Source organism: Neovison vison, chromosome 2, assembly GCF_020171115.1.
Source record: "Neovison vison isolate M4711 chromosome 2, ASM_NN_V1, whole genome shotgun sequence".
NCBI classification, from domain to species: Eukaryota; Metazoa; Chordata; class Mammalia; order Carnivora; family Mustelidae; genus Neogale; species Neogale vison.
The window spans coordinates 6353525-6485335 of NC_058092.1; the positions used below are offsets into that span (position 1 = coordinate 6353525).

Genomic DNA, 131811 nt, shown 5'->3' on the forward strand with positions numbered 1-131811 from the left:
TCCCCTCCTAGGCATATACCTCAAAGAATCGAAACCACTGTTGAAACAAATACTCGTACACAAATGTTCATAGCAACGCATTAGCAGTGGCCGAACAGTGGCAAGAGCTGAAATGTTCACCAATAGTTGAGTTTGCTAAATATATCAAATGTGACAACATATTTATGTAGTAGAATATTACTGAGGCACGAAAAGGAATGAAATGCCAATACAATGCTATAAATGGAAGAACCCCCCCCCCAATTACGCTAAGTGAAAGAAGCCAGAGACAAAAGCCACACATATGGGCTGGTTCCATGTATGTGAAATAGCCAGAATGGGTAAATCCACAGACAGAAAAAGCAAACTGGTGCTTGCCAGGGAGTGAAGGAACGAGGGAATGGGGAGTGACTGTTTAATAGGTACAGGATTTTCTTGCGGTGATGAAAATGTTTTGGAATTAGACAGAGGTGATGGCTGCATAACACTGTGAATATACCAACTGCCACTGAATTGCTTCTTCAAAAAAGGTTAACTTTGTGTTGTGTAAATTGCACCTCCACTTAAAAAAATTAAATTTTTTAAAAATTAAAATTTAATTAAAATTAAATTTTATTAAATTTAAAATTCAAAATTAAATTAAATTAAATCTTAGTTAAAATTTAAGACATTAAATATTTTTTTTTCACTCTTTTTGTAGCCACCTATTTGATGGTGTGGGGAACGGAATTTTCTAGATAGCCAAACGACCTTTTATGGGCATCCACCCAGTAGGTTTCCCGGGTCAGCCTGGACTCTGGCTCACACTGCAGCAGGGAGACACCCAACTCATTCCCCTCTCATTGTGGGTCCTCTACTCCTGCACAGAGCAGCTGTCTGCAATTGCACTGTGGGTGACGTAAGAAACTTAAATAAATAAATAAATAAATAAATGAAAATGCTGCACAGTATTTTTCTGGCCACTGGATGTCATGAGCGCACAGTATATCCCTCCAGCTAGAAAAACAGCCTTTTTGGAGGAGCTCCGCTTCATTCAATATGGTGGTGGTCCCCCGTGTGTCTGAGCAGAGGGCATGAGGCAAGCGATGGGCTGTTGAAAGCCTTGATTGTGGGGAGCCTGGGTGGCTCAGTGAGTTAAAGCCTCTGCCTTCGGCTCAGGTCATGATCTCAGGGTCCTGGGATCGAGTCCCGCATCGGGCTCTCTGCTCAGCAGGGAGCCTGCTTCCCTTCCACTCTCTCTGCCTGCCTCTCTGCCTACTTGTGATCTCTGTCTGTCAAATAAATAAATAAAAATTCTACAAAAAAAAAAAAAAAGAAAAGTCTTGATTGTGCAAGCATGACCCCAGGAGTACCCTTTGGCCTCAGACGGTACAGAGCTTCATTCATTTAGCAAAGTAAAGAAAGGACAAGTAGATGCTTGCTGTCACGATCTTATTTTCCACTGAATAGTCTTTCATTCCTCTGGAGAGTAACTTCTGTGTAAGCCATCCTGGTGCAGATCCCACTCCAGAACCGCACGACTATGGAATGTTCAGATAGAGCGGGTTTTGACATCAGCATTTTGACACCATCCTCATTTGTGGAAGTGCTCTCAGCCCCTCTCTAAGCGGGGGCAGTCAGGGGGCCCCGAGTGTGCCAACCAGCAGCTCTAATCATTCCTCTTGGCTGCAGAAATCATCTGTCACTAACATGGCTAACTTTTTTTTTTTTAAATTAGGAAGGAATGTCAATGTTTTAAGTAGGAAGTAAATTTGGGCTCTTGATAGTTTAAATCGCATACTTCCAAGGACAGGAAGTTCTTTACACACACACACACACACCCCACCGGGTAGATCTGTCTGCAAGTTATAAGAATTTGAATGGTTTGTTAAGAGCCAATTCATGAAGATGGAAGTGTTGCAATCGGGACTTAGAGAAACTGGAACCAGGGGGCTGGAGAAAAAGACTGTATCTAGAAAAGTAGGTAAGACATCTAAAAAATACACCCACCCACCTTCCTTCTTGCCTTTCTTTTCCTTTCTTTCCTTCCTTCCTTCTTTCTTTTTTTAAAAAAAAATATTTATTTGAGAGAGAGGAAGAAAGTGTGCACTGGTGAGGGGAAGGGCAGAGGGAGAGAAAGAGAATCCCAAGCAGACTTCTTGCTGAGCTTGGAGCCCGACGCAAGGCTCAGTCCATGACCCATGAGCTCATGGCCTGAGCAGAAACCATGAGTTGTTCACTTAACTGATTGAGCCACCCAGGTGCCACTACATTTTTATTTCCAGGAGGTACTCAATAGTAGGTGATTTAAAGTAGCAGCCCAGCCCCTGAGCAAACCCAGGAGTGTACAAAGGGAATGCTTGCACTTTAAGAATGCACTCAAACTCTCCCCATCCTTAATGCTAACAACTTCTGTATGGGATAAAGACCTGATTCAGAATTTAAAAAGAAAATTTGGTCATTCTTGAGAACAATGGCACAAGGAGAAATAAGAAGGACCAGGAATGACAGATGGGTGTTTTAGGGTGAGTGGCTGGAGTGACCTTCTCTTAAGGGATGTCCCTCCACCAGTAATCTGAGTGGGATGTGGGAGGAGTCATATGACTATCTGGGGAAATAGCTTTCCAGGCAGAGAGAAACAGCAGGTGCAAAGGCCCTGTGGTGAGAGCACAATTGATAGGAGAAGAGCAGGGAAAGGGGGGCACAGTGGTAGGAGATGCTATTACCCTGAGTGAGACCAAAGCCACTGAATGGCTTTGAGCAAGGATTGCAATGAGCTTGTTCATGGTTCTCTATGGCTGCTTGGAGAACAGACTATAAGAGAGGACCTCAGTAGAAGTAGGAGACCAGGTGGAGGCCACTACAGGTGTCCAAGCAAGGGACCTAGTGGCTTAGACCGGGCTGGTAACAATGTGCAGGATGAGAAAGATGGTCAGAAATATTTTGAAGGTAGACTTGGCAGGGTCTGTTAATGGACTGGGTGTGCGGGGGGACCCTCACACTCACTGTGTTTCTTCCCATCTTTGGGTTTTTGTGGGTTGCTCTGTCAGGAATGCACCCCTCACCCCTTTACCTGGCTGCTTCTTCTCAGTCAGGCCTCAGCTCAAACATCACCTTAGAGAAGCCTTCCCTGACCACCTTGTCTGATGTCTTCCTCCTTCCCTTATCCTCTATGCCATTATGATGCTTTATCTTCTTAATACATTTATCACTATTTGAAATTTAAAAAAAAAATTTTAAGATTTTATTTATTTTTTTGACAGAGAGACACAGCAAGAGAGAAACCACAAGCCGGGGGAGTGGGAGAGGAAGAAGCAGGCTTCCCAAAGAGCAGGAAACCCAATGCGGGGCTCGATCCCAGGACTCCGGGATCATGACCTGAGCCAAAGGCAGATGCTTAACGACTGAGCCACCCATGTGCCCCTGAAATAAAATTTTTCATTTTATTTTAAAGTATTTATTTTATATAAATAATATTAATTTTATTTTATTTTAAATTTTATTTGTTAATAAAATTTAAAAAAATTTTTTAAAGATTTTATTTATTTATTTGACAGACAGAGATCACAAGTAGGCAGAGAGGCAGGCAGAGAGAGAAGAGGAAGCAGGCTCCCTGCTGAGCAGAGAGCCCGATGTGGAGCTCGATCCCAGGACCCTGGGATCATGACCTGAGCTGAAGGCAGAGGCTTTAACCCTTACTTTGAGCTCTCTACTCAGCAGGGAGCCTGCTTCTCCCTCTCCCTCTGCCTGTTATTAAAAAAAAAAAAGGGAGAAAGAGAGAAAGCAAGCAAGAGCTTTCCCAGAAGTCTTCCCTGCAGATTTCTCTTTATGTCTCATTGGCTAAAAGTGAGTGATGTGGCTCCTATTAGCCACAAGAGGGGCTGGGATGTAGGCAAAGGAAAAGGGATGGTTAGTAATGGTGCCTTCCACGGTTGAGTAAATGAACTAAAAGAGACTGATCGGTAGCAAAATGACGTCACAGGAGGAACCAAACATGCCCAGGGGCTGCAGACTGAAAATTCAGAAAGTCTTAGGAAGCTTGTTTGTTCACTCGTTAGTTCCTTCCTTCCTTCCTTCCTGTTTTGTTTAAGGTTTTTGTATCTAAATTCATGAGAGATATCATAATTTTTCCTTGTTATGCTGTCCTTGTTAGATTTCGGTGCCAGGGATATACTAGCTAATAAATGAGTTGGAGGCAGTTCCCGCTTATTGGCAAATGATTTCTGTAAAGGTCCAGAGAGTAAACATGTTAGGCTTTGCAGATTCTCTGGTCTCTGGGCCAGAGTGGCCACAGACGACGGGAAGGACAGACACAGCCAAGTTCAGCCTACAAACTGTGGTTTACCTATCCCTGCACTAGCCTATGTTTTGTGTGAGTTTAGAATTATTTGTGTCTTCAGTGTTTGAGAAAACACTCTTGTAATACCTCATGGGCCTGCTTTTAATTTGTGAAGAGGTGTTTAAACTGTTGATTTAATTTCTTTAAAAATGATAGGATAATTCTGCTTGTCTCTTTCTAAGAGACATTACATTGTATTCTTGAAGAGGGTTGTCCCTTTGGTTTATGTTTTCACACCAATGGACAAAGAATTATTCATCATTAGCTTGTTAAAGTGGGGTTATAAATATACATATGATATATATTATATGGAAATTTTACTATATTTTACTACTCCCTATAGAGTAAAATTTATCATTCTAACCCCCCCAAAATTTAAATCATTTAATTGTGGTAGAGTAGTCACGGCATAAAACTTACCATCTTGGCCATTTTTGTTTTTTAATTTCATTTAGTTTTTTTTTTTTTTTTAAGATTTTACTTATTTATTTGACAGATAGAGATCACAAGTAGGCAGAGAGAGAGGAGGAAGCAGGCTCCTTAATGAGCAGAGAGCCCAATGCAGGGCTCGATCCCAGGACCCTGGGAATCATGACCTGAGCCGAAGGCAGAGGCTTTAACCCACTGAGCCACACTGGCGCCCCGATTTCATTTAGTTGTTTTTTTTTTTTAATATTTTATTTATTTATTTGACAGACAGAGATCACAAGTAGGCAGAGAGGCAGGCAGAGAGAGAGAGAGGGGGAAGCAGGCTCCCTGCTGAACAGAGAGCCCGATGCGGGGCTCGATCCCATGACCCTGAGATCATGACCCGAGCCGAAGCCAGCGGCTTAACCCACTGAGCCACCCAGGCGCCCCTAGTTTTTTTTTTTTTTAAGATTTTATTTATTTATCAGAGAGAGAAGGGGGGAGAGAGCAAGCACAGGCAGACAGAATGGCAGGCAGAGGCAGAGGGAGAAGCAGGCTCCCTGCTGAGCAAGGAACCCGATGTGGGACTCGATCCCAGGACGCTGGGATCATGACCTGAGCCGAAGGCAGCTGCTTAACCAACTGAGCCACCCAGGCGTCCCGCACCCCTAGTTTTTAAGAGATTTTATTTATTTATTTGGGGGACAGAGTGTGAACAGGGGAGGAGCGGAGGGAAAAGGGGAAGCAGACTCCCCGCTGACCAGGGAACCTGACTTGGGACTTGACCCCACAACCCCTGAGATCATGACCTCAGCGGAAGGTGCAGAACTGAACACTGAACATTTTTAAGTGCACAATTTGGCGTCATTAAGCACATTTATGATGTCGTGCGACCACCAGTACCACCCATCTCCAGAAGTTTTTTTTCTCCAGAAGTTTTCCATCTTCCCAAATAGAAACAGGACCCACTCAACAGCAGTGCCCTGTCCCCAGGGTCCTGGTAACTTCTATTCCCCTTTCTGTGTCTATGACTCTGCCCACTCCAAGTACCTCTTGTAAGTGGAATCATGCAGTGTGTGTCTTTTTGTGTCTGCCTTCTCTCACGTGGCACGTTTTCCGGGGTCATCCTGGTCGTAGTGTGTGTCTGTCAGAATTTCATTCCTAGCTCACACTGTGGTGGTAGTGGTTTTGTGATATAGACCTGTATCAAGTTAATACACTGTTCACCTTAAACGTAACACAAGGTTAGCCGTCCGTTTTATCTCAATAAAGCTGGAAAAGAAATAAATAAAAATGCTTCCCTTCTTTTTAAAGGTTGAATAAAACGGCGCTGTATACACATACCACATTTGGTTTATCCATTCATCTGTCGAAGGGCATGCGGGCTGTTTGCACTTTTTGGTTATGAGGAACAATGCTGCTATGAACATGCATGTGCAAGTGTCTGAGCTCCAGCTTTCGATTCTTTTGAGTGTAGATCAAGAAGTGAAGAGACTCCTGGCTCAGTCAGAAGAGCATGAGATGCTTGGTATCTGGGTGGTGAGTTCGAGCCCCATGTTGGGTGTAGAGATTACTTAAATGAATAAATAAATAAAAACTTTTTTAAAAAAGTGGAATTGTTGGATGATACGGTAATTCTTTCTTTTTTTTTTTTAAGATTCTATTTATTTATTTGACAGACAGAGAGCACAAGCAGGCAGAGTGGCAGGCAGACAGAGAGGGAAAGTAAGGTCTCCACCAAGCAGGGAGCCTGATGTGGAACTTGATCCCAGGACCCTTGGATCATGACCTGAGCTGAAGGCAGCGGCCCAACCCACGGAGCCACCCAGAGACCCCTAATACGGTAATTCTGTATTTAGTTTTTTGAGGAATTGTCAAACAGTTTTCCTTCCTTATTAACTGTTTAATTGACGTTTCACACATCGGTGAGGGCGTAAATCATACATGAACATTTCGCTTAATCATCTCAGATCAACGCCCAGATCAGATTCCTCACTGGCTCTCCAGGAGGCCCCTTGTGTTCCCCTCCAGTCACTCCCCCCACCCACCAGAGACTAGTTTTGCTGGCTTTGGAACTTTATACAAATAGAATCATTTTTTATTCTTCGGTGATTGCTTTTGTTCATTTAACATATCGTGAGAATCCTCCGTGTAGTTCCCTGTAAAAGTAGCTAATTCATTCCTCTGTGCAAATACACCACCATGGGGGTGTCTGGCTGGCTCACTGGGCAGAACGCTACTCTTGATCTCAGCGCTGTGAGTTTGAGCCCCGTGTTGGGTGTGAAATTGACTTAAAATTTCTAATCTGGAAAACTTTCCCTTCTTTATTGCTCTGACCTGGACCTCCAGGTAAATTTTAAATTTTAAATTGGGGTAGCAAGTCTCTTTCCTGATGTCAGAGGGAAACTTCCAGTATTTCACCATTATGATGTCAGAGGGAAACTTCCAGTATTTCACCATTTATTGTAGAATTAGAATTTTTTGTAGATATTCTCTGTCAAATTGAGAAAATTCCCTCTTTCCCCTAATTTCTGAAGAGGTTTTTTAAAAATTTATTTTTTATTTTTTTAAAGATTTTATTTATTTATTTGACAGACAGAGATCACAAGTAGGCAGAGAGGCAGGCAGAGGGGGTGGGGAAGTAGACTCCCTGCTGAGCAGAAAGCCCAGTTTGGGGCTGGATCCCAGGACCCTGCGATCGTGACCTGAGTCAAAGGCAGAGGCTTAACCCACTGAGCCATCCAGGCACCCCGTGGCTTTTTTTTTTTTTTTTAAATCGTAAGTGGATTTTGATTTTTTCTTTCGCTTGGTGAATTTTATTGATTGATTTTCTCTTCACATGCGGAAATGCTTTTAATATCCTTTTCTCCTATTTTTTTGTTACATTGATTTTCGGATGTTAAACTAACCTTGCATTCCCAACCTCTGGTGACATTTTATTCTGTTTATATAATCCCTGCCTTGGTGAGCTCTAATGTTTTCCAAGAGACTTTTCAAAAAACTAATTTGTCCTTGGGGCACCTGGTTGGCTCAGTCAGAGGAGTGCGAGCCTCTTAATCTCTGGGTTGTGAGTTCCAGCCCCTCAGTGGGTGCATAAATTACTTAAAAATAAAATCTTAAAAAAAAAAAAAATGAGCGCCTGGGCGGCTCACTCGGTGAAGCTCAGGTCATGATCCCAGGGTGCTGCGACTGAGTCCCACGTCAGGCTCCCTGCTCAGCGAGGAGTTTGCTTTTCTCTCTGCCCCTCCCCCTAACTCGTGTTCTCTCTCTTTCCTCTCTCTCTCAAATAAATAAATAAAATATTTTAAAAAATAATTTATCCGGCATTTCTAATTTTCTTGTTGAAAGTGTTGGTAAAAAAGTGAGTTAGGCTTCCTTTGCTGAAGAGGAAAAACCTTAAAGATTTTAAATTTTGGTGTATCTGTTATCTTTTCCTTTTCGGTCTTAGATCAATATCACAGAGGTTTGTGTGGGCACAAGGCAAAGGATTTTATATTTCTGATGCAGAGACTGTCCTTCCATGTCAGACTGTAACTTGGGCCAAAAGGTGACTCCTCTGTCCCCCTTGAAGTGTACCAAGGAGGGGTGCTGGTCCCACCTGCTCCTGGGAGACTGACCACACTGGGTCTTTGACACCCTTTCCTAACGTGCTACTGACACGTTTTCAGGTTACTGGGTTGCTCTGCTGGTCCAACCAGCTGACCTGGGTCATACTGTGGTGACTGTTAAGAACTCAGAAAATTGCCCAGCCGTAGGTCTTCTCCCCACAGATCAGCCCTTCTCCAAGTTGTTCCCTCACAGCCCACACCATCCCTGGTGTGTTTTGTGACATTGAATCTAAACCCAGTTTTCAGTGGCTCAAAGTTTCATTTAACTTGGTGGGTCTACACCTCATTCCTTGTGTTAGGCTGAATATTTCCCCTGGCCCCAAATGTCCATGTCCTGGTCCCTGGAACCTGTGAATGTCACAAGAGACTTGCGGATATGGTTAAGGACCTTGAGATGGGGGAGATTATCCTGGATTTTTGGGGTGGGTCCTACATCCAGTCTCAAGCATCCTTGTAAGAGGGAAGCAAGAAGACGCAAGGAGTAGGAGGCGTGGCGGTTGAAACGAGCTGAGAGGGATTCTGGGAGGGAGGCCAGTGACTGCAGAAGCTTGAAAGGGTAAGGGAACGGATTTTCCCCCTCAAAGCCTCCAGAAGGAACCAGCCCTGCCAACAGCCTGACTTGAGCCCAGTGAAACTGATTTTTGGATTTCTGACCCCTGAATCTGGGAGAGAATACATTATGTTGTTTTCAGCCCTGAGTTTGCTGTGGTTTGTTATAGCAGCAACAGGAAACTGATACAGTCTACTTTCACAACCATTCGCTTGAGTGTAAGGGGGAGAGTCAGAACTCAGTATAGATTTGGAATTGTTTACTGACTGGTTTCAGGGTGGAGCTGACAGGCATGGACTGTCCTCCAGAAGGCAGGTGGGTGTGGAGTGCATGAAACGGATATAGCAAGACTCTGGTCTACAGATGAAGAAGCAGCAGCAGATGGTCCAGCCAGCAGGTGCAAAAGAGAGGACCCGTTTCAACACCAGGTCTTATGGTGAGTTTACACAGATAAGGTGCTCTGAATGTTAATGGAAGGCTGGGCTGTAAATGTTGTTAGGAATTGGTTCCGGTTTTGTTAGTACCTAAACTAATAATGGAGAAAAGAATTTCCACCAGGGTTTTGGTCTGGGTAGTATTTTTGTGTGTGAATGTGTGGGGGGATGTTACTGGACCAAGGGTAGATATGATGGAGGAATCTGCCTGCTGGTAGACACCCTAAATGCTGAATTCTGGGGAAATGGATGAGTCGGAAGATATCCTATAAGACTGGGTATCTTCCCAGAGAGGTTGATGGAGGAAACATGGGCATCCCACTGATGCAGGTGGATATGGCTGAATAGTCTGCCAGCAGATTATTTAAAGATTTTATTTATTTATTTGACAGAGATCACAAGCAGCAGAGAGGCAGGCAGAGAGAGAGGGAAGCAGGCTCCCTGCTGAGCAGAGAGCCTGATGCGGGGCTCAATCCCAGGACCCTGAGATCATGACCTGAGCAGAATGCAGAGGCTTTAACCCACTGAGCCACTCAGGCGCCCCCAGCAGATTATTTAATATGAAAATTTAGTTACATTAATACTTATGTATAGGGACATAGCTGCAAGTCAGAAAGGAAATAAAAACTTTTTATATAAGTCAAAAAAGATGCTTCAAGGTTGCCTAGCTGGCTCACTTGGTAAGAGCATACGACTCTTGATCTTGGTTGTGAGTTCAAGCCCCATGCTGGGTGTAGAGCTTACTTAAAAAAATAAAATAAGGGACACCTGGGTGGCTCAGTGGGTTAAATCCTCTGCCTTTGGCTCTGGTCATGATCCCAGGGTCCTGGGATCTAGGCCTGCATCAGGCTTTCTGCTCAGCAGGGAGCCTGCTTGCCCACCCCATCCCGCGCTCTGCCTACCTCTCTGCCTACTTGTGATCTCTCTCTCTCTGTCAAATAAATAAATTTTTAAAAAAAGATTTTATTTATTTGACAGACAGAGATCACAAGTAGGCAGAGGGGCAGGCAGAGAGAGAAGGAAGCAGGACCTCTGCCGAGCAGAGGCTTTAACCCACTGAGCCACCCAGGCGCCCCAAATAAATAAATTTTTAAAAAATCTAAAAAAGGGGCGCCTGGGTGGCTCGATGGGTTAAGCCTCTGCCTTTGGCTCAGGTCATGATCTCAGGGTCTTGGGATCGAGCCCCACATGGGGCTTTCTGCTTGTCAGGGAGCCTGCTTCCCCCTCTCTCTGCCTGACTCTCTGCCTACTTATGATCTCTCTCTCTCTCTCACATAAATAAACAAAATCTTTTTTTTTTTTTTTTTTTTTTTAAAGATTTTTTTTTTTTTATTTATTTATTTGAGAGAGAGAGACAGTGAGAGAGCATGAGCGAGGAGAAGGTCAGAGAGCGAAGCAGACTCCCCATGGAGCTGGGAGCCTGATGTGGGACTCGATCCCGGGACTCCAGGATCACGCCCTGAGCCGGAGGCAGTCGTCCAACCAACTGCGCCACCCAGGCGTCCCAATAAACAAAATCTTTAAAAAAAAAATCTAAAAAAATAAAAAATAAAAGATACGCAAAAAAAAAAAAAAGGTGCTTCAGGGTTTGCATATTTTGGCTTTAGCACAACCTGTGTGGGCTCTTCGTTCCGCTCCATTCATTCTTCTGTGCGTGTAATTCTAAGATGTGTAGTCAACTGATTTCTGGCCAAACTGGTAAAAACCAGTACACAAAAAGGCAGGCGATGAGCGCAGGCAAACAGATGACCCTAAGAGGAAACAATTGGCAGCCCGTGTGACCAGTGCTATCTGCAAAAATTAAGCAGAAACACACGGGCACCTCCAGAACCTCATGCTGCCTCCGGCCTGGCAGTCTCCCTGCAGTCCTCCAACAAAAGGGTTAACTCCTGGCAAAGCACGGGGCTTCCAGACCTGCCAAGGCACCAAGTCTCACTTCTGTCCTGATTGGTCCCGCCCTGGCCTTCTCAATGTTAATAATTAGAATACCTCTCAGGAACATCAGCGTATATTGCTTTAATAACTAAGCTAGCCAATCCCCGCCCTCAACATCTAAGAAATCAAAAAATATAACAGGGGTTGTTTCATGTAGGGAGAACAGTCTTATATAGTTCCAGGCCCAGGGGACATTTAATAGGTCACGATGCAAGATAACTGATTTTCCTCTCAGTGAGCCTCAGTCATTAGGAAAAGTTGAATTATGTTTAGCTAAATCTGTTTAAGAAAATAGGCACGAGTGTAATACGTTTGAGAAGTTTTAATCCAAAAGAGACTGTGTGTTGGTACTTAGGTAGAACGGAGCCTTCAACCAGCTAGAAAGTTCACTTGTTGAGCATGACTCATTCTTTAGGATTCCTGAGCTAGCTCTCCTGAATGAAACGAAATAGTGGCCCGTCTGTATTACTATAACCAGAATGTGCATATTCTTGGGTAGACAGACCCATTCTTCTAGGCTAGTCTATGCAAACCTGAGCTTGACCACCCCTCCCAGCTCACCTGGGCTGACCACCCCTCCCTACTCACCTGGGGTGATCACCCTCCCTGCTCACCAGGCTTGACCTTGTCTCTCCGCTCACCTGGGTTGACCTCTCCTCCCTGCTCCCTTGGGTTGACCACCCCTCCCAGCTCACCTGGGCTGATGGTGCTTCCCTGTTTACCTGGGCTGATCACACATCCTTACCTCTTCCTTTCCTTTGCCTCCGTGGGCCTCCGTCACGGCGCTGTGGTGGCACTGAGGAAGAACAAAGCTCCCTTCTCATTTTTGATATGGTATTACTTTGAAAATGGCATACTTGTCAGTTCATCTCAGCCAGTCCCTCAAGCCATAGGGCTAGAAAAACAGGAGTTTAGAATTAGACACAGCCTTGATGAGCCAGAGATGTGGTCTGATGATGGCAGAAGCGAGTTCAGAGTCGAATGTGACACCCTAAAAAAACAAGTTAAAATGAAACAAATCCCGAACCCAAACAAGCAGCATGCTTCGCAAATACAAGGAGGAAACTCATGTTCAAAGTGAATGGAAAATTTTGTGGTTGAAGAAGACAGTGAGTCAGGGGGCGCCTGGGTGGCTCAGTGGGTTAAGCCTCTGCCTTCTGCTCAGGTCATGATCCCAGGGTCCTGGGATCGAGCCCCGCATTGGGTTCTCTGTGCGGCGGGCAGCCTGCTTCCCCCTCTGTCTGCCTGCCTCTCTGCCTACTTGTGATCTCTGTCTGCCAAATAAATAAATAAAATCTAAAGAGAAAAAAATGTCTAAAAAAAAAAAGAAGACAGTGAGTTACAGTGTAGGCAATGAAAGGGACCCTGCTTGACGGTGTTGACGATGTCACTGGAGTCTGCCACCAAGAAGAGGGAGGGACCCTCTTTCTCTAGTAAGATGCCCTCATTAGCCGGTGGGTCCCGGCTGGTCCGACCACTCGATTAACCCAATTACTCACTGTAACCGCCTGTTGACCACGTTAGCCAGCGGCACAGATTCCCAGCCCTCCCCGGTTCTTGCCCGAGCCAAGGATTCAGAGGAGGATGGCTGCTTGGTGAGGTTGCTAAAACGACAGACTCACATGTGCTTACTGGAGGCCTCCGTGGGGCAGCAAAAGGGCCGGGGCTGCCTGGGCGTCCCCAAAGCTCTGAGTGCAGGACAGGGGAACCCATGGGAAATGGAGTCATGGGGAGTAACTGACGCCCTCCAATTCCCCGGAAGCGGCTGTGGACACCTGCTCCCCGAGCCCTCCTTCCTGTGAGGACGGGTCCTGTCTCCTCACACTGCCCGGTGTCCCCCACTCCCTCCCTCTCTCTGCGGGCTGCCCCTACCCCTCACTCAGCCTCCCTTTCCCTCCTGCCTCCCCCGCTCAGGCTCTGCACCGGCAGCCAGCCAGCTGTGACTTTCAGGCTCCCTCTGTGCTCCCTCTTTCCTCGAGTCCCACCTCAGATTCCCAAGAAAAACGCTTGCACGCCTGGTTCGTGTTTCCCTGACCGCTGGATGTCAGGGGGCCCTGGCCTTGGGGAAGGTCCCCGGCGTCCTTGCTGTCCTCAGGAGAAGTGGGGTCTCACCCAGGGCTGGAGCCCAGCAGGCAGGACATGACTCCCTTTGCAAAGACTGGAGAGCAAGCTTCTGATTTCTGAAAATGTGTAAGAGAGTTCCAGCAGGGGAGGAATGAGTCCTTCATTTTCCCTCCAGTCCCCTCACTAAGGGGCTGGCTTCCTTTCTTCGTAAAGTGAGGGATCTGGGTAGAAGGTGCTGCCAGTGGCCACACACAAGGAGGGAGGTCCTCTCGTGAACGCTTATTCAAGGTGGGGAAACTGAGGCATAGAGGCATAGAGCCACACAGCTCGTCAGTGGCAGAGCGGGGATCGGAAGAACCCTCGCTCTTGGCCAGAATCCTTTCGCGCTGGCACGGAGTGGGTCCAGCATCCTCTGGGCTCCAGGGAGGGGGACTCGAGCTCGGGGAGGGGGCCGGGGTAGCGCTGCTCTCCAGAACAGGATGTCCTCTGTGTCCGGGCAGAGCCCCATGCGCCCTGGGGGATGCTGCCTGCCCTGTGCCTTTGCCCTCTCGGAAGGGCATGGGAAATGCTGACCTGTCAGCAGGTATAAACTCTAAAGTTTCTCCCTCAGCGGGTTTCAAGGACTGTTTACCCAAGGAGACACGGAAGGATTAGGCACACCGCCCATCCAACCCGTCTGGGTGTGACTGGGCCCATGGCAGCTGTCAGAACAAAGGCTTCCCCAGGAGAAACAGGATGCCCACACGGGCTCCATGGCCCCGAGGAACGCCCTGGGACGTGGGTCCCGAGCTGGGGCTCCAGGGTCCACAGGTGATTCAAGAGCGAGGCCAAGAACAAGGGCCTCCAGGTGGAACTCTCTGGTCCATGCCCAAGCCTGGGGGGTGAGGGGCAGGCTGGCCATTTCCAAGGACAGCTGGCCGAGGTAGCCCAGGTCTGCAGGGGCAGCCTCTGGGCACTGCTGAGATGGGCAGGAGATGCCAAGCCGAATCTAGCTAGGGCTTTCAGGGGATGGCCCTCACCCATTCCCAGAGTCCCCGCTTGCCAGGATCAAGGGCACAGGAAATGTCATTGTCCCGGGAAATCCTTCCCATCCTGCCTCTCTCTGCCTTGGGCCTTTCCCCTGTCCTGTGGCCACTCATCCACAAAGGGTGCACTGTGTGGTCCTTCAAGGGAGTTTTCATAAGTTAGGACATGGAACAACCCCAAGCGTGGGCTCAGCACACGTGGCGATGACACCAGCGGGCCTGGGCGAGCGCGCGTCACCTGGCCCGTCACCAGAGTCACAGGGACCATTGTGGGAAGGTGTTATTGTTTTAGTGGGCGCAGCGGAGGGTGGGTCAGTCGGCGAGACTGGGTAAATTGTTATTTACAGTTTCTGAGCTTTTTAAAGAAGAGCGCCCCAGGATCGGGGCGATTCCAGACCCGTGGCACCATGATGGCTCTGGGAGCTCTGCTGCCTCTGCTCTTCCTGGGGGCCCAGGCTCAGCACGGGTCTGAGTGGACCTACTCAGGTAAGCGCCCCCCTCCCCGCCGGGTTTGTGCCTTTCCTTGTCACCCTCACCCCTGCGGGAGCTGCCCTGTCCGCAGGAGCTGCCCTGTCCGCCTACAGAGAGCGTGCGGAACTCAGACCTCCGATCGGGGGCAAGGGGAGCTTGCTCTCCCTTCCTGGACAACCAGGTCTTGGTCGGGGGCGCCCAAGATTCCCCGGCAGGTGTTTTTGCCTTAGAACCTTTCCTGGCCATGCTCCTGGTTGGAGAGCCCGCTTGCCGCCACTGGCTGCGAAGCCCTCTGCTTTCTCCGGCTCTGCAGTGGAGGAGGAAGTTGCTAGAACAGGCTCCCTGCCATCTCACAGAGGGCGTGCGGGTTTGTGGAGTTTTCTTCTTGGAGAGTTCATGGTCTGAAGTTTACCCAGAACATCCTGACTTCCTGAGAACCCAGCACCTTTGCACGGCCTCCGGGGCTGCCGCCTCCCAGTAGCCATGACCTTGCTAAGGTCCAGATCTGCACATCTGGACCCGAGTCACCCCCTCCCATGGGGTGGTGAAGAGAGCTCCTGCCCTGCCCCCCTTTCCCTACACTGCACCCAGGGATCGGGCTCTGGAGGACTCTCAGGGCTGCTGACTGACTTACTCTCCCCACGGTGCCCCCACCAGCTTTGGACCCCAAGGAAAGCATATATTCATTGTGGATGCGTGTCTTGTTGAGTTAAGGGCAGCAGAATTAGGGACATCATGGGTGGCTCAGAGAGTCCGGCGTCAGAGGGCAGGGCGTCAGCTGTGGCCTATGGCTCCGCTCTGGAGCAGAGGACGCCACACGTGGCCAGAGCCGTGGAGGCCCTGGGGTTCTACTTCGTGCGGCTCGTTGGTACTAAGTGTGGTTCAGAAGGGTAAGCAAGAGAAAGAATTCCAACAGGCAGGTCTTGTCCTTCTCGGGCTCAGCCCAGCCTATGAGACCGCAGGCCTTCCTGAAAGCTGTCAGGGGCCCAGCAACACTTGGGGAGGCTACTTCAAAGGCCTTTTAGGAATCATCGGGAAATCTGCAACACAGCTAGGGACACAGGCTAAAGCCTCTTGATCCATGCAGGGGCTGTGCTCGGGGCCACTGGCCTTGATCCTGGCATCCCACCTCTGGGAAAGAATTGTTTAAATACTGGTTTGTAGGATTAGATCAAGAAGAGCAGAGAAATAAAAAGTTGACTTTTCTGTTGATTGCAAAACCAAGCAACTGTGAGGGGTCCCAAAACAAACACCTTCCTGAAAACAAGCCAGGATTTGCCATACAGCTACTGCCTAACGGGGGGGAGAGCTTGGATTCCCAACTGCGAAGGTGTGGGCCCATTATAGCTACTAGCTTTCTTCCTTTCCTCCCTAGAATTATCACGCGCTCTAAAATGAGACATTTCCTTACTTTAGTTTTTTTCAACTAATCACTTTGGTCATCTTTGAACCTGATGCTTTACCTTCTTGTCCTGAATCCATAGGTGTAGGCAACCTGGGGGTCTCTACCCTACTGAGACCCAGTGCACGGGGCTGGAGCAAGGAAACAGTTGGGGTGGGGGCTGCAGAGGGAGAGGGCGCTGCATGATTGTTGGGAGAGGGGAAGGAAAACTGTGCCATTAGAAGAAAATGGGGACAGGACCCCTAAGAGTAATTCAGTAACACCAAGCCCTGAGGAGCCTTCTAGTGCATTTATCCCCATTCTAGGGGACAACCAAGCTACATAAATATAAATATTAAAAATATAAATATATATATTGCATAAAATATATATAATATAAAAATATGAATCATACAACATATGTTATATTTATTAAATATAGATTTAATAGATTTTATATAATATATACAATATATTTAATATAAACATACATATAAAAATATAAACATAAAAATATATTAAAAAGCTATATATTAAAGACCTTTATTGTTTTGCAAACACCAACTGTTCTTGGTGCCAGTGACAACAGGTGAGTTTGGAATCTGGGTCACGTCCCTGAGACACCAGGTTCCACGAAGCAGATTCTGACTTCTAGGGGTCAGGCTCTGCTTTCTAGAAGGTAGACCCCTGGCCTTGATCCTGGCCTCCTGCTCGGCAGGCCCTTCGGTGAGCTGAGCCCTTCCAACTCTGACCCCCTTGGCTCTCTCCTATCACAGAGGGGGCACTGGATGAACTGCATTGGCCAAGGGAGTACCCCACCTGCGGCGGGAGGAGACAGTCCCCCATCAACCTGCAGAGGAAAAAAGTTCAGTACAACCCATCCCTGAAGGCTCTGAACCTGACAGGCTACGGGGTCCAGGCGGGCGAGTTCCGCATGATCAACAACGGCCACACAGGTAAGGGGCAGGTGGCAGGACGCTGTCCCTCCGTACTCAGCCCCAGCGGCAGGTGCGGAGCGGCCTGAGGGAGACGCAGAGTGCAGGCTGGGCGCCGCAGGCCACAGGTGGGTGGTGGTCCCCACACCAAGCTGTGCACGGGGTGGAGGCGGGGGTTGGTGCTCAGTCTTTGGCCTCAGTTCCTGGCTGGATCCTTCCTTCCGCGGGCTGACCTCTCCCCCAGCTCACTCCGACCCCGCCAGTGGGAAATCCAGCCCACAGAGTCTGTGCCGGTGACGCCAGGGACCCGCCTGTCCTCGGGGATCTGTGCCCTCGTCTGATTTTTCCATATTTTCTGCATTGAGTCTGATTGGCTCAAAATGCCTGACAGGAGGGCCCAGGATTTCTCAAAGGTTTTATTTATTTTTCTAGAGATAGATTTATTTATTTATCAGAGAGAGCTAGAACACAAGCAGGGGGAGTGGGAGAGGGAGAAGCAGCCTCCCTGATGAGCAGGGAGACTGATCTGGATCCCAAGACTCTGGGATTGTGACCTGAGCCAAAGGCAGATGCTTGATCGACTGAGCCACCCAGGCATCCTTCAGAGGTTTTAAAAAGAGACTCTTGGGGTCTTGAATGGGTCCTCTTCTAGGGAGGAGGTAGAGGTCAGACAGGAAAAGGCTGACTTGGGTCTTGTAGACCACCCCTAGTTCAGAAGCCTGGACTGGACAACTGGAAAACCCTTGCTTTGTGTTTATTGAACATACTTTTGATTTTCCAAGTGGGCCCCTCTCCTCTGAACCTCATGATACCCCCATCCCTGGCAGGGGTCATTGTTAGGGTTGGAGGTGAGGACATTGGGAGGCCGAAGGACTTAAGGTCACCTGGTCTCTGGCGGCTCAGCTGCACCCAGGCCACTCCCAACCCCATCCTCCTCCTCAGACACCCCCCTCCCCACTTCCTCCTGGGCTAGGCCAACTTACTGCCCACCCGAATAGGTGCTTGGGGTCACAGGATTTAGATCTCCTATTTGCACAATTGAGAAGATAAAAGCAGTTGCCCTTGATGGGGTTGGGAGACCCAGGAGAGTGAAGAGCTGTAAAAGCCCTCAGGCACATGTGGCCTGGATCCCTGAACTCCACAAATAATTCATGAAAGCCTGATTTTATCTTTAATGTCAAGCTCCTACTTCCAAAGTTTCTCTGAAGCCTCCAGCAAATTGGCAGGTTGCAAACCTCTTCCCTGTTTTTTTGGTTCAATAAACATTTATTTTGGTTCACACCAACATGAACATTAATAATTACAGTAATGGTTGGGCCAGATTAGGGGAACCTTAAGTCTCATGGTTCTTCCAAGAGAGGATAATTAGACCCGCAGTTCTCAGTATTTGAAATCTAAGAATTTGGGCGCCTGGGTGGCTCAGTGGGTTAAAGCCTCTGCCTTCAGCTCAGGTCATGATCTCAGGGTCCTGGGGTCGAGTCCCGCATCGGGCTCTCTTCTCAGCAGGGAGCCTGCTTCCTCCTCTCTCTGCCTGCCTCTTGCCTACTTGTGATCTCTGTCTGTCAAATAAATAAATAAATAAAATCTTAAAAAAAAAAAAAGAAATCTAAGAATTTGACCTCAGGCTTTTTCTTAAGGACTCCTTTTCTTTGTTAAAACAGTAATAATTAAATACATTGTCAATCGCTGAAATTGCCCTTCTTCCAGTCTTGCCCTCGATGAAGAGGGGCAACAGGTAGCAACTGAAGGCAGGGGGGAAGCTGGGTTGACCCCACCAGGACAGGCAGCCAGAAGTATCAAACGACTGAAAACCCCCACTGGTAACATGGACCGTTTCCGTTGCACACCTGCCGGGTAGGGCTTTGTGCTGAGGACCCAGGAGAGGGGAAGTGTTAGGAAGGTTCTAGCTTCCCAGGGGGTCCTAGCGGCTCCCTCCTCCCAGTTTGGACAAGTCCCTGGAACTTTCTCCTATGGGCTGTACTGGGCTCTCTAGAGGCTAGAAGCCTGTAGGGTTCCCAGTCTACCCTACATCATGTCAAACCTATGGGAAAGCACGCAAACAGCTCCCATTACTTACATTTTTTGATGTCAAGTATTTTGAAAGATCTTTAGAATTCTTTACGATTGGCTTTACATTGTCAGCAAGCTCCAAGCTTAAAGAATTCTGAAGAAAAAAGGCAACAACAACACCCCACCCAACCATTTTCAAATCTGATAACATTTGGTTGAGTAAGTTTAACAAGAAGGTTGATATGATATAATTAAACATTTATTACTTTTGATTTTGATTAAACATTTGTTACCTTTTAGATCTTGGAACCTAATATACATATATGTATATACATACACACACTTATACATGTATATATGTACATATATACGGATTTGTATACATGTATTTTTAATTGACTTCATTTTTTTTTTGAGCAGTCTTAGGTGCATAGCAAAATGAAGAGGAAAATGCAGAGACTTCTCATATACCCTCTGCCCCCACATACATTGTCCCCCCATTATCCATATTACTTACCAGAATGATATATTTTTATTTTTATTTTTTTTAAAAGATTTTATATATTTATTTGAGAGAGAATGAGTGATAGAGAGCATGAGAGAGGAGAAGGTCAGAGGGAGAAGCAGACTCCCCAAGGAGCTGGGAGCCCGATGCGGGACTCGATCCCGGAAGTCCAGGATCATGACCTGAGCCAAAGGCAGCTGCTCAACCAACTGAGCCACCCAGGTGCCCAAATGATATATTTTTAAAAGATTTTATTTCTTTATTTATTTAGAGAGTGAGCAGAGGGAGGGGCAGAGGGAGAGGGAGAAAGAATCTCAAGCAGACTCAGGGCTGAGCACGGAGCCCCATATGGGGCTCCATCCCACGACCCCGAGATCATGACCAGAGCCAAAATCAAGAGTCAGTTGCTTAACCAACTGAGCCATGCAGGTCCCCCAGAAAAATACTTTTTTATTTTATTTTTTTTAAATCAAGGATGACTCTACCTCGACACAATATAATTTGGTCCAGAGTTTGCCTTAGGGGTCGTTCTTGTCTTACACATTCTATGGGTTTGAACCAACGTAGAATGACAGTATTCATTGTTACAGAATCATACACAGTGTTTTCATGGCCCTAGTTATCCCCTGTGCTCTGCCTGTTCATCTCCCTCTCTACCCCAGCAGCCACAGACCTTTTGATTGTCTCTGTAGTTTTGACTTTTCCAGAATGTCACAGAGTTGGAATTACATAGTAGGTGGCCTTCTCAGATTGGCTTCTTTCACTTAGTAACACATTTAAGGTTCCTCCATGTCTCTTCATGGCTTGATAGCTGATTTCTTTCTTTTTTTTTTTTTTAAGATTATTTATTTGACAGAGAGAGAGAGAGAGAGCGATCACAAGTAGGCAGAGAAACAGGCAGCGAGAGAGGAAGGGAAGCAGGCTCCCCGCTGAGCAGAGAGCCCGATGCAGGGCTCGATCCCAGGACCCTGGGATCATGACCTGAGCTGAAGGCAGAGGCTTAACCCACTGAGCCACTCAGGCACCCAATAGTTCGTTTTATTTTAATGTTGAATAATATTCCGCTGTCTGGATAGACCACAGTTTATCCATTCACCTACTGAATGGGCATCTTGGCCACTTTCAAGGTCATCATTCAGTAATTACGAATAAAGCTGTCATAGACATCCAGGTGCAGAGTTTGTTTTTACCAGTGGGTCAAGACCAACGAACGTGATGGTGCGGCTGTGTTTAGCTTTGTCTTCCAAAGGGACCGCACCATGTTGCGCCCCCACCCGCCCTGCGTGAGCTCCTGCCCGCCACGCCCTCCCAGCATTTGCTGTCGTCAGTGTCCTGGATTTGGGCTGTTCTGATAGGTGCGCGTGTATCTCACTGTTGTTCATTTGTATTTCCCCGATGACCTACAACGTGGAGTCTCCCTGAACCTGCTTATTTGCAGTCTGTGTGTCTTTGGTGAGGTGTGCTAAGGTTTCCAGCCCATTTTTAAAATCAGGTTGGTTGTTTTCTTATTGTTGAGTGTTAAAGGGTTCTTTGTATATTTTGGCTAGGAGTCCTTTATCAGATGCGTCTTTTGCAAATATCTTCTCCTAGTCTGAAGCTTATCTTCTAAGTTTCCTCATAGTGTCTTTTACAAGATAGAAGTTTTTATTTATTGTTTTAAAGATTTTACTTATTTACTTGAGAAAGAGAAAGGGAGGGGGAGAACACAAGCAGGTGGAGCAGCAGAAGGAGAAACAGAATCACCGCTGAGCAGGGAGCCTGACGTGGACCGGCCCTACGACCCCCTGCCCTGCGATCGTGACTGGAGCCCAAGGCAGACGCCTAATGACTGAGCCACCCAGGCGCCTCTCTTCGAGGACTTTCAATAGGAAGACCTGGCTAACAGAATAGATGCTGCTTGTCCTTGTCCCTAAATTATGTATATCCTCATAGATCTTTTCCTTTATCACTTTCTTCGCTCGCTCTCTGGAGCCTCCCTTTTCCCTGGCTCATTCCAGAATGTTCAAATGTCTCTGAGGCCTGAACCACTGAAGCAAACAACAGCAGCTAGGTGACCAGAGGGACCTCCCTGGGGCCAATCTGTAGGGCACCGGGCAGGAGGAGGAAGTGGGAAGAGTGGCCCATTTTCCAGGCGGCAAGAACTTAACACTTGAACACATCCACTGATCAGAACAAGTTAAGCCCCAGGCCAGGGGTCCGTGTGTTTCCGGACTTGCTGCAGAATGTGGTCTCTTGTCTTCCAAAGAGAAGTGGAGGCCTGTAATGGCGACATCCTGTCCCCACCACGACCCATTCTTGGCCTGGTCTGCCTCCCCCACCCACCGTGTGATCTTGTGCCTCTGAGCAAGGAAGGCTTTCCCCCTGCCCAGGTTGGCCTCCTTGTCCATAAAAGCACTGAAGCTTACAGGGGTTTTATGGAATGGAGTCGGCTGTTCTTTTATTTATTTATTATTCATTCATATATTTATTCATTTATTTGAGAGACAGAGAGTGCACGAGCGGGGGGAGGGGCAGAGGGAGAAGCAGCTTCCCACTGAGCAAGGAGCTCAGTTGAGCTATTCCTAAAAGGCTACCCAGGATGACGATATTTAACCCCTCAACTTGGCCTCGCAAACAGTGCTCTGGGAATAAAAGTCATCACACTAGTCCCAAGAGGTCCCCCAACCCCCCTTCCTATTCCTATGCTGTGGGCAAATCACAAAACTGGTCAGAAGCCGAGAGCGGGATTCTGGTTTCCACACCCACTCGTCATATTTTCTAGGGCATCCTCCTTCCCTAGGGCTGACAAGCTGGCCTTGCCACCCCCACCCCTGGTGGTCCTGCCCCTGACCCCCGAGTCTGGGTAGAAGGGTGTGGGCCCTGACAGGGGTGCCCGCCCAGCCGGGCCCTCCCAGCCTGCCCTGTGTGCCGGTCACCTCCTCCCCGTGGGCGACCCTGCTCAGGGCATCCTAGGCCGGCGTGGTCTTGGCTAGCTCCATGAGTGTGCAGGGGAGCGGGGGAGCTGCCTGGCCGGTAGACCCGACCCCTCCGTGCGTGTGTGCACCGGCCGCAGCCCTCTCTCGTCTTCTCTCCCAGTGCAGATCAGCCTGCCCCCGACCATGCACATGACGGCCCCCGACGGCACCCAGTACACAGCCGAGCAGATGCATTTCCACTGGGGTGGAGCGTCCTCAGAGATCAAGGGCTCCGAGCACACCATCGACGGCAACCAATTTGTGGCGGAGGTACTCTGGGGACCCCAGCCAGGTCCTCTTTCTTCTTTCCAATCCCACAGTCACTTTCCTTATGAAAACAGCCAAAGAGACTGCATGGTGACCGTCCAGTCACCCTAAGTTGATTTTTTTTTTCATTCATTCACAACCATTTAGTGATCTCTGCTACATGTCAGGGATTCAAGCAGGGTCCCCGCTCTCACAGAAAGCACAGTGCAAGGCAGGAGTTTACAGCCCACAGAATGGGGCAAGCCCTCTTGGTTTCAGCTGAATGTCTCTGTGTTAGATTTTCAGGGTTCTCTCTCTTGCATAGATCTGTCCTTAAGATGACCATGGTTTACAGTGTCCTCCAGAGCAAGGTATCTCGTGCCCATGCCTGGGAGACCACAGGAGAACCCAGTGACCTCAGACGAGCCCTCCGGACACTGCCAGCTCATCTGCCTGGAGCGTAGGGTCAGGGAAATGCCCTTGAATTGCCATCTCCCCAGAATCCCACTCATGCTCTTTCCATTGGAGAACTTCCTGGTCTCGATAGATCTCAGACCCAGAGGGAAGGAGGTCAGAGTTGTTTAGGAGGGACAAGCTGAGGCTTTGGGTAGAGAGACCTTTCTCTTCGTTCTTCCCTGAACACCTGAAGCTCACAAAGTCTGTAGGGACCACCCTTGACTTACCCTTTCTTGCTCCCACAGATTCACATTGTTCACTACAATTCTAAATACGAGAGCTACGACAGAGCGCAGAGTGAACCAGACGGCTTGGCTGTGCTGGCAGCCCTCATTGAGGTAGGCTGAAGTGACACATGTGACATCAGAGACTGGTGTTGCATCAGGTGTAGACAAAGGGTCTTCCCTCCTCATCTGCTACTGAGCTCACCGTCCTTAAAACAACTCTGACTCAGTGAAGCCCTTGTTCACAGTCACTGTGTTCCCTCTGTGTCCCCAGTCTTGGGGATCTTGGATGAGTGCGACAACTGATTTAAAGGAGGGGAAGGGGAAGCTGGCCACCTGCCAGGTAAATCAACACCTGCTTTTCTGCTTTTCTCAGAAGGTCTGGAGGGCGGGAACTGCAGCTAGGTGGCGGGAAATGGTCATGAGTTCAGTCTCCCCCAACAAGTGCTAAGTTGGATAAAATGGCCAAAACCAACCATATCTTTGTTCTGGAACTGGATCAAAGTCAAACAACAAATCGAGGCATTTGTTTGTGAAAAGTGGCTAGAATTTTGAGTTAGAACAGTGGGGCTCTTCCTATCCCCAACCTCCAGCTTGGTCAGCAAGGTCTTTTTCCTGGAGCAGGCTGGACAGGGGACCCAGCAGTCTTACTGCCTAGAGGTGGATGACTCACTTGATTTGGAGTGAGAGTTGAAAGCCCATGCGCCAGGATCTATCAGTAAAGGTAATAGAAAGTGAAAGTTGCGGCTGACCCGCTAAATGGCTGACCTCTGGATGTGTTTCGTAGCTCATCCAGATCCAGCAGCAGAGGGTGCAAACATGATGGGCTTGAGGGGTATGAACAACAACTTCTGCTAAAATCGTTGACTGACCACAAAGCTATGTTGACCATATAAGTAGTTCCTAGAGGGCCCTAGGAATAAGATTTAAGAACAGAGCCAAGACATCAGCTGCTGTGTGTGGCTGGGGAGACCCATCTTGCAGATGAAGTGGAAGAAATTCCTAAATGGATACACAAACCAACAAAAGAATTTTTTAAAAATCAGAAATCGTGTTTACATCCTATATTAGTTAAATGTCCAGTTTTCAAAAAAAAAGTTGGACATGCAAAGAAATAGGAAAATATGATCCACATTTAAGAGAAAAAACAACAGCCAACAGGTAATGACTCTGAGTGGACTCAGGGACTTATCAGATAGGACTTTCCCAACAACCATCATAAACATGTTTAAGGACTTAAAAGAAATTGTGTTCATAGTATTAAAGGAAAGTATAATGACAATGACTCAAAAAAGGGAAACAGAAATGACAAAAATGCACAAGTGGAAAGTCTAGAGTTGAAAAATATAATAAATAAAATGAAAAATTCACGACATGGTCTCAAAGCAGAGATGAGACAGCAGAAGGAGTCAGTACATTTGCAGAGAAATCAAAGAATTTATTCAATCTGAGGAACAAAGGAAAAAGACTGAAGAAAAATGAACAAAGCCTTAGAGATTCATGGAACAAGATCACACAACCCAACATATACATAGTGGGAATCTGGGAGAGGAGAAAGAAAGTGAAAGAAAAAAAATGGAAGAAATAATGGTCCCATTTTCCCCCAAATTTGATGGGAAAAAAAATAATTTACAAACTGGGAAACTGAACAAAGCCCTTGTCTGATCAGAGTCAAACTGTTGAAATCAACAAGACAAAAAGGACTTTTTATAAATAGGATACTGACGTACAACTAACAGCCAACTTCTCATTAGAAACAAGTCATCAGGGCGCCCGGGTGGCTCAGTGGGTTAGGGCCTCTGCTTTTGGCTCAGGTCATAATCCCAGGGTCCTGGGATTGAGTCCCGTATCAGGCTCGCTGATCGGCAGGAAGCCTGCTTCCTGCTCTCTCCCTGCCTGCCTCTCTGACTACTTGTGATCTCTGTCAAATAAATAAATAAAATCTTTAAAAAAGAAAGAAAGAAAGAAAGAAAGAAAGAAGTCATCAGAAGGCCATGGAATGTCAACCAGGAATCCTAATCCAACTAACACCCTTCAACAATGAGGCGAAACAAAGGCATTCCCAGATACAGAAAAACTGAGATAATTGCTAACAGATCTGTCTTACAAGAAATATTATCCAAAACCCTTCTGGCTGAGAGGCAATGACATCAAACAGTAACTCAAATCTGCAGAAAGAAACGAAGAATGCTAGAAATGGTAACTATAAAAGACTGTCTAAAAATGTTTTTGTCTTGTCTTTAAAAGATTTCTTTTAAAAAACCCATCATATTGTTGAAAGGAATCATTACACCACTTATTGTTGGGTTTACGATGTAGGTAGATGTAATGTCAAAGACAAAAGTGAGGAAAATAGAAAGAAATAGAGCTAGCTTGGAACAAAGTCCCCATATTTTATAGGAATTAAGTTAGTACTAACCTGAGGTAGGCTGTGATAAGTTGTATATTGAACAGTAGTCCCCCCTTATCCCTGGTTTTACTTTCCCAGGTGATAGTTACACGTGGTCACGTGCAGCCCAGAAGGAGATGTTCCTTCTAGTGATGTTTACTCCAGGAGCTTAACGCTAGGTCACAGCGCCTGCGTCATTCACCCCCGTGACCTTGTCACGCAGGTATTTGATCAAGTGCATCATCCCAAGAAGAGTGAGTGAAGTACAACAAGAGATTTTGGGAGAGACCACGTTCACGTAACTTTAAATTCAGTATATTGTTATTATTGTTCTATTTGATTATTAGTTTATAGTTGTTGGTCTCTTACTGCGTCTAATTCATACACTAAACTTTACAGGTATGTATAGGAAAACATGTAGTATTTACAGGGTTTGGCGCTACCCATGGTTTTAGGCACCCACTGCGGGTCCTGGAATGCAATCCCTTCAGATAAGGGGGAACAGCTGTAATCACTAGAACAACCATTAATACTTAAAAATGGTTAAATCGTGCATGGAAGGTATTTGTTTCACTCAAAAGATGGAACAGAGGAACAAAAATTCACGAGGGACCTAGCAAAACAAATAGCGAGTGGCGGTCATAGATCCAAGAAATCGGAATTCATACACAGCGGAAGAAGAAATAGACCAACGCCACCGATTGAAAAGAACCATTGAAATTCACCTTTTTCACCAAAAGTAATTTTTCTGACTTCTGAAGAGTCAACGCTCACACAAAACAATTGTGACCTGGCAGGGGGCAGAATTGGAACAGTTTGGGCTTGGATAGAGGCTGTCCCCCCCCCAGGCAGGAGTCCCGAGGATGAGGAACCGGGCACAGGGGACCAAGCCCCCCTTATCACAGGGACCTTCCTGAAGTGAACCCCGCCCAAACAGAGTCCCTGGGGGGTATGGTGACAGTGACTTTGGGCCATGCCCTGAGGGCCTCACCAGTCACCCCTGAGAAGGCTCTTTCCCTGGAAGCTGTCCCAATGCTTCCGTCCTGTCTCCCTGGAAGAGACCAGTGAGCCCAGGCAGTTGGTGGCAAAGAATGACCAGACAGTCTCTCCCCACACAGCTGGGGCTCGGACAGGCTGCCTCCTCCCTGCCCCCGGGCTCTGCCCAGTCAACAGGGACACCAAAGCATGGGATTACCAGACTGAGGTCCCCTTTCCACTCGATGCACTGCTGTTTTTCCTCCAGGTCAAGGATCACGGTGAAAACACTTACTACAGCAACTTCATTGCCCACCTGAACAACATCCGGTATCCAGGTGAGGAAAGCCCACAGCGGCGGCAGGAGCTTGTGGCAGAACAGGGGGCCTGGAAGGGGGACATCAGCAGAGAGGGGGGCACACGGGCCCCGCCGGGGGGCCAGGGCTCTCATGCCAGCGGCTCCTGCTGTCGGCTCAGGCTGCAAACACCCTTGAGAAACCTGTTCACACACCCCATGTGTTGATTCCCACGGTTGGAAGCCAGGGGACCACGGACAGGGGATATCTTCGCTTCACCTCTAGCTCCAGTGAGTAGTGATGACTCTGGGCACTAGGGGGGGGGGCGGAGAGAGAGAGAGAGAGAGAGAGGGGAAAGAGAGAGAGAGAGAGAGAGATGTTCTCCTTAGCTTTAGGCTAAGGAAAACCCTCCCATCATTGTGCCTGGACAGGGCTGGTTTCCCTCTCCTCTGCCTCCAGAAGGCAGGATTCATGTCCGAGGGGCCACCGACCCCTACGACCTGTGACCTGAGCCACAACCACATCAGCTTTGACACCCTGGGCTTGTGCTTCTGACTTTGGCCACCCCTCCCAGACGGCAGGTCCCTGACTTCCGGTCCCGCCCATCCAGGGGGTCCCTTGACCTCCGACCTGTGGGCCTTCTGTTCTCCCCAGTGCATGAGTGGGGATGAGGGAGAGGCAGGGGCAGAAGCAGACTCCCCTCTGAGTGTGGAGCCTGACGACTTGGGACTCAATCCTGGGACCCTGGGATCATGACCTGAGCTGAAGGCAGACGCTTCACCCACTGTGCCACCCAGGTGCCCCCAACTACTGTTATTTTTATTCATAGCAACAAATATGAGCATGTATTAACATGGCCTGGAAGTCCTCAAACACTCATCTGGGCCTTTGCTTCTCCCCGCTCCAGAACGCTTATTTCGCGTTTCCTCCCCTCCCTCGAAGCCCCTCTGCCCCCCGCCCCAGCTTCCCCCTTGAGTGGATCAGAAGCCTTGTTCCCGCTTTATCTAAAAGGCGGTCAGACCCTTACTCATCTTCTTAACCCATCTGTCCCGGCCAAGCTCCACGTCCCCTCCTCTGCCGCCGTGGGCGAGAGTCCCTGTTCCCGACCGAGGCCGGCCCTCCACACGCGCGCACCGGCCCGCCCGCTTAGGGTCCCTCCACCTGCTCGCCTCTGCGGTCCCGCAGCCCCATTTCTCACCATTCACCCGCCACCGGCTCGGCGCACAGATCGGTGCTCTAACACCCCACGAGTCTCTTTCGACCCAGCCAGCCCCTTGCCATCCTCCCCTCTTCCATCCTATGCGACGCGCCCTTGAATGTGTTGCCTCGTGGTCCTGTTCCGTTTTCTCACTCACCCTCGGCTGACCCTGACAGCCACCGTCCCTTTAAGGTCACCCCTGTTAGATCTCCTGGCCACTTCTCTTTTCTCTCAGTTGACCTGGAGACAACGATCCATCCCACCCCGCTCTCCTTCTGCCCACACTTGGGCTCACCCCCAGCTGCGTTCTCTTTCTGCTCCTGCTCTCATGGTGGGGGGCGCCAGCTCTGCCTTCTCCAGGGGACCTCATTCCGTCCCATGGCCTCTGTTGCCCTCTCTGTGCTGTGGACTCCTAAAATCTGAGATCCTCCATGCAGTGACAGGACCACGGGGCAGGGGAGGCAAAGCAGACGCAAAAACCAGCTGGCTATTTTGCGGACCCTCAGCAAGGCCAGCAAGAGAAACCACAGGCCTGTGGTCTGAGACGTTTCCTTGAATGCATGGACCTTAGGCCTTTTGTTTCTAGGAACTGATCCAGAGCCGTTTCCTTTTCCAATTCAATAAATGATGCTTCTGATCAATACTGCTTGCCGCACTGGCCTCCCTCTCAACTCTGGATTCCTCTATCCAACAGCTTGCTTCATACTGCCCTGCAGATCTAAAATTTAATATGGCCCGAACCTTCCCTACCACCCATCCCCCAGGCTCGTCCCTAAACCAACTTCCTCATCTCAGCAAAGAGCATCATAAGCCATCCCACTGTTGAAGCCCCATACCCAAGGATCGCTGTTTTTTTTTTTTTTTAACTTAAAAAAAAATCTTTTTAAAGTAGCCTCTACCCCCAGTGTGGGGTTTGAACTCATGATCCCGAGATCAAGAGTTGCGTGTTCTACAAACTGAGCCAGCCAGGTGCCCCTCCCAGAATCATTCTCGGTTTTCCACTTTCCATTATCCCTCACATCCAAACCGTCAGCGCGTCTTTCTGTTTTCACCTCCCTGATTTCAGTCCTCTTGTGTGTCAGCTGAGAACAGGATTGCTGGGTCATATGGTAATTCTAGGTTTAATTCTTAAAGCTGCCATCACATCGCTTTCCCTAGTGGCTGTACCATGGTCCTGGAATTCTTGACTCACTTAACTATATTACAGGGATGAAGCTAAATCTATGCTCGAGAGCCCTTTAGAAGGTTGTATCTGGAAGCTATTCCAATAACACTAAAATTTAGAATTTTTTCTAGCCTATTCATGGGATTTTCCACTACCAGACTCTGACGCCTTGGTTTAGCGAGTCTGTTTATGTCTACGTAAAAACTGTAACCTCTTTGCCATCAAAAGAATGCAAAGTGCATTTTTGGGAAAGCGAAAAAATTCAACTCAACTCTGTTTCTTCGTTGGCGTCATGCTGAGCTCAGGAGCTCAGAATCATGACATGAATGGAAGAGGGATTCTCGAGATGCAGTGATGGGTACTTGAGCTGGGAGTCTCCGGACACCCTGTGGAAACTCCTCTCCCCACGGCCCCTCTTCCCCACGCGAGCCCCCACCCCCCGGGGGCTGAGCCTGTTTTCTCGGGAACCATGGCAGGAAATGCTCAGGACCAGGTGCCTGAACCCCCACTTGGTTCTGAGTCTGCCTTTCTCATCTCTATCCAGCCATTTCTTTCTTTCTTTTTTTTCCTTTCTTCCTTCCTTCCTCCCTCCCTCCCTCCTTTCTTTCTTTCTTTCTTTTATGTTTATTCATTTGAGAAAGAGAGAGCACAAGAAGGGGGAAGGGCAGAAGGAGAAGCAGACTTCCTGCTGAGCAGGGAGCCCGGATGCGGGGCGGATCATGACCTGAGACAAAGGCAGATCCTTAACCGACTGAGCCACCCAGGTGTCTATCCACTCATTTCTAAGTGAGCCCAAACTAAGGCATTTTGTTCTTTTTTGAGATTTCTTATCCGGAAGCCCCTAGCAGTCATAATTCTCTTCTCTCATTTATCATAAAGCATATCTTCTGCCCAACAGTTGTGATGACAGTTAGGCTCATGAGGACTTTCTAAGCTCAAGTTCAATGACCAAACTTTATAAGCACACCCCTCCCCCCTTATCCTCGTAGGAATCCTATTGAACATTCCCTTGTTGCCTTTGAGGTGACAGCCAGGAGGAGGTATTTGAGTGGGTCTCTCCCCAGAGTCTTTGCTCTTACCCTCTTCTAGGAAGCAGCAGACTGGGGAAATGCTTCGAACGATCAGCCTCTGTGTTCTGGTGACTCAGAAGATTCAAACGTGGGGCGGTCTGAGCCTGAGCTGTGCCCCCAAGGGGCACCAGTGACCCCTCACATTCCTTTATCCTTTGTCCCCTCTGTTAGGACAAAGCACGGTTCTGAGTGACCTTGACATTCTGCACATGCTCCCCGAGGACATCCAGCACTACTACAGCTACAATGGGTCGCTCACCACTCCTCCCTGCACTGAGAACGTCCACTGGTTTGTGCTGGCCCATCACGTGCCGCTCTCCAGAGCACAGGTAAGGTCCCCCGCCCCGCCTCCCCAGGTCCCCTTCTAACTGCCTGGCTGACGAGAGCGCTTCCCTACATCTTACCTTAATGCTAGCACCCGGGCTCCCAGGTGATTTTCTGCCCCGGGACTGCTGTGCCTCACCCCTCCTGGCCTGGGTGACCTTACTAGTGCTTGGCAGAGATGGGCAAGTTGAGGCATCAGGGAATCCAGGGAACCCTGGGACCTTGGATGCAACCAAAGGACTGGGAACTGACCCGGGTCAGAGAAGAAGGGCTGCATCGCAAAGGCAAACATTTGCTGAGCGGATGCTCCCTCCAGGTAACATTCTAGGCCCTTGATGGACAGAACCCCTGTCCTCGTGGAGTTTACATTCTAACTTCATAAATGGCTTTACACAAGGACTTACTGACATTGTTAGCTTTTTAATATGCGAGCAGGCCTGCAGTCCTTTGAGGATAAGAGCTGTGTCAGCCACCTTCGGTTCCCCAGCATAGCATGGGTGCACAGTAAATATTTGTTGCCTTAGGGAAAGGACAAACGTAACTGAGGCTGCAGAGGAAAAGCTGGCATTTCCTTCAGGGTCATGTTCTTCCTCAGGAACAAGTAGATCTTTTTCTTTGAATTTTCATTTCCCCAATGCAGGAAAAGGTGGAAAGAACCCTATTCAAAGATACCCACCCACAAATCTATTTGCTTCTTTTTCTCCTTTCTACTGGCGACCAAGAGATGGTTGGAAGAATGAATGGGTGGCCGGGTGGATGGCTGGGTCGCTGGGTGGGTGGTGGGGTGGAAGCTCTGCTGCCATGGAGCAGAACTTGAGATCTCCTCATACTCACTTTATCAGGGTTATAGAAATAAACCTAATAAACTATGCTCCTTTAAACCACCCAGTACCTCTTTCCCTCCATAATCCACTTCATGTGGCCTGTAGATTTGGAAGCTAGAGAATTCCATAGTGGATCACCACAACAAGACCCTCCACAATCACTACCGGAGGACCCAGCCCCTGAACAACAGAGTGGTGGAAACCAACCTCATGAATTTCCCTCACCTACGTAAGATCAACTCTTATTTATCCTTTGCGATTCTTTGAGTCCTGTTTTCTTCCTTCTCTGGGTGGATGCATGTCTTCTGGCAATAGTAGGGAAGGGACAGTCATCTAAAGGGCAGGAGGCTCAGATGGGCCAATCCGTACAGGGGATGTGTGGGCAAAGGAAGTGGCTCATCTTCCCAGTCCAGGCAGTGATGCCAGTGAGTAGAACTGAGGAGACCACAAGGATGGACAGTTACATGATTTATTACTTACTTGGTCTTGGCCAGAGACACCCAGTAGGAGAGCAAGATGCTTAACAACATCCTGATACTCCCATGAGAGTGCAGGCAAGCCCATCCCCAATTCCCACACATCTCCTCAAGGTGGTGTTAACTAGAGCATGTATTGTTTACTACATTTTCTTGGGGATCATGCCCCAGACACCAGGGTGCTGGAAGTAGGTATGACCAGTCCAGCCTCCCTGGGACCCTCTAACACACTGGGTCAGGCTTCTTGGCTCACCTTATTAATGTGGTTGCAAGAATGCAAATATTCTGCAATTTCCCCATCTTTACTTTGCCCGTTTCTCTGTAAAATTAGGGTGAGCTATACACATTCCCTGAATTCATTGTCTTTACAATCTGTTTCCTCTAAACATTCCTGAGACCTTGACATCCTCGAATACGATAGAATTGATTCCAATCAATATTGCCCACTCGGTATGACCCCAACTGATTATACATATCTTTCAAAACCTTTAAATCTCCAGACAGGCTCCCCACCTCCCCATCAACAAAGGCCCATTTGTGATTCTCTCCCCATCCTTCCTTCCTGGTTCATTGATTGTTTTCTCTTGCATTTGTTTGCTCCTCCAGCAATACCAACAGAGGAAAAAGGACACCTGTCATAATGATCATTTCCCCATATTACACTATATACCATATTAACAGTACCAATTCCTTCCCCAAAGGACGACATCCTCTTAACTAGGTCCAAATGCTAGCAGCCTGACTTAAGGGACACAGACCCCCTGATCTACCTCCTTGTTCTAATCCTGCCATGTCCCCTTTTCCCTGATGAAATGTCCCATGGCTCTTGCAGTAGACAAGTACAGATTGCATAGTTTCCCCTATGCCACACCCCAAATGCTCCTTCCACGAGGGGGGGAGTGTCGCTTCAATTCACCCTCAGGAGGAAACACAGAGATGGTCTAGATATCCGCCTCTCCGACCCAGATGCCCCATGCTGCAGTTCACCTGGGTGTCCTCTGTGGCCACCCTTCTGAGACTCACCGATTAGAGTTATTACTTCAGCTCCCAGGAGATAATAAGAAGGTCTCTTCCCCCACTTGCAGTCAGGGGACCGGAGCGACAGCCTCCCTTTGCTGCTAAGAGAACTGAACACCATTTTGCTCCCCCTGCCCTCAGACCCAGACTTCTAGGTAGCAGCGCTGTCTCTGGCCAGCCCGGTTGTGTCACGCACCTGACGCCTCCTAGTTCCATTGAATTCCACCCCCACTGGGTTAATATGGTCACCCCAGCAATAAGAAATGATCTGGCAAAGAAGCAAGATTACAAAAGCAAGATAATGGCCAAGTATAGATGTGTTGCAATTCATTTATTAGAAAACATCCATGTCCCCTCAAGGTAAGGGCTCTTGAGCATCGCACGAGAAACCAAGGTCCAGGGACAGAACCACCGCCGAGGTGTCAGCCCTTGGATTAAGGCAGTTTCCACGCCTAAATTCAGACAGCGGGAAGGTGCTTGAAGCTGGCGGGACAGGACATGGAGGGCATTCTAAGGAACCTAAATCCCCCCCCTTTACTACAGGTGTGGGGAATGTGTCTGGCTGTCCCACAAGGACCACCAAACTTCTGACCTTCCCGCGTGAACTCTTCTCTCCATAGCGTATAATCTAGGTCCCGAGTTCCAGCTTTACAAAAAAAAGCTCGACAAATGGGTTGAATTCTTGAGAAGACTTACTGAAAAGAGGAACAAGAAAGACAAATTCTAGAGATGGCGAGCTTGAAGCGGGAGGTGTGCAGGACAGAAGGGCCCTCCTCTGAGCCCACGCCCTGCCCGGCTCCTCCCCGACCCCGGCTCCTCCGAGAAATCCGAGAAATCCGGCGCCGGGATTGCAGCCTCCCCGAGGCTCCTGTTCCCGTTTCTGTAAGACTGAGTAAACCACTGTCCCTGAGCGGAAATGAGGTGGTTTAAGGGTATGAGAAGGGGTTTGTTAGAAGACACCAATGGGAATTGATTGGAATAGAAATGTAAAGGAAATGGAGCCCTAAGTATCTTCCTATCGAATCATGCATGTTGATCTGTGTAAATTACAAAGCAGCCCGGACTGCCCTGTGGGATTTAGGTGAAATAAAATGTCTTTGGGAATTGGTCATTTGAAAATTTCTCTTTTCTGTTTCTTTTGTACCACTTCAAATATGCCTTCTTTGCCCTCCCCTCAGGGACACCGGGGATGGGACAGGGATCGAGGTGGGAAGGGTTCCAGAACCAAGTTTAGGAAGAAGGAAAGAGAGTCTTACCTTGCAACTTGTTGGTGGCGAGGTCTGGAGCCTGGGCCGGGCTGGGCGAGCAAAGGAAGAACAGAGGAGTAGGGCCCCGGGCTTGCAGGACAGACGGGGAGGAGAGGGGAGGAGAGCGGAGAGGACCTCCCTGCACGTCTCATCCTCGAGGGTCAGATGGTGGCTGGGCCTTGTCACTAGAGCCGGGTTCAAGGTCCGGTTCTGCGGCTCACTGTCACAATCGGTCACTGCCATGATCGCCATGGTTTGAGCGCACGGATGCACGTTTCTGACGGAGGCCCCTTCTCGCCACTCCCTCTTCGCTTCCCCCCTCTCCGGCCCAGCCCCCCACCATGTTCTTCCCAGTTCCTTTGTCTGCTCTTGACTGGCTTTGTTCCCCCACGCTGTCATCCATCACCTCTGACTTCATTCACCGCTCGGGGCCGTCCTCAGAGAAGCTGCATTTCCCCCAGTTTATTGAAACGGAAGCCAAGATAGGGGACAGCCGGGTGACGCGCCCGCCATTTCCAGGGTAGAAGACGGTGGAGCCAGGATCGGAAGCCAGGTCTTTGGTATCCAAGCTGTTTTAGCTGCAGAAGTCTTCCCTTTCGGGATGCCTGGGCAGCTCAGTCGTTAAGCGTCTGCCTTCAGCTCAGGCCATGATCTCAGGGTCCTGGAATCATGTCCCGCATCAGGCTCCTGCTCAGTAGGGAGCCTGCCTCTCCCTCTGCCCTCCTCCCTGCTTGTGTGCATTCTCTTTCTCAAATAAATAAATAAAATCTTAAAAAAAAAAAAAAAAGAAAAAGAAGTCTTCCTTTTCATTTATCCAAGCTTCCTAAAGCACCTGCCGCGTGCCAGGCATGGGGCTGAGGCTTGGGACGCAGAGATGGGGCAGGAGGGATGGTTTCTGCAGTGGACACTCAAGCCCCATGATCAGGACAGACATTGACCTAAGCCATCACCCTCTCCCGGGAGTACCACGGTTTGCGACCTCCGCAGAGGGACTAGTGCTCGGCCTGCGTTGAAGGATTTCACGTGGGGAGCCCAGTGGGCAGGCTCGGGGCACCGCGAGCCGGCAGGGACAGGGGTCATGGCTGTTTGTGCTCCAAAATGAGGGGAGAAGGAAACGAAAATTAATTAGAATGGTTCTCTGAAAGGGGAGGCAGAAGAATAGTGGGGGATGGGGCTGGAAGTTGGGCTTCTCTGAGGGCGTCCTATTCTGTAGTTTTAAGCTTGGAACCTTCCGTTTTACATCGTTATAAAACAAAACTAAATTTTGTTTTATTTTATTATTATTTTTTTAAGATTTTATTTATTCATTTGATAGACAGAGAGCACAAGTAGGCAGACAGGCAGGCAGAGAGAGAGGGGAGGAAGCAGGTTCCCCGCTGAGCAGAGAGCCCAATGCGGGGCTCGATCCCAGGACCCTGGGGTCATGACCTGAGCCAAAGGCAGAGGCTTTAACCCACTGAGCCACCCAGGCGCCCCTAAAACAAAACTAAATTTTAAACATCTTTTAAAATCCAGAATACTTAAGATGTGAAAACATAGTAAAATGATCAAATACGTTGAATTGGTAGCATACACAGAGAAGAATTTTTTCCAAGTTATTTAATTAATTTTATTTTTAAAACGATTTTATTCATTTATCTGAGAGAGTGAGACAGAGACAGAGGGAGAAGGGTCGGAGGGAGAAGCAGATTCCCTACTGAGCTCAGATGTGGGGCTCGATTCCAGGACCCTGACATCATGACCTGAACCAAAGGCAGATGCTTAACAGAATGGGCCACCCAGGTGCCCCGGGTTTATTTCTTTTAAAGATTTTATTTTTAACTGATCTCTACACCTAACGTGGGGCTTGAACTCATGCCCGAGATCGAGAGCTGCATGCTTCGCTGACTGAACCAACCGGGCACCCCGTCTGAGTCATTTTTATTTTTTATTTTTAAAATTTAATTTATTTCTTTCCCCTCTGGGTTATCTTTAAACATGGTGATTTTACCATCACACCTAATGGGGTAGGTATGTCCTAAGGACAAGAAGGGCTGCAAAGAAATCCAAATGGTGCTCAGGAATCTTGTCAGTATCTGGTCAGTAGTAGTATTGTGACTTTGAAGCTGCGTGTGTACTCACATGCATGTAATTGCTACACTATGTTACTATGTGTACAGAAATAGTTAGGTTTCTGCCCTCAGTAACAATAATTTCAGGATAATAAAACAGAGATCCAAATATAAAATCGAGAAATCTAAGTAAAAATGTTGTAATCGTAAATTCGAATTGGAAATAATCAGTGTTGAGTCGATAAAATCTTTTCGAAGGGGGCTGTGCTTTACAACCCTGTGTACTTCTCAGGCCTGGAGACAACCACAAGCAGGGCCATCAGTGGACACCTTGGGCCTGGACAGCGGTTTCTCTCTTTCCCGCATGGAGGAACCGGGGCTCCCTGGAGAGATGCGGCTTCCAGATCTGGGGCAAGGATATACAGGAAGTGTCTGGGATATCATTTTAGGCCAGAAAACAAGAAATTTACCTAAGACTACTGAAGTCATGCCCAAAAGATGCAGCGGCCTTCTGGAATGGGCTCTTGGGACAAACTAAGTGCAGAAAAAAATATCAGAGAAAGACTAAAACTCAATGGACCAAAACATACCAAATATATAGAAAATATAGGAGCTCATAGGGTGCTAAAAAATGAAAGCAAACTCATTGGTCAATTTTGGAGGTTGCTAGAGGAACCGTTTGTTATTCTGTAAATTGACAAATAGAGGGGAAGAAGCAAGTGTTTGTCCTGCCTTTTCTGTCCAAATTCTATCTCGGAGAAATCTTGTAGTGGGTTCCGGGCTGCTGTAGATAATGACCATAAGCAGCCTGACTTGAAAGAACAGAAATGTATTTTTTCCCCCACAGTTCCAGAAACCATAAATCTAAACTCAAGGCATTGGCAGGGCCAAGGTCCTCTCTCTTCTCTACCAGAGAGCCCCTCCCTGCTTCTGCCAACTCTGGTGTCTCCAGGAGCCCCTGCCCGAGGCTTCGCGCCTCTGATCTCTGCCTCTGGCTTCACATCACCTTCTCCTCTTCCCTCTGTGTCTGTGTCCCTCTGTCTGTCTCTTACAACACTTGCCATCAGCTTTAGGGCCCACCCGACAATCCAGGACGATTTCATCTCAGAATCCTTCATTAACCTACAAAATCCTTAACGGCATCTGCAAAGATCTTTTTTTTTCAGATAAGGTCACAGTCTCAGTCTCTGGGTGGATGTATCTTTTGGGGGGGGCACCATTCCACCCTCTACAGTTGGTGAATGGAAGGTCCTCCTGGAGCAGTTCCAGCTCATAAATTCAAAAGGAATCATTTTGCGGCCACAGTGGAGCGGTGGACGCAGGTGATGACCCTCATCGGCTCCTAGCACCTGCAAGTGGCAGGTTGAGAAGGTCTTTGTCCAACAGATGGGCTGGGCAGGTCACCTTTGGAGATACTTAGCAGTGTTAATATCACTCTGGGTGAAATAAGCTAACATTCTGTGCTTCTTGGACTACACAGCTGTGCCAATGAAATGGGCTGCAAAGGAGAATTTTTTATTTTTGAGCCTGGATCTAATTAAGCCTATAGCTATGAGCAGTGTCCAGAAAATGCAGGGGACAGAAGGACAGGTGTTCACTGGGAAGACAAAGGCTCCATGAGGACTTGTCCTCTGCAGGAAACCCCAAGTATCGGAGAAGGATAGCTAACGTCTAATGGCGCTTGGGGACGATGGGCCAAAGGAAGGAATCCAGATCACAGAAAAAAATTCCTAAAAAGCAGGAGGAAAAGGACTAGCAGCCTATGAGAAAAATCATGAACAGGGACAAGCTGACAATTTACAGGGGAGGAAATGGGAATGCCGGTAAACGCATGAAAGCACTCGCTCTCACTAGTAATTAAGGTAACGAAAAAGGAAACCACAGCAAGATGCCGTCTCACACCCCCAGCCAGGCACGACCCTCGAAAAGTCTGACAGTACCAAGCACGGCTCAGGACGAGGGATCATCCTCATCATCTGTTGGTAGAATTGTCCACGGGAACCCAGGCTCTGAAAGCAGCTTGGTAGTATCTATTAAATGGAACATGTCTATGCCTATGACCCAGAAATCCCACTCGTAGGTACTGACCCTAGAGAAGCTTGCGTGTGTGCATCAGAAACAAAAATGTTTTCATCAGAATTACTTGTGGTTGAAACATATGGGAAACATCTTAAATGTCTGTGAATGGGATCACATTGCATAATCATCGAGGTAGTAGAATAGTAAAGAATGAATGAACCAGAACCACACGTATCAGTGCGGAAGACATTCACCAGCCACAGAAGCAAGTAGCAGGAAAAATACATACTGCAATATTATTTGTAAAAAGTTGAATAATCACAGGGAGTGCCTGGCTAGCTCAGGCTTGATCTCAGGGTCGTTAGTTCGAGCCCCACGTTGGGTGTAGAGATTACTTAAAAATAAAAGCTTTTAAAAAAAAGTTGAACAATAACAAAATAATTATGCACATATGTGATCTTGAGATGGCATAAACCATAGGAAAGGGGATTCATGAGAAAAACATGTCTGTGATTGATGATGTGTTGTTTAAAGTGGGTGGTGGATACGTGATATTCATTACTCTTTATTAATTATTATTTAATACCTTAAAAACAGAAATCTGATCAAATCACTTTCTTACTCAAATCCCTCCAATGGTTTCCCATTATACTTCAATCAAATACCAGGGCCCTAATTGTGGTCTCTACCATTTGGCGCCTGACTACTTCCTGGATGTCATCTCTCCCTTTTGCTCACTGAGCTCAGCTACAGTGTTCTTCAGATAGACCAATGCATTCCAACCCCAGGGCCTTTGCACATACTGTTCTCACTGCACTGAAGATAGGGCACAGGCTTCTGTTCTTTCTTGCCATGCTTCTTCCACCCACATCACCACAAAAGCCACCAGGCCATCTTCTGTTTTGTCCCAGAGATGGACAATGAGCTTAAGATGACACTGGCTGTCTCAGATAACACTGTGGTGGGCTGCTTCTTCACCATTTTGCTTGGAACGGTGATCCCAGGGCTGGGCCCATTGCTGTGTGATCCTGTTTGGGGCAGAGTTATCTGTGCATTAGGAGAAGAGCTTGCAGAATGGCCCTAGGAAGGATGCGTTGTGGAGGGGGGAGGGACTATCACCCCAGGTAGAATCATGGAGGTCTCTAGAATCCTCTCCAGTGGATTCCTGGGCCAATGAGCCACAGGTTCCCTCCAGCCACCCTGGGCCCCTCCAGATCACATAATGGCCCAGGGCACAGCTCCAAGTGCAGCGAGGGACGAGGGACGCTGGAGGGGACTCAGCCATAAGGGTTTCAGTTGTAAGGGTCACTTGCATTTATGTTGTGCTTCAAAAGTCACCTTAAGGGGCGCCTGGGTGGCTCAGTGGGTTAAAGCCTCTGCCTTCGGCTCGGGTCGTGATCCCAGGGTCCTGGAATCGAGCCCCACATCGGGCTCTCTGCTCTGCGGGGAGCCTGCTTCCTCCTCTCTCTCTCTTTGCCTGCTTGTGATCTCTGTCTGTCAAATATATTAAAAAAAAAAAAAAGTCACCTTAAGTTCCCAAAGACGTCCGCTCCCCTTGAGCCTCACGGCAGTGCCATGTGGTGGGGACTCTGACTCCCAAATTCGAGGCAGGGAAACTGAGGCCCAGAGTGCCATAGGGATAGAATTGGGATTCTGTGTCTTTCCACGCCGTGTGATACCTCTCCCTGGGGCAAGGAGCGAGATCAGGCAGTTCTCCCACCAGGAGTGGGAAAGGTCCAAAAATATCGCGGCTTTCAGCACTCGGGAAACGATCAAGAGGACGAAAGCCCGAGTTTCAGGCACACTGGCTCCTGAGCAAACGTACTCCGCCGCACCGTGAGGACACTGAACGCCACTCTTTCCGGTTCCCGGGCCTTCACGAGCGCTCAAGTGTGGTTTCCCACCAAGGGCGGAGGGCTTGGCTGTTTTCTGGAAAGGGCGCTCTAGCCAGGAAGCCGCTGGTATGACCAGAAACTCATTCACGCACTAGTGTCCTGAGGCCTTACCAGGCCAGGTACCACGCTCCTGGAAGTCGCAGTGGGTGGCCGGAGGCAGGGACTCCTGGTACTGCCAAGCGAGCACGTTGCGGGGCACAGGCACAGCAGCGGGAAGGGTAGGAGCTAGAAAAGGTGGGAGGCCCGGGCAGGCGGGGTGGCAGGAATTGATTTTCTGGGGCGGCGCCCACAGCCACCCGGCCTGGCCAACCTGCCACCAGCCCAGCTGGGACCTTTGGCCTCCTCACTGTCCAGCGTCTTCCAGAGGCTCCTGGGGGAGCAGAAGCCTTGGGCCTGATGGAGACCCCTTGGAGGCAGCAGAAATGAGATGGCGAGATAAAGGCACCAGGAAGTGACCATGGAAGGGGTCTGTCCACTCTGCAACACTTGCAGGTGAAAATTCTTCTATCAAGGTTTTTATTTATTTATTAATTATCATTATTATTATTATTTTCTATTAAAGTTTTTGAACACTTCAGTGCATTTCAGCTCATCAGGCTAGCTCAGCTTTGACATAGCAAGAAGTTGGGAATTTTGTAAATGTTTTTTGTAAATTTTGTAAATTTTGTAAATGAACCCTAAAGAATTCATCTGAAGACCAGGCTGGCATGACATTCGTGCGTGTATGTGTGTGTGCGCACACGCACGTACCAAGAGATCTGGAAGTTTCCACACCAGGGATTTCAATAATAGAGTCTTCTTGGGTGGGTCGGAGCATGACATTTTCCTGCCTCATGGACAAGCATCACCTCTGTGATAAGAAAAAAATGCAGCACAACAAAAGAAAGAAGGAAAATTCTGGAATCTTCCAGCATGACCAATTCTCCCACTTTTCCATAGTCACTTATATTCTGTTTTAATTGTATTGAAAGGTTGAAAATGAAAGTTTTCAATCATCCACTGACATTGTTACAACTTCTCTGGGAACTATAAATATTATTGTCTAGTTGTGTTCCTGCTCACTGTTCATTTAGGATTCCAGCTGTTCCCATTACAAACAACACAGACTAGAAATCCAGCTGAATTTAGCTGAAAAATGAAAACAAACAAAAACGCCCAAGAAAAAGACTTAAAAGGCTTCAGGCGATATTAATTCCAGGTGGATGTTATTTCCCTCAGAGTGTCCTTGTGAACATTTTTATAAGTAAATTCCTGGGGTCAGTTTTGTTCCCCCTAAGTGTTTTCCTGGCTACGGCCAAGGCTCCAAAGGGCACCTCCTATCCCAGGGACAACAGAGAGAATTTGCCCCTCCAACAGCCTCCAAACCAGCCTCTCGTGTGCGGCGGGCCCTGGATCCCAATGTCCCAATAAGGGCTTCTGGGCGTTCAAGGTGCTCGAGACCAGTTGTGAGCAACAGCATCCCTCAGACACGGCCTATTACCTGTTCCAGGGTGCTCTCAGCAGGTGTTTCTCTCACCAGTGCCAGAACCTTCGACAAAGCCTTCTGTGTTGGTGCCATTTTGTGAAAACTGGGGAAAGCCGAGGTTTTGCTGAAGATGGACCTGAGGGCCGAGCCAGTGGGGGTGTTTGCAGAGGACGTGCTGCGCCCCAATGGCTACTGACTGCAAGGATGGCAGGGCCCCTTGGAGATCTTCCCTCCCATTTTTCACATTGGCAAACTGAGGAACCCGTAAGTAAACATTGGTAAACATGGGTAAACACGGAACCCATGAAGGTCTCAGGGTAAGTTCAGGCCTATCAGCCACAACCACCACAGTGCGTGTCCCTGAACTCCTGTTCTTTCTCACCCAGGAAGGCGGGCGTGGGGCTGCCCTGGGCTGTGGTCCCTCTTGCCTCCACCATCTGCTTTCTGAATAGCAAAGCACCTTCACACCCCCCAGAGGCCCAACCCCTCCTATCCACACTTTTGTCACCAGAGGCCTGCCTCCCCCCGGCTGCAAGGGACAGGCCGGCCATTCAGAGGCCCTGGTCAAGCCCTGCTGACATCTGAGGGCCCAGGTCATTCAGAGGGAGCCAGCACAGGCAGCCCCGGGCCTCCCCCAAGTGGACTGTGGGGTTGCAGACACCAGGTCTTTCCAGGGACAGCTGCTGTGCAGAGAGAGGGAGGGTCAGTGTGGCTGAGGGTTGTGGACAATGAGCTGCTGGGGACAGCTGGACTCCTGCCCTCGGCTCCAACAGAAATTCCCCACAAGGCCTCCATGGAGCCGATTTTATTGCATTTCTGCTCTTCACAAGCACACACTCCCCGACGAGGACGCAACACTCCTTTTATTTTGTTTGTGCCTCAGAAACAACCAGGGGAGCTGGCGGGTCTCGTTTGGACACTGGGACCAGAGACTGTGCTCGGACACACAGCCTCTTAGTGGACAAGTGTGAACTCAATGAACTCAACTCCAAGTCCTTTGCTCCAGCCACTTTCTCACTGACGCTTCGGACCCCTGGGACTGGCCTACGGAACAAGTCAGCAAGAAGAATGGGGGTGTATTGAGTGCATCCCAGCAGCTTCACTAAAGGAGAACCCCTGGGCTGAGTTTCTGGGTGTCGGGACCTGAGCGTCTTCTGAATTCATGTTAGATGCTGCCCTGGCCCCTACTCATTCTGTCCGCCCAACCCAGTCTAGCTGGTGAGCTCCCCTCATCCTTCGGGACATGCTCTCCCCACCCCTGAGATGGTCATGGCACCTGTATCATGCACATTTAAGAACAAGGAACAGAGGTGCAGGCACATTAGGCAACTTTCTCCAGGTGTCTTGGATATGAAACAGCAAGGAAAGATCTAGAACCTAGGACAGCGATTGCTCTACTCCATTTCCCATCTGGACGGAACCTGTAGGGCTCTTGTCAGAAGTTCACCATCAGAAATTAAAAATCCTTTATGATTGGGGGCCTGGCTCTTGATTTCAGCTCAGATCTTGATCTCAGGATTGTGAGTTTTAAAAGAAGTCTTTTAGGGTCTCATGGGTGGCTTAGTCGGTGGTTAAGCATCTGCCTTTGGCTCGGGTCATGATCTGGGAGTCCCAGGATCAAGCCCCACTTCAGACTCCCTGCTAAGCGGGGAGTCTGCTTCTCCCTCTGTGTCTCCCCCTCCCCCAGCTCATGCTCTCTCGCTCACTCATTCTCTCACGTAAATAAATAAAACCTTTTTTAAAAAGTCCTCGATGGTCAACAAGTTTCTCTTTGAAAATGAAAACACGACAGGGCAGGCTCATAGAGTAGGTCTAATCACTAGCTGGCAGTGGAGTATTGCTCTGACTAGCTTTGCTCTTCAGGGAACTATTTTATACAAGACTTTGTTTTCGGAGACAGCAAATCCAGATCAAACAGGTTTTAGCAACAAAGGAAGTCTACTGGTTTACCACCTGGAAGGCTCAGGTGAGGTCTGGCTTCAAGCGCCGCTGATCCCTGGGCTCACACCATGTCATCAGCACAGAGCTCCGCCTCCCTCAGCTCTGCTCTGCCCTCTGCTGGTCTTGTTCTCACGTAAGCCTTCTCCCCACGGTGGGTCCCAGCAGCTCCAGGATCCCTCCTCTCAGCTTGCAGCCAAGGGGGAGACCTGGAAGGGAGACCCCTATCCAAAGTGGGACCTTGGAGAGAAGCTCTTCAGCACGAGGGAGGATGGGAAAGGAGTCCACCTGGTAACAGGAAATGGTGAGGAAACCTGACGGTCCAGGTCTCAGACGTTGGGGGAAGCATAAAAACACAAATTGGGCATTCAACACAAATTGACCCTCCATTGGCTTTTGGGTTCTAATGCACATGATGTGCATGTTAAAAGAATACAAAAATAAAAACAGAAGGGAAGAAAAAAGTAAACCAAAAGTTTGCCAACAACTTCAGGTGCCTGACAGGAAAAAGCACAAAAATATTTGGGGCATAAATGTGAAGATATTTACTAATGACTGGGAATATTAGGTGACATTAAGAAGTTTTTTTGAATTTTGGTATGTGAAATAGAGGTATTGTATAAAAACGAAGCTTTTTTAAAAAGATTTATTTGTTTATTTGGAGGGGGAGGGGTATAGGGAGAGGGAGAGAGAATCTCAAGCAGACTCTGTGCTCAGTGCAGAGCCTGACATGGGACTTGATCCTACGATCCTGAGATCATAACCTGAGCCAAAATCAAGAGTCCTATGTTCAACTGACTGAGCCACCAGGTGCCCCAACAAGGCTTTATTTTTTATAGATCTGTAATATATTTCAGGATGAAATATATTTAAATATTAAATATTTCAGCAAAGAAGGAGGTGGAAGAGAGGAAATATGGCAAATTTATAAGTTTTTTTTTAAATTATTACTGGGGGTAAAGAGGATCATTACAAGGATGTGTCTAGGAGTCATAGGTGTGTGGAGCCTTTCTAGACTGAGAACAGGATGAGGGACCACAGGGGCATAAGAAGTGGGTCCTGGGACCCTCATGGTTGGTCACATTCTGTCCCCTCACAGGATGCAAACAGGCTAATTGCCAAGTCGGGTAAATTGACAGGAGCCCTGATCCCTGCTCATGCCTGTTTCCCACACTGGCCTGTGGTGCTGACCTGTCCCTCTCAGAAAGCTCTCAGATCCTTCCTTCCCCAGTCACCCAAGACAGGGCTGGGTTACTGGCACCCACCGGTCTCTGTAGGTACAGACCCTGCATCACCCAAGAAAAGGCTTTCACTCTGGCTCCTGTCCGGATGATGGGAACCATGGCGAAGACGTTATTCATTCATGGGGCTCCCTTTGCTCCAGGACATGGCTTGGGGGCAGACTCTGGGACAGAAGTTGCCTGAGATGGCAGGTTGAATCTTTCAACAATGTTACAAGGTGGATATAAATACTATTACTGTCCCAATTTTTCAGATTGGAAAATGAGGCAGAGAAGTAACTTTCCCGAGTGGCAGAGCCAGGATTCAAAGCCATGCCGTCTGGCTCCAGAGTCCATGCTGGAATGGACTGGGCTGTGTTTGGAGGTGGTGAACTGCTCGTCAATGAAGGCATTCAAGCAGAGGCCTGATGACAACGCAGGAATGTTGAACAAGGGATCCCGGCCAGGAATCCAAAGTCCGTTTCAGTATTGAAATCCATGGTCTTTTGAATGGGCAGATCTGGGGAGAGGCTAAAACAAGACCCAATCCAGAGTGAGCTTCAAGAGTCCCATGAATACACACCCTCCCCAAGTTGGCACAGGACTTGCTGGCCAATTAATTGACATGTGGTCTGGTTTTCTAGTGGACTAGCCACCAAGTAGGCAGCAAGGGCCTGCCTGGGAGACACCTGGTTCCACATCTAGGGGGACAGCCCATTGGAGTCTGAACCTGGCTAGCCATGCCATCAGCCAGCCTGGAGGCCTCTCCCCCAACCCTTCCTGATGCCCATGAGCCATGTTAGCCTCAGGGACGCTCAGGGCTGTCCAGATCCCATGGGGACAAAGCTGATTCCACTGCCCTTTCTGGGCTCAGGGTCCTCATCTGTAAAATGAGGGCAGCGATGAAACGGTCACCGAGATTCCAAGTTCTGGGACCGTGGGCTTCTGGCAAAGAAGTGGTGGCCAAGCCTGGGCTTGGAGAACAGCTCAGTCACTCTTGGTGAAGCTGAGACCGGCACGGCCTGAAGGACAAAGAATCCTGGTTACGGAATCATTACAGGGTGCTGCCCGTTTTCTGCATTCAGGTACACAACATATGGCAGATTGTTACTCAAGTACTTAGAACCCTGAGATCTCTGCTCACGCCCCTCCTTCTGGGAACCTTGACCTAAGCATCCTTCCTTATCTGCAGAGTCATGTCCTTGCAGCACCTGGGCTTAGGCATGAAGATTGCTGTGTTAACCAAGCAAAGTACAAAGAACTATTGTTCATTCTCACACAAGGCACGAGACAGGGGCATGTGCGGTGACTCAGTCTGAACCCCAAACCTCGGAACCACAATGCTGCCGAGGCCGCCCAGGGAGGGGCTGGGGCTGTTACAGCTCGGAACCCCCGGGCACCTGGCCAGGAATTCAACCCCGTTGTCAAGCACTTATAACACCAGCTGGAAGTGCTGGGAAGGCGTACGCTAAGTGCCATCTAGCACTCTGCTCTCCAAGGCTGTGAGATGGGGCGGCTGATGGAGGGAATGCTGTTCTGTGCAAGGGACATGGGGAGAAATCCCGAGAAATTCAAGTGCTTGCTTCCAGGACATGGTGTCTGAGGCCAAGCAGGGACTAGACTTCAGGCTTCTTGATTTCCAAGATCACACCAACTCCCCAGCAAATGTACAACTGCTGAAAGACAGGTGGTTGACAATATGAATTTTAAAAAATATTTTTATTAATTATTTCTCTTATTTAAAATGTACAAATTGATATTTGGAGATATGCATACATCTATGATCTTACTACCGCAGTCAAGATGATGAACATTTCCATTATTCCAAAAGTTACCCCCAGGCTGTGAGTGACCTATTTTCTGTAACTTTAGATCAGTTTGCATTTTTTGAAAGATTTTATTTGAGAGAGAGAGAGGAGCAGAGGGAGAGGAAGAGAGAATTCCAAGCAGACTCCCTGCTGAGTGTGGAGCATGATGAGGGGCTTGATCTCTGACCTGAACCGAAATCAAGAATCGGGCACTAATTGATTGAGCCACCCAGGTGCCCTGATTTGTTTGCATTTTCTACAGTTTTATATAATTGAAATAATACAGTACATACTTTTTTGGGGGGTCTGGCTTCTTTCACTCAGCAGAATACCTTGAGATTCATGCCTTTGTAACTCTTGTCCATCATTCATAGCTTTTTATAGCTGAGTGGTACTCTGTTGTATGGATATACCACAACTAGTTTATCCCACTCCAACAGGGACACACTTTTACAGTTTGGGGCCGTTACAAATAAACCTGCTACAGACAGTTGCATTCAAGCCTGTGTACCTACCTTTTTGGGGTAAGTACCTAGGAGTGGAAAGTGGGCTCACTCGTAGACGTACCATTCCATTTGTAAGACACCGGCAAACTGGTTTTGCATGGGGTCATTCCATTTTACAATCCTGACAGCAGTGCTCAGGGGCTCCTGTCTCCACATCCAGTCGGCACTCGACATAGTCAGTTTTGGAGAGTTCCAGCATTCTAACAGGTGTGTTGAACTAGCTTTTTGCGTGGTTTTAATTTGCATTTTTCTAATTACTAATAAAGCTGAGCTCCTTTTCCCATGCTTATTTATGATCTATTTCTCCTTTGGTGAAGTATCTAAATCTTTTCCCCATTTTTAAAAATTGGATTGTAAAGTTTCTTATTACGGAATTTCAAGGATTCTGTATATTTACTCCATCTAGATGCCAGTCTTTCTTGCTATATGATCTGCAAATATTTTCTGCTTGTCTGCTTGTCTTTTCATTATCATAGCAGTTCCATGTATCAATATTTACTTTTCTGAATTGTGCTTTGGGCGTTGTCTCTGTGTTATCCAAACTCACAAGTATTTATCTCTCATGTTCTACTCTACAAGTTTTAGAGTTTAAGATTTTAACTTTGGCCTATGATCCATTTGGAGTTAATCTTTGTATATGGTGTGAGGTAGGGATAGAAGCTGTTATTTTTTTACACATGGATATAATTGCCCATTTGTTAGAAATACTACCCTGGTGGACTTTATTGGTTAAGCATCTGACTCTTGGTTTCAGCTCATGCTGTGATCTCAAGGTCTGGAGACCAAGCCCGCCCGGGGCTCTGCTTTATGTTCAGCATAAAGTCTGCTTGTCCCTCTCCCTCTGCTCCTTTCTTCTGCTTCTTCCCCTGCTCTCTCTCTTGAAAAAAGACATAAATAAAATCTTAAACAAACAAAAAGAAATACTATCCCATCATGGGGCTCCTGGGTGGCAAAATGAGTTGAGCGTCCCACTCTTGGTTTCGGCTCAGGTCATGATCTCAGGGTTGTGAGATCGAGCCCCTAGTCGGGCTCCACACTAAGCACAGAGTCCTCTTTTGTTTCTCTTCTTCTCCCTCTTTCTCTGTCCTTCCCGCTCATGTTCTCTTTCTCTCTCCCTCAAATAAATAAAAATAAATTTAAAAAAAAAATGAACCTGTTATCCTGTCACCATTCAATTGTTTTGTCAAAAATCTGTTGCTATGTGTGTTCATTTCCAGATACTTTTTTGTGTTCCATTGATCCATTTTCTACATGTACTGTTCTGATTACAGTTTTATAGTAAGTCTTGACATTAGATCATACAATCATCCAACTGCATCTTTTTCAAAATTCTTTTGGTTATTATAGGTTCTTTGCATTTCTACAGAAATTGTAGAATGAGCTTTCAATTTTTATCTTCCCTAAAAAAGCCTGCTGTGACTTTGGTTGGAGTTGTGCTGAATTTATAGATCGAGTTGGAGAGGATTAAGCCAACCTTGCATTTCTAGAATAACTTCCAGTTGGTCATGATATTTTATGATCCTTATATTATTGGATTCTGTTTGCTGAAATTTGGTCAATATTTTTGTATCTATGTTCAAAAAGGATCATGATCTGTGGTTTTATCATAACGTCCTTCGTCCGGTGTTGGTATAAGAGTAACACTGGCTCCATAGAATTACCTCTTTGCCCAGCTGCCTGTGCAGGCATTAGATTGTGACACACAGCCTCCTGCCACAGCGTGAGAGGAGGCCACCACCTCCCCAGGAAGGCGGTGGAGTCCAGAGCCCTGGCCTCGAGCTCTTTCAATTCTCTAACCAATGCATTAATCAGGACTCAGGCTTCCACATCAATCATGAGCTTGAACAGTTTTACTTGAAAGAAGTGCATTTACACATCATTTGGGATTTGGTGCTAATGTAGAATCAGAGAATGGAGCTCTGATTGGCCAACCACTTCTCAACCAGATCAGAGATTAAAGTTTCCAAATTTTTCCAGTTGCTAAGGTTGGGGGATGGGCACCAAAGTGTCTGAGCTCTCCCCCTCCCCCAAGGCCAGGGGCAGAGTCCTTCTCAGAGAAGGAGGCCTTGAATGCACCACCTGGGGACACGCACTTCCTTGGAGGATGGGGACAGTATGTGAAGCCCAACATCTGTGATTTCTTCTTGCTTGTCCGGAACCTCCCCTCTGTTTCTCTAGACAAAAATTCGAGAAATGTTTGGCCCTTGGTCTCAGGAATACCACATCGATGTAAACAGGAGTGAGGAAATAGATTCTAGTGAAGAATGAGACTGTAGACACCAATGGCCTCCCACACCAAGAGATGGGAAAATGGGAGAAGAGAGGAGGAAAAGAGTGACAGGGATGGTTCTGGGCGAGGCGTTTGTGAGTCACAGAGGAGTTTCTTGGAGGCCAGTTTGATTTTACTTCTGAAGGAGGGAAACAGCTAGAAAACTGGGTCCCACCCCATGTCAAAAAGGACTTGTTAGCCCTTTAACAACAGGGACATGGTGTTCTCTGGGATAATGTACATGCCCTCAGGACAGGGGAAGGAGGCTGGGGTGGGACACCTGTTCCCCTGACCCCGACTTGATTTCTATTTCCTTTGAACATGGTGGACCAGAGGCCCCATGAATTAGTCCTTCATTATCTGAACGAGGGAGCTCCCTTCGGTAAGTAGGAAACCGCCTTATTTACGGAGTTTGAAGCCATGCCTAAATGTCTGAGAGCTGGGCCCCAACTGAATTCACAGAAGGGGAAGTGTAGCATCTTTCCTGGAGCTCCTTCTGTCTCCGGGGGTGGCCGGGGGTACTGGGAGTGGGGGTAAGGGGCTGCCCACACGTGCTTCCTGCTGGACAACCCCACGCACCTGGATGGCAAGGATAAGAACCCCACGGTGAGGTTGGAGAGCCCCCGCACAGCCCTATCTACCATGAAGGTGGCCGTCCAGGAGGACTGCAGGAAGATCTCGGTCCTCACCACAGGGGCGATGACCTTGAGGCAGACGGCGTGGGACGAGTGGAGTAGAGAGGGGTTCAAGGGCCCTCGAGGGCTCGTGGTACCTGATGGCTCTGGCCCCAAATCTAGACCTCACAGAGCATAGTCTGTTCCAGATGGCCAAGGGAAGAGGCTGACATCTCTCACCCTGCTTCCTATGCTTCCAGGCTCCTCCGGGGTGCACCCGTAGCTGCGTGGCATGGAGATAACCTCAGTGGGTGGGCCCCAAAGTCACACTGAGTTCACTCTCCCCTGGTGTCGGTGCCAGTTTGAAATTCTCAGAGAAGGGGGAGCAGAGCTCAAGGGGAGCTTGTGCCTGGGAAGTGATGCCCCCCTGTGGTGGGCATGGGGAACGGCAGGCACCTGTGGCTTGTCCCTTGCCTTGGGGGTTTCTCAAAGCTCTTTCCTTAAATTTTGTCTAAAATGTCCTCACCCGTTTTTCCCCCCATCACCATTCCTCATGAAATTTTAATGCCGCTGATACGCTGTATATCTGTTTTATGTACTGTATGTCTATCTATAGCTTTATATGTAAAAAGAGTCACGTTCTGTCCCTCCCCTCAACCACCTCCCAACCCTTGACGGTGATACGGCCACAGGGACTGTGAAATGCACAGTCTCACTGGAGGGAGATGGAGGGGACTTCAAAGCCCCAGAATGAGCTGCCCTTAGGACGTCAAGTGTGAGACCCTTCCAATCTTCAGGGCTCTGTGCCCCAAAACGGTGAGGGCAGTTATCTGTGCTGCCCACCCTGTCCGGTTTCCCTCTTCCCATCCAGAAGCCTGGCAGCCAAGCAGTCCTTTAGAACGTGGCTCACCTGTCAGATCTGTGCAGCGTCTGATCTGAGTCCGTGGGCGCATCTGATCACCCCCACTCTTCAGGCAGGACCATGAGGCCCGGAGAAAGCACAGACAGGAAGGGGCGGAACGCAGGTTCCTGACACACTCACCAGCATTCTTCCCACTGGGTTCCCCGCCTCCACATTTGAGCCTCGCGGGAAAGTCTCCTGGCCCAAAACCCAACTTAACTCTCCTGAACGTGGCTGTATCCCAGGGCCTGGGGCAGCACTAATCCAGGTGGTTCTCCATCCACGTGTGCTGAAAGGATCAGTCCCTACGTTCTGGTGTTCCAACAGGTCCTTCAAAACCGAGATTCTGCAGGGAATGTTCTGGACTTAGGAGTCGAATACCTTCTCCCCGGCAGTGAGAACTGGGTTTGATCCTCAGGAGGACCCACAGGAGAGGGAGCCCGGAGTCTGGAGGCTCCTGAGGGGAAGGTCTGAGGCTGTGAGCATGTGGACATGGGGGCACCGAAGACTGTAGCCGGGGGTCAGGGGACCAAAGACAACGGGGACTTGGGGGGGGCTGCTGGAGGCCAAGGCAGGCGTGTAGAGGGTTTGGCTGTGAACTGAGGTGTCCCCAGGGGTATCTGGCTGGCATGAGCTCCTTCTTTGCAGATCATCTCCTGGTTTGGCATCCCTGAGAGCCCCGGCCCAGCTGTGGCACAGGTTGGCACCTGGTGAATGTGTGTTGACTGAACGAGCCTGAATTGGAACAGTCTTCAAGGGAAAAGTGAACTGTGCTGAGCCTTCAGGTATGGGCCGGGGCTTGTGTGGGAGCGAAGGGAAAAGCAGAGTCAGTGTCACAAGCACCACGGACTGAGGACTTCCTTCCTTCAACAAGGATTTCCCGAACACCCGCCCTGTGCCAGGTCTGGAAGACGGGTGGCGTGTGCAGGGGCTCCGGGCCCGAGGGAACATCCCGCGATGTAGGTGAACGCACGGGAGATGCCAAGGTAAGACGGAGCAGGGACCGTATTCTGTGGAGACAGGCAGGGCCGTCTGGGCCTGACGGGGCGGCCTGGGACTGCTGAGGGCTCAAGGCCAAGAACCCCGAGCACAGATGAGTCCACCCGCCGGTCCCCCCTCCCCGGCACCAGTAGGAGCCGCACCGCATTTCTGAGCACCCGCTTGGGCTTCGGGGGCTCTGCGGCGAGAGAGAGAGGAAAATGGGGGCCCGGAGCGACGCCCAGCATTCTCGTTTCCGGGGAGAGGGCGTCCCACGCCTCACCTAACGGAGAATAAGGTAGTAGGAGCGCCCACCGTGGCTTTGCCGCCTGCCCTTCCCAGCCGTCGGGCCACTCGATTCATGGCACGCCTCTGAGTGAGGCTCAGAATCGCACATTTGTGTGATTCCACAAATGTGGAATCAGAGCACAGAGACCCCAAACGCAGACCACAGGGACACTGGGCCTCTCAGGGATCAAGCAGTGTCCCAAGTCAGATGATCCGCAGGGGCTGGAGGTGGGCAGACAGGGCGACAGGTGGCTGCCTCCGGGAATGGGGGACACATGCCGGGTGACACGGGCACAAAGAGCCCGTGGAGGCTTCCGACTCACGTTTCCACAGACAACTGTGAGTGGGAGCAGGAGAAGCAGAAGAGGAGGTGGCTAGGGCTGGAGGGGCCGCGCCCCCAGACACAGAGCCACAGAGCCGGCAGGACGGAGGCGGTGAGGGAGAGAGCTGCCCGGGGTCAGTTAAGTGTCTGCCTTCGGCTCAGGTCATGATCCCGGGGTCCTGGGATCGAGTCCCGCGTCGGGCTCCCTGCGCAGCGGGATGTCTGCCTCTCCCTCTCCCTCTGCCCCTGCTCGTGTGCGCTCGCTCTCTCTCTCTCTCTCTCTCGCAAATTAATGGATAACATCTCAAAGAAAAAAGAAATACCTATTTTATTGAAAATGTTTCCTGTTTTGCCTTCATGACACGGTCGCAGTGTCGGTTACCCACCAGGTTGCCCGTGTGTGCAGGTGAAGCCCCCCCAGCCTCGGTTCAGGTCGGGGCATCACAGACAACTCACATGTGAGGGGTGTGGGGGCCGCCCGGTCTAGGGGGCTCCAGGGCTCCCCCACGGCTGCGTGCTCCCCCGCCGAGCGGACCAGCCCCACAGTGCCAGCCTGCAGGGGAAGGGAGGCCGGTCAGGTGCCCCCTGGCCCCAGCACCTGGAATTCTTGGGCCTCCGAGAGGCTCCGGGCTCCACTGCCTCCGCCAGCCGCTCCTTGCGCGACCTAAGCCCTGCGGCCCGTAGAGGATCGTAGAGGAGTGTGACGCCGGTGCGGGCAGACTCGACCCCACCGTCCTCCCTGTTCTGTGATCCACAGACCCCCGGCTCTCCTCTCCCCGACCCCCATGCCCTCCCCACGTAGGAACACACAGGGAGGCACCAGGCCGGTCAGCAGGCTGAGGCAGGGGGAGCGAGGGAGGGGTTAGAAACGTAGTCAGGAGCCCTTCTTGTGGTTTCTAGGGGAAGGCAGGTCAAGCACTGGCTGGTCTGAACCATCTCAGCAGGTTCTGGGGGTGCAGGGGCTGTCCCTCCTCCATGCCCCCATCTAGAACCTGCCCTGGGCTGGTTCGGTCCGATGGGTCGTGGCCCAGAGCATGAGAGCCTGTGGAAGAGGTGCCTAGGCTGTGGGCTCCCGATTGACTGATTTCCTACAGAAGGTGTACTCGTGGGCCAAGCTGTTCACTCTTTCTAGAAACTGGCTAATTGTGGGAGGCAGAGGCTGACCCTCTGGGGTTAGTAAGGTCCCAAGAGATCAAAGTATCAAATATGGAAACTAGAACAGGTCCCCTCCCTTGGGAGCTGTGTCGGTCATCTGATTGGCCGGCCTCCCCAATCCCGAATGATCCTAAAACCTGGATTAAAAAAGAGCCCCCCATTACCTGCTGCTTCGATTCACAGTGTGGCCTTTGGAGTCTGGCTTCCCGACATGCTGGTCCCACTCAACCCACACACCCCCTTTCCACTTCCAGGATAGGCACGTTCCTTCTTGAATAGTCCAAGTCTGAGCCCTGTTCTTTCCAGCTAACCTTCCCTCCATCATTCTGGTTCCCATAATGCTTCCAGTTCTACCCCAGACCTGCCCCCCGCATCAACAGCAGTGTCCCCCAGAGGGTCAACCCAGTGCCAGGCCCTCATGGTCACTTCCAACCCTCCCAATAGACTTTATTTGACAGCAAGAGAGAACATGGGCACTGGGGATGGGAGGAGGGAGAAGCAGGCTCCCCTCTCACCAGGGGTCCTGGGATGGAGTCCCGCACCAGGACTCTATCCCGGACTGCATCCCGGGACCCCACGATCCCAGGACCCCAAGATCATGACCTGAGCCAAAGGCAGATACCTAACCCACTGTCCCACCCCGGTGCCTCCCTCCACTGTGTTCTTGTAGGCTTTTTGTCCCCCTACCCCACCCACAACGCCTTGCCTCCTATTTCCTGAGGAACGTCCAAGGGCCGCCTCCACCGCCGCTTCCTCCTGCACCCATGGCCCTGCCCGGCCCGGGTTGTTTCGCTGGCAGCCGAGCACCCTGCCTCCTTCCTGCCAGAAAACCCTCTTTCCTCCAGCCCCCGCCTGCCGTCTTCTCTACGGCAGAGCCCCTGAGCTGTGCGTCCCTTGTCTCCAAGTCTCCCCCTTCCGTTCCCAGGCATCGTCTGTCCGTGTCACTCACCAAAGCTGCCCTCCTCACCCACGTCCCCCAAGCTGCTCATCACACAACCAGACGTCCCCTCGCGGCCTCGTGGGTGTCCTCCAGTAACCTGGCAGAGCTGAACGCTTTGGCCACCCACTTCCCCTTTGACCTTGGCGGGTCACGGTACCCGTGGGCTTGCCCGGGACGGCCGGCAGCCGGGAGATCCGGGCTAGGAAGAGTCCCGAGATGACAAGAACGTCCGTCAAGGTTCCCAGAGTGCCCCTAAGGGTCTTGGCAGCCCCCTCGCCCAGGGGCCTGGGAAGGCACTGTAGGAGACGCCTGGTTCTAGCAAGACAAGGATCAGAGAGGAAAAGCAGTCCCAGCCTCCCGAGACCCAGAGCCCGGGCTGCGGCTCATTCCCATCTGCTACGGCCTCAGCTTCCCCGCGGCGCCAGCCTTGGCTGCCCGGCAGCTCATGGACCCCCCCACCTCCTCTCCATGGAGATGGCACTGGGTCATGTGGGCGGTGTCACCTGCACTGATAAGGAATCCCTCGCGGGATCCTCAGACCAGGGTGTCATGAGGGCAACGTCTCCTTCCCGGCAGCGGAGCCTGGGCCACCTGTCGCACACGAGGAGTGTGTCCCTGGGTAGCAGGACTTGAAGACAACACTTTTGCTCTGACTTATTTCCTGATTTTTCTAACACACAGATGACTTGTGTCATTTTTTTTTTCTAAATAGAAAAAACCACTCTAGTAGAGAAACCTCCCTCCCCTGCTGACTGAGGCTTCAAATTTGGTTTCCTTTTGCTCGAAGCCCTTTCTCCTCAGTGTAAACTGTACAACCATCTCAGAAGATACTGTGTCAAACTTTATCAATTATTTATGCTTCCAGGCAAAGTGTATTTTTAGAACTCCTTCCCTGAGAGGAGGTCTGGTTACATCAAGGAAGGCGAGAGGGCTGAGGTTTGCAGTGACCAGAAGACCCTTGGCTCCCCTGCTTCCAGCCTTGTTCAGTGGAGCAGGGTACACAGGACGTAGACCCTTCCTCCCATGGCTGAACCTGAGCGTGGCCTTGGGGCTGCACCTGTTACCCCAGGTGCCTGCATAGACCCCCAGCATCACTTGAGAAAAGATAATTAGCTCAAAAGCTTTGGCCACAGAGCTGACTCCCATCAGGATGGCAGGGATGATGGCAGGAGGTTGCTGAGCAGCGGAGCTCCCTTTCTGCAAAGATAGCAGGGCTCAGAGAGCAGGGGGCTGAGGTGGGTGAAGCTCCTTTGCCCCAAGGTTCTCCAGGTCGGCCACTACAGATGTGTGGGGAATGGCCCCGACAGAGGCTGCTGCCTGGCAAGAACCCAGTGGGCAGAAGTCCCATGAAGGGAACTTCGGGGTGACCTGGGGGGTGGAGTGGGGTGTCGGGGCATGGTGACAGCTGGGGCTAACTGGAAACAGCAGGGAAGGAGAAAGGAATGGCCATTTTGGTAGATAGGGAGCTTCCCATCACTAGTGGTATTCAAGAGAGACTAGGCTAATCAAAAGAAATGAAATCTTGCCATTTGCGACAACATGGATGGAACTAGAGCATATCATGCTTAGCGAAATAAGTCAAGCAGAGAAAGACAACTATCATATGATCTCCCTGATATGAGGAAGTGGTGATGCAACATGGGGGCTTAAGTGGGTAGGAGAAGAATCCATGAAACAAGATGGGATAGGGAGGGAGACAAACCATAAGTGACTCTTAATCTCACGAAACAAACTGTGGGTTGCTGGGGGGAGGGGGGTTGGGAGAAGGGGGGTAGGGTTATGGACATTGGGGAGGGTATGTGCTTTTGGGTAAATTGGAAGGGGAGGTGAACCATGAGAGACTATGGACTCTGAAAAACAATCTGAGGGGTTTGAAGTGGTGGGGGGGTGGGAGGTTGGGGTACCAGGTGGTGGGTATTATAGAGGGCACAGCTTCCATGGAGCACTGGGTGTGGTGAAAAAATAATGAATAAATAAATAATGAAAATAAATAAATAAATAATGAAAATAAATAAATAATGAAAATAAATAAATTGGAGGAAAAAAAAAAGAGAGAGACTAGGTTAGAGGCAGAGCATCAGGAAGGCCAAACAGGGGACTCCCACAGCAGATGTGAGGCAGAGTTGGACTAGAGGATCCGTAAGACCCCTTTCAAGGTTGGAAAGCCACGAGTCTGTGAAGGGGAGTGTCTGAAAACAAATGTGGGGGCTGGATGTTCCCTGGCTGCCCCCAGGATCCACCGCCCCCTTCCAGACGGTTCCATGCCCCATGCTGACTCGCAACGATGGCATCCTTGTCTACCCCACACCCCCAGCTTTGACGAAGGTCTTGCCAAAGGAGGTCAGGAAGGGAGGGAAAGCACCAGCCTCGGAGGGTGCTGGGCTCTGCACCAACCTTTGTGGTTACCCTGCTCCCTGCCCACCTTCGAGAACCGTCAGGACCCTGATGGACACAGGTGCGCGGAGTCAGTCAGCAGCAGAGTGGAGGAGGGCGTTCTGCTGCCGGGAGAGTGTGTGTGTGTGTGTGTGTGTGTGTGTGTCTCCAAACAGAGACCTAGGAACCCCTCCTGCTGCGAAAACCACCTGCTAGGCAACACGGAAGTCTCACCAGGTATGCACACTGGTTTTCTCAACCACCTGGGGTGGCCACACCCCCATGAGAACTGCCGTCAGGGCCCGAACCCTGAAAGTAAGTGACCAGCCAGCACCGGGCGGAAGAGAACCAACAGCCCACGCATGCCTGCCCCACCCCGGGTCCTTCCCAAGCACCAGAGAGCTTCAGCTCAGCTCAGGGCTGTCCAGACCCCACGGGGACAAGGCTGACGCCACTGCCCTTTCGGGGCTCAGGGTCCTCAATGGTAAAATGAGGGCAGTGATGAGACCATCACCGAGATCCCGCATTCTGGGACCATGGGCTTCAGGCAAGGGAGCGGTGGCCAAGCCTGGGCTTCGAGAGCAGCTCGGTCACTCTTGGTGAAGCTGAGACCGTCACGGCCTGAAGGACAAAGAATCCTGGTTACGGAATCATTACACTACGCTGCCTGTTTTCTGCATTCAAGTTCACAACATCCGGCAGATTGCTAATCAGGTGCTTAGAGGAAGAGGTCCTATGGTCCTGCTATGATAAAGAATTAATTTTCAATTGGCAATGTTTTCTTTTATGTGTGAAAATTGAATGGCCATGGTTTGTTAAATGATAGTTTTGTTTAGAGCGCTTTCTACTCCCTCCTAAGAACTGCCACCTTGGCGCATCAAATCCGTGTGATTGTGAACCTCGAAGAGTAGGATGGAGGGATGTCTGGCTGGCTCAGTCCGGAGAGCCTGTGATCTTGATCTTGCCATTGTGGGTTTGAGCCCCACACTGAGTGTAGAGATTACTTAAAAATAAAATATTAAGGGGCGCCGATGTGGCTCAGTCCTTAAGCGTCTGCCTTCGCCTCAGGTCATGATCTCAGTGTCCTGGGATTGAGCCCGGCATTGGGCTCTCTGCTCAGGGGGAAGCCTGTTCCTCCCTCTCCCACTCCCCCTGCCTGTGTTCCCTCTCTCGCTGTGTCTCTGTCAAATAAATAAATAAAATCTTTCAAAAATGTTTAAAAAAATAAAATAAAGTATTGAAAAAACAAAAACAAAGAGTGGAATCCCAAGGGAAGGCCCTGGTGCCTCCCCTGACATCTCAGCTCACGCCCTTCCTTCTGGGAACCTTGACCGAGGAATCCCTCCTTATCTGCAGAGTCATGTCCTTGCAGCAGCCCCAGCTGCATTAACCAAAGTACAAAGAACTATTGTTCACTCTCACACGAGGCACGAGACCGGGACATGTGCAGTGACTCAGTCTGAACCCCAAACCTCGGAACCACAATGCTGCCGAGGCCACCCAGGGAGGGGCTGGGGCTGTTACAGCTCGGAGCCCTCGGGCACCTGGCCAGGAATTCAACCCTGTCGTCAAGCACTTATTGAACACCTGCTGGAAGTGCTGGGAAGGCATACGCTAAGTGCCATCTAGCATTCTGCTCTCCAAGGCTGTGAGATGGGGCTGCTGATGGAGGGAATGCTGTTCTGTGCAAGGGACATGGGGAGAAATCCCGAGAAATTCAAGTGCTTGCTTCCAGGACATGGTGTCTGAGGCCAAGCAGGGACTAGACTTCAGGCTTCTTGATTTCCAAGATCACACCAACTCCCCACCAAATGCACAACTGCCTAGAGAACAGTCTGGTTTAAGTGACAGCAGCACATCTTTACCTGCCACACCTGTCAACCAGCAGGCCAACTATCAACGACCCCAGCAAGCTACCGAGAAGAAACACGGACAGCGTGTAAGAGCATGGGAGCATCGGGATCTGAATGTTCTGTGTCTCCCCAAGTAGTTTATATGATGAAACCTCATAATGACTTTAAGACCTGGAAAACATTGCTCCCTCTGCAGCCAAGAACACTGGGCTTCTCGGGAGAGATGACGATGTAATGTTCTCAGCGGTCCCTTGTCATTGTACTGAAGGCTGTTTCTGCCAGTACCCCAGGACACAATTGATTCTCTGTTGTTAAAGCCGACTTTAATGTGGGGTGAGGCGAGGAGCCAGATCGCACAATAAGTTGCTAAAAAGCCACTGTTAGTGATGCCTGCGTGGCTCAGTCGTTCGAGTGTCTGACTCTTGGTTTGGGCTCAGGTCATGATCTCAGGGTTGTGAGATCGAGCCCCATATTGGGCTCCCTGTTCATCGGGGGGTCTGCTTGGGAATCTCCCTCTCCTTCCCTGCTCCTACCCTGTACACTCACTCTCTCTCTCTCAATAAAATCTTTTTTTAAAAAGATTTTATTTATTTATTTGCTAGATAGAGAGATCACAAGTAGGCAGAGAGGCAGGCAGAGAGAAGGAGGGGGAAGCAGGCTCCCTGCTGAGCAGAGAGTCTGACGAGGGGCTCGATCCCAGGACCCTGAGATCATGACCTGAGCCGAAGACAGAGGCTTCACCCACTGAGCCACACAGGCGCCCCACTCTCTCAATAAAATCTTTAAAAAAAAAAATCATGCTTAAGGAAAAAAAACAAGAAATGCTGTTACTAATTGTGTGACGCTAGGCAAGGGATCTACCTCCCTATAAACCTTAGTTTCCTCATCGGTTGTGGAGATGACATATACAGTGCGATATGGTGATGGTGCATTCATGACCGAGAAAAGATCACTGTGGGTGTATTAACACCCGCCATGAGCCACTAGGGCAGTGCCCCTTATGAAACATTTGTGAATAAAATACAGCTATAAATGAATGACATCGTAAAAGTAGGGCAGAGCTCATATACCCAAACGAATGGTAGTAGACCATTCATAGACTTTCTCCCTGCAGTTGTCCCCTATGTGTCCTGTATCACTGCTCCTTCCTTTTTTTATTGCCTACTCCCTCTCAGTGCACAAACAAGACTCCTGCCCTATAAAACCCAACACAACTCCCTCATCCCCTTATGCAGTAAAACTCCTGCAAATAGCTGCCTGTCCTCGCTATCCATCCTCCATCCCGCCCACGGTCCCTCGAGCCCACTCCAGTCAAGCTTTGGCCTCCAGCTCTCACCTCGGCCGCTCTTGTCAAGGTCATGCATGTCCTCCATGAGGTCAAAGCCAAAGTCAGTTCTTGCTCCTCATCTAGGCTCACCAGCAGGGGCTCTCCCTCCCTCTGACTCGTATGTCTTACATACAAGTCTTACTTACAAGGCTTTAGGGACACTGTCCTCCAGATCTTCCCCACCCGACACGGACCCCTTCTCCTTTTCCTTTGCTTCCCCTCATCCTGGTCCCAAACCCTTGATGCTCCATGGTTCAGGGAGGAACCTGAACCTCCATGGTTCATTCCTTGACCCCTTTCTCTTTGCCATCTGCAAGTGGCCTTCCCAGAGGAAGGGCACTTGGGAGGAAGGCTCAAAGCCACAGATGGGGAACTCAGATCTACTTCTCCCTGACTCCTCTGTCCCAATATGCCTGGAAAGGATGACACTCTGGGGAGGAGCAACTCTAATCCGCCCGGGTCTCCAGAGGTGGGCATCCAGGGGCGTACGGCTGGAAGAAAGATGGCAGCTGCCTCCCACCCGCCCTGCGCCCACCCTGTTGGGTGTGTTGACCATGATGATGTTGTAAGCATACTGGAAGGCCAAGCCAAAGGCTGTGCTCAGAGTCACTAGCACCAGCATGAGCTGGAGCCTCTGTGGGAGAGGGGCTATGGTCAGGGACTATGGGGGGACTACTCTTGGCCCCTGAAAATGGGGAGCAGCGGAGCCCAGGCTGAGCCCAGCTGGAGGTGGCAGATGACTGGGGGATGAGGACGGCTGCCCACACACCCACTTCCTCCTGGGAGACCTGTCTATGCATCTCCTTCATGCCTGGCCCTGGGCCACGGGGGGCTGCTTCAAGGACGAAGGTCCAGCAGCCTGCTGTCCTCATGGAGCTTGTATTTTAGTGAGCGGAGACCCCCCGCAAGCTGCACACATATGAGAAATGCAAATAACAATAAGGTCATGAGGACGGAGACCAGGCGATGGGCTAGAAGCCAGTGGGTGGCGAGGGGTCGGCTTCAGGGGGGCCCACAGGTCTGTGTCTCTGAGGAGGAGCCTTTGGGCTGAGAGCTGACTTTTGTTTTTAAAGATCTTATTTTGCTTTATTTATTTACCAGGAGTGGGTTTTCTTTTAAAGATTTTATTTATTTCTTTATTTAAATGAAAGAGAGCACAAAAGAAAGAGAGGGAGAAGCAGAGAGCCCGACATGGGGCTCGATCTCAGGACCCTGAGATCATGATCTGAGCCAAAGGCGATGCTTAACCGACCGAGCCACCCAGGCACGCATAACGATTTTATTTTTAGGTGATCTCTACGCTCGATGTGGGACTCAAACTTATGACCCCAAGATCAAGAGTCCCATGTTCTACTGACTGAGCTGGCCAGGCATCTTTCATCCGCTGAATTTTACTCTGTGAAATCCAGAAGTATGAACCTGCTGGTGAAAGCCACCTGCCACCTGCCTGATGGGGTCATGAGAGCGTTGGTCATCCCAGGGCTGGTGACCTGTCTGCAGGATGCTCCTTCCCCAGTCAGCTCAGCCTCGCTCTGCTCCTTCAGAACCTCCACTCCTCCCAGCAAGACTCAGCCACTCAGAAAACACTTAGTGAGCCCTGAAGCCCTCCTTACCCCCATCGCTCTCACTTGCTAATTGCCCTGCCCTTGACTGACCTTGGTCAGCATCCAAAGAACCTCCGACCTCCTGACACTTTCCAATTTCCCCAAGTGCCCTTTCTTCTCCATCTTTGCTCCTCTTGGTGGCCAGATGGGCCCCCTGTGGTCTCCAAACCTTGCCCATAGGACTATTCCATCAGTAATAAAGTTTTGAACACCAACCTCCCTTGTATGCATATTTATTTATTTTTTTAAATAAATTTTAAAAAATTAACATACACTGCATTAGTCCCAGGGGTACAGGTCTGTGAATCATCAGGCTTAGACACTTCACAGCACTTGCCATAGCACATACCCTTTCTCTTTTCTTTTTTTTTTTTAATATTTATTTTTTATTTAAGTGCTGCTCATGTATAAAACAGACACTCCAAAGGGCATTGTGAAGGGAGGAAGCAAGGAATACAGTAGCCCCCGCCCCGATCCATGGGGGATCCCCTCCCAGCCCCCACAAAACTGCGGATAGCACCGAACCCTGGGAACACTATGTTTTCTCCTATACGTACACACCTGTGATCGAGTTGAATTTAGAAATTGGGCACAGTAGGAATTTACCAATAAAAGACAATTATCAATATACTATAATAATTATGTGACTGTGGTTTCTCTCTCCCAAGCTCCAAAGCCACAATGACTCATTCCTTCTAGACACTTCTCACGTATTTCATGAGTTCCTCCATCTCCACTTGTCCAAAAATGTTACTGCCTTCATCCCAAGCCTGCCGCTCCACACCCCGACCCCTCCACTCCTGGTGTGTCAGAAACCAGGCAGGGTGGGAGGTACCTCACCTGTGAGGGCTGAGGGGTCCCTAGATCCTACAGGTCTGTCTGAATTCTCCCACGTCTCGGCCCGACCGCTGCTGGCTCAGTAGGGCCCCCCTTATTTCTTACCAACTGACCCCATACCCAGGTCCCCTCCCTCAGTCCCTAGTACTGCCACAGCCCTTCCTCGGACTCAATCACCCAGCGCCCAGGTTGTGTCGAGCACCCCGTTCAGACTCAGTTTGGTTCACAAGGACCCACACCTTTCCAGCTTTGCCGGCCAACCCGCAGTTCCCCTGAACACCGCCGTGTGCTGTGCTCGCCTGAATGTCCATCCTTCCCTTTCCTGCTGCTTCCTCGGCACGGGGGAGGCCTTGTGGTCTTCCCTGATCCCACACCTTCCTTGCTGTGTAGCCAGCACCGGTCCCATGCCTCCCTCTTGTGGCTCCTAACCCATGGAAACACGTATGTCTGCAAGTGTTTCTTTTTTTTTTAGATTTTATTTATTTGACACAGAGAGAGATCACAAGTAGGCAGAGAGGCAGGCAGAGAGAGGGGAGGAAGCGGGCTCCCTGCTGAGCAGAGAGCCCGATGCGGGGCTCGATCCCAGAACCCTGAGATGAAAAGCAGTTCCCATTCTAATGCTCACTGTTCCAAAAGAAGGAGTTTGGCTCAGAAGCCGGAGGATGCAGTGAGATCCTCACCAGCTGAGATCTTAAACTGACCCAAAAGTGGAGCCTAGCGAAGGTGGGGGGGATGCGGGGCTCGATCCCAGGACCCGGGATCATGACCTGAGCTGAAGGCAGAGGCTTAACCTGCTGACCCACCCAGGCGCCCTGGGAGGAGAGAATCTTTTTTTTTTTTTTAGATTTTATTTATTTATTTATTTGACAGACAGAGATCACAAGTAGGCAGAGAGGCAGGCAGAGAGAAAGGAGGAAGTAGGCTCCCTGCTGAGCAGAGAGTCCGACGCAGGGCTCCATCCCAGGACCCTGAGATCATGACCTGAGCTGAAGGCAGAGGCTTTCACCCACTGGGCCCCTCAGGGGCCCCCCCGGGAGGAGAGAATCTTAAGCAGGCTCTTGATGTGGGGCTCGATCCAATGACCCGGAGATCATGACCTGAGTCCAAATCAAGAGTCCAATGCTTCACCAACTGAGCCCTCAGGTAGCCTGTTTCTGTAGGTAGCTGTCTGTGTTTGTATTAAGCTGATGTGAGCTCACGCCAGGATCTCCGACCCTCATCTAGGGCCATGTGGATTATCCTGGGCTCCGTGTCTTGGCTTATCTGCAGCATTGAGAAGCTTCCCACCACCTGGCATCCATGGATTTCATTGCTTAATCCCAGTTATGCATGGATAGTGGCTTCTCACTGCATTCGTACCTGTGGCTTTATTTGTCCTCAAGATCGATGCTCATTCTCAAGCTCTTAAAAATAACTAAGTGCGTAATACATGCCAGCCGCTGATCTAAACACCACGAATGTGTTCCTTCATCCTCGTAACCATGGGAGATACTTATTATTAGCTCTGTTTAACAGAAGAGGAAACTAATGTGCAGGAAAGCCCGGCAAAGAGCCATCACCAAGCGGCAGAACCAAGGACAGGAGCTCCCACCTCCTGGATCCTGACATCCCGGCTGGACGGCTCCTATGTTGAGAGCTCCTGCGTGTGCGGCTGCTTCCCGGGCCCCTTCGGCACGGCAGGCCCCTGCAACAGGAGGTCAAGGGTGGTCCAACCCTGGCAGGGGTGCTGGGCCCTCGCTACTCTTTTGAGTTATTTAAATCATCACCAGTGGGATCCCCATTCTACCCTGACAAAGGCTGCTCCTCAATCCCACCTCTGTCCAACACGGCCCCTGGCTCTGCCTCCCTCACACCGGGGAGCAGATCTCGCATCCTGTCTCACACACACACACACACACACACACACGCGTGTCTAACAAAAGCCTCCAGCTCTGCTGTATGTTCGGGGGTCAGGGAGGGGAGGCAACCCTCCTTCTCCTGGGCCCCCTTCCCGGTCTCACTTTCAGGGCCCCTTGGTGTTCACTATGCAGCTGAAGGCAAGCAGAGGAGCCCGGACCCAAAATTTTAAAAGATCACAACTCTCCGACCGCCTCAGCTCTCGCTGCTCCCCTTCCTCCAGCAAATACTGTCTCTGGGCCTCCTCCATGCCAGGCCCTGTCCAGGCACTGGGATCCCAGAATCCCGGGACAGACCCGTACCCTGGAGCGGCTATGATGCTTCGGCACAGACTCCCCACAGGAAAGAAGCAGGTGTTGGTGAGAAGTGATCATACGTGTTTTATTGAGCACACAGAGGCCATGCCATCGTCCTCCAGCAATATAATTCACGATTAACAATCCTCAACTCCAGTAAAGTCCCCGCGAGAACCTGTCCCAGCTTCTTAGACGTCATTACACAGGACATTACACTTTCCAGGACTGGTGCTTCTGGAGATGGATACAGCAGGAGGAAGGCTGCCTCCGGTCCCGAGCAGACCCGCGGGACTGCAGAAGAGTTCGTTCCTCTGGCAGATGGGGTTCCTTCCATCCTGCTGCCCCAGTAATGACTTTGGTCCTAAGAGCTGGTGTGACCAGGGGCCACCCAATGGCGAACCCAGCTCGGTGAGGGGCGCCTGCTTACTGCGAGCTGGGGTTGGTGGTGGGTCAGTGTGGAGAGAGACAACGCAGAAGCCCTCTGGACGGGCCCAGTGGGGCCTGCGTTCCATGCCGGGCTGGTCCTCAGATGTTCACGGACACCTGGCAGTCAGGAAGAAAGCCCAGGAGGGACGCTCCACTCAGACCCGCTTATCAGCTCCTCTTCTGCGTTACAGCCCCGAAGCAGAGATCGGGAAGTCCTTCAGTTCCTTCTTCTCCAGGTGCACCTCTGACACCTTATTCATCTTGGTGAAAATCTGGTTGATCTCCATGAATGTCTTGCCCTTGGTCTCAGGGACAACCAGGAAGATGTAGATGGTGGTGAGAAGGCAGATCACAGCAAAAATGATGAAGCTGTAAGGTCCGAGGCCCACCTGGGGGAAGGGGATCGGGGTTCACTTTCTCAAGGAGGTTCTCCCCTTACTGCCGAGGATTTGCACATCTGGGGCCCCCGGGACACACTCACTTGGATGAATGGGAAGATCAAGCCCACGGCGAAGTTGGAGAGCCAGTGGACGCTGCCCCCCACCATGAAGGCGGCCGGCCGGGAGGACTGCAGGAAGATCTCGGTGATGAGCAGCGCGGGGATGGGACCTGTGGGGACAGAGCGGGAGAGGAGGCAGAGCAGTCTTCTCCAGAAGCAGAGCAGGCCCAGACGGCCCCGGAGCCCCTGCCGTGTCAGGTGGCCTGAGGCATTGGGACCGAAGGGGCAGCGTGTCTCGGGAACTCCTGAGCTGGTGGCAAAGCAGGAGGAGAGGGTCAACCGGAGGAATTGGGCACCACAGGTGACACTGCGTGAGGTCCCGAAAAGGGGCCTGTGACCACCCATAAGGATCCCTAGGCCAACCACACAGCCCCTGTTTCAACCCACACAGTCAAGGCTGCTTTCTGCTCTGGCTCTCGTTACGCTCTGTCCAAACCCGTTGGCGACAGGAAGGCAGGTAGAGAAGCCATTCTGGGGCTGCGTCCCGCCCTCCAAGGAGTCTCTCCGGGGAACAGAGATTTCTAGGGCTGATGGTGCAAGAAAGGAGACCAGCACAGCATAGAGCCAGCGCTGGGGTACGTACTGGGCCCGAGGGCGTGTCCGACCACGTAGCAGATGACGCAGGCGATGCTGACGTAAGGCATCCAGGAGATCGTGTCCTGTGGGGAGCAAAGAGGTGGGATCACAGCCGGCAGAGCAGGGACAACCGGAGATGGGGAACGTCGGGAACCTTGGTCCCCAGAGGGCCAGGGGCTCTCCGGGGGCTGGGACAGGAAGGCTCCTGGCTCCTCCACCAGGCAGCCCCCCTCGGACGCCCCCGGACAACCAGCCATCCGTGGGCACTACAGCTGCTTTGTGGGGAGGGCGATGGGGGCCGATGGTCCCCAGGCATCTGATTCCGTGCGGCTGCTCAAAGGTCATTCTGCTCTTCTTCCCTGGGATGCAGGCGAGGGTGCAGGGGGTGGACAGAAGCCCCCTCCTCACCTGCAGGGCCAGAGCGGCCGTCAGCACGCAGCAGGCGGCGAAGCAGACGGAGAAGCCCAGGAGGAGAAGGACCCTCCGCCCCAGGAGCTCCACCACGAACACCTGCAAGGGAGGGGGCACAGGACAAGCCGGGAGGTCCAGGAGGCCCGCCAGAGAAGGGGGGGCATACCTCTGCCTACAGCGACCTTCACAGGAAGCCCCCACACTCCCCCTTCTGAAGGGGCATCTGTGAGAAGCAGGCGGGCTATGCCCCCAGCAGCCGCCACACCTCCCAGGCCAGCGGTGCCATCTGCCCCGGCACAGGAAGAGCCCCAAATGTCAGACACTGGGGAGGAGGCACTTCCTACGGTGGAAGCTTCCAGAGTCAGGGGGCAGGGTCTCCATCCTGGGGGTGGCGTGCACACGCTGGCATCTGACAGAAGCCCAGAGGCGGGAGACGAGGACCTCAGGCACCTCAGATCGAGCTCTTTCCTCAGCTAGGGCCCCCTCCCCCCAACTCTTCAGATGCCTCCATCGCCGGTGGCTGTCGGGGACTCACGGCACAGACGGTCATCAGCACGTTGACGGCCCCGGTGCCCACGGTCACATACTGGACGTCATGGTGGTTCACCCCTGCGCTCAGGTAGATCTGGTCTGCGTAGTAGTAGATCTGGAAGGGACCCCCGGAGGCTGGTGGGGACCTCGCGGCAACACCCGTGATCCGGCGAGCCCCGCGAGGACACCGGCCGCCCGCCCCGGCCCCACAGCCCCCGTACCGCGTTCACCCCCGACAGCTGCTGGCCGCCCATGAGGATGATGATGGAGATGACCTGCCACCGCAGGGACCTCATGCTGAACAGCTTGAGCACCGAGATGAAGCCCGCCGCCTTCTCCGCCTCGTCCTCCTGCCGGATCTCCTCCATCTCCGAGCCCACGTCGTCCCAGCCCCGCAGCTTCTTCAGCGCTGAGGGAGGGGAGCAGGAGGGTGGGCTCGGGGGTCCCAACTTCCCCGAGCTGGGCCACCGCGGCCTCCATCCCCTGCCCCTCCCCCCCACAGTAAAGCACCCCCACCCGGTAAAGCCGTACCGTTTTTGGCAGCCGCCTCATCCTTCTTTTGAATCAGCAGGTACCGGGGGCTCTCGGGGAAGAAGGGCAAGAGGAGAAGCTGCAGGGCCGCCGGGATCCCGGTCAGCCCGAGCAGGATGGGCCAGCCTGCGGGGAAGCCAGTGCCCTTGTGAGCGCCCTCCCCGGCCAAGTCAGCTGCCTTCTGTCCCCGCCCCCCCGCACTCCCCTGTTCTGGACCCCAGCTGGCCGCTCTGTCCCAGACTAGTTTCCTTAAGAGCTGACCCAGAGCTGGTGACACGGGACCCCCTCCCGTGCCCAGGACTCTGCCGGGCCCCCCGGAACACCTGAACTGGACCGGTCCGAGCTGCAGTGACCCTAGAAACGAAAAACCACAAACAAGGCCAATGTCTGCGATGCTAGAACGGATACATGAAGCGCGGTGTAGTCGCAAAACAGAATTCTACACCGCACGGGAAAGGAAGCAAACGCGACGGGAGCCGGCGGCAGAAGCCGACGCTGGACCCCGCACCGTGCGCATGACGGCCAGAAGCAGAAGACTGACTCGGCCTTTGCAAAACGCGGTCAACAGCTTTGGGGAGAGGCAAGGATGGGCTGATGAATGTCAGCACAGGGAGGGCGGGGGCCAGGCCGGGGTCAAGGGCACGCAGAGGGCTGACCGGCATGGCTCCAGTTTGGACCTGCGTCCAGACCAAACACGGGTGTTTGATTTCGGGTGCAGCAAACGTACGTATGTTTGTGTTTTATGCACTCTTCCTTCTCTGTGTTATTTCTCACAATAAATCTGCTCTGGTGAGTCAGTGAGTAGTTCGGGCTCCTTCTAGGAGCTGCTAACACCCTGCCCCTCGCCCCGTTCCCTGAGGGCTCACACTCCGTGATGACGCAGACCTCCGCGTGCCAGGCCCTGCTTGGGTGATTAACACGGACATGACGTCATGACGCAGGTGCCAGGACAACCCCACCGCACGCCTGTAAACGCAGCCTTCCCTTGCCCCCGGCTCCATCGCCCAGCACGGCCAACAGCAGGTGTGGACCGGTCTCCGATCTAGGCCACTGCCGTCCGGCTCCAGCCCCCATCCTACCCCCTCCACGGAAACTCTCTTGGAGACGCCAAACTGCCAAATCCAGACGCCCTGCTGACTCCTTCTCATCCTCTGCGCCTTGCCCGCCCGTCCCCTGCACTGCTACTCTCTTCTGGGGTGCCTGCCTTGCTCTCAAGCACCTGTCACCTGCCTGCCCTCCAGGCACCTGCCCAGAGCAAGGGAACCACCAGTGAAATAGTCTCAAGAAAGGATGGACGCCTGGGTGGCTCAGTTGGTTAAGCAGCTGCCTTCGGCTCAGGTCATGATCTCAGCGTCCTGGGATCGAGTCCCACCTCGGGCTCCTTGCTCAGCGGGGAGACTACTTCTCCCTCTGCCTCTGCCTGCCATTCTGGCTGCCTGTGCTCGCTCTCTCCCTCTCTCTCACTCTGATAAATAAATAAAATCTTAAAAAAAAAAAAAAAAAGAAAGAAAGAAAGGATGGACAGATGCAGTCCGCACAGCACTTATCCCCGAATGCACAAAGAACTCTTGCATTTCTGCCCCCTGGCCGTGTCTGGACCTGCTGGTCCTGCTGCCTCCCCCACCCCTGCCCCAGGCCCTCCGCCCTCTCTGAGGATCCCCTCCCAGGGCAGAACGGGCCCCTCCCTGCTGCACACCAGCAAGCACATCCCAGGGACACTGGGGCTCTGCAGACTTCCTGGGTCCTGCCAATCATTTACGTGCCATCGCTGGGAGACAGGAACTCACCCCTTAACCCCTGGTCCCTGCTCCTTACAAGGGTGACTGAAAGGGGGACGGTGGCCGTTAAACATGGACCTCGGCCCAAGCCACCTGGACACACATCCTAAGGAGGCCAGGGATGTATTACCCAACCTCTCTGTGCCTCAGGTTCCGCGTCTGTAAAATGGGTGTAAAACCGGGATCTGCTTTAGAGGGTTGTTTGGAGGATTGAATGGAAATGATATGAAGACCTGGGGACTGGCCCACAATAAGCACATTTTATGTTCTGGCTGGTGTAACTGTTAAGGGCAATCTCCCTTTCTGAGGATCGAACCCTGAGACCTGAAGGGGGTATCATGCAGAAGCAGTGTAGTTACCAGTGTGCACCTACTATGTGCTGGGCCTGGACTCTCCAGGAGGGACATAGCAGGTGCAGTCACTGGCTTCACAGTCAGGATCTCGGGTGGGGGCCAGCCCTGCGGCTCACCACCTGACCCCCCCTTTCCTGGCCTATGAAATGGGACGATCACAGGGCCCCCCCCAGCAGCGTTGCTGGGAGGCTGGAGAGGCGGCGGCAGGAAACCTCAAGCACACAGCCTGGAGCCCTGGTGGCTGTCACCGCTAAGCCCTGAGCCCCTGTGTGGACGGCCAGCGAGGAAGCTGGGAGAGAGTCTGGCAACAGCTCTCCCTTCTCGCTCCTTCCAAAGCCCCTCATCCATGTCCTCTGAGGGACTGGGAAATGTCAGCTACACGGTCCCCGCCAATGTACTGAGGGCCCGTTCTGTGCAAACACTGCCCCAGCACCGTGGGGCCGGGCAGCGTGGTGAGCCCGGCCAGCTGACTGGAGAGGAGAGCAGCTCGCAGAAGCATCCAGTCACAGCAGAGGGAGGCCTGGTGTCTGGGGCGGCCGGACCTTACCTTCCTTGTTGGCCAGGAGGCTCCGGAGACCGAAGATCTGAGCCACGAGGATGCCAACGGTGATGAAGAGCTGAGGGACCACCCCAAGGGCTCCCCTCAGGTTTTTGGGGGCCAGCTCCCCCAGGTACATAGGGACAACGTTGGAAGACAGACCTGGCAGGGGATTGAAGCAAAAACACCATCAGGAAACATTAAGTCTGGCAGGGATAAGCTGTGTCTCCACTCTCTATTCTTATCCAGCCATCACAGCAGCTGGGCGGAAACTTCCATCTCCAAACGGCGAGAGTAAGCAAACCCCTCTTTTAATTCTTCATCCTTTAAACGGTAAGGGAAGAAAGGATCATCTGAGCCCAGGAAGTTTGTCGACAAGCAGCCTTGCTTCTCGACTCGTCGCCAGGGCCAGGGGACACAGGTGGCCTGACCCCTTGGGCTGCCCTTAGCTGGCTTGGTGCCAGGGAAGAAAAGCCCAGGTGTGGTCTAGCACCTTCTCCCCCTGGCTCCTTGGGGGAAGCTGTTCTGACGGGGCCCAGGACCCCTGCCCACCAACCCCATCTATCTGCAAGCATCACAATCGCGAATGTATATCGGGGGACAACTGCCACTTCCGAACACCCACCGTTTAGTTTTCTCGTCTTACTGGAACAAGGAAGAACAGGTAGGACTTAGAGTTTATGGGCTTGGAAGTATTTGCACATAGATCATCCCATCTAATTCTCCCAGAAGCCCAACAAGAGGCTGAAAATCTTGCACGGAGGTTGGGTGGGTAGTCACGAGTTCCGGTATTGAACACCCCGTCAGGAGTCCGGCTGGGGCTCAGAGACACGTGGGTCTGAGGGGGCTCCGGCCGCAGGGAGGTGGAGGGAACAGTGTGGCGGTGCGTGGAGGTCGGAGCTGCTGGCAGGGTGTGGGTACTGGATGACGTCCAGACAGGAGGGAGCATCTGAGAGCCAAGGGTTCAAGCCTGGCGATTCTGCCTAAGGGTATCTGCTCGGTGTTTAGCAGAGGCCCGCTGCTACTCACACTGGCCCTTCCCAGCTGTCAGAGCAAAGAGAGGCCGTCTTTGCAGCAGCCTTGAGAAGTCTGGTGGGGTATGTGTATGGGGAGACCCCGCAGGCCTGGTGCCCAGAGGAATGGGAGGAAGCAGGGGCCCTCGAGGGGCGGACTCCGTGGTCACCAGTCAGGGCCCGGCGGGTGGGGGGAGCCCCACATCTCAGCAACAAGTACTTCTCATGACAGGGACGAAAGTCCAAGAGGCAAACATCAGGAGGTTTGTGAAAGGACAGGGTCCCCTTTGTGCTGGTGGAAAGTCATTCCTGCTCTGATTTAAAAGTGACTCCAATGGGCAATCCCAGCGGGCCTGTGGGACCGAGTCGGAGAAGGTGGCTTTTACGTTTGGGAAATCCCTTTGGTGAAAGCACTTGGCGTTCTTGCCGCGTGAGCTGACTGACAGTGAGCCAGCGAGTCTCAGGTCCCGCTGTCTGTCCCTGCATCCCCTTTGTCCCCGTACCCTCTTTGGCAGAGCGGTCATTCCCTTCCTTTTGAGGATGTCTGGGCGGCCGGCTGCTGGCTCGCTCAGCTTCCTGACTATCTCAGGAGCTCCGGGAAAGAACGCACCGTGAATGGGTTAGGACGTGGGAGCCAGATGGGACCTGAGGACCTAGGAAACTCCTGACACCTTCTCAGGGGGCCTGTGAGATCAAAAGCATGTTCTCAGAATGCCGAGATAGCACTGGTTCATTCCTTTCTCCGTGAGCACACAGTGGAGCATTCCAGAGGCTACATGGGACGTGGTACCAGAGCCACTGGAATGCAGAAGCAGGTTGGAGAAGCCAGACATTAAAGAGATTTGCAAAAATGCAAAGCAATGCCCTTCTTCTCGTTAGGTGTTCTGGTTTTAGCATATATAGCTCTTATAACGGGCTTCTGGTCACCATTTAAATGAATTAAATGAACATATCTTGGTTGCAATCTTTTCTTTCTTTCTTAGATTTTTATTTATTTATTTGAGAGAGACAGCGAGCATGAGCAGGGCAGGGAGAAGCAGAGGGAGAGGGAGAAGCAAACTCCCCTCTGAGCAAGGACATGGGGCTCGATCCCAGGATGCTGGGATCATAAGCCGAAGGCAGACGCTTCACCCGCTGAGTCACCCAGGCGCCCCTTGGCTGCAACTTCTAAGTTATAAATATTGACCAATACAACCCACATGAGCAAAAAGCTCTTTGGAGCCTCGGTGATTTTAAGAGGGTAAGAAGGGCCTGAGGCCAAAACTTCTGAGACCCGCGGACTTGAAAGTCCTGCTTTTTTAAGAGTAAAGGATGGGCGTTTTGTGATTTGTTATCTGTTGGAGCCTAATAGCTCCCCACTGGAACTAACCCTAAAGGGTTGGATGGTCCACAGAAAAGCGCTTGCCTGCACCTGCCCAGAGCCAGCGCCTCCCAGAATCACTAGCCCAGCCCTGCTGCGGGGGGAGTCAGGCCAGGCGCCCTCGGGGCTCGGCGGTGGAAGCAGAGGGAAGCTTGTCCCAGGGCCCATCACTCTCTCCACCACAGGACCTCTCCTCTCTTCAAGGATCTTATTTTCCTCTTCTTCTTTCCGGCCCCTCAATTCCTCACCGTTTTCCCTGACTCCAGGTCCCTTGCTGTGTCCCCCACTGTCCCCAGTACCCACTGAGTGGCTTGCTGACATGCGGCCCAGATATCTGTCCACCCCTAGCCCCGTGATTGGAAGGGGAAAATGAGACACGTTGGCACTGCCAGGGCCGGGTGTGGGGTTGCTGGCAAGGCGCCCAGGATGCGGCATTTTGGGGGTGCTCACCCCGGGGGCCCACCCGGAAAGCACAAGGCTCCGAGAGTGGGCATCTCGCTTGCCCCCCACCCCCAGGCCCGGGAACTACAGTCTACAGAAGAATGCCAAGTCAGGGGAAGGTCGCAAGCACGGTTTTAGCCCCATCTCTCTGATCGGAAGCAATGATGGAGGGGCTCAGACTTCAAGGGTGGCTTTGGAGGGTTTGCAAGGCGAGAGACCCCAGCCAGTCCTTACTCTGCGCAGCAGGTGGGCCAGGGAGGAGGGAGTGCAAAAGGACCTCTGAAGAGCCCTTTGCAAACTTCACCTTCCTGCCCTCGTTAGGAGGGATTTGTCCGTTAGATTGTCATGCTTTCCTAGCTATGACCAACAGTAAAAAATACAGAAACACGTTTGACACTGCAGCCTGATTTTCATACATTATCAATAAGCGAAGCAAAAGTTCCAGAAGACAATCCTTATCTTTATGACCCACGACACTGACTAGTCTGTCTAGAAAAAAAAATGCTGCTCACTAATCAGGGGTCACCGCCCACTCACTGGTCACCTGCTGTTGAGAAAACACAGACAAAGGGCCAGATGGAAGCCCACCTCTGCACAGGATCCTGTATTTCTCTCTTTCATGCAAGGGTTCTCTCTGCAGGAAGCGGCACAGGGACGCTTGCCCCTGAATGCACCTGAGACTCAGTGTAGCCTCCAGGGTTCTAGTTCAGGGCGGAGGAACAAGCAGCTTCTGCTGCACCTGCGTGCTCCAGTGGCCCCAGAATGGTCCAGACCCCAGCACCTGCCCCTCCTCCCCGAGAGCGGTAGCTTAGCCCAGCATTATTTACCTGCACATATTCCCACCAAAAGTCTGGACACAATGATCATCTCGAACGACCGGGCGACCTCGCTGCACCCCATTAAGATCGCGGGTACAATGGAGAAGATGTTGTTGAAGAGCAAAGTCCCTTTCCTGCAGAGGATGAAATGTCAGTTAGTCCAGGCGGAGGATTCATTCATTCGTTTAACAGATGTTCACCAAGCGTCTGTCCAGTTACAGCAGTGGGCTTTGCTGCTGCTTCCATCTGTGATCGAAGGCGGAGAGGGGTCAAGTGCACAGCCTGGCCAAGGCACAGTCTCCGTGGGAGCCAATGGAGATGACCACAGTGCAGAGCGCATTGGTCACGGGGAGCAGAGGGAAAGAACTGAACACTACGATACACTTAAGGGTTTTTTTTTTTTTTTTTAAGATTTAATTTATTTATTTGACAGAGAGAGAGATCACAAGTAGACAGAGAGGCAGGCAGAGGTGGAGGGGGAAGCAGGTCCCCCGCTGAGCAGAGAGCCTGATGCAGGGCTCAATCCCAGGACTCTGAGATCATGACCTGAGCTGAAGGCAGAAGCTTAACCCACTGAGCCACCCAGGTGCCCCACACTTAAGGGTTTTTGAAATCATCAACTTGCATGATGTTAGTAGAATCTTGAAACCAGATCAGGTAAGGACATTAGAAGAAATGTATAGAGTCAACCTCATGGGTATCACAAAGATAGAAAAATCGTACATGAAATATTAGCAGACTGAATTCAACAGCATACAGAAAAATCTTTCAGGGTTAAAATGCCACATCTGTCTGGGAAAAACAACACTGTAACGTTATTTTTTAAATGACAGAAGACTATCTTTGTGACTCCAGGCAGGTGGGGCAGGCTGTCTTCAGACACAAAAGGCAAAAACCGTAAATGAGAGTTTAAGTCTGACCACTTGAACGTGTAAACATCTTGTATGAAAAAGATACTATGTGTGTGATTAAGCAATAAAGCAACAGATCGAGAAGATACTCGCCTGATACAACAGTGTTGCCTGGACAGGCCCAGAGATGGAATTTCCTCCCAGCTGTATAATCTTGGCTAAGGGACAGCACCTCTGTGTTTTGTTTTCCCATTTTGAAAAAGGGGATGGGGCTGTTGTATGGACTAGAGGAACTAAAAACCCTTAAAAAAAAAAAAAAAACTAAACCCTGAAAACTCTAAAAACGCAAGCTAAGGCTAGAGCCTGGTACACAGGAACCCTCAATAAACTGTTAGTTGCTACGGTTATACAAGGAAACCACAAGCAAGTGAATAGCATTTTTATCACGTTCTCAAGTAGACAGCTGGGCAAGCAACTGTCTGCTCATCTGGACCAAACGGATCAACGTGGACCCAAGTCCTTTACTCCAGGAGACCTGGCCTGCAGATCTGTGACCTCACTGCTGCTCTGGCCGGCAGGGGGAACTGCCAGGTCCAACACCAACCTCCCAGGAAAACCTCAGAATCTTAGATCCCAAAGCAGAGGTTGGATGTTTCTAATCTGGGACTCTTTTTGAAAAGTACTGGAGAGGGCGCTGGGTTCTGGCCCTGACTCTCAAACTAACAAGATATGTGGCCAAGAAGATGATCTGACCTCACCTAGCCTGTGTGCTCGTTCGCCAAGGGACGGGGCTGGAGGGGAAGAGCTCTTACATACCACGAGTAACAAGGCCGCTTTCTCATGCCCATGGGATTTACACGAGAGAGTGTGATGTCTTAAGGACCTTTTTTGGAATCAAATATACAACCTCTAATGCTTCTAGAATTAGGGGCAAAGATAGGAGCTCTGGCCCTGACGTTCACAACACCTCTAGTGAGAGTTGCCCCGGGACCATGTGGTTTCACCCTGGAAGGCCTGACAGTAATCTCAGCCATTTCAGAGTTTCATGGGAATTTAATTTGGGCTCAGTTTTGCGTATTACTTGATCCCAAGGTAAAAGGACAGAGCAGTTAGTTTGTGTTTGTTTGGGAAGCGGAGTTCGAGAACACTGTGCTGTGACCTACATTGGGACTGACATCGTGGTTCTTTTACCTGGGTTTGAATCCTTTAAAAGCACACACGCATGCGCGCGCACACACGCGCGCACACACACACACACACACACACACAGAGGAGGAGAGAACCTGTTTTGGTTTTGGTAAGGAACATACCTGCAAGGCAGGAGAACAGAGAGAGGGAGCGAGTCCGGAGCTGGAAAGTACATTCTGGTCTTTCTGGACCTGCCCCCAGAGCCCGAGACCCGCCACACCCACATCTAGACCCTGCCTCCGTCCCCGGCCACGTGGTCAACATCAGGTCTTCTTAAGACCCTTTTAGAAAACAGAAATCAGGGCGCCTGGGTGGCTCAGTGGGTTAAATCCTCTGCCTTCGGCTCAGGTCATGATCCCAGGGTCCTGGGATCCAGCCCCGCATCGGACTCTCTGCTCAGCAGGGAGCCTGCTTCCTCCTCTCTCTCTGCCTGTCTCTCTGCCTACTTGTGATCTCTGTCAAATAAATAAATAAGTAAAACCTTAAAAAAAAAAAAAAGAAAGAAAACAGAAATCATCACACCAGTTATTACCTAGTTTTACCAACAAAAAAAACCGATTTCGGCTTTAGGCTTAGGTTTTGAATGGTCGGGGTCTGGGAATTTCAGGAGCTGGAAATTCACCTGGCCTTACCTGCCAAATTTATTCACCAAAGGGCCGACCATGAGGGAGCCGAGGAAGCCTCCAAACGGGAACATGGACACGGAAACAGACCACAGCAACGTCAAGGAAAACTCGTTTATGTAGTTATTGTTGCGCTCGTAGTAGGTCTGGTTATAAAACTCTTTCATGATCTGGAGAACAAAACGGAAGACAGCACCAAAATAACTTGACCCCGTTTTGCAGAAAGCACACCGTGGGCTGTCAGGCCCCCCCGGGGACAACCTGGGCACACAGACAGCGACACCAGTGAGTGGCAGGGAGGAGGGACAGAGTGGTACGAAGAGAAGCTAGCAGGGGCGGGGAGATGCCAAGGCCCCTGATAGGCACCCTGCCCAGGACGTAGCTAACCCCAGTCTTCAAGGCCTTTGGACGACCTCTGACCCTCCAGACTCCTCTGGAGAGTACAAGGCTGGGGATGACCAGAGCACCCCCCCCGTACCCCCGAGGCCAGCCTGTGGGTGAACAGCCAGGCCTGACTGTCCATGAAAAGCCAAGGCCAGGCACCCGGTTCACCCCCATGTGCCCACAAGTCACTCCCTCGGGCCTGCGCTGTGTCTTGTGGGTATCTCCCTCCCCCGTGACCTGAGGGCCCACCATGTGCCCCAGTGTGCATGGACCGCCACCCCAGAGGCCACCTCCAGGCACGAGTTGCTCCAAACCCCAACCCACTGGCAGGGGTGGAGGGTTTGCGTCTCACTACCCCCAGCGACTTACCTCGGCAGGGGAATTAACGACGGCCACGTTGTACCCATACTGGAAAGATGACCCAAAGGCGGCTATCAGCGTCGCCAGTGAAAGTACCAGCGTCAGCCTCTGTGGGAGGAAAAACCCTGGCTTAGGTCATAGGAAGCAGCTGGGGTTCGAGGGAACGTTTACCCCAAAGTCTTCTAGAAGGACGCAAGACAAATCTGGAGATCTGTTGTCTTTCAGCTGCTCCCTGTCTCAAAACCTACCTCTACCACCTTGTAGAAAGTTCCTTGAGCCAAAGTATTTAAGGGCTAGATGATTCTCTGCTCTGGGGGGCTGTCCCAGATGCACTGTAGGGACACCCATCCCCAGGTGTCTCCAGCCATCGCTAGATGTCGGCCTGGTCGGGGAAAGCGACTGCCCCTGAGTACCACTGGGTCGGAAAGTCACCGAAGGTTCACGTGCTCCAACACTCTACCTCTGTCCGAAATGCTTCCCCACCACTCCACCGCGTGCCCGTGTTTGCGGACAGCGGCCAGCAGCGCCCACGTCCTCCCCTAACAATCGAAGAGGAGAAAATGTGAACAATTCTGTTTCTTTTTTTTTTTTTTTTAAAGATTTTATTTATTTATTTGACAGAGAGAGATCACAAGTAGGCAGAGAGGCAGGCAGAGAGAGAGGAGGAAGCAGGCTCCCTGCTGAGCAGAGAGCCCGATGCGGGGCTCGATCCCAGGACCCTGAGATCATGACCTGAGCTGAAGGCAGCGGCTTAACCCACTGAGCCACCCAGCACCCCAATTCTAACTGTTTCTTTAGGGCCACGATTAACTTCCTTGAGCCTCTGGACTTTTGCTTTAACAGGCACGAGGAGAAAATATTTAAATACAGGTTTCTGGGGACTCAAACACGCATGTTCTATGATCATGTTCCCCTTTGACACTGAGGAAACTGAACACTTAATGATGAGGGGGAAGTCATTAGTAAGGTCACGAAAAACTGGAGAAAAATAAAAGTGGAAAAAGTTTTTCTCTAGAAAATACAGATTTCTTTTTTTTTTTTTTTTAAGATATTTATTTGACAGAGAGAGAAAGAAAGAGAGAACAAGAGAGGGGGAACAGCAGAGGGAGAGGGAGAAGCAGGTTCCCTGCTGAGCCAGGAGCCTGACACGAGACTCGATCCCAAGACCCTGGGATCATGACCTGAGCTGAAGGCAGACGCTCAACTGACTGAGCCACACAGGGGCTCAGAATCTACAGATTTCATCTTACATCTGCCTGCTGCTGCTTTCTACCTTAATTGCTAGAATCTTCAGTTTCCTCCTCTTTAAAAGGAGGGTCGATCCCACTCCCCCAGAGTTGTTGCAAGGTTGAATCACGGAAGCGTCAAGCTGTGGAGGTGAATCCACTGACCGAGGCCTGGACGTGGCTCTCAGAAGCCGCCCCTGGAGCATCTTCCTCTCCGTGCTCCCACGGAGGCCCCGTCCCATGGACATGTGCTCCCTCATGGCTGCCAAGGTCCCCGGGTCTCCCTCCAAGCAGCGCCTCTGCACAGAGCTGAGGAGCCAGGCTGGAGGCAGAGACACCACAGACATCCCTTCCCTGTCCCCGGGGCCCCGGAGAGCACAAGCCGGTTAACATCCAAGCTGCAGTGGGGCAAAACCTGCCAGGAGGCCCCACAAATGAAACCTCGCCCTCTCCTCCCTCCACCAAAGGAATTAACAAAGGGTTCATTCAGCAGGAAGTTTCTGGCAAGGGGGGTAAGAAGCATGGGCTCTGGTTTCCCGTCTCTCCTCAGCCCCCACCATTCCCTGGGGCCAGCATGGGGAGGAGGTGACCAAAGTGGGGGGGCAGTGTTGGTGCCCAGGAGACAAAGTGGGTTCCCGGGCTGCTGCCATGCTACCCTGTGCTTGCTAAAGGTGGGGAGGACACAGGAAGGAACGCGCACACACACACCCCTCACCCCAGATGCAAGACAGGGCGGCCCTCGCTCCCCGGGGAAGTGCTCTGGGCAGTCACTCCCTCCCTCCTTCCCTCCAACATATGGTGGCCCCCTCGGGAGCCCGCATTGTTCTAAGTGCTGGGGATACAGGGGAAAACAAAACAAAGTCCCTCCCCTATGGGGGTTCTACTGCTTGATTTTATGGAAGGGGGTAAGGAGGAAGGAGGAAGGCGGGCAGGCAGGAAGGGAACTGATGAAGTTTTCCTCTTCTAATTCTCTTCCACGTAAATGATTAACTAGAAACACAATAGGCTTCACTCAAACTGCCCAGGGCCCCTCCTGACCGCTTTCTACTCCGGTGGGTCCTCTGGTTTGAAGACCTTAGCAGAGCCCCTCTGGGGGGCCGCCCGGTGCCCCAGATCGCAGGACACTGCCAGGCACCACGGACGGACGGACAGACGGTGGTGACCCGACTGCTTTTAGGAGATCGCAGGGAACATACGAGGAAGAACTCCAGCCGCGGACTCTCCAAGCACAGAGCGTACAACTCAACGTCCGTGCTTTGTCTTCCTCCCTGAATTCAAGCTACAGGCACGTTCTCTGGACCCGTAGGAGTCAGGGGTTACCCTCCGTCGAAACCGTAAAGACATTCTGGGTAGGTTCTCGCTGACCACGCTGTCCAAATGCCTTCGTTCATTAAACAAATAGTGGCTGAGACCTGACTCTATTCCAGACACCATGCTACAGTCTGGTGAGCATCGGCCCCCTCCACGTCACGGTCCAATGGGGAAGGCGGACATTTAAAAAAAAAAAAAACCCAACCTAATAATTTAATAGTTTAACTATCACTGTACTGAGCTCTACAGAGGAAAAAAACCACAGAAGTGGTTAAAAAGAGGAGCCAGAAGTGAACAGGGGCTTGGGTGAGGAGCGTGGCTGAGCCAGGGCAGAAGCACTCGCTCTGAGGACCATCAAGTCCTCACAAAGTTAAACAGAGTAACTGTATGACCCAGCGGTCCCACACACAGGTGTCCCCCCAAGAGAAAGAAAGACACGTGCATGCAAACACTTGAAAGCAAATGTTCATGGCATCATTATTCCTAGCAGCCCTGAGCTGGAAACCATCCAAATACGGATCAGCTGATGAATGTATCAATGGGTGCCGTGTAGCCAGACAATGAAAGGAAAGGAGAAAGACCAGAAAGGAAAGACAACAGACTGACACGCACGGCACACGGTGACTGGACCTTGAAAACATGCTAAGTGAAAGCAGCCCGTCACAAAGGAGCCCCTGCTGTCTGCCTTGGTCTTTGTGAAGAAAGGTCCGAAACAGGCAAGTCTAGGGAGACACAGACGGTAACTGGGTGGTCGCCAGGGTCTGGGGAGAGATGTGGGTTACTGCCACGGGGCACAGGGTTCTTTTAGGGGTGATGAGAATGGTCTAAACTTACCCATGCTGATGGCTGCACAACTGTACATTTGTGTATTTCATCCAAATTGTATACTTTTCATGGGTAAATCACATGGTCCCTCCACTTTTCCACGGCTCCAAAATGCCCCCTGGGCTTCCCTCAGTAACCTGCAGATAGTCCCGTAGCCACCACGGGTGCCCGAGTTACGTTCTCAGGAAAGGTACTATATTTAAAAGGCATGGAAAAGCAAACCGCAGTTTCTTTTCTTTTCCTATTTCTTTTCTTTTCTCTTTTCTTTCTTTCCTTCCTTCCTTCCTCCCTTCCTCTCTCCTTTGTTCCTTCCTTCCTCCATTCCTTCGTTTCTTTTTTTTTTTTTTTTTTTTTTTTTTTTGCAGGCTTTCCAGCAAGGAAAGAGATCTAGTACTGGGCTGGAGTAGGGCATGAGCGGGAAGGGGCCCAGGTCTCCCAGCAGCTTGTAAAAGTGACAAGTGGCCTTCAGACATGAAAGGGGGTGGGGTGTCTCCTCAGAGGCCAAGGGGAGCCATGACCCAGCTATGCTTTCGGCAGCAACTGCACGTTCCTCATGCCCACAGTAAACGGGCTTCCTGTTTAAGAACACCGAACACATTTCTTTAAAAAAAAAAAGAACACCGAACACATTTCCAGACTTCATTAAAAAGCCACCTTCAGGGCCTGGCTTCCAACTGGATGTGATTTAAGGCTGCTGGGAAGGGAGCTTTGCCCCAAAACAGCTCCCTTTGGGAATCTGTTTCCTACATCCATTCCCGCTGTCCGCTATCTCCCAGGAGAACTCAAACATCTCCAGAAAAGTTAGTTCTTATGAATGATAAACTCTTCGAGTCACTTTCGATCCCAAAGTTCACAAACAGAAAGGGAGGCCTAGGTGCGGCTGGGGGACGGGAGAGGTGTCTTGCCTTGTGGCTCTGGTGGTTTTGAGCTTGGGGGGGGGTGCAGCGCAAGGGCCTGGGATCGGATCCTAGCTCCTGCTGCTGGCTGTTTGGCCTTGGGCCAGTTACAGAACTTCTGTCTTGGCTCCTTCCCCGGTAAAATGGGGACGGCCCTCCCTCCCTCACAGGACTGAGGTGAAGAATGAATGAGTTCTTACATGAAAAACACTTGGCTTATAGTGAGTTCTACACAGAGCCCGGCTCTCATCACCAACACCGATCACACCAGAGGGGAAGTTACTTATCCTATCACGCTAGGTGTGCTGTTGATGGAGGCACATCCCCCCCCCCGCCCCCAAAAATTATGTCTTCATTTTCTAAAAACACTTGGCTCATTTTTTACCCCCCTTCAGGCCAAAAGTCCTTTTTTCTTGGAAGAAAAATCCTTGATGCACATTGGTCAGATTCTGGTCTTTTCTCTTTACATAGGAGGAACCCAAAGGCCAATGAGGCCATGGTCACACAGCCAATGGGGGGACAGAGAGCCCCACGGAGCCCCCTCCATCAGCCCCACGCAGCCCCAGCTCTCTGCAGGGTTCCCAGGCCCCTCCACTTTTCCACGGCTCCAAAATGCCCCCTGGGCTTCCCTCAGTAACCTGCAGATAGTCCCGTAGCCACCACGGGAATCATTTCATTTTCATGCATCCCAGGAAGCCCAGCACGTGTCCAGGCTTTTGTCCAAAGGGGCAGGTCTGGCCTCAGGCAGCCGGGAAGGGGAGGCTTCCACCCCCCACCCCCCGACCCCTCCCCCACCCTTGGAGCGCGGGCTTCCTTCTTTGGAGAATCCAGGGGGCAGGCATCTAGCTAGAATCAGCCCGTACCTGCAGCATGTGACCATTTTAATCACATCCTCTCCAGATGTGTGGCTTCCTTTCAGGGACCACCTCGCGAGGCTTTTCTGTTCTCCTGCGGCCTCATCTGAGGGCAGAGCTGGCCAGGGCGTTCCTCTTTGAAAAGAGGGCACAGACCCGATGAGGGCCTCTGGCGGTCCCCAAGACCCTAAGTTCTTGAGGACTCACAGCCCCTTTTCTATGAGATAGAGGCCTTAATGGCTGAGCACGCCCATCTCTCTTGGTTGTTGCAAGAGTCAAACGAGATCCACATGGGAAGGCTCAGTAACCTTCAAAACGTAATTCTCGCAGCACAAGAACGCCTCTAACCAGTAGAGACCAGGGAGCCTGCTAAACCGCCTGCAATACACAGGCCAGCCCCCACAGCAAAGAGTCCTCGGACCCCAAATGCCACTCGGGCCCCGCTCTAAAGGATGAGCAGAAGTAGGAACATTTATGGGGGACCCACTACGGGCCAGGTAATTGGTCCAGCAGCCCTGGGGGGCGGCCTGGTTATTATCCCCATTTTACAGATGAGAAGGCTGAGGCACAGAGCAGTTAAACAACGTGCCCAAGTTCCCGCAGCTCGAACAGGATGGAGCAGGAACAGAACCAGGACCTCCCGCCTCCCACACCTGCTCTGAACCCGCACAGTGCTCTCGACCTGTCTGTGGACCGGTCTCCCCTCCGCGCCCGGCTCCGGCATCACCGGCACGGGCAGGTACCTCTGTCTCCACAAATACAAGCAGATGCGCCGCAATGCCTAAAATGCGAATTCCTCGTGATAAATTCGCGGGCTCTGTCTTCCCGAATTCTCCTCAATCAAGAGACTCTCGAAGGACAGCCGAAATTCTCTGAGCGAGGGGAGTGGGGCAGGAGGGGAGAGGCCGGAAAACTCTTGTCTTGAAAACAAGGGAGCCTCTCCTCTCAAAGGCCGGGCATCCCTGCTCCCGGATGGGAATGAGGCTCGAGTCCGTTCTGAGTCTTCTCTGCATCCTCCCCCATCCAGGCCGGCCTCGCCGCGTGCGGGACTTGCCCAGAACCGAATGCCAGTGTCCCGAAGCCCCCATCAGAACAAATCAAGGAAAGCAGCTCACCCACATCGTGCAAGGGTTTTGCGGGGCCGGGGCGGGTGGGGTGGGGAGGGCAGAGGCCCTTCTCCAACTTTTCTGGGTAAGGCACTGGGGACAACAAAAGCCTTGACCAGTCTTCAATTTGGCGGCAGGTACTTTTCAAGGCTGTTCGGGGAGAATGATCCCCGGCCAGTCTCCAAAATCTAAGTGTCCCTGAATCCGTCTCCTAGTCCCTGTCACAGCGAGCTCGAAGGTTCCGTCCAACGGGCCCGTCCCTCCCGGGAGCAGAGCTGAGCAGCCGTCCCCAGCGGGCCGCTCGGCGCTGCCTCCTTCCCCAGGAGGCCCACTTACCCCCTCCTTCTTGGTGGGGCTCTGCTGCTCCATCTTGGGCTTGCCAGAGGGGAGAGCCTGCGACTTCCTTTCAGCCAAAATAACAAAAGCACTGAATGGAGAGAGAAAACAGTCGGGTTGTACTTTGGCCGCGCCAAGGATCAGCCAATAGCATTTTTACAGCCAGCCCCGCTCTGAATAACCCTTTCAGGAGCCCCGAGGTGTGTGCGTGCGAGTCTCCATTCACTTCTTTTAAATGCAAAGCTTGGGGGTTGGCTCAGCCGGCGGGCGCCCCCTCCCCCCAGCACCGGCGGCAGCGCCTGCCCGATGGGGCGGGCTGTGGCCGTGGCTCCCCGAGAACCTCCACCAGTCGGGCTCGTGATGAGTGACTGCGGGAGTTATTTCTGTCACAAACACTTGGAAAGCCACCGGCCCCATATCGTACCAGATAGCACGAGGCCAAGGGTTAGGGTCACCGGAGTCTCCTGGGAAGTGGTCCCTGCCAGGAAGGCCGCAGCCCGTCCCTCTGGGAGCCCGCTTTTCCTCAAATAACGGCGCCACACTAGCTCGGAGAGTTTATTTTCCTTTGCGAGGACCTGAGGGGCCTGAAGATGCGACTTTCTCTGTGATCATCCCTTCTGTAAAGGCAGCGAATAGCTCAGATGCCTTTACCTGCAGGGCAGGGTAAGGGAGTCACGGCTGCTGGCCTGGGTCCACCGGGTCTGCCAGGCGAGGCCACCGCCACCTCCTGTGCTCAGCGCGTGTCCGCGCCGCGGCTGGAGCGTGGGCTTCCTGGGAAGCAGGGGCAGCCCGGGGCAAGGGGCCGAAATCCAGAGCAGAGTCCCACAAGGCCCACAGGCTTTTGTCTTTACGGGATATATTTCTTGTTTTACTTGCTGCGGCGTAAATCTATTAATTCAGCCACTCCTCTCCCTCCTTCCCCCATTTTTTTTTTTTAAAGATTTTACTTATTTGTCAGAGAGAGAGAGAGAGCCCAAGCAGGCAAGCAGCAGAGGCAGAGGGAGAAGCAGCCTCCCTGCTGAGCCAGGAGCCAGAATCCTGAGAGCATGACCTGAGCCAAAGGCAGATGCTCAAACCAACTGAGTCACCCAGGCGTACCCCCATCCTTTCCCAAATAAATAACCAGGAGTCCACTATGTGCTGGGCGCCGTTCCTCCATCAGTAGCAGGCTTGGGAATTGTGACCAGGGTCTTACCTGCGGGAGACCGTGAGGAGGGTGATGAAGAGCCTGTGTGTGTGCGTTGGGGACCCCTGTGTCCCTGTCCTGAGGGAGGACTGGCCATTTTTCCCCACCAGCTCATTCCCTGTCCTTTCCTGTGTCACAGCATGACGCCCAAGGAAGGTTTGGCAAGACCAGAAGTTCCCAATCATTTCAGAGAGCTCTGGAGAATTCTCCAAAGAAAATGCACTTTGGTGGGGGGAGAGGGGGAGGGGGTGAAGGGAAAGACACAGATTGTGCAAACAAAAAGAAGTGGCCTCTGTTGGCAGCCCTGCGTCATGGCCAGGCCCACCTGCCCCTGGCCTCCTGCGTGATGAGTGACGGCGTGCTTGGGGAGGTGGCAGGGGTGGTGGGGGGGTACCCCCTGCCCGGCACCTGACCTCCCCAGCCCCAGCGAGGCCCTCCTTGGTTCCTGTGGGACTCAGGCATTGCGGGCATGGCCATGTGTCACCAGCACCCCAGCAGGGCCAGCCAACGGGGTACAGCCCCTTGACTGGGCTCCTGCCACTGGGAGCACCCAGGAGCGAGCCCGAGGGCTGGGGGCTGCACCCCTTGTAGGTGCTGTCTGTCCCTGCTCCAACCCTCCCAGCCCAGGGACTGGGCCCAGCAGTCCGGGATCTCCAGCTGCTGTTGAGACCAAGGAAGGGCCCTTGGACTCAGGGAATCTGGGCATTCAGATGGGGGAACGGCCTGCCAGTTGGAGGCACACCCCTGGCAGGTTGACTCGGGGTCTGTGGTCTGCACCCCACCCCTTAAATGATCTCCAAGTTGGGGGGGGGGTCTCAGACTCTGGCCTCTGGGCCCTGCCCTCCCTGCCCGGCCCCGGTCTGGACTCGAAGAACCTGCCAGTTGAAGTCTATTTTTGCTGTGTGGTTTAAAATGGCACTAATGAACACCACTGATCGACCCAAAGACAGGCTGAGGTGTGTCCCAGGATCACGTACAAGTTTCTCCGAGAAACTGCATTTATTTTGAAACTACCTCTACCAAGAGCTAAGGAAGCCCTTTTAAATGAAAAGTGGACAGTTACGGGGCCATGCTTGGTCCTGGCAGGGCCCTCCTGCCCCTCTTTCCCACCTTCCACACAGTTTGGGTCCTCATTAGGAGGATTATTATATTAGGACTTTTGTTATATTATTATATAATTTATATATTATATTATATTGGGATTTTATTATATCAGGATTTTATCATTGAGGGAGAGAAGGACCCAAAGAGGGCCTCTTTAACCTCTCATGACCCAGGAAGTGTGGCCAGGGACTCTGACATGAGGATCTGAGTCCCAGAATTTAACTCCCAAAGTGCTATCACTAACATAAAATGTAAATATGTCCGCGCACAACCTTAGGAGACTTATCAGAATCTGACAACAGTGGTTATCCTGGAACGTGAGATCACAGGTGATTTTGACCCTAGAATATATTTACATTTATATTTTATTCTTAAAAGGCTTATTTCATTTTGTTATTTTTTAAAGATTCTATCTATTTATTTGACAGAGAGAGAGAGAGATCACAAGTAGGCAGAGAGAAGGGGGCAAGCAGGCTCCCTGCCGAGCAGAGAACCTGAAGTGGGGCTTGATCCCAGGACCCTGAGATCATGACCTGAACCCAAGGTGGAGGTTTAACTCACTGAGCCACCCAGGCACCCCTTAAAAGACTTATTTTAGAGAGAGATCCAGGAGGAGGAGGGGCCAAGGGAGAAAGAGAATCTCAAGCAAACTCCCTACTGAGCACAGAGCCTGATGTGGGGCTCGATCTCACCACCCTGAAATCATGACCTGAGACCTGAATTCAAGTCAGGGTTAAGTCAGATGCTTAACCCAAGAAGGCACCCAGGCGCCCCTCCATTTATATTTACTGAGCCTAATGCTGTACGGGAAGGGGAGTGCAACAGGGTTCCAAGAGAAAAACTGCCTTCTGCCCCAGGCAGCTTAGACTCTACTTGAAGACACAGTTTAACCAAATAAACACATTGATGAATTTACAACAATAAGAGAGCTCTAGAGATGGGGGTGGAGGGCTGGTCAGGGAAAGCAGTCCTAAAAATGTGAGCTTGAGCCGAGACAGGAAGGAAGGAGGAAAAGAGCTTACCCAGGCAAAGGGGGTGGATGGGGAGGGCGTGGTGGAGAGGGCCTTCCAGACAGAAACAGTATGTGCCAAGACCTGTGGTCGGAGTGTAATGCCATCAAGAAATTGCAAGGTCAGTGTGGCTAAGGAGCACAAGGCAAAGAGGAAGAGTGTATGGGGGAGGCTGGCGGGGCAGGCTGGGCCAGACTAGACTTAGTACTTGAAGACCACGTGCATTAAGGAGCTCGATTTTTGTCCTAGGAGCAGAGAGAAGGCGTTGAGTTTCGAGGGTGATCAGATTTGCGTTCTTCCAAACTCACAGTGGCTACCTGGAGGGGAACCACAGAGGGAACAGAGGTTCACAGACTTGGGGGAGAGGGGAGGGAGCAGTTTCTTTGCTGTAGACCTACCCTCGGAGGGTAGCGGAAAAGATGAGAGAAGTCAATTAATCCGAGAAATATCTAGGCTATAAAAGTGACAAGACTTGGTGACTGACAGGACCAAGGGCAGTGAAACAGGACGACTTCTGTATGACTGTTGCAATGAAGAATCAAAATGATCTTTCTGAAAACAAAGCTTTTCAGAATTACCAGTTTATGTAGGAAAATTCAACAAAAATGTAAAAAGTTGAAGTAGCACCAGAAGGCAGGGGGGCAAATCCCTGGGTTGTTTTGAGACCAAAGATTTCGGGACTTTGGGTCACTGCTGGTCTCACTTCTACTAGGAATGTTCTGGAATCTTCAAGTTTTGCCGCAGGCCTTTTTTGAACAGACTGCTGTGGCTCCCCCAACCCCAAATCAATTTGCTCAGTCCCTTGTCAACAGTAATAGAATCTGGGGAAGGACTTCTCGGCTGAGCAAAATAAAGACTGCGTTTCCCTAGGTCCCTTGCAATTGGTGTGGACATATGACAAAGCTCTGTTAATGCAAAGGGGTCGCTGGTGGTGTGACTGGATTTGGTTTTGTGTTCAGGTTAAAAAACCGCGCGGGATTTAAGTGGGTCTGTCCCAACCCTTTTTTTCCCCTGGAAGACCTGTTATTTTTATGTGCCACACAGTAGAAAGTGGGGTTCCCTAGGAGCAGGTGCATGGTGCTACAGCAGAAACTCTGGCATGGGCCTCAGGGGGGCACAGACCGAGGCTGCCTGCCCAGGAGCAGTGCGCACACGGGATTGCTGGATTCGAGGGAGGAGTGGGAAGGGACTGGGTCATCTCCATTCCAGGTTGAGATAAGGAAGTGGTGACAAACAGGTCCTAGCGTGCATACAGCTATCCAGACCCCGTGGTCCTGCGGCAGTGTAGGGGAGGTGGAGGGGGTCCAGTCTGTTGACCTAGGACTTTTCAAGCCTGGTGCTCAGTGGGGTCAACCGCACGCCACCCCGGCTGGCCATCTGGCCATTGGAACTCAGCTCAGCAGAGAAAACCTATCAGATCCGAGTTAGCGTTCTTGCTCCTTAGGCCGGTTAGGAGCTCTGACACTGAATCTGGCTCAAGACTCGATCAGGCGTTGCCCGGGCAGGGAGGCTGCCCGTCACGCTCTGACATGCCTGGTGAGTAAACTTCAGAGACTTTACAAGAACAGAATTTGACCTTGCTTATCAGCGTGCACAGGCACAAACGGGTGTGTCCCCCAAGAACCATGGACAGAAAGCGTGAAAGCCAGGGGGGTCACAAGGCTCCTCCGGGACCGAAGGGGCCTCCCTCAGTTACACATTACCATAGGTAGACAGCTCTTTGTTTAGAACTGTCATAAAAACACACAACAAAGCTTCCTATCTTTAGTATACAGTTTACTCTATCTACTATGTGGGGTAAGTGATCGCCTGAACTTTCTCACTTTGCGAGACTAAGGCTCTACGCCTGCTCCACGTCGACTGCCCATTTCTCCTTCCCCCCAGCTCTAGGCAACCTCCACTTGCCTTTTTGTTTCAATGAACCTGCCTACTTTAGTCACCTCATATAAGCGGAATCATACAGTATCTGTCTTTTTGTGACTGGCTCATTGCACACAGCGTAGCGTCCTCAGGTTTCATTCGTGTTGTAGGCAAGGCTGTGGACAAATTGGGAGGCTCGGAACATTGCTGGTGGGAATGCAAAATGGTGCGGCTGCCGTGGAAAACAGAGAGAAAGTTAAACACAGATTTACTTTATGACTCGGCAATTCGACTCCTAGATATATACCCGAAAGAATTAAAAGCAGGTACATATGCACGTGTTCATAGCAACACTATTCACAATAGCCAGAAGGTAGAATCAGCCCAAATGTCCATCAATGGATGAATGGACAAGCAAATAGTGACATATACCCACAATGAACTATGCAGCTATAAAAAAGAATGAAGTGTTGCTACATGCTGGGTGAGCCTCCAAAACATCACACTAAGCCAAAGAAGCTGGGCACAGAAAGGTACATATTGCATGATTCTGTTTATATGAGAAATCCCGAAGAGGTAAATCCATAGAGACAGAACGCAGATTGGTGGTTGCCAGGGGCCAGGGGAGAGAGAAGTGGGGAGGAACTGCTTAATGGGCGTAGGACTTCCTTTGGGGTGGGGGGGATGGGAACGTTTTAGAACTGGATAGAGTCCTGGATAAGCTGTGAAAGTACTAAATGTCTGGGGGTTGTTCCCTTCGCAAAGGTTAATTTCATGTTCTGTGAATTTCACCTTCCTACAAGGGAATACTGAAACAGTGTCTAATGATCTCACGGCTACTTTGTATCTTTCCAGAAAGTATCTAGAGGCATGTTAATAAAGTTAAAGCATACTCTTCTCCCCCAAGGTTAAAAATTATGACTCTAGTACAAATTTTAAAAAGCAGGTGTTAAAGATTTTAACTCACTACTGAGGGACCCAGGCAGCTGTTTTAACTGGTTTGAAAGAGAATCCGAAGAGCTGACTGGTTTATAGATCAGGAATGCTGGAAGGAATGGATCTAAAACGGCTTCCCGGGAGGGCAGTCAAAGAACCTCTCCATACGGCATGGGTTTAGTGCCTCAAGACAAGTATTTTGTGCTAGGATTGTTATCTACAACTTGCAGAATTGTAAACTCCAAGGTGGTTATAAGGCAGAGCCCTGTGGAATTAGGAAATGTAACGCGGTAAGGTGTGATTTTCCCACCGAGGCCCACTTCCCCTACATCATTTGCAATTAGCCTCGATCACCGTTATCAGCAAAGGCTATAAATCAACACACAGCCCCAGTCCGCTCCACGCCTTTGTTGAACACTTACGGCACCCCCATGGGATTAGTTCAAAGGACAGGGCCGGAGAACGCATTTTACATCTCCAACCTGGGGTCTTGAGGGACGGGTTAGAGAAGCCAGCAGGCCTACAGGGGCTGCCGGGTCACTCCAGTTCCCGTCGAAGTCAAACCATGCAAGCACCTGCGCATACTCCCGAAGGCCCCAGAAGCCCAGTTCCTCCAGGCCTCGCTGGCTTACCGGCAAGCAATAGCCACAGCACCTGGGAGCTTGCCAGAAGCGGAGACTCGCAGGCTCCATCCATCCCAGACCTGCTCAGAAACTGCATTTGAACCAGCTCTCCTTCACAAACATCAGAGAAGGCCGGCTGTGGGCTTCCCCGATCTGAGCCCCACCAGAGCAGACTTACCCTCTAGTCTTACGCGGCATCCTGGGCTCTCACTTAGGGTTAGTGGTTGGCCAAGTTCAGACAGCGCTCAGCACCTGTCCTGACTCCCTGCTCTTGCCTTCTGCTCTTGGGGAGGTGAGAAGCAGGAGACCAGCCCTGGCTGCTGGGAGAACACCTTCTCCCCAGTGCCTTGGGTCCAGGCAAACCCAGGAATTCGCTGTCTGCCCGGAAGAAGAGAAGCTGCAGAAGGGATTCGCCGAAGGGAGGGTCTCCTCCCACCTCTGGCGAAATAGTCATGAGGAATTCCTCAAATGCTTGATAAACTGGGGAGGCCCGAGAGTCTCCCCTCTCAGGCCTCCCGGGACTGCTGGGCCCGGAGCCTTGGGAGGATGGCGGGGGCTGTGTCGGGCGGGGCCAGGAGGAGAATCTTCGTGTCACTTAGAGATCACGACAAAGGCTGACGGTATATGAAGCTGAGCATCGGGTCTCCTGTTGGTGCCACTAGTCCCGTGTGAGATGAAACTGAGGCGGAGGGAGGTCACGGTTATTTGCCCACAGTGACGTAGACATGGCAGCACCGTGGCTGACCCGGTTTCTTCCCTCCAGAGCCCCCTTATCCACGAGCCTGGTTGTTGGGCTCACCTGTTTCTCCCGCTCCCTTTCTTCGGCCGCAGCCCGTCTGCCCCCACGTGGCTTGACGAAGATGACGTGGCCGTCAGCATCCATGCCACTTGCCTTTTCCCGCCAGACTCTGGCCCAGAAGGATGGAAGCTGCACAGAACTTCACGGTCCCCTGGAAGAACTTCCCAGAGACTCTCGTCAGCTCTGTAATAGAAAGCCTCAAGCGACATTTACACCCAAAACTCAGAAGTCCACTTTCAAATTTTTACCTCAGATGCCCACTAGTCCGAATCTGTGATATTGTGATCCCAGTGCCCGGCTAGACTCCGGATCTCAGGACTGTGAGTTCAAACCCCACCATGGGCACACGGGTTACCTTTAAAAAATATATATATATATATATAATAAAATATATATTATATAAAATATAATATTTTATATAATCATATAAAATATATATTAATTATATTTTATTTATAGAAAATAAATATTTAAAATAAATAAATAAATAAAAATTAAAGAAATAAAATTAAATAAAAATAGATAAATAAATAAATTATTTATATATAATTTATAATTATATTTTATATAATTATATAAAATATATATTATATTATATATATATACTCTCTCTCTCATTGAGGGAAGTAAGGGAGATTTCAGAAAGAAATTTCATATGCTAAAGAGGACTGACCTACAAGATACCAGGAGGCCTTGTCATTGTCAAATTTAGGTTGTTCTGGTGTCACTGGGGAGTGGGAGGTGCGGGGGGAGGTTACAGGGTGTCAGCTTCATCTTCAACTAGCCTTCTGCTCCCTCCCTCATCATAGATAGAAGGTTAGAGTGTGTGTGTGTGTGTGTGTGTGTGTGTGCACGTGTGTGGCACTTTGATCCTTGCCCAGTCAAAGTGCATTGAAAGACCCACCCTGAAATGCACTTCACAACAGCCCCTGATATCCCCACGTGGCCCGGTCTGTTCTGAGATGCAGTAAGGCTCTGTCCCAGGACTATTTTTTCCTTACTCGGACGTGCAACACGTGTAGTTAGTGGAGGACAGTCAGAAGAAAGGCACTCAGAGACAAGCCCCCACCCCCACCCTCTACTCCTGGTCCTAAGAGGAAACTACCCTTAAAAGGAAAGAGACCCTGTCCTGTTATTCTAGGCTTTACTCTGTGCCCCAGCTCGAAGTCTTATTCCTGGGAGGACTTACAACTTGTATGTGACAGAAAGGAAAGGAAAGGTTAGCTGTCCTAACCCCGGGTTCAACTCGGGAGTGGTGGTTGCCACCCTCTTGATCCCCGAGGCTACGGAACCACCCAGGAGGGAGGCCTCTGCCCTTTCCTACCTGATGGGTAGATGAGCACGTGGACAAAAACCTGTTTGGGTGACAGGTGCAGCGAGGGTTAATCAACCCACACCAAAAAGCACATAAAAAACCTCAGATTTAAACGCCAAATCGGCAACCCTCTTGGGTCCTTCCCTCTTCGGGAGCTTTTTGCTTTTTTTTCGGAGCTTTTGCCCGATAAACTGCTTTGCTACTCACCACCCTCCGTCTGGTCTACCTCTTCATTCTTCGAGGCGGCACGACCAAGAACATCGGAGAAAAAGAAATTCCGCACCGCAGTGGTCCCTGAGAAGCACTGCCTCCTTTTGCCCCGAACATAGTAATGACGTGGAGAACAGACGCAAAAGAAATGTGTCCATTTCTGGATCCTTTGTCATTTATAGTTACTGTTCTGAGGCTCTTGCAAAATGAGTTTGGTCTTCAAGGAGATTCATAGAAAGGGCTTTTGACAAATAGAGGTATTTGATACCTTTGAGATCATAAAACTGAAAGGGGTAATAAACATTTCCAGAACTAAAAAACTGCCTGCAAGCTGAACAAAAATTAATAATGTGGAACTAAGTGACCCAAAGAAGACGTTGTTAGTTTTGTGACTCTTGTTGGAAACACTGCTGGCTCTCTAATGTTTGTGCTTTCAGGTTAAGGAAACTTTCTCTTAAGATATCCATGATTTATGGAAACGTGATAAAGTATTCATTTGTGAGCACACCATAGCCTTTCTCTCCACCTGAACCCACTGAAATTCAAAAGGTCTCCGTAGGGTGCCGGGGTGGCTCTTGTCCTGAGATCAAGTCCCACATCCGGCTCTCTGCTTGGCCGGGAGTCGGCTTCTCCCTCTCCCTCTCCCTTTGTGCTCTCTCTCAAATAAATTTTTTTTTTTAAATCTTCATTTTTCTTTTTTTTTTAGAAAAAAGGTCTCAGTAAGTATTCTTTCCTCCACGGCAATTATAATCATTTGCATAAGTTCAAAAGGAAGCTGTTCTCGTAACAGGACACCATTGGAAACATCGGTTACTTTACCAAAGCTTTAGCTTTGAGAGACATGCATAGACTCAGATGTGACCAGACAGCTTTAAGGAACTGAGGCCGACTTTATGAAACAAGGTGCCAGTACAGCCCCTTGGAAATGTTGGCTTGAGACCTTGTTTACTGAGGTTCCAGCAGCAGGAAACTCAGGATATTTGGGGACCTCAAGAAGAGGGATGCACCCAGATCTACAGGTGATGAGGGAACAGAAGGCAAACGGAGGACAAAGCAGAAGCTGATGCCCCGCCCCCTCCCCGCCCTCCCTCCCCCCAGCAGGGGCCGTATGTGACATTCCTCAGGCACTCCTGGCTGCCCTAAAGGAAAAACAAAGAGTTAACCTGTAGAGATCCCAATCTTGCAAGACCCGAGTCAGTTCACAAATGTCCTAGTGATTTATAAGGAAGAGGATTTCTTATCAATAGCCTAACTTCCAGAGACCCATAACTCAGTTCCTGAGGCAGAAGGAAATGTAAATAAAGTTGAATTTCTTCTAAACCTAAAGCTCATTGACAAGGGCGCGAGGTGGAGGAGTGTGACATTCCATCGGGAAACTCTCAACAGTCTTCCCGTTAGAGCCTCGTTAGAGGGAAAAACAGCCTTGGCTGGGAGATAACCAAACCTCCGGCATCCTGACGGTCTGCTTTAGCATCCGACAGCCCTTCTGAACACCTCTGTGTCCTCACCTCCCCACCCCCTGAGTATCTAATCAGCCACTCCTCGGGACTGTGGGACAGCAGCTCCTTCTGCCCACGGGTCCTGTCCCTGTGCTTTAATAAAACTCCCCTTTTTTGCACCAGAAATGTCTTAAGAATTCTTTTTTGGTTGTTGGCTCTGGACCCCACTTATAGTCTAAATCTTCATCATTTGGCACTGAATAAGGGGCTTTGAGTCTTTACATCTGGACTCTGAGTTTTGGTGCAAAGTTGGTGAGTACTTTCTCTCCTGTTCCTTTACTCTCATTTCGGGGGGCCCCCGCGAGGAGTGTGGTCTTACTGAAACATTTTCATGTCGATTGCTAAGGCTGCAATCCTCTAGCCCCTGGCTACTCCACGGGGATAGAAAGTCTGCCTTTTGGCTGGAAGTCAGTACCCTGGCCAGAATGGTAATAAGACCCAGAAACTTGATGCCCTCTCTTTATTCCTGTTCTTTTTTTTTTTTTTTTAAAGATTTTACTTATTTATTTGACAGAGAGAAATCACAAGTAGACGGAGAGGCAGGCAGAGAGAGAGAGAGGGAAGCAGGCTCCCTGCTGAGCAGAGAGCCCGATGCGGGACTCGATCCCAGGACCCTGAGATCTTGACCTGAGCCGAAGGCAGCGGCTTAACCCACTGAGCCACCCAGGCGCCCTCTTTATTCCTGTTCTTATATAAAGTTGTCTCTCCTGGGCATGGGACAGCCCCCTAAGTCACCAGGATGGCTGCCAATCTTAAGACTCCCGTGTGAGGTTTCCTCCTGATTGATCTAATGTGATCCCCTCCACATCCCTGGTCTAGCCACTTCTGGCCATGGGACCTCTACTGGGAGCTGGCCGAAACCGGTACCCGAATGAATTAAAACCCAACAGGGGACTGTTTCCTAGGAAGGTTGGCTGTAAGGACCACATGTATTGGAATGTCACTTAGACCGTGATGGATTTCTATCTTTACAGTTTTCTGTCAATGTCCTCTACTAACTACTTAAAGCTACAAAATTGGGTAATTCCCCCTTGCAAAAACTTTTCTAGTATTTTCCATGGGTTAAACATGGCACGGCAATAGCGCAACTTCCAGATCCGCACAGTAAAGGGTGCGATGGGGAGGGGGAGGGACATCGGCCTCCCTCCTACTGGCCTTTTATGGCAGGAATGCCTTCGCGGGCAGGCAGGACTGTGATCGATAGTGATGTCCTGCGTGAGGGACGCCTCCAGTCGCTTTTGACACCCGGGAATCTCTGACGCATCCTGCGTGGGACACCAGCCAGGAGTCGGGGGTGGGGTTCGGTAATGGACTTTCTTTACTATTCTGGGAGTGTAGCCTCCGCAGGCTTCTTCAGTTCCCAAGGACTCCCCCTTGGGGTGCCTTTTAACCCCCTGGAAACAATTCAGATTGCAAAACTTAGGACAGGACTGAGCTCCTGGAACACCGCATGGCCTCCGTGGGATCTATCGGTGAGATCTCCTCTGCAGGAAACAGGGCAAATGGGCCCTGGGCACCTTCGTTGCTCATAGCGAAGGCTTCATTGCTCTACACCAGGACCCCGACCTAAGAGCCTCTCACAGAATGCAGTTACCTGCTTATGTCTGACTAGTAAACCCCCGCCTGACATACTGGACGGTAATTATCTGACTAAGCCGCCTCCTGGTTAACCCAGGTTGCTGGAGGATACGCAGGCCGTCCCTAGCAAAGGGGACTCTGACTTTCTCTTTTTCTGTTTCTTTTAATAGACGTGGGGGCTTCTCCCTTACTCGGTTCCTGGGCTAATGGCTATCACTGGAGTCATCTGGGTTGTCTCCCTCCCAACGGGGACTTTAAGGAATATTCCCAAGCAGCTGCCCAAATTCCCTTTGTTTCAGGGAAATTCATTGACTTCTCCCAACCCCTCCCCCCTTGTTGGCGGGAAAGCATGGGGTCTGCTCCTCTGTTAGAGCTGTGAGCTCTGAAACCCGGACCACTTTCTCTGCCTTCTGGCAACACGTTGTCTCTTCTATCTCCCCTTTCTCCTCTTTCTGCACCAGCTTGGGTGCGGCCTGCATAACTGGCTTCTAGACCATTCTTAGTGCCTCGGGCCCCTGGCTCCTTCCCCCTTCACTGCCAAGGAGCAAGAAGAGCCCTGCCTGGACCTGACTCCCCCCACTCCGGATTTCCCCCCCAGGGTCTCACATAAAAACTGAAAACGGGGTGGGCCAGGTGGAACATAAGTCAGTATTCAAACTAAGTTGGTTTGTTGGTTTAATTAAGACAGACATGTCTTTAAAGTTGTCGGCACTAAATGTAGAACTTATTCTATCGAGGTTTGCTGAAGGTCAAATAAGCTTATATTATCTCTGTTGCAATTTGTTAGCAAAAAGATGACTAAATTGGTGGTTAATTGTCTCAGAGTTTTCATGGGTAATTGTTCAGAGAGCTTTCCAAGTCTTTGGTAACCTGAGACTTTAAAGTGTTGTTTGAATGATAAATGGAACTAAGTTTATTGGACATCTAGGTCTTTCCAAATAGGATAAAGTGTTAAGTCATTATTAATGGGCATAGGTTTGTGCTTTTGACTTCTTATTGCAAAGAAACCAAGGATATTTAACTCTGTTGGTAAACATCTAAAGAATTTTGGTGTAATCGTTCCCAGTTGGTTACTCCTTAGTCTTCACTGGAGATGAAGGTTTCTAAAGAAGGCAGAATTTTAAATGACTGATGGGAATGCCTTTTTGCTGAAGGTAAAAGAAGGTAATTTTGTCCTAAATGAGACTGGTTGTTTGGAGAGAAATGGCTTTGGACAAAATCTGAATGAAAAGGGAAGTTGTAGAAGGTTTGTGATGGGAAAACTTTGGAACGGATTTTTTTTTTTTTAAATCATGATCCCAGGTCATGATTTTTTTTTTTTTTAAAGATTCTATTTATTTATTTATTTGACAGACAGAGATCACAGGTAGGCAGAGGCAGGCAGAGAGAGAAAGGAAGCAGGCCCCCTGCTGAGCAGAGAGCCCAATGCGGGCTCGATCCCAGGACCCTAGGATCAGGACCTGAGCTGAAGGCAGAGGCTTTAACCCACTGAGCCACCCAGGCGCCCCTGGAACGGAATTTCAGGCGTGGTCAGGACAGACTAAGATCGAAATAGATTTTATTTATTTATTTATTTTTTAAATAGATGGATTTTAAAGTACACTGTATAAGAATGAAAGGCTGCTTTCTCTCTGTTCAGAAAGACAGAGTTTTCTCTTTTTTTTCCTTTTTTTTTTTTTTAAGATTTCATCTATTTATTTGACAGACAGAGATCACAAGTAGGCAGAGAGGCAGGCAGAGAGAGAGAGGAGGAAGCAGGCTCCCCATTGAGCAGAGAGCCTGATGCGGGGCTCCATCCCAGGACCCTGGGATCACGACCTGAGCAGAAGGCAGAGGCCTTAACCCACTGAGCCACCCAGGCGCCCAGAAAGACAGAGTTAATTAATTAAATTAATCAATTAAATTAATTGATCTGCTGTTAAGAAGAAAATGTAAACAGTTGTTTTCTCTTTGTCTGTCTAGAAAAACTAGTTTCTACAATTTGCCTATCAGATCTTTAACATCCTAATCCTACTTAGGTTTTAACAAATTTTCACAAGATTTAAATTGTAAATGAAGTCTCTTTAACTCATTAGGCCTTCTCCTTGGTATGCTAAGTTACTCAGGAAGTTACTGCTCAACCAGTGACAGACCTGGGGTGACATTAGGGTAAACACTATAACTATTCCAGAGGTTCTATGCAATTCCTAAAGTTTTAATGTTTTGATAGTGTCATCACTTGGTACTTTAATTATCGAAGTGTTGTGTGTCAAAGAGATGACCCGATGTCCTTGCCTGCTCTATGTCATTAGGTCTTTAACCATGTCCATTCTGAGCTTTTGTCATTTACAATTATTCTAATTCCCTTGTAAAATGAGTTTCATCTTCAGGAGATTCACAGAAAGGACTTTTAGGACAAATACAGGTATTCAACCTATTTAAAATCCTAAAACTGGGGCGCCTGGGTGGCTCAGTGGTTTAAAGCCTCTGCCTTTGGCTCAGGTCCAGATCTCAGGGTCCTGGGATTGAGCCCCGCATTGCTCTCTGCTCAGCAGGGAGCCTGCTTCCCTCCTCTCTCTCTGCCTGCCTCTCTGCCTATCTGTGATCTCCTCTGTCAAATTAAAAAAAAAATCTTTAAAATCCTAAAACTGAAATAGGTAAGAATTTCCAGAACGAACTAAAGCTGCATTCAAACTAAACCAGAATTAGTAACATGGGACTAAATTAACTAGAAGATTATAGTGTTGTGACTTTTGTTTGAAACATTGCTGGCAGGACGCCTGGGTGGCTCAATCTGTTAAGTGTCGGCCTTTGGCTCAGGTCCTGATGCCAGGGTCCGGGGATCCAGCCCCGCATCAGGCTCCTTGTTCAGTGGGAAGTCTGCTTCTCCCTCTACCTGCCCCTCCCACTGCTTGTGCTCTCTCTTTCTCACACAAATAAATAAATAAAACCTTAAAAAAAAAAAAAAAGGAACGTTGCTGGTTCTCTAATGTTTGCTCTTGCAGACTAAGGAAACTTTTTCTTAAGATATCTCTGACTTACAGAAATGTAGAAATAGGGGCGCCTGGGAGGCTCAGTGGGTAAAAGCCTCTGCCTTCGGCTCAGGTCATGATCTCAGAGTCCTGGGATCAAGCCCCACATCGGGCTCTCTGCTCAGCAGGGAGGCTGCTTCCCTCTCTCTCTCTACCTGCTTCTCTGCCTACTGGTGATCTCTGTCACATAAATAAATAAAATCTTAAAAAAAAAAAAAGAAATGTAGAAATACTCATTTGTAAACAAATCAAAGCATTCAAACTTTCTATCTGAACCCTCTGAAACTCAAAACATCTCAGGAAGTATTCCTTCTTCCACGGCCATCCTAGTCATTTGCCTAAGTTCAAGAAGTTGTTCTCCTTGTAAGAGGACACCATTGGAACCATGGGTTATTACTATTTTATAAGATTTTATTTATTTACTTGACAGAGAGGGAACATAAGCAGCGGTAGAGCGAGAGGGAAAAGCAGGCTCCCCGCTGAGCAGGGAGCCCGATGCGGGGCTCGATCCCAGGACCCTGGGACCATGACCCCGGCTGAAGGCAGATGCTCAATGACTGAGCCACCCAGGCACCCCAACATGAGCTATTTTACCAAGGCTTTGACTCGAATGTTGTATTTGAGAGAGACATGCATAGACTCAGATGTGACCAGACAGCTTTAAGAGCTAAGTTTGACTTTATGAAACCCGGAGTCATAAAGCCCCTTGGAACTCTTGGCCTGATACTTTGCTTAGAGAGCTCCCAGCAGCCTCACCAGGTGAGTCAAGAATGTCACGTCCTGGCAGGTGCAGGAACCTCAAGGGTACTTTGGGGACCTCAAGGACAGGACTCTGCCCCAATCTACAGGTGTTGTGGGCATGTCTGACGGCAAATACTTGGCTCGGCTTCTGGCCCGGAGAGGCCCACTCGTAGTTCAACCTAGAGATTCCTTATAGGAAGTTCAAGCAAAGCAGATTCTAAAACATCTATAGGATCACTTGCTGTTCTTGCTGAGCTTATGTAAATAGTTAGGTTAAGTTTGTTAAAACTGGACTTGTTTTTCAAATAAATTAGTCCTGATTTGGCTATCTCTGGAAATGAGGCCTATTTTAGAGAGAAAAATTATGTTTCAATAATACACCTTTGTAGATGTTAACTTCTAGATCTGGTTTTTTAAACGTTTGTTGTTAACCTAAGCTAGACAACTTGAGGGTAAACTTTAGAGAAATGACCACAGCAACTCATATATAGACAATCTTCTTGCTTGTTGTTCTGCAGAGATAATAACATGGGCACATAATTATTTCAACAGCTGGAAAGTGGGATTAATTCCCCAACAATTGTATAACCCAACTAGCACCTCGACCAGTTCTGTGTGGTTGGGATGATGACACTGTTCCTAAAAGCCAGAGCATACCCCACTCCACAGGGTTAACTACGGACGTGGGGAGGTAATGGATGGCCCCACTTCCTTTATGATTGGATTGGATGATGCACTTGGGGATGCCCTTATCTCTTGACAAGTTTTCTCCCACTTGCCAGTAATCCTCTTTAATTAGAATATTAACACTTGGGGGACGCCTGGGTGGCTCAGTTGGTTAAGCCGCTGCCTTCGGCTCAGGTCATGATCCCAGCGTCCTGGGATCGAGTCCCACATCGGGCTCCTTGCTCGGCAGGGAGCCTGCTTCTCCCTCTGCCTCTGCCTGCCTCTCTGTCTGCCTGTGCTCACTCTCTCTCTGACAAATAAATAAATAAAATCTTTAAAAAAAAAAAAAGAATATTAACACTTGGGGCGCCTGGGTGGTTCAGTGGGTTAAAGCCTCTGCCTTCGGCTCGGGTCATGATCCCAGGGTCCTGGGATCGAGCCCCGCATCGGGCTCTCTGCTCAGCGGGGAGCCTGCTTCCTCTTCTCTCTGCCTGCCTCTCTGCCTACTTGTGATTTCTATCTGTCAAATAAATAAATAAATCTGAAAAACAAAAAAAGAATATTAACACTTTACCTCAAAGAGGTCTTCTTAATGGTATTATTTTGTAGTCATATTTATCCTAGAAGCCACCTCTGCTGAGATACAATTACAAGTAAAGGCTTTGGCTAAACAGAGAACAGCCCTCCTGGTAAAAGGAGCCTCAAAGCTCACTGTAGATCAGTCCCTGATGGTCATGATTTCATAGCAGGTCCAGAGTATCTTAGAAACCAAAGGCTGCCAATAGATGATAGGAGGGTGACTTATTAAATATCAGGCTATGCTTATAGATATGCTTGAAACCTGTCAAACTCTAAACCCAGTTACCTTTTCGCCTGGACCTGACCGTTGTACTTCTCCGTAAAGTGTAACTGTTCAGAGGTTATTAATCTTGCTTACTCTACTCGACCAGATGTCAGATGCCCCTGTTGAAAATACAAATGACAGTAGGGTTAAATCTATTCCCAAATAATAGTACTCTGGGCTGCTGACTGTTTGCTCTTGATTGGGTAAGGTGACCTGGCAGCAGATGGCCAGCCCGCTCCAAATGGAACCCACCGGGTGTGTGGAACTAAGCCGTGGCCCCGGCTTCCCCTGCAGCGAAAGGTCTCTGCACCTTAGGTTTTGTCTGGATTCATGGACACAATCCTCAAACCATCACTACTGCTGCTAATCTCCCCAATTTAAAGCAAAGATGGACACGATCTATTTTTAAATGGTATGATCATTTAACATCCATTTTTGCTCCATCCGTAGGGTTAGAGGATGTCCTCTGGCAGGTAGAAGCCCTTCATAAATGCGTGGTGAAATCACTCACTGATTCACTAAGTCACATCTCCTTACTTAATATCGAAGTCACACAGATGTACAAGGCGGTCCTACAGAAAAGAATGGCCTTAGCTCTTCTAACAGAAGCACAGGGCGGCACAGGTGCAGTGATCAAAAGAGAATGTTGTGTGTACATCCCAGATCATCACAGAAACGTCACAGGACTAATAAAAGATAGGAATGCCCAAATTGAGGCTCTATAAAATCCTTCTTCCTCTCTCAGGGATTGGTTACGTTCCTGGTTTAAAGGAGGATTATGGTCAGCGATTAAAGATCTCTGTTGGACTTCTCGTTCTTCTAGCCTTACTGATCTTAATGTGTTGCCTCCTTCAGTGTTTCTCTTCTTGGAGCCGAGACTCTTCGGCTAAAATGACGTTACGTGGACAGATGAACCTGACCCCTCGTGGAGATGCTTCTGTCCTGTCAGTGCTGGACTCAGCTGCCTCCGTCTTCCGTAACTTCCCCCGACATTCCCCAACTGACCAATACTGACCCATAGGTGGGGACAGCTCTATGCCCCTATTTAGCAGGAAGAAGGTACAGAAGATGAGACCTTCCACCTTCAACAACCTTAAAGATTCAAGGGTCAAAACTGTTCAAGGGGGAAATGATGAGGGAATAGAAGGGAAGCTGAGGACAAAATAGAAGCTGACACCCTGCACCCCTCCCCGCCATGGGCCGTATGTGACATTCCTCAGGCACTCCTGGCTGCCCTAAAGGAAAAACAAAGAGTTGACCTGTAGAGATCACAATCCTGTACGACCGGAGTCTCCCTCCGTTCACAAATGTCCTAGTGATTTACAAGGAAAAGGCTTTCTTATCAATAGTCTAACTTCCAGAGACCCATAACTCAGTCCCTGAAACCCTAACATTGCCCTCCCCTCCATAAAATTGAGGGAGGCTGAGGTGGAAGGAAATGTAAATAAAGTTGAATTTCTTCTAAACCTAAAACTCTTTGACAAGGATGCGTGATGGAGGAGTGTGACATTCCATCGGGAAACTCTCAACGGTCTTCCCGTTAGAGCCTCGTTAGAGGGAAAAACAGCCTTGGCTGGGAGATAACCAAACCTCCGGCATCCTGACGGTCTGCTTTAGCATCTGACAGCCCTTCTGAACACCTCTTTGTCCTCACCTCCCCACCCCCTGAGTATCTAATCAGCCACTTCTCGGATCTCAGAACAGCAGCTCCTTCTGCCCACAGGTCCTGTCCCCGAGCTTTATTAAAATCCCCTTTTTGCACCAGAAACATCTTAAGAATTCTTTCTCAGCTCTGGGCCTCAGTTACATTCTAAAACTTTATGACAGGTGTTACAGGCATGTCTGATGGCAAGTGTTGGCTTGGTTCCTGGCTTAGAGAGGCTACTGAAGTTTCAGCTGAGATTCCTTAATGAAAAATTCCAGCAAAGTGGATTTTGAAAGATCTATGTCATCTCTCACTATTTTTGCGGAGCTGATGTCAATAATTAGGCTAAGTTTGTTAAAATGGGACTTGCTTTACAAATAAATTAGTCTGGAATTGGCTATCTCTAGAAATAAGGATGATTTTAGAGAGAAAAAAAAGTTATTTTTCAGTAACACATCTTTGCAGATGTTAAATTCTACCGTCTTTGAATGTTTCCTAAGTGAGACGACTTGAGGTAAACTTCCGAGAAACAGCTCGCATACAGGTAATCTTCATGCTTGTTATTCTGTGGGGATAGTAACAGGACCCCCTGGGCGTATTGTCATTTGAACAGCTGGAAAATGGCATGAATTACCCAACACTTAATATAACTCAGCTCTCACCCTAACCAGTTCTGTGTGGCTGGGAAGACAAAATTGTGCCTTAAAAGCCAGAGCGTATGTAGCACCTGGGTGGCTCAGAGTGTTAGGTGACCAGCTCTTGATTTGGGCTCAGGTCAGGATCTCAGAGCTTCAGGATTGAGCCCCAAGGAATCTCTGCTTGAGATTTTCTCTTCCTCTGCCTCCCACCCGACCTCTGAACCGGAAGAGGATTTTCTCAACTCTCAAAGGACTGTTATTTGGGCTCTGTTTGTTTTCTTTTTGTTATTCTGAGCAGGTCTCTCTCCACCTGGTGCCCAGACTCCTTCACTGCGGTAACTTCAAGCTGACAGATGGTCCTTTCCACTGGGGAAGATCCGTACAAGTCCTCTGGATTCAGCTGCCTCTGCCTTTCGTAACTCGTATGTGGATCTGTCCCCAGCTGACCAATGTTGACCCATAGGTAGGGACGCCTCTACCCACCCCCCATTCAGCAAAATGAAATTACAGAAGATAAGACCTTCCTCCCACAGCAAACTGAAAGACTTAAGGGTCAAAACTATTCAAGGGGGAAGGACGTGGAGAAGAAAGGTAAAAGAAATATAGATCAAATTAAATCTCTTATGATTTACAGCCCATTGAGAAGCACTTGGGACAGGCAGGGACCTTCTTAAGGGGCCCAGCCAAGTTGATGGTAATACCTTGGCAAAAGGCAACCTTAATATTAATCCACCCTCCAGGATGCTGGAAGTCTCCTTTGACATATGACAATCTGGAAACTTCCTTTGTCCTTACCCGCTCCCCCCAGGTCTATAATCAGACTCGCCTCACAACTGGGGAGCAGCTCTTTCTGCCCCCAGGGGTCCTCTTCCCGTACTTTAATAAAACCACCTTTTTTGCACTGAAAATGTCTCAAGAATTCTTTCTTGGCCATTGGGTCACAGTCCCCAGTTGAAGCCACATCAGTGAGACTTCGGGAAACTCTAGCTATAGCTGCTCAGAATGTCCTGACCTCCTCACGGTGGGCATCCGGACTTCGTGGAGCCTGGATTCCGGACTCTTGCTTCAATAAGTATTTCCGGGGGTGGGGGTTGTTGGTTGGTTGATTTGGACCCACATGATTCATTCAGAAAGCAGTTCGCTTCTTCCCCAGAGTTTCTCACCTGCCAGGTGTGTGCTGGGCTGGTCCGGATAGAGGCTGGCTATGTGCCAGGAACGGGGCAGTCTCCGGGAGAACATGCTGGAAGAGTCATCTCTGTAGACACTGTGGCATCCCAGAGGTCTCTTTAGCAGGCCGTGGACCAGAGGGAGGTGACCTTGGGGCTGTCAGCTGGTTAAGGGAAGAAGTGAAAGACCAGGCAAAAAGGGAAAGAAGGGGGCTTTCCAAGAAGAGCCAACAGCAAGGGACATGCCTGGAAATCTGGGATTTAATAAGGAATATATATCGGATCTTAGCTTGACTCCTAGAATACAGATCCTAAAGTCCTTGGAATTTCCCAAGAGCTGAGAGTGGTAAAGGCATCTTTATGTCCTAGTGGTGACTTTTGGAAAAGCCCCTACATAACCTAGAGATGGGCTATCATGTGCCTGTAATGACGCTTCCATAAAATCTCAGAGGACGGGGATCTGAAGGGCTTCTGAGTTGGTGAACACGCAGAGGTTCGGGGGGAGTGGTACCCTTCCCCCGTGCCTTGCCCCGTGCATCTCTTCCACCTGGCTGTTGCCCAGTTACAGCCTTTTATCATCAACCAGTAATCAAGCAGGTAAAGTGTTTCTCTGAGTCCTGTGAACCACTCCAGCAAATTCATCACATCCGGGGAGGGGGTCATGGGAACCTCTGATCATGGCTGGTTGGTCAGAAGCACAGATAACTTGAGACTGGCATCTGAGAGGGGATGGGGGGGCCGGTCCTGTGGGACGAGGCCCTTCACCCGTGGGACCTGATGCTGTCCCCAGGGAGAGAGTGTCAGAATTGAATTGAATTGTCAGACTCCCAGCTGGTGTCCGAATTGCTTGTTGGCAGTGAGAAGACACATGCACATTGCAAGCATGGACCAGCCTGCTGTTTGCAGGGGTGGGGGTGGGGCGGGACACGGGGACAGGTGCCAGAGCACGCTGGAGGTTGGCCTCTTCCTGCGGCCCCTGTGGTTCAGTCTGGAGTCTCTAGGCAGACTGTGCTTTGGGGGGTGCGCAGGACTTCCCCGAGCAGGACGAGGAGGTGGGCAGGAAGGCCAGGGATGAGGTGACGAAGAATGACGGACAGGGAGAGGCACATGGCACCTCGTGAGGGGCGAAGGGTCGCGGGAAGTTTCCTCAGCATGGGCAGGAGAGAGTCTTCTCCCATTCTCTTACAGATAAGCGTGGTGCATCCAGGTTAGAGACTTGGGGGAAAATGCAAAGGAGAGAGTAGCTAAAAAAAAAAAAAAAAAACCGACCTCCCCCCGCAAGGCCCCCTTGAAACACCTCATCACAGTGATGGCCTGGAAGAGGCAGGACAAGGCACTGCTCTTTCGGGACAATTGAAGTTTGGCTTGTTGCTTCTTTACAGCAAAATTAATGTAACAAAGATGCAAGCTATTTCTAGGGGCTAGTCAGTGTATTTTCAATTAGTTAATCTTATGAGGCCTGATTCTTAGAAAGATTCAGGTTCACAGTGCAAGTGAGGGGCAAGTGCAGAGGTCTCCCGTATACCCCGACTTCCACACACGTGTGGCCTTTCCCGTTATCTACACTCTCCACCAGAATGCTGTGCTCGTGACCTTGGACGAACCTATTGGGCAAATAGTCATCAAGTGTCTGTATGAGCACGTTAGGGTCCCTTCTTGGTGCTGGACATTGTGTGAGTTTGGACAAACGTGTATATTTTAAATAAAGGTTTTATTTACTTATTTGAGAGAGAGAGAGAGCGCACAAGTGGGGGGAGGGGCAGAGGGAGAGGGAGGGGCAGAGGGAGAGGGAGAAGCAGGCACCCTCCAAGAGCGGAGACCCTGAGATCAAGACCTGAGCCAAAGGCAGAGGCTTAACCCACTGAGCCACCCAAGCGCCTCTGGACAAAACCACCTCCACCCCGCCCCGCCCCGTCCCGCCCCTCCCCGCCCCTGCAACCCCATCAGAGCCAAAAGAGTTTATCAAACACAGAAAAGAAAAATAATTATTTTATTTAATTTAAAATAGCAAGACTTTGGCTTCAACCCAGGGTTTCAATACAGTTTTGCACCGGCCAAAAAGACCTCGGGCTGTTATTATGCCGGGGCAGGACGTTTGTAAAAAGTTTCTTGTACAATGTTTCTTCTTGTCGTGTCCGTAAGAGGAGCTCTGTGCGCACCCGTAACCCCAGGCCAATCAATACTCTTTATTCACAGACAAAGCAAACAAACAAACATAAAGAACTCAGAAGCACAGAGAGGCAGAACGTGCCTGACTCAAAGACCGAGGTTCAGAAAGTGCCTGAGAGGAGAGGGCGGCGGGCTGAGGACACCGGATGGGGCGGCAGCACCTGCCCGTGTCTGCGCCAGGAGGCCGCAGGGGAGCGTCGCCAGCAGGGCTGCTGGAAGAGAAAGAAACCCCCGGGGCCGAGCCAAGCGCGAGAGGAAGGCAGGCTCTCCTGCTCCGATCGGAAGCAGGAGCCCCTGCTGGGCTCCTAAGACACGACTTCATCCCACCACATTCCAGTTTGGAACCCCACGGAGGTTCAGCTCCGCCCCTGCGCCGCCCCCGCCGACCGCACCCCTACCCGGCCCACAAGTCTCCACCAACCACAGTAACATCTGGGCTCCGCAGACACGCGGCGGGCAGCTGGGGAAGCGGAGATGGGAATAAGCCAGGGGGTCACTTTTGGGTGGTTCCGACCAAAGCAGCCAGCACTCAGCAGGGGCATCAAACGAGTGGAATGAGAACCGGAGGGGTCCCCAGCGGCCCAGGGATTCTCCCGAGCCCCTACTCCTGCCGCCGGGCCTCCCTGGCCGCGGCCTGCGGGCGGACGTCCAGGCCTGACCGGTCCTGTGGGAGCCGCGCCGGGCCGGGCAGCCAGCACTGCCGGCTGAGCCAGACTCTGGGGTCCCCTTCCGAGCAGGCTTTGTTCTCACCGCAGGCTTGGTGGCCGGCAGGCTAACTCAGCTCTGAACCATTTTCTTTCCTGCAGCAAGCAATTTCCTGAATGTCGGCTTCGTCCCAGAAGCTAATGTGAGGGTCTTAACCAGCTATAGGCCCATGATCATAGCCGGTTAAGACCCACCGTCTCTAGGGGGTCCCTGGATTCCCCTTATCTTGGCCATTTCTGTAAGGAGATTGGCCTACCTAAAATCTTAAAAAAAAAAAGGGGGGGGGTACCTGGGTGGCTCAGTGGGTTAAAGCCTCTGCCTTCAGCTCAGGTCGTGAGCAGTCCTGGGATCGAGCCCCGCATCGGGGGCTCTGCTCAGCAGGGAGCCTGCTCCCCCCCACTCTCTACCTGCCTCTCTGCCTACTTGTGATCTCTGTCTGTCAAACAAATAAATAAAATCTTAAAAAAAAAAAAAAGGAGATCGGCCTACCAGCAAGTAGCTTTCTGTAGGGCCGCCCAGGGCTTACCGTAAGTCGTAAGGGGGATGATCACCGCTTGCTGATTTTCATAAAGAAAACTTTAAAAAAAGGAAACCGAAAATGAGCATTTTGGATATAGCTCTGTTGACGACTGTTTCTTTCAGACTCTCTTCCTGTGACAGATTTTGGTTTGGAGAATAAAATGGGGATCCACAGTATGGTGGCGCTGGTTTTAATCCGGAAACGTCTTACTGGTTCAGAAGATCACTTCAGTTTGGCAGAGTTCTGACCGAACCCAGGGGAGGGACACCGGTAGGCTGAAGTTGTACTCTCCCTACCCAAGCCGCCTGCCACCTTAGCCAGTGGCTTCTGTGACTTAATAGAGAAACGTTTTTCTGAAGGAACAGGAACATGTTGGTGGAAGAGCCATGACTATAGAGATACGGGTTTATTTTTGATCCTATTCTTTTTTTTTTTTTTTAAAGATTTTATTTATTTATTTAAGAGAGAGAAGTGAGAGAGAACATGAGTGAGGAGAAGGTCAGAGGGAGAAGCAGACTTCCCATGGAGCTGGGAGCCTGATGTGGGACTCGATCCCAGGATTCCAGGATCATGACCTGAGCCGAAGGCAGTCGTCCAACCAACTGAGCCACCCAGGCGCCCTGATCCTTTTCTTTTAAATGTAAATAATCACCCCATGACGCATGTGTCACTTCACCCAACCCACCCCCCAAAGCTTCACCTTCTGGAGGAATCTGTTATTTGGGTCATTCACCAACTCTCTGGTCACCCTGTCTATGAAAAACTAAGCCAGGAAGTGAATCAGCCAAATCCCTCCCCAGCTCGCCCGTCTAGTCTTTAGGAGGCATCCAACATCCACTGGGATTCCCTGCAATGCCTCTTCCTGTCCCTGTTCCAGCTCTCCTGAAGAAGGGAACTGGGTATTAAAGAGACTGGTGGAGGCAGGCAGGAGTCTGGGTTCTAGCCTAGACTGGCAAGTCAAGCGCAATTTGCATCGAGGGCTGGATCTGGAGGTCCCAAGGAGGCCAGATGCCTAGAAACCTCATGGGAACCTTCCACCTAGTTAAAGGGGACTGGCTGTTTTGCTGACCAGCAAAGCTATCCAAGAAAAGCTGGGCTCTCTGGGCAATCTCAATGTTCTGACAAACCAAAAATCAGCTTTGAGACATCTAACTGGGGGACGCACCTGGGGTAACCCCTGGCATTTTATTTAGGACAGGTGCATGTTATACATATATATCTCTTTGTGCTTTTCCCCTAGGTGTGGGTCCCTCGAATTGTAAACAGTGCTGTGTGGTCAGCTGTGGGAACAGCTAGTGCAAAGGCCCTGTGGTAGGCAACCTGACGGTGATCACGTACCCATCTCACTGCCGACCCTCATGCAGGCAAGTGCCCCTGCGTGCAGCAGGACACAGGTGGGAGTGGGGCTGTGCCACCTGAGGGTCTAGGAGGTAGAAGCAGCTGACTCTGTGGCTGCTCCCCCATAAGGGGGGTCAAGAGCTTCAAAAGCAGAAGGCTTCAAGCACCAGTGGGTGCCTGCCCCCACTCTCTGCGGCTGGGACTCACAGAAGCACGTGTCCCCAGAGAGGCAGCACCTGTGCACAGCTCAGGTGCTTGGAAGTTCATCTGGGGTGTGTCTGGATCCCTGAGATTCTCCTGTCTTGGAGGATGCAGGAGCCTTGGGAGGGCCAGCCGGGCTCTCGGCAGAAGGCTGGGAGAAGCAGCCACAGCAGCAGAGGGAGAAGAGCCGAGTCCGGACGGCCTGGGTGCAGAGGACGAACATGATGCAGTTGGCACCGCCCTGAAACGTGTTCCCGATACCCTGTTGGGGAGAAGAGGAGAGGCACAAGTGCCAGAGCTGGAGGCGGGCGGACGTGCCCACATAAGGAGACTGGAAGTGCTGCGGACCCCAGAACCTGTCCTCCCCCCGCTGAGGCTGGTCTGCAACCCCCATGTGCAGGCCGTCTGGGGTGGGAAGGCCAGGATCACTCCCAGGACCCCGGAGACCCCTTCATGCTCCTGGGCCGTAGGACAGCCTCACTGCCCTTCCCCCTTCTCTCACTAAGGCTCCCCAGCTCAGGCAGGGAACCAGGATCCCTGCCAGCCAGTGCGTTGGGAAGCACGCACCCTTCCCGGGGTGGGGGTAGGGGCAGGGAAGAGGCAAGGGCCGGGGAGGGCAAGCCGACATACATGCAGAACGACCAGCACTGGTGACCGCACGGCTGGGGAGCCACAGAGGGTCAGGACGAACCGCACAGTGCTCCAGACCCGGAGGCAGATGAAGATAAGAGGGATGAAGATCAGCTTCTTGTCGGCCACGGAGGCATGGCGCTGCAGCCGGTGTGCCTCGGAGAGGATGGGCCGGTACTCCGACAGCGCCTCGTGCTGTGCAGGCGATGCGGAGAACAGGGGTGAGCACGGCGGGCTGCCCTGCCGCCCTCACCCCACTGCATGCTGCGCAGCCCCGTGCGGGGGTCTGAGCCACGGCTGACATCTCTGGTGTCAGGGCGCCGCACCGGATCCTGACCCCCAGGCCTAGCGTGCACTGCCCCACCTCCGCCAACAAACCTGCATCCTTCCAGGTGCCCGGGGCCGCAAACTCTCTCCTGTTGCTGCCACCCACGTCCCTCCTCTGGCCAAGATCTGCAGGCTCCACCTTCAAAAGAGAGCCAGAATCCCGATGCCCTGTCCACTGCCACTGCCACCAGCCCGGTCCAAGTGCCACCACCACTCCTCTGGGCAGCGGCAAGTCTGTCTTAGCTGTTTTCCTCCGTCGCCCTCACACCTAAACTCCTTCTCGCTGCAGTCTTATTCTTAGCGCAGTTCCTTGGAAACCTAAGTCAGATTCAGTTCTACCTGAAGGTCTCAGACTCTAATCTAGTTCTGACCTCATGCTTGCTGCTTTTGCTTCATTTAATCCAGCCACACAGGCCTCCTCATTATTCCCCAAACATATTCCCCCCGGCACACCCTACCACAGGGCCTTTGCACTAGCTGTTCCCATCTGGAGTGCTGTTTCCCATCTGCCTGGAGGCTCACTCTCTCACCGTCTTCGCTCCTTTGCTCAATGTCGCCCCCTAGAGGAGGCCTCCTGACAATCCCATTTCAAGTGCATAGGTTATTTCCCAGGTAGCCCTGTCCCCAGATTCTGCTCTTTATTTTCGCCTGTTTTTTTTGTAGCTCTTACCATCCTCCTTCCTAGATGGCATTCATCCTTATTTATCAGGCCTGTTACTTATTATCGTCCTGCCCTCCCCTTCTAGAATGCAAGCTCCCCCAGGGCAAAGGTTATGAAGGAGGGGCTCCATCCAAAACTGAGGCAGAAGAAAAAGTGAGCAGGCACAGGCTTTGGGCTTCCCTACCTGGGAACACCCTTCAGTGAGAGGAAGGCAGGAAGCTCCATTTCCAGATCTGAACTGAATTTGTAAAAACAGATGCAGGGACCCCTGGGTGACTCAGTTATTAAGCACCTGCCTTTGGCTCAGGTCACGGTGCCTGGGTCCTAGGACTGAGGTCTGTATCAGGCTCGTTTTTCAGCGGCGAATCTGCTTCTCCCTCTCCTCCCTGCTCTCACTGTCTCTGTCTCTTCCTCTCAAATAAACAAAATCTTAAAAAAAAAAAAAAAAACAAAGATGCAACTGCTCATAACAGAGATGTGTTTCTGAGCCTGGTCCTGTGTCCTGTGACAGCCCAGGTGAGGGGAGAAGTCACAACACTGACATTCTGAATACCCAGGCTGCCCTGCTCAGCACCTGCTTCCTGCCTTCCTCCCCTGGGGTTAGAGCAGCCTGGCAGGGGTGTGGTGAGGGCACAGGGGAGCAGGGCAGCTATCCTCTTCTTTGCAAAGTTCGTTCCAGTTCACTTATATTTCTTTTTTTTAAGATTTTATTTTTGGGGTGCCTGGGTGGCTCAGTTGGTGAAGCGTCTGCCTTTGGCTCAGGTCATGATCCCAGGGTCCTGGGATCGAGCCCTGTATCGGGCTCCCTGCTCAGTGGGGAGTCTGCTTCTCCCTCTGCCTCTGCCTACTGCTTTCCCTACTTGTGCTCTCTGTCCCATAAATAAAAATCTTTTTTAAAATTTTTATTTTTGTTTATTTTACAGAGGGGGTGCATGAGCAGAGGCGGGGTGGGGGGAGGAGCAGAGGGGAAGGGAAAGAGAATCTGATGTAGACTCTGCGCTCAGCACTGAACTGGCTCAGGGTTTGATCCCCCTCCTCCTCCCCCCCATCATGACCTGAGCTGAAACCAAGAGTCCAACACTTAACCAACAGAGCCACCCAGAGGGACTTATTTTTAGCTCTCCTTCCTAGCTAGAGGCAGAGAACAACCCCTACACCTCCCTGCCCACTAGTCTTCCCGTTTTCTGGAAAACACTTGCAGAGCTGTGAGAGAGGACTCGTTCTCCCCTTGGCCTCCCACGCACGGCCCCAGGTTCCCCGCAAAGGCCAAGGAAGAAGAGAGGCCCACAGAAGAGCAGCTGCAGAGGGGCAGCCTGGGCATCCAGAACCTTCCCAGGGCAAAAAAGGAGCCAAGAAGGGTGCCCCCGGCCCAGGCAGGAGACCAGCAAGAAGACAGATTTCAGGCCTGTTGGTAAGCCCCGCGGCATCGGAAGAGGGTGGGGGCAGGTGGGGCAGGTGGGGGAGGCAGTGGACTTTCTGAGAGAAAAGAGAACCTGAAGTCTAGACCCAGAATCCACAGGCGGGAGCACAGTCAGCCGTGGGGAGCACCCCACAAACTCGGAAATGGCCACTATGTCACAGGATGCCGCGAAAGCCCCAAGACAGGGGACACATGCCCCTGCAGTTTCAGCCCCCGAGAAATGGGCAAAGACAAAGCCCCGAACAGAACCGCAGCATCCTGGGGCCCGGATTCGAACGCCCCCTCGGCGCTCCCGCCCTGTCCCCGCGCAGGACACCTCTCCCCGCCCCCCCCCCACCCGGCCCCGTGACCTGTCAGCCACACAGTTAAGGACAAGGAATCATCTGGCCACGTCATCAGAGGAAAAATTTTCTTGCCTGGACTTTCCAGCCAGCCCAGCTCTTGCTCTCTGAGCTCCCGAGACCCTGAAGAGTCTACGTGTATGACCCACGTTCAGTGGCCAGAGGGGACGCGGTGTGGCGTCCGTGTCGCAGTACAAAATCCCACGCTCCCCTCTCTCAAAGGCATCTCAGTTCAACTGCTGGGATGCACTCCCCTGGAGGTGGCGCAAGCCTGGAGGCCTGCCAGGAGGGGGCAGTAGAGGCCTGTGCCCAGATCACAGGCTGGGGCTGCTCTCCCAGAGGCCACGCACAGGGCCTGGGCCTCAGGGGCTGGGGGAGTCTGGGGAGCCCCTTTGCCTCTGCCTGCCTCTGGTTCCTTGTCCACAATGGAGAGCGACAGGACCCACTCCCTCCGGGACCGCATAACTAGCAAACCCGATGGCCACGGGGCGTCCCCCTGGGCTGTCCGGGTGCTAGGGTGTCACAGCCACACGGAGCTGTGGTCTGGGGGCCTGGGGAGGGGGTGGCCGCAGGCACCTACCGCCCTGTTTATGTGCTTCCTGATGAGGAAGTAGAGCACGGGCAGCGTGACGTAAGCCAGCATCTCCCAGAGCTTCCCGGTCAGCAGCATCCACAGCAGACGGTCCTCCGCCTCCAGGTCGATCCAGCACCAGCCGACGGACACGTCCGACGCGTCATAGCCGATCTTCTTTAGAGCCACAGCGGCTACGGTGATGACCAGCGGGACGCCCCAGCTGAGGGACAACGGGCACACGGGGCAGCCCCGGTCAGGCCCTGCTCCCAGCAGAGCCAGAAGGGGCAAAGCCACGGGCCGCCCCCTCAAACCCCCAGCGCCGCTCTGCCCCAGCCCCGCAGGCCTACCCTACTGTCCCAGAGCTGGGGGCAGAGGACGCAGGGATGTCCTGGCCTCCTGCCTGGACCACACACCCCCAGCCCCTCGGAGGCCGAGTTCTAATTTAGAATTGCTGGGCTTCTTGGAGATGGGCGCGAGAAGGCTGCGGCACGGGGAGGGCGGCTCCCTCCTGCCCCCAGGGTGGTCTGCGCCTGTGTCTCACCCAAGAGCCCCATTGGCCGCCTGGGTCTGGGGTCTACACGCTGGCAGCCTGGCTTTGCCGCAGCAGGGACTTCCAGGGTCCCACGCACCTGCAGCAGGATCTAGAAGGGGGACAAGGGGCTTGGGTAGTAGACACATCTCTCCGGACCTGAGGGCTCCTTGCTCTCTGAGAAGGGGTATTCCTGGCAAAGATCAAAGTGGGGGGCCTCTAAAGCATCAGGCCGGGCACAGGGACCCCCTCTTAGGGCAGTGCCAGGCCGACTTTTCAAGAGCTTCCCCTGACGGCAACACGGCCAGATAATGCCAAGCCCCAAGGAGCTTCCCAGTGTCCCCGCACAGGTCTGCTTGCGAAGCACTTGACACGGGCCAGCGGGACACACAGGCTTCGTGGGCACGCTGGGGGCGCTCAGAGCTTGGGCTGCCAGGCAAGACGCAGGGTCCAAGTTGGCCCTGACCCCACTCGGCCTCGACACGTGTTTTTCTCCGCCAAGTGGGGACGGGCACGGTGCCTAGAAGAGAGCAGGTCACTATGGGAATAAACTGAGGGGAGCATGTCTGGCTCGCGGGACTAGGTAAGTGTGTCAGTGGGTCTCACTGCGGTCCTGAGTCGTGTCCGACGTCCCAGGATTCCAGCCTGGAGGGCCTGTGCCGTCTCTGCCCCTGGGAGCCATGGCCCAGGTCAGTCGCTGGAGGACAGGCCATGTATAAGCAGGACCCCGTCATCGGTGAGACACTCGGCTCAGAAATCGGTTATATGTTGAGAGCTCTGTGTAAGCAACAGTGGCTTTTTTTTTCTTTTAATTTACTTAAGGAATCTCTACCCCTAACCTGGGGCTCAAACTCACCACCCTGAGATCAAGAGTTGCATGCCCTGAGTCGACGGAGCCAGCCAGGAGCAGCTCTTTTTGAGAGAAAGTTCTAGAACAACGATGGGACCGCAGCTGCATGTTAGTCTTGCCAAAATGAGTAGAAGTGCTGTGTTCAGTCAGGTTCTCCAGATGCTGCGGGGCTGTGCGGGACAGAGAAAGCCAACTCCCCGGGCCTGGAAGGACTCTGCGTTGGGCACTTTCAGAACGGGGGTGCCTGTTTGACCCGCCCCCCCCCCTTCCCATACTGGCCTCTGGGGGCCCAGATGAGGGCATGAGGCAGAGCTACCTCACCTTCCGCAACCACTCTCCTCCCTCAGCGGGGAAGGTGGGGGGGGCGGGAATGTTCTCCTTGAGGTCACAAAGGCACAGAAGGGACAACAAACCCACAGAAGGTAAAGGGTTACGAGAAAGGGACCAAGTTACCCCCAGGAGTTTGTCCATTTTAAACGCTTGATCTATTGGTTACTTGTCTGTGAAGCTGATACAGATCAGTGGCAAACTGCTTTGTCATAATACAGGGTCACCACTTCGCCATTCAGGGCGTCCTGGGATCTGGAGACAATGTATGTCCCAGCTATGAGCGCCCTGAGGGCAGGTGCCCTGCGCTTTCCGGCATCTAGAACAGCGCCTGGCGCCTGGTGGGGGCCAAGCAAGGACCTGCTGAATGAACGAAGTCTGAGGCCAGTGGAGGAGACGGCCTTCCCCGATTCACTCCTTAGCTATTCGCTGCAAGGATGTCATTGTCATTGAAAAAGAAGTAAAAGACTTTTATTATTTTTTTTTAAAGATTATTTATTCATTGAGAGAGAGAGAGAGAGCATGAGCGGGGGGGGGGAGCAAAGGGAGAGGGAGAAGCAGGCTCCCCACTGAGCAGGGACCCACCCCCTGCCGATGTGGGGCTCGATCCCAGGACCCCAGCATCATGACCCAAGCCAAAGGCAGATGCTTAACAGACTGAGCCACCCAGGCGCCAAGTAAAAGGCTTTTAAGGTACTAAAGCTGCACTCATCACTTTACGGTTTACTGGGTTCCTCCAAAAAACCCTGCGACCGACTGACCAGAAAAAAGCCTGGTGTGGAGGGCACCTCACCCTGCAGGGCACTGCCCAGGAGTGGAGGGGCGCCCTTGGGGCTGGAAGGAAGCGCGCAGGGCAGACATGCAGGAGGAAGGAGCCGACTCATAGGCAGTGATTTCTCCTTCCTCAGCATCTTGGTGGCCCTCACAGGAGACCTGAGCCTCACCCGGAGACAGACCCCATTTTGTGACTCTGGGCTCTCATCAGGGTAAGGAATCTACAGAGTGATGCATTTCCTCTCTCTGATGGCTTCGCTGCACCTGGAGCCACGCTCCCGGGAAATAGCCAGAGAGAAGACCCAACAGGCAGAGAGGGCTTTCACGGGTTAAGAATGTGGGCTGATTGGGGCGCCTGGATGGCTCAGTGGGTTAAGCCGCTGCCTTCGGCTCGGGTCATGATCTCAGGGTCCTGGGATCGAGTCCCGCATCGGGCTCTCTGCTCAGCAGGGAGCCTGCTTCCCTCTCTCTCTGCCTGCCTCTCCGTCTACTTGTGATTTCTCTCTGTCAAATAAATACATAAAAAACCTTTAAAAAAAAAAAAAAGAATGTGGGCTGATTGGGGCGCCTGGGTGGCTCAGTGGGTTAAGCCTCTGCCTTGTGCTCAGGTCATGATCTCAGAGTCCTAGGATCGAGCCCCGCATTGGGCTCTCTGCTCCGTGGGGAGCCTGCATCCCCCGCCTCTGCCTGCCTCTCTGCCTACTTGTGATCTCTCTGCTAAATAAATAAAATCTTAAAAAAAAAAAGAAAAGAATGTGGGCTGATCAATCAGAGTCACTATTTGAATCTAAGCACGTGTGGCCAGAAGCTGCTCGAGAGGTATTTCAGCGGGAGGTGGTAAGAAGTCACACCAGGGAGGGGTGGGAATGGAGTGGGAGGGAGGAGAGTCTAAGGACCCAGCCAAGCAGGCTCTGCCGGACTTGTAATTTGTGGGGCTGGGCGCTCTGGTGCTGGTAACGTGTAGCAACAGGTTCCGCACACAGACGTATCTGTGCGCGTGTGCACAGATGTATGCTTGCACACGGACATTTATTACTTTAACTGACAGGAAAGACGAGAGGCACCCAGAGGCACCCAGAGGCACCCAGTCTGCCAGTAATCACACCACACACTGCGATCCTAGTGGTGGATTCCGGATAGCCACCCGAGCCTCACGGGACGTGTTGGTTGGAATGAAATGAAAGTAGTTTCAGGACGTAAAGCTGGTTGTGTTTTCATTTTCCTTCACATATAAGAATCATGTGAAAAAAGGAAGACCTACGGGACGAGACAAATGGTGACCAGGGAGTGATTTCCTTGTGGGAGCAAATACTCGTTTCCCAGCCCTGGAAGAGTATTTTTTCTTTTCTTTTCTTTTTTTTTTTCTGCTCCATGATACCGCCTCTTCTCACCCCCTTGAATACCTGGGTTCCCGCCAGCCCCCGTGTGGGTACCACCTCTGAAGTTCACGCAAGCAGCACTTTTAAGTATCACCTTCCCTACTGACATTTTCTCCATCACCTGAAGTCTAGAGCAGGGGTCCAGCACACTCCATCCCTCAGGTCCAATCTGGCTCGAGGTGTGCTTTCTACTTTTTAAAATAAAGTTGTATTGCAACACAGCCTCGTTTACACTCATTCCGTTGTGTATTGTTTTGGGCTGCTTTCAGGCTACACGGGCAGAAGTTGAACAGTCGCAATAGAGAGCAGATAACAGCTGCTCTGGTCCGCTACAGGGAAAGTTTGCTGACCTCTGCTCTACACAATCAGCAGAACAACCAACCAAGCCCTCAACTGTCCTGTCTGCCATTCTCCACAGGGCAAATATTCCCCCTAGGACTAATTTCAAGCCATCAGCACATGCGGCTGGAGACAGATGTCTAGTATTTCTGATAGTATTTCCATACCACAGATATAATAGTTGTAAAGAATTCACAGATAATAGTAAAGTAATTAAGATGTAGTTTTTCGTGGGGCACCTGGGTGGCTCAGTCAGTTAAGCATCTGCCTTCAGCTCACGTTATGATCTCGGGGGGGGTCCACACTCAGCGGGGAGTCTGCTTGTCCCTCTCCCTCTGCCCTACCCCCCGGCACATGCTCTTGCACGCTCTCTCTCTCAAATAAATAAATAAAATTTTTTAAAAAATGTAGTTTTTCCTATTTTTACTACTTTTTAATACAACTTACTATAAGTTTATATAATTTCATTTTTATTAATGATTATATTTAGCAATCAGCTCCTAAAACGCCCTAAAATTTAATAACTGGGTCTCCCCAGCTGTCTCCAGGATGCCAATGGACTGAGGATAGAAAAACGGTAATTTGCTGAAGATGCCCCAAGGTTCTCCATCTGAAGAGTGAGGAGAAAGTCAGTATATTTGGCAACCTCAGATAAGCCAAGCGATGCTCCGGCCAGGGGGCCAGCCTGAGCTGTAGGCACCGTGAATCTAGAAAGCATTTCACAAAGACATGGGACATGATCCCTGCATTCCAGAAATGCATATTTCCATCTTCCCTCACGTACCATGTAATAGTTTTTCCCCCTCCCCCCAAAGAAGCCAGCAACCAAAACATTAACAAAATCCAAAGCAATATCACTGAATAAAAGCACATGACAAAGACCAAGGACTTTAGCTGATTATGACCTAGAAAACATGCGGTTCGAGGGATCACCCTGATGCCGGGATGTGGCCAGACCAGACCTGCCGGGGAGCTATCCTGCCTCGTCTCGATGCTCGTGACCCACCTTCTAGATCTCAGATTGTAAAGGTGGCCCCAGAGCCACGCACATTAGGAGATGCTGGGCCTTGAGCTCAAATGTGCAGAGACTCCGGACGAAGCCGGGCTTGGGAGATGGGATTAGACAGCTGGAGGAGAGGGTGCCTCACTCAGGACTGAAACCAGAGACTGAACTGGCAGCTTCGCTGAAGGAAGCCACGGGACCACGTGCAGGGGATGCTGTGAACGGTGTTTGGTCCCCTTCTCTCCAAACCTGTGACTCAGACTGAGGAGAAGCAGGGCTGGGGTCACCGGGTTGGAGGGAGCCTGGGAGACCACACTCGGAGCACAGTCCCCCACTTGGAGGGACACCAAGGCCTTCTCCGAATGTCCACGCCCCTCCCTTGGGTTCACCCGGAGACCGAGGCCAGACCCCAAGTCGGCTTCATCCGCCCTCAAAGGCTGTTAAGAGATGAGTTGGGTACCCCCTCCAACAAATTCCTATGCTCAAGTCCTAACCCCTGGTACCTCAGGATCTGACTGTAGGTGGAGATGGGGGTCTTTAGAGTGACCAATAGGATGTTCTGGAGGGTGAGCACTAACCCAGCCCGACCGCCATCCTTATATGAAGAGATCAGGAACCCCCCTCTCACACACACAATGGGAAGACCATGGGAAGACATGGGGTGTGGACGGCCACCTACAAGCCACAGAGACAGTCCTCAGAGGAAAGCCCTGTCAACCTCGATCTCTGACCTCCAGCCTCCAGGACTGTGAGAAAATGGACTTTTCTTGTTTAAGCCACTCGGCTGTGGTACATTTGCTAGGGCAGCCCCAGCAGACAAAGAGAGGCTTCCTACAAACTGCGAGGGAGACCCAGGTGCCCACTGCCCAGGGACCCCACCACAGCCGGGCTGACAGAGCGGGTGGGGTCCCTTAGCAAGCTTAGGGGAAAACGGTAAACTGACAAAAAGCCAGTCAGGTCTCTCACGAGTGGAGCTCTGCTTTGGAACATGACATCCTTTTGTCTTTATTTTTATTTATTTATTTATTTTAAAAGGAGGCTTCATGCCTAACGTGGGGCTTGAACTCACGACCCTGAGACGGAGGGTCGCACGCATTTCTGACTGAGCCAGCCAGGCACCCCAGCATCTTTTCGGTTTTCAGTCTCCTCCACAGGAGCAGGACCAGAAGCACCACACGGTGAGCCAGGTGGCCGGGAAGTCATCCCCGGTACCCGAATTCCCAGGCATCTACCCGGTGTCCCCGAGGAGGGGGCCTGTCCCTGGACGGTGATGCTCTGGGTTTCCCTCGGAGTCCCCGGCTCTGCTCCGATGGGGATGTTCCTGCCCGCGGTCTCTGGAACCTCTGCCCCAGGGTCACGGGCGGCGGGGTTGAGGCTACCAGGTCTGCTCACTCCTTCCCACACTGTCAGATTCTCGCACTTCCCCCTCACCCCAAACCTCACTCCGCCTACAGATCTTTCCACCAGCGGGTGGGCACCTGCTGGGAAAGAAACAGAAGGGTCTTCTCCCCCAAACAGCAGGGCCTGGCCCCTGGGCTGTGTGGTCTATGGAAAGCCTTAAAGGTCAACTCAAAAAACAAAAAAGAAAAGAAAAAAGAAAAAAAGAAAATGCTTTGAGAACAAAACCATCGGGCAACAATGTGCCAATTTAGAGAGCTCCTGGGGGCAAGACAGAGCTGGGCCCAGAGGTAGCGCAGCTGCCGTGAACCAGGCCTGGTGGAAGGAATCACAAGGCCGGAGCGGCCCGGAGGTTTCTTCCCCGAACAAAGGGCACTTACTGTTGAGTGTGGCGCAGAGGCAGAGGCGTAGGTCGTGGGAGTTCAGGGAGCCGGCCAGCCACTGGCCGGGCCACCACGAGGTCAGTCTGTGGCACCAGCCACAGAAGGGAGTGGGGTGTGCAAAGGAACTGGTAAGCACACACCCCCGAGCGGCCCAGCGCGGGTGGGCATCGGGAAGCCACCTGCCGCGCTCAGAGACAAGGCTCAGGTCCCGGCTGAGCCGGTCGGAGGGTCAAGGGCAGCCCCTGCTCTCTCTCTCATAGCCTCTTCCCGTGCCCACAAAACACCACGTAGAGACCTCACAAGGCAGCAGTGGCCTCTGAACACTTCTCAGGGGGCAAAAGCAAAGCCAGTTCAACTCTCGTCATTCTGGGGAGCCCTGAGCGACATGAGGTGCTGTTCCGGCAGCTGCCACATGCCTCCCCGACTCGGACACACCTGCTTGGGACCTCATCACCGGGCCCCACAGTGAGCTAGTTCCCTGTCAAAGAGCTTAGAGCACCTTCCCCTTCCTGGCCCCGCGTTTCCCCTTTTGTCTACATTAGAACTTCCCACTCCCTGCAGCAGCAGTCTTGATGGCGAACTTGGGAACCAGAGACTCTATCCCTAGAATCCCCAAGCAAACCTCCAGAGCGTGGGTGGGCCCATGGGTCAGGCTCACACCCATTCCCACCTGGTGCCTGAAGAAAGCCTATGACTGCCTCATCTGGCTGGCTTGGCCAGGACCCTTTCTTCTGATTTGAGGCCATGAGGCTCCCCCCCAGCCCAGCCTTTCTCCCCTGCTCACAGGACACCCCATAACGCCTGGTCCGGGGAGCTCCTGAGCTCCTGGACATCTTCTCAGGTGAGTAGCGTGAATGATCCCAGATGCACATGCACATGACTGTGAAATACGGGGGTAAGAGGGGTCTGTACCAGGCTGCCTCCACGGCTCATGGCCAGTGGACAGGGAGGGGCGTCTTAACCCAGGACTTTCCCTTGGATGCGTATTCTCACGCAACCTTATAAAGGCAGCAAAAAACAGGAAATTCACTTTCAGAATACTGTCAGATTGGACATGTGCTAACCTTGTGGGTAAAATCTGAGGAGTAGGAAGGTCTTTATATCCACGAGGTATTTTTCATTACCAAAAGGGAGGACAGTAACTACCTTGTAAAACCAGCAGGAAACACCTTCACCAGGCGATCAGAATTCCTGCCCCCAGAGGCAGAACAAATCCAAGTCCCTGGGGAGGGAGCAATGCAAAGATTTTTGCATGGCAGAACCTGAAACCACCTGTGGGGAAGCACCGGGTGTGGGGGGGGGGAGCCCAGCAGAGGGACCTTCTGCAAAACCACAGGCCTGCGCCTTTCAAAAACGTCAGTGTCCTGAAACACCAAGGAAAAAGAATTGTTGCGGACCGCCGGACAAGAGAGAGACCGGACAACTAAGTCAGACACAAGCCAAGGGTGTCCCTTTGCCACTGGGGACACTGGCAGGAGACAGACAACATCCCTGTAAAGTCCTCTCTCCGATAACAGCATTGTTCCGGGTGACACCATCGTCCTGCTTCTGGAAGGTGTACGTGTTCACCTAAGAAACGGTCCCTTTCCTTCGGAAAAACACCAAAGGATTTAGGGGTTGGAGTCATCAGTCTATACTCTTAAATGGCTCCAGAAAAATAAACACGGAAGACAGAAGCCAATGTGATACCATGTTTGTAACGGCAGAAATCTGGAAAGTTACAAATAAATTGTGTAATGATATCCTTACCTTAAGAATTATCCTCAGGCCAAGAGACAAGACGGGATCATAAATGGAGGACCGACCCTTGGAGTTCATAACCATTTATGGCTTCGTGAGCTCAGGCAAATCTCATGAGCTGTGACTAAAGAGTGACTGTCCTGCCCGGCACAAGACTCCTGGTGGCCAATGAGCTCAAGAATGGACCGGCACTTTGAAAGAACTCTGGAGCCAGACGCAACTCATGATAAAATACCATTTCCTTGAGCATAAAGTCTAAGTTGCCCTCCTTCCCCAGGGGGGCAAAAAAAAAAAAGTCTTTCTGTAAAGGGAACCTGCTCAGGTATTACGATGGGGCCATCTGTGCAAGTCCTTTCTGGGAAGGGGTGTGGTGTAGGATCCTATCTGGTCTCCTGCTTTCCGTGGTCCAGTTTTAGAGATGGCTTTTTTTTTTTTTCATTTAACATTCTATCATGTTCACAGCCAGTATTGATGGCTACGTAACGTTTCCTGTGGGGTACAGTTAGTAACCCTCTGTTCCCCTATATTTTGGACGTTCAGGTTGCTTCCAAATTCCCACACAAACTCCTTTGTATCTACGGCTTTGAATGTATTTTGGATTATCTCCTTAGACGGGGTCCCTAAAAATAGGATTAGTGGATCAAAGGGTACAAACCAGATACTTTCTATGTGGATTATCCCAGTTTCCACTGCCAATAACAATGTCGGAAAATAACAGTTTTACCAGCATTTATCACATTAGTATTCCGCTTTCCTACTTTTTTCCCAATTTAATAAGAAAATGTACCTCATTGTTCTAATTTGTATTGTTTTGACTATTAATGGGAGAAACTTTCCCCTATATATTTATGAACCATTCTGACACTTTTGTCGCAATGTCACCTTTGGCCATTTACCAGGATATTTGTGTTTTTTGTTTTTTAAACATTTCAGGGGCACCTGGCTGGCTCAGTCGGTAGAGCATGTGACTCATGATCTTGGGGTTTGGGGTTTGGGCGGCAATTTGGGTGTAGAGATCATTTAAAAATAAAATCTTAAAAAAAAATAATTTCAGGGGCGCCTGGGTGGCTCGGTGGGTTGAGCCTCTGCCTTCGGCTCAGGTCATGATCCCGGGGTCCGAGGATCGAGCCCTACATCGGGCTCTCTGCTCAGCGGGGAGCCTGCTTCCCCCTTTCTCTCTGCCTGCCTCTCTGCCTATTTGTGATCTCTGTCTGTCAAATAAATCAATAAAATCTTAAAAAAATAATTTCATAAAAACTCCAACAGACATTCTCAACCTCTGCGTTGTCACGTTTTAAAATGCCTTCCCAGACTGAAGGTTTGACGAGGACCGATCTTCAGCAGGCAGAGCTGGTTAAAAGTGGATGGCTGAGGAGTCTCTGTCTGAAGATGAGATTTCTCAGGCCAACAGGTCTTTAAGCATTATAAACTCATACTCCAAAGAAAGCCACTGGAGAGCCCTCAGCAAGGTTATTAGCATTACGGCCTGGGAGGATCTAGGTCAATAAATGATCCTGTCAGACGGGTTTTCTATCAATTCTCTTAGACCAGCAAGGTGCTGAGAGCTAACTTCTGAAAGGGAATGCCAGAGAACAAATTATCAAACTCCTTTTGTAGCTTGGATATAGGTTTTTTTTTTTTTTTTTAAAGCAGGCTCCCTGTCCAGTGTGGATCCCAGTGCAGGGCTCAAACTTACGACCCTAAGATCAAGGCCTGAGCTGAGGTCCGAGTTGGAGGTTTAACCATCTGAGCCACCCAGGCAGCCTGGTAATTTTTTTTTGAGAAGCTGATGGATCACATTCCAAGGACAAGATGAACAACTCCCTTCTTTTTCGTGGCTAGCACAGAGGACCCAATTGGCTTCTTCGAAGGTCTCTTCCCAGCATCACAGAAAACACCCCTAGGACTGAAAGGAAGGAGCTCCCAACTCAGGTTCATTAGAAAATACATCCTTTCGGGACGCCTGGGTGGCTCCGTCGGTTGGACGACTGCCTCCGGCTCAGGGCGTGATCCTGGAGTCCCGGGATCGAGTCCCGCATCGGGCTCCCAGCTCCATGGGGAGTCTGCTTCGCTCTCTGACCTTCTCCTCGCTCGTGCTCTCTCTCACTGTCTCCCTCTCTCAAATAAATAAATAAAATCTTTAAAAAAAAAAAAAAAAAAAGAAAATACATCTTTTCTACAGGAGATGTGTCAGACTCGCTCCATCATTTAAAAAATATACTGCTTTTAAATATTCTTTTTTTAAGAGTGGTGGGGCGGGGGAAGAGAAGAGATTCTTGGCAAAGGAAGGTCCAGTCTGGGGCTCCTTCTCAAGTGTATGTGAACTCTGGTGTACGCCCAGCCAGAATGCCCAGGACTGGGTCTCTGAAATAGGCAGAGGCCAGCAGGGGGACGGGGGGGGGCAGGGGAAGCTGCAAGGGGAGGAAAGGGGGCCCCGGGGGGTCTCTGCAGCATCTGAGGCCCTGTCTGGCTCCCTGAAAAACTTTTGACATGAACAGCTGAGGAGCAGGTCACTTAAGCTTCCCAGGGACCAGCTGGCGTTCATCCAGCAGCTCTAAGCCCCAGAGGTCAAGTGACTCTTGCAGGCTTGTGATCTCACCGTTGTGACATCCAGGTGACCTGTCTCTGCCAAAGTGCTGACTGTCCTCAGTCCCATGGAAAGCACTCAAGTATTTAACAGCGAGGTCCTATAATTAGGGCAGTAATGGGTGCTCTTATCTGGGAGAGGGCCAAGGATCAACGAGCCCTGTAGGATTCCTGCCTTGCGTGGAGTGCAGGACACCATCAGTGTTCAGACTGGGGAAATTACACCAGGAAAAGGGCGACCTGCAACAGGCAAGGGTGTCCTGATGAGGTGCTCTAATGCCAGGGCCAGGCAAAGCCCTCCATTGACTCTACTGTCATAGACTCCAGGCACCTGGGGGCCCTCTTCCAGACCAGCCCCTGCCACTGACCTCACCCTCAGAGGTTCTGAACCCTACAAAGTCCAGATCATCTGGGTCTAGAGATGAGCAAAGACAAAATACTGAAGACCATACTCTCTAAACCTACCCGCTGAGACACTGCATTTGGCCGCCGGCAGCCAGCCTGGGAGTGGCTGAACGCATCACACCTACTGTGGCACAGGGGTGGACTGGGCACCGCCGCCCTCTCCAGCCTGGAGCAGCACCTATCTCCCCCCTCAGCCTGGGAAGGAGGAGCTTCTCCCCAAGGGCAGCAGAGATGGCCAGAACGCAGGGAAGCAGGAGTCAAAAGGCATAAGGTGTCCTCGCCATCTCCCCAGGTGCTTCCAAGTTACGAGGGCTGAGCGCTGGCCCCCCACCTCTCCGGGAGTAGCCGGCCCAAAGGGGTGCCCTCTGCCCTGATGCTCAGGGCAGGTCCACCGCTCCGCCCGCGTCTTCCCGCCGGCCCCCGACCGCCTTGGAACACGAGCAGACACGACCCTCTTCGCCCCCCGCCAGGGCTCTGACCAAGACGCGGGTGCCAGAAAGGCGCAAGGGCCACAGGGCAGCAGGCAGGTCCCGGGTGGGGGTCGGGGACTTGAGGGAAGGCGCCGCTGCCACGCACCTGACGACGTGGAAGGCCCAGAGCAGGCGGCCGGCCCGAGGCTCGCGCGCCGCGCGGACGATGCTGAGGTACAGGTAGAGGGCGATGGCCACGGTCCAGAAGAAGGAGCTGGTGTTGGCAAAGGTGGAGAGCGCGCCCTGCAGCACGCAGTCCCACGAGGGGCCCGCGAAGTCCTGCAGCACCCCGTAGAAATAGGAGGCGGCCGAGAGCAGGTCCGCCAGCGACAGGAAGAGCAGCAGGCGCCGGGCCCGGGTGCGCAGGTCGGGCCACAGGGCGTGCGTGGCCACCAGCAGGCCCGAGCCGAGCGCGGAGAGCACGCACGACAGCAGCACCACGGCGCGCTCCGACGGCAGCAGCACGGTGGGCGGCGCGGGCGACGGCATGGCCGGGCGGGCAGGGGGCCGGGGCCGCGGCGCCGCGGGGACAGAGGCCGGGACGCGCGTGCGGCTCCCGCCGCCGCCGCCGTCTGGGCACAGACGCGCCCACGGCTCGCGTCCCGGCCACTCCCGGTCCCTCCCGGCCCGCGGCCCTGCGGCCCGCCCCCTCCACGCCCCGCCCCTCGCCCCGCCCCAGCCTCCGCGCTCCACCCCTCGCCTCCTCCACGCCCCGCCCCACACTCCTAAGCCCTCCGCCGCCCGCCCTCGGCCGCGGCCCGCGGTCTCCGGACCCCGGCCCCGGTGCCCTCCGCCCCCGCCTCCCGCTCCCGGCCCAACCCGGATCCCGGGGTCCTCTGCGCCCCGACCCCGCCCCCGGCGCCCTCCGCGCTCCGCCCAGCCCCTGGCGCCCTCTGAGCTCCGCCCCCGACCCCGCGCCCTCAGCCCCGCTCTCCTCCTTCGGCCCCGGCCCGGGCCGCGCGCCCTCCACCGCCCTCCCGGTGGCCTTAGCGCGTGGTCCGCGGCGGGGCGCCTGGACCCCAGAGCGTCCATCCGGAGCCACGCCCCCACGCCCTGTAGCCCCCACCCCGTGGCTCCCACGTCTCTGGCCGCGTCTCCGCGCCCCGCCAGGCCCCCTTCCCGCGCCAGGGCCACCCGTGCCCTAGCCAGATGGCTAGGACGTCCCGTCCTGGAGAGGGAAGGGCTGGCATTTTTAGGGCTAGTGTTACCTTCCGTTCAGCCAACTGGTGTGCGGTGTTGTGCGCTGGGTGAGGGGCCGAGCCGTTCAGAACAACCGTGGAGTGTGACCATCCTTTCTCGTACAGCGGTACCCGGACTGTTCACAGGGTAGTGATGGTTGCTTTGCGAAGGGAGTGTTTTCATTTATTTCTTAAAAATAAAGTCAAAAAGTAAAGTCAAACTTATTAGGGTTTCTTTTGTAGTGAAATATTAATTTCCGATTTATTGGTTTTTACTTCTTTGAAAAGTTCTTATTTTTTTTTTAATTGAGATACCATTCACATACCACAAAATTGGCCCCTTTGAGTGTGCCGGTCCATAGTTTACAGTATATTCACAAGTCTGTGCAACCGTTACAAGTCCGTGCAACTGTCATTATCTAATTCCCCAAGGGTTTCATCACTTGGAAAAGGAACTGGTAGTAGTCACTCCCCGTTTACCCTCTCCCTTCCGCCCCCAGGGATTCCTAGCCCTCCTTCGTGTCTGTGGATTTGCCTATTCCGGGCAAATAAGAAGATACTAAGTCCTCATTCGTGACTGATTTCTTTCACTTGGCACGTTTTTATGGCTTATCCACACTATAGCCTGTATCAATACTTCATTTATTTTTATGCTGAGCAAGATTCCATTGCATGCACACACCACATTTGTTATTTTTAGATGTTGATAGCCCACTTTTTGGCTATTATGAGTAATGCTGTTATAAACATCTGTGTACACGTTTTTGTGTGGACACATGTTTTCAATTCTTTGGGGTACTACCTAGAATAGAATTGCTGGTCATATGGTAACTCTGTGTTTAACTTTTTGAGGAACTGCCAGACTGTTTTTCAAACTGGCTGCAACTTTTTATATTCCTCCCCCAATGCAGGAGAGTTCCAATTTCTATCCATTTCCCTAACACTTTTTCTCATCTGCCTTTTTGATTCCAGCCATCCTGGTGTGGGAAGTGGTGCCTCATTGTGGCTTTGCTTTGCATTTCTCTAGGTCATCATGAGGTGGGACATCTTTCCATGTGTTGGTTGATCCTTTGCATATCCTTGCTGGAGAAGGGTCTGTTGCGATCTCTTGCCTCTTTTTGTTTTGTTTTGTTTTTTTTATCGAGGGGTAGGAGTTCTTTACATTTCTGGATACCAGACTTTCATCAACTATATGACTTCCAAATTGTTCTCCCCTTCTCTGTGTTGTCTTTTCACTTTCTTGATGCTATATCCTTGAAAGTGCAAAAGTTTTTATTTTGACAATGTCCAATGGACCTATTTTTTCCCCCTTTGGTCACTGTGCGGTGTCCTATCTAAGTACCCAGTGCCTAGTCCCAGCTCATGAAAGGTTACACCTATATTTCCTTCCTTCCCACTACAACAGTCGTTGGTTACTGTAGCTTTGTAGTGAGTTTTGAAATGGGGAAGTTTGAGTCCTCCAATGTTGTTTTTCTTTTTCAATATCACTCTGGCCGTTTGGGGCCTCCTGCAATGCTGTATCACTTTGAGGGTCAGTGTTGCCATTTCTTTAAAAAGAGAAAAAAAAGCCAGTTGGGATTTTGAAAGAGATTTCTTTGAATCCGTATATAAATTGGGGGGGGGAGCGGAGGATAATGCTATTGTAAAAATACTAAATCCTCTTAGCCATGTCTTTCCCTTTATTTAGGTCGTCCTTAATTTCCTTCAGTGATGTTTTGTGGTTTTCAATGTACATTAGGTTTGCTTTTGCATTTGATTCTTCAAAGACAAAGGTTATCATAGGCCTAGGCATTTTTGGATCTGTCTTTCAAAAACATTGAATTCTGAGGGGCACCTGGGTGGCTCAGTGGGTTAAGCCTCTGCCTTTGGCTCAGGTCATGATCTCAGGGTCATGGGATGGAGCCCCGCATTGGGCTCTCTGCTTGGCAGGGAGCCTGCTTCCTCCTCTCTTTCTCTCTGCCTGCCTCTCTGTCTCCTTGTGACCTCTCTCTCTCTCTGTCAAATAAATAAAAATTTAAAGATCTTTAAAAAAAAGTTGTATTATGAAATATGCATACTGAAAACAACCTAAAATACAAAGTACAATATAATATTATACAACAAAACCCACCCAGAGCAAGAAATATAATATTTCCAACACGCCAGAAACCTCCCCAAATCTTTCTTCCCCTTCAGTCACTTCCTTGCTTTTAACAAAACCATTCATGTATGCATCCCTAAACGAAAGGGTACAGTTTGCCTGTCTTGAACTTTACATCAATGGGATCACACTCTAGCTTCCTTTTGTGTCTTCTTTTTTTGGCTCAACATTCTCACACAAAGCTCATTCATCCTGATCACTGTATAGTATTCTGTTGTGTGGCTGATATAGTATCCATCCTACTGCATTTGGACATATGGGTTGTTTCCAGGTTTGGGCTATTACTAGCAACGCTGGAATGAGCGTTTATTCTTTTTTAACCAGGAAAAAATTACTAAAAATAATTCTCAGAAGCCTGAGCAAGCATATCCACGGGCTTTGCAGAGCTGAGGACAGCTGTGTTCCTTCAGAGTCGTTTTAGAACCCCCCGACCTCCTCCTGAGAGGACCCCAGACAGTGGACGGACCCCAGCAGAGAGAGCCGTCGGTGAAGGCATCCAGCTTTTCCCGGATGTGAACAGTTTAAGGCTTGGGTTGTGCAACCATCCCTGGGCTTTGGCATGCGTCTGGTCAAGAGACTGGAATGGACTGCCCCCATCTCCCTCCCCCCAAGATTAGAGTCATTTAATCCTCTGGGTATTTGAGGGAGGAAGGGGTACGGGAGAGGTCGGGCGAGCTGCTTTGTCACAGACCGAGCCTGACTCTATCTTTCCTGCTGTATTGAGATGAAAGCCCTTTGCCCACCTTCCCAGGTGAGAGCTTGGCTGTTCTACAGGTAAGTTGGATCAGGAGATCGCTTGGTGTCCTTTGCCCTGGGAAACAACATTCAAAGAACCATTCTGACTTTCCACTATAGGGACAAGGGGTGAGGGGAGGGGAGGGGAAAGACATGCAATGATACAGCTTCAAATGACTTCCAATTAAGCTTGTAGCTAATTTTCCACAGCCTGAGCTCCCTGGAGTTGCCCGGTGGGTCCAGACACTAACCAGGAAGGAAGATTTACGACTGCCAGCCTGCTGGGTGTCTCTAAGCCACTGAGTGTGGTCTCCACCAAAGGGAGACAGCGACTCCAGGCTCCCCATCTCTCAACAGAGTTCCTGGGCTCTGCTTCTCCTATCCCTGGGGCTGTTGGTTTCCCAGGGAGGCCTGGCCCAGCGAACAGCGGACCCAGAGAGACCTCAGGCTCAGGGCTGTCACCGACATTCCCATCCCACAGGGAATTCGATGTCCTATGAGCCACATTTCCACTTCTGGTCTCCCAGTCCTCCCAACCCCATCCCCGCTCCTCCTTGGGGAATTGGTAAGGAACTCAGACGGAGTCTTCTTTGGACCCCAAGTCGTCTCTCTAGAGTTTGAGCCAAGCGAGCTGGCCGTTGTCTGCTGCTCCATGTCCAAGGTCCTGGCTCGTGGCGACCGTCTTTCCTGCACATGAGCTCCCTGACCGCAGAAAGGAGGGGCCGGGATGTGCAGAGCAGATTGGCTTTGGTTCGCTTCTCTTCCCGGTCCCACCCCAGGCACTGGCACGAAGATCCTCCCCGAAAAGCCATAAAAGCGGTGACAATCTAATGTCTCTAAATCAGAGGAGCCCCGAATGATGTTCCAAGCATAATGCCAACCCGAGTAACACATTGTGTACATGATTTTAAAGGTTTATTTTATTTATTGGGGGGAGGGCGGAGAGGCAGAGAGAGAGGGAGAGAGCGAAACCTCAAGCAGACTCCACACCCAGGGCAGATGGGGCTCGATCTCACGACCCTGAGATCATGACCTGAGCCAAAATCAAGAGGCAGACGCCCAACTGACTGAGCCACCCAGGTGCCCTTTCATGTATGTGACTTTAAGAACTAGAACAGAAAAGGGACTTTTCCTTATGTTGCTGTTAGAAATGTGGGCTGGCCACCTTTCTCATTTCCCTGTTTGGAGGTGAATATGGCCCATCTTGCTTTTTCCTGCCCCAGTACCATAGTGAGCAGCAGCTGTGGTAGAGGAACCCGGCCCACACAGGCCCCCTCTCTGTACTCCCCCCCCCCAAAGGAGGTTGTGCAAGCCCCAGCATGCTCATGGGGCCGTTGGGACACACGCTTGCAAGGCCCGGACAAGGCTGACCAGCCACGTTTCTGGAGTCAGGGGTCTCCATCCCCTTCCAGGGCACCCTTGGGTGGGTTTGTGTTCCCACAGAAGCCCTCGAGTCTCAGTGGGATGTATTAAACTCTCTCCCAACACCTTGAGCCTCCCCTTCCCCAACCCCAAATTCTGAAGGCTGCTTCCTCTGGCTTGCTGTGCACCCAGGCCTGCTGCCTGCAGAAACCCGGAGGGTCC

At 51.1% G+C, this 131811-nt stretch overlaps 3 protein-coding genes across 3 annotated transcripts; 1 reads left to right on the top strand and 2 right to left on the bottom strand.

The window, feature by feature from the left end:
• The first annotated feature begins 9236 nt into the window (after positions 1 to 9236).
• Positions 9237 to 34313, top strand: CA6 (carbonic anhydrase 6). The gene is made up of 8 exons (XM_044236281.1): positions 9237 to 9299; positions 16950 to 17129; positions 22699 to 22847; positions 23525 to 23617; positions 27136 to 27205; positions 30768 to 30925; positions 31850 to 31973; positions 33858 to 34313. Exons 1-8 carry the CDS (start codon positions 9245 to 9247, stop codon positions 33962 to 33964), a joined length of 936 nt encoding a protein of 311 aa, XP_044092216.1. The 5' UTR covers positions 9237 to 9244; the 3' UTR covers positions 33965 to 34313.
• A 30786-nt stretch (positions 34314 to 65099) lies between these two features.
• On the bottom strand, positions 65100 to 85634 carry LOC122899418 (solute carrier family 2, facilitated glucose transporter member 5). Its single transcript, XM_044237100.1, has 13 exons — positions 85470 to 85634; positions 84275 to 84365; positions 77730 to 77828; positions 76986 to 77146; positions 74324 to 74448; positions 70692 to 70844; positions 68014 to 68139; positions 67704 to 67891; positions 67487 to 67597; positions 66949 to 67050; positions 66548 to 66623; positions 65947 to 66074; positions 65100 to 65854 (listed from the first exon to the last, which is right to left on the bottom strand). The coding sequence occupies exons 2-13, from the start codon at positions 84305 to 84307 to the stop codon at positions 65651 to 65653; spliced, it is 1506 nt and encodes a 501-aa protein (XP_044093035.1). The 5' UTR covers positions 84308 to 84365; positions 85470 to 85634; the 3' UTR covers positions 65100 to 65650.
• A 24018-nt stretch (positions 85635 to 109652) lies between these two features.
• On the bottom strand, positions 109653 to 126663 carry GPR157 (G protein-coupled receptor 157). Its single transcript, XM_044236735.1, has 4 exons — positions 126281 to 126663; positions 113998 to 114211; positions 110669 to 110863; positions 109653 to 110300 (listed from the first exon to the last, which is right to left on the bottom strand). The coding sequence occupies exons 1-4, from the start codon at positions 126661 to 126663 to the stop codon at positions 110085 to 110087; spliced, it is 1008 nt and encodes a 335-aa protein (XP_044092670.1). The 3' UTR covers positions 109653 to 110084.
• Positions 126664 to 131811: the final 5148 nt, after the last annotated feature.

Bases quoted from the DNA above. Each gene is read 5' to 3' on its own strand.
- LOC122899418 (XM_044237100.1), bottom strand. From the start codon at position 84,307: ATGGAGCAGCAGAGCCCCACCAAGAAGGAGGGG. The intron at 68,140-70,691 runs GTAAGGTCCGGC...GCTTCCCCGCAG, and splicing joins CCTCCTGGCCAACAAGGAAG to GCTGGCCCATCCTGCTCGGG. The intron at 65,855-65,946 runs GTGAGTGTGTCC...CCCTTCCCCCAG, and splicing joins TGATCTTCCCATTCATCCAA to GTGGGCCTCGGACCTTACAG.
- CA6 (XM_044236281.1), top strand. From the start codon at position 9,245: ATGGTCCAGCCAGCAGGTGCAAAAGAGAGGACCCGTTTCAACACCAGG. The intron at 22,848-23,524 runs GTACTCTGGGGA...TTGCTCCCACAG, and splicing joins GCAACCAATTTGTGGCGGAG to ATTCACATTGTTCACTACAA. The intron at 23,618-27,135 runs GTAGGCTGAAGT...TTTTTCCTCCAG, and splicing joins TGCTGGCAGCCCTCATTGAG to GTCAAGGATCACGGTGAAAA.
- GPR157 (XM_044236735.1), bottom strand. From the start codon at position 126,663: ATGCCGTCGCCCGCGCCGCCCACCGTGCTGCTGCCGTCGGAGCGCGCC. The intron at 114,212-126,280 runs GTGCGTGGCAGC...GTTGTCCCTCAG, and splicing joins TGGGCCTTCCACGTCGTCAG to CTGGGGCGTCCCGCTGGTCA. The intron at 110,864-113,997 runs GTAGGTGCCTGC...TCGCCTGCACAG, and splicing joins GGAAGCACATAAACAGGGCG to CACGAGGCGCTGTCGGAGTA.